Source organism: Ranitomeya variabilis, chromosome 4 (genome assembly GCF_051348905.1).
Source record: "Ranitomeya variabilis isolate aRanVar5 chromosome 4, aRanVar5.hap1, whole genome shotgun sequence".
Taxonomy (NCBI): Eukaryota; Metazoa; Chordata; class Amphibia; order Anura; family Dendrobatidae; genus Ranitomeya; species Ranitomeya variabilis.
The window spans coordinates 500,297,117-500,441,295 of record NC_135235.1 but is presented as its reverse complement, the minus strand read 5'-3'; the positions used below and the strand labels follow the sequence as shown (position 1 = coordinate 500,441,295).

Below are 144,179 nucleotides of genomic sequence, written 5' to 3'. Positions count from 1 at the left end.
GGGCAATTGTGTCATTTTTATATGAAATTATGCCCAATTTGCCTTTTTTTCTGGTGTTCCAATACACACAAAGGAAATAAACATGTGTATAACAAAACATGTGTAACTACAATAATTTTCTGGGAGAAACACTTCAATTTTCTGGAACAATTTCAAGGGTGCCAACACTTTAGGCTATGACTAAGTAACCTACAGTAGCAACACGCTCCTCAAACGCCACATCATACGCTGCTGAACCATCTAACCTTGTGCAATTAGAATTTTAAAACCCAGCATCTGCTCACATGGGTCATGAGCAGATATTAGGTTTTCTGCAGACCAATTTAGTCTTCTACAACTGCATCCAGCAGACAATACACACACACACACACACACACACACACACACACACACACACACACGTGCTCAAAAGTTTACATACACCAGCAGAATTTTTTCTTTCTTGGCCTTTTTTCAGAGAATATGAATGATAACACCAAAACTTTTTCTCCACTCATGGTTAGTGGTTGGGTGAAACCATTTATTGTCAAACTACTGTGTTTTATCTTTCCAAGGAATTGATAATGCCAGTCAGCAGCGTTCAAACTGTGATTAACAAATGGATAATCAGGGGCTCTGAAAAAACAAAACCACGGTCAGGTAGAACAACAAAAATGTGGTCCACAACTGCCAGGAAAATTGTTCGGGATGCAAAGAAAAGCCCACAAATAAGAGCTGAAATGCAGGACTCTCTGATAACTAGCGGTGTGGCTGTTTCAAGATGCACAATAAGGAGGCACTTGAAGAAAAATGGACTGCATGGTCGATTCCCAAATACTGCGCAAATGCCGGAAAGTATCTCGCCTACAATATGCAAAACAGCACAGAAACAAGCCTCAAACCTTCTGGAACAAGGTAATTTGGAGTGATGAGACTAAAATTGAATTTTTTAGCCACAACCAAAAACATTACATTTGGACAAAGGCCAACAAGGCCTATGATGAAAGGAACACCATTCCTACTGTAAAGCACGGAGGTGGATTGCTGATGTTTTGGGGATGTGCCAGCTAAAAAAGGCACAGGAAACTTGGTCAAAATTGAAGGAAAGATGAATGCAGCACATTATGAAATACTGGAGGCAAATTTGCACTCATCAGCCCGGAAGCTGCGCATGGGACGTACTCGGACCGTACAACATGACAACGATCCAAAACGCAAAGCCAAGTCAACCTGTAATTGGCTACAGCAGAGCAAAGTAAAGGTTCTGGAGTGGCCATCTCAGTCTCCTGACCTAAATATCATTGAGCCACTCTGGGGAGAGCTCAAGCGCGCAGTTCATGCTAGACAACCCAGGAATTTACAGGAACTGAAGGCTTTTTGCCAAGAAGAGTGGGCAGCTTTACCATCTGAAAAAATAAAGAACCTCATCCACAACTACCACAAAAGACTTCAAGCTGTCATTGATGTTAGAGGTGGCAATACACAGTATTAAGAAATGGGGTATGTGAGCTTTGATCAGGGTCGTTTGAATGTTTTGGGTTGTCACTATGATTTCAAAAGAGAAAACAGTAGTTTGACAATAAATGGCTTCACCCAGCCACTAACCATGAGTGGAGGAAAAGTTTTGAGGTTCTTCGTATTCTCTGAAAAAAGGCCAAGAAAGCGGGTAAACTTTTGAGCACAAATGTGTGTAAAAAAAATTATATATATATATATATATATATATATATATATATATATATATATATATATATATATATACATACATACATATACACACACACACACACACATATATACATATACACTAAATGACCTATAACGGTATGCTAATTCATACAAACTGAAAGTGGAGGCCCACAATAAAAAAATACCTATGGTAAAAATGGAACAGTGAGGAGCAATGATAGCCAGATTACAAAGCAAAAAAAAAAAACAGGTCTGGTGTAAGGAAGCCTAAAGAGCAGTCACCTACTACGTATGAGTCGTTGCCTTTGATTGTGATCCAGACAGGCATGGTACAAAAAAAAAAAAAAAAAAGCTTGGAAAAGTCCCATGCCAAACAGGCCGACATTAACAGAATTATTCAATGCCGTGAAATGTTCCAATGATTATCAGCTTACCATTCAGAAGACATGCAAATATCATCATTACAGACCTAAATATAGGAAGTATTATATTTCTAAATTAGAAAAGAGCAATTAGCGGCTATCCTGGCATAGTCTTCCACCATTGCTCTCTAGCCCTTGCGTTTGCTTAGACTCATACATATATCTACTGCCGATATATGTACAGGGCACCCGGGAAATCTACAGATGAGGAATGCATCCTACACCGCCAATGCAAGCTATGTGGCAATGGTCCGCGATGTAAGAGCTCAATAACTACAGAAGATATTGCAAACTGAGCAAATCATACATTCATTTTGATAAAACCCAAAAGAGCACCTTTAACTAATAATGCTCTGTTAATACAGCTTATGAATTTTACCCCATGTATCCCCAGCTCTTCCACCAAGACAACCCAAACAGATCACAACAAGCAGCCTCGTGACTTTACCAATATAAGACTGCAGTGGATTAAAAGGGCGAGTAATGGTTAGGTTTTCTGTTTTTAACATTTCCTGCTCCAATGTAACTTTCCTAAAATCCCAGACACCCACTTTAAAGGCCAGCTATAAAATTAGTCATAAAGGGGATGTGGTGGAAACTCAGGAGTACCACAGTCCTATTACTCCACAATGTCACTAACCAGTACAGAATTTTTTGTTAAACAAGGGAAAAAGCTATAAAAATGTATAGTGAATGTTTACACTACACAGCATTGGGGAGAATCAATTTTTTCCTCCCTGCTGTAAGTTATGCGGAATACAATCCCATGGTAGGAAAACATGACTGCATGGTACAATTCTTCATCTGAGTTGTAATATCCTTGATTATACTCCATGGAAAGATATCCAACACTTCACGGGTTAAAACTGGGGATGTTCCAATGGGGTTAGATAATACAGACACTAAGAGCTAATTAAAGGAGTTGTCTACTACTAGGACAGCCCCTTCTGGATCTGAGCGTTTGGTGCCGATGAAATAAAAAACACACTCACCTCCCGTGCTGTTCCAGTGGTGTCAGTACTTGCGTTCCTGGGGCTCAAGTGAGGTTGTTATGACACATCAGACCTTCACACAATCACCGCTAGCGTCACTGTCCCAGCCTTAGGATGTATTGAACATCAACAGGACGCCAGAGCTGCGGCTGCTCTCCGACTTCCTCTTGATGTTTAATTTATCTGAAGGCTGGGACAGTGACGCCAGCGGTGATTGTGTGAAGGGCTGATGTGTTGTAACAACCTCACGAGAACCCAGGGAATGCGAGTACCGACACCGCTGGAATGACGCCGGCAGAGGAGGCGAGTATAGGTACGTTATCGCCGCCAAACACTCAAATCGAGAAGAACTTGTCTTAGTGGTTGACAACACCTTTAAGCAGGCCACACAATGAAATTCTACAGACATGTGCTGGTGGCTTTGCTATTTCATTTTTGCACACCATGCAATAATTAGGTCCAAATTTGGAAGAAACCTCAATAATTTGCTAGCACTGAATGAACACAAAATAGAAAGGAGCTTTGACTTACAACTTAAACTTGACTTCATTTTTTTTTTTTTTTACCAAAAACACATTTAGTATGGGGTTCACGACCCACAAAGTGCCAGAGGATTGTGATTGCCACTTGTAGAAAACTCCAAGGATTCAGCAGCCCACACACGATAAGGCATCAGTGCTCCTCGTCAGTGACTAGGGGTTCCTAATAATTATTTAGCAGTCAAATTTATTGAAAGAGGGAAAGGAGCAGTTTTAAACAAAAACCAGCACACCGATTTCCAGAGCACTTTCTTTCCCTTCCTGGTGGTAAGGACGTCAAAAAGTTCAAACAAGGCAATGATGGTCTTTACTCCTTTTAACTTCAAAGGAAGAGAGAGAGAAAAAAAAAACATCTAAAACACAGAATACAATTAAAAAGTTGTAGGGGAAGGGGGTATGAGGACACGCTGGTTAGTAGAGGGTTTCGGCGTTGCTGTTTCTGGGCCTCTTAATTTTCTCAATGTTTTTTAGGATCATATCGTGCAACGTCACCTAAAAAGAATAAGAAAAAATAATAAATGATTGAATAACACAAAGATAATGCATATTATTTCCCAGAGGAGAACTGAACGGCCTGTAAGTCTCTTTACCCTGGCAAGTCACTCTCCACAAGGAGAGACATCACCCATTAGAAAGAATTCATAAAAGAACACCGTAATACTGCCATACTGTGACATTTTTTTTTTATTTTTTTTTTTAAGACATACACAGTTGAAACCAGAAGTTTACATACACTATATAAAAAGACATGTGCATGTTTCTCTCAATATCTGACATGAAATCAGAATAAACCTTTCCCGTTTTATGTCAATTAGGATTAACAATGATTAGTATTTGCCAAATGACGAGAGAGAGAGAGAGAGAGAGAGAGAGAGAGAGAGAGGGGGAGGGAGAGAGAATGATTTAAGACATTTTTGATTTAAGACATTTTTATTACTTGCTGCAAGGTCAAAAGTCTACATACACTGAGATGACTATGCCTTTAAACAATTGCGGACTGCCCATATGATGATGTCATGTGCATCTGATAGATGTTGCCAAAAAGCTGAGTTAGAGACACCTGATGTATTTTAACCCCTTCCCGACATTTGACGTACTATCCCGTCGAGGTGGGGTGGGCCCGTATGACCGCCGACGGGATAGTACGTCATAGCCGATCGGCCGCGCTCACGGGGGGAGCGCGGCCGATCGCGGCCGGGTGTCGGCTGCATATCGCAGCTGACATCCGGCACTATGTGCCAGGAGCGGTCACGGACCGCCCCCGGCACATTAACCCCCGGCACACCGCGATCAAACATGATCGCGATGTGCCGGCGATGCAGGGAAGCATCGCGCAGGGAGAGGGCTCCCTGCGGGCTTCCCTGAGCCCCCCGCAGCAACGCGATGTGATCGCGTTGCTGCGAGGGTCTTACCTCCCTCCCTGCCTACTCCAGACCCGGATCCAAGATGGCCGCGGATCCGGGTCCTGCAGGGAGGGAGGTGGCTTCACAGACGCCTGCTCAGAGCAGGCACTGTGAAGCAGCCTGCACTTCTCGCAGATCGGTGATCTGTCAGAGTGCTATGCAAACTGACAGATCACCGATCTGTATTGTCCCCCCCTGGGGCAAAGTAAAAAAGTAAAAAAAAAAATTTCCAAATGTGTAAAAAAAAATAAAAAAAAATATTCCAAAATAATGAAAAAAAAATAAAAATATTATTCCCATAAATACATTTCTTTATCTAAATTAAAAAAAAAAAACAATAAAAGTACACATATTTAGTATCGCCACGTCCGTAACGACCCAACCTATAAAACTGCCACACTACTTAACCCCTTCAGTAAACACCGTAAGAAAAAAAAAAAAAAACGAGGCAAAAAACAACGCTTTATTACCATACCGCCGAACAAAAAGTGGAATAACACGCGATCAAAAAGACTGATATAAATATCCATGGTACCGCTGAAAACGTCATCTTGTCCCGCAAAAAACAAGCCGCCATACAGCATCATCAGCAAAAAAATAAAAAAGTTATAGTCCTGAGAATAAAGCGATACCAAAATAATTATTTTTTCTATAAAATAGTTTTTATCGTATAAAAGCGCCAAAACATAAAAAAATGATATAAATGAGATATCGCTGTAATCGTACTGACCCGACGAATAAAACTGCTTTATCAATTTTACCAAACCCGGAACGGTATAAACGCCTCTCCCAAAAGAAATTCATGAATAGCTGGTTTTTGGTCATTCTGCCTCACAAAAATCGGAATAAAAAGCGATCAAAAACGGTCACGTGTCCGAAAATGTTACCAATAAAAACGTCAACTCGTCCCGCAAAAAACAAGACCTCACATGACTCTGTGGAGCAAATGTGGAAAAATTATAGGTCTCAAAATGTGGAGACGCAAAAACTTTTTTGCTATAAAAAGCGTCGCTGGTTTCACACTTCCGTTTTTGTCTGCAGCGTTTTTTTGCACAAAAAAACGCATGCGTTTTTTCCCTATATTTAACATTGAAAACGCATGCGGTTTTTTTGTACGCGTTTGGTCGCGTTTTCAAACGCATGCGGTTTTTTTCTGCATGCGTTCATTTTCAGAAATACAACCTGCAGTATTTTCTTGCGTTTTTAAGCACATGCGTTTGTTTGCGTTAAAAACGCATGCATTTTTATCGAAAAAAACAGAAAACACACTGAAAAGCCACCCACCACCATCAAGGTGATAAAGGGATCCAAACCCTAACCCTAACTCTACCCCTAACCTCACCCCTAACCGTTTAATGAACATTTTCTGACAGTCATAGTGCCACGTATTTCAGTGCCACGTATTTCAGTGCCACGTATTTCAGTGCCACGTATTTCAGTGCCACGTATTTCAGTGCCACGTATCACGTATTTCAGTGGCACGTGTTTCAGTGCCACGTATTTCAGTGCCACGTATCACGTATTTCAGTGCCACATATTTTAGTACCACGTATTTCAGTTGCACGTATTTCAGTGCCACGTATTTCAGTGCCACGTATTTCAGTGCCACGTATTTCAGTGCCACGTATCACGTATTTCAGTGCCACGTGTTTCAGTGCCACGTATTTAAGTGCCACGTATCACATATTTCAGTGCCACGTATTTCAGTGCCACGTATTTCAGTGCCACGTGTTTCAGTGCCACGTATTTAAGTGCCACGTATCACGTATTTCAGTGCCACGTATTTCAGTGCCACGTATTTCAGTGCCACGTATTTCAGTGCCACGTATTTCAGTGCCACGTATTTCAGTGCCACGTATTTCAGTCACGTTTAGGGTTAGGGTTAGGGCTAGGGTTGGAGGTAAAGTTAGGGTTGGGGCTAAAGTTAGGGTTGGGGCTAAAGTTAGGGTTAGGGTTTGGATTACATTTACGTTTGGATTAGGGTTGGGATTAGAATTATGGGTGTGGTTAGGGTTACCGTTGGGATTAGGGTTAGGGGTGTGTTTGGGTTAGGGTTTCAGGTAGAATTGGGGGGTTTCCACTGTCCAGGCACATCAGGGGCTCTCCAAGCGCGACATGGCGTCCAATCTCAATTCCAGCCAATTCTGCGTTGAAAAAGTAAAACAGTGCTCCTTCCCTTCCGAGCTCTCCCGTGCGCCCAAAAAGGGGTTTACCCCAACATATGTGTTATCAGCGTACTCGGGACAAATTGAACAACAACTTCTGGGGTCCAAGTTCTCTTGTTATCCTTAGGAAAATAAAAATTTGGGGGGCTAAAAATCATTTTTGTGGGAAAAAAAAGATGTTTTATTTTCACGGCTCTGCATTATAAACTGTAGTGAAACACTTGGGGGTTCAAAGTTCTCACAACACATCTAGATAAGTTCCTTGGGAGGTCTAGTTTCCAATATGGGGTCACTTGTGGGGGGTTTGTACTGTTTGGGTACATCAGGGGCTCTGCAAATGCAACGTGACGCCTGCAGACCAATCCATTTAAGGCTGCATTCCAAATGGCGCTCCTTCCCTTCCGAGCTCTGTCATGCGCCCAAACAGTGGTTCCCCCCGACATATGGGGTATCAGCGTACTCAGGACAAATTGGACAACAACTTTTGGGGTCTAATTTATCCTGTTACCCTTGTGAAAATACAAAACTGGGGGCTAAAAAATCATTTTTGTGAAAAAAAAAAAAGAATTTTTATTTTCACGGCTTTGCGCTATAAACTTTAGTGAAACACTTGGGGGTTCAAAGTTCTCAAAACACATCTAGATAAGTTCCTTGGGAGGTCTAGTTTCCAATATGGGGTCACTTGTGGGGGGTTTGTACTGTTTGGGTACATCAGGGGCTCTGCAAATGCAACGTGACGGCTGCTGACCAATCCATTTAAGTCTGCATTCCAAATGGCGCTCCTTCCCTTCCGAGCTCTGTCATGCGCCCAAACAGTGGTTCCCCCCCACATATGGGGTATCAGCGTACTCAGGACAAATTGGAAAACAAATTTTGGGGTCCAATTTATTCTGTTACCCTTGTAAAAATACAAAGCTGGGGGCTAAAAAATCATTTTTGAGAAAAAAAAAAAAAATTATTTTCACTGCTCTGCGTTATAATCTGTAGTGAAACACTTGGGGGTTCAAAGCTCTCAAAACACATCTAGATAAGTTCCTTAGGGGGTCTACTTTCCAAAATGGTGTCACTTGTAGGGAGTTTCAATGTTTAGGCACATCAGGGGCTCTCCAAACGCAACATGGCGTCCCATCTCAATTCCAGTCAATTTTGCATTGAAAAGTCAAATGGCGCTCCTTCCCTTCCAAGCTCTGCCATGCGCCCAAACAATGGTTTACACCCACATATGGGGTATCAGCGTACTCAGGACAAATTGCACAACATTTTTTGGGGTCCAATTTCTTCTCTTACCCTTGGGAAAATAAAAAATTGGGGGCGAAAAGATCATTTTTGTGAAAAAATATGATTTTTTATTTTTACGGCTCTGCATTATAAACTTCTGTGAAGCACTTGGTGGGTCAAAGTGCTCACCACACATCTAGATAAGTTCCTTAGGGGGTCTACTTTCCAAAATGGTGTCACTTGTAGGGAGTTTCAATGTTTAGGCACATCAGGGGCTCTCCAAACGCAACATGGCGTCCCATCTCAATTCCAGTCAATTTTGCATTGAAAAGTCAAATGGCGCTCCTTCCCTTCCAAGCTCTGCCATGCGCCTAAACAATGGTTTACACCCACATATGGGGTATCATCGTACTCAGGACAAATTGTACAACAACTTTGGGGGTCCATTTTCTCCTGTTACCCTTGGTAAAATAAAACAAATTGGAGCTGAAATAAATTTTGTGTGAAAAAAAGTTAAATGTTCATTTTTATTTAAACATTCCAAAAATTCCTGTGAAACACCTGAAGGGTTAATAAACTTCTTGAATGTGGTTTTGAGCACCTTGAGGGGTGCAGTTTTTAGAATGGTGTCACACTTGAGTATTTTCTATCATATAGACCCCTCAAAATGACTTCAAATGAGATGTGGTCCCTAAAAAAAAATGGTGTTGTAAAAATGAGAAATTGCTGGTCAACTTTTAACCCTTATAACTCCGTCACAAAAAAAAATTTTGGTTCCAAAATTGTACTGATGTAAAGTAGACATGTGGGAAATGTTACTTATTAAGTATTTTGCGTGACATATGTCTGTAATTTAAGGGCACAAAAATTCAAAGTTGGAAAATTGCAAAATTTTCAAAATTTTCGCCAAATTTCCATTTTTTTCACAAATAAACGCAAGTTATATCGAATAAATTTTACCTTTAACATGAAGTACAATATGTCACGAGAAAACAATGTCAGAATCGCCAAGATCCGTCAAAGCGTTCCAGAGTTATAGCCTCATAAAGGGACAGTGGTCAGAATTGTAAAAATTGGCCCGGTCATTAACGTGCAAACCACCCTTGGGGGTGAAGGGGTTAATGCACACCTGAAACACACTGTTTCTTTGTGTAGCATCATGGGAAAGTCTCAATAAATCAGCCAAAATATCAGGAAGAGAATTGTGGACTTGCAGAAGTCTGGCTCATCCTTGGGTACAATTTCAAAATACGCAAGTACAAACAAGATGGGAATATCCAGCCATCATACCGCTCAGGAAGAAGATGGGTTCTGTGTCCCAGAGATGAACGTGCTTTGGTCTGACATATGCATATCAATCCAAGGACAAAAACAAAAGACCTTGTGAAAATGATGACGGAAACCGGAAAGATTGCATCAATATCCACAGTGAAACAAGTGCTGTATGAAAATGGGCTGAAAGGCTACTCTGCCAGGTAGTAGCCATTACTTAAAATGAAACAAAAAAAAAAAAAAAAAAAGCCAGATTAATGTTTGCAAATGCACACAGGAACAAAGACCTTAATTTTTGGAAACATGTCCTGTGGTCTGATGAAACTAAAATTAAACTTTTTGGGTTTAATGACCATCTTTATGTTTGGAGGAAAAAGGGAAGCCTAAGAACACCATCCTAACTGTGAAACATGGGGGTGGCAGCATCAAGTTATGGGGTTGTTTTGCTACAGGAGGGACTGGTGCACTTCACAAAATATATTGCATCATGAGAAAAGAAGATTATGTGGCAATACTGAAGCAACATCCCAAGACATCAGACAGGAAGTTAAAGCTTGGGCGAGAATGGGTCTTCCGCTTGGACAATGACCAGAAGCATACTACCAAAATAGTGACAAAGTGGCTTAAGGATAACAATTGTCAATGTTTTGGAGTGGCCATCGCAAAGCCCTGATCTCAATCCTATTGAAAATTTATGGGCAAAGCTGAAAAGGCAGGTGCGAGCAAGGCGACCTACAAACCTGGATCGGTTACACCAGTTTTGTCTGGAGGAATGACTCCAAATTGCAACCAACTATTGTGAGAAGCTTGTGGGAGGATATCCCAAATGGTTGACCCAAGTCATTCAGTTTAAGGGCAATGACTTTGCAGTACGTAATAAAAATGCCTTAAAAACATTCTCATTCTGGCATTTGGGAAATATTATGGAAATCCTAACTGACCTAAAATTGAAAAGGTTTATTCTGATTTTTTGTCAGATATTGAGAAAAACATGCATATGTGTCTTTTTATATAGTGTATGTAAACTTCTGGTTTCAACTGTACATGCAAATTTTTTTTTTTTTTACACACATTCCTGGGCTGCCATAGCTAAGTTTGAGAACACTATGTGCAATAGTCATTCTTTGACAGTAGAATTTACAGAACGGAGCCTGATATGCATCCAGTTTTAACTGCCCACTGGTCCCCTCTTTCGCAGGGTGCAGATGGGTTGTAATAGTATTGAGATGGAGATATACAGGTGCATATCACAAAATCTGAATATCTAGAAGTTAATTTCAGTTCTTCAATACAAAAAAGTGAAAGTCCTATATTATATAGACTCATTACAAACTGAGTGATATATTTCAAGTGTTCATTTCTGTTAATGTTGATGATTATGGCTTACAGCCAATGAAAACCCAAAAGTCATTATCTCAGTAAATTAGAATACTTTATAACACCAGCTTGAAAAAATGATTTTAAAATCTGAAATGTTGGTCTCCTGAAATGTATGTTCAGTAAATGTACTCAATACTTGTTTGGGGCTCCTTTGGCATCAATTACTGAATCAATGCGGCGTGGCATGGAGGCGATCAGCCTGTGGCACTGCTGGGGTGTTATGGAAGACCAGATTGCTTTGATAGTAGCCTTCAGCTCATCTGAATTGTGGGGTCTGGTGTGTCATCTTCCTCTTGACAATAGATTCTCTATGGGGTTAAGGTCAGGCGAGTTTGCTGGCCAATCAAGCACAATGATACTGTTTTTAAACCAGGTATTGGAACTTTTGGCAGTGTGGACAAGTCACACTTGTCCTGATGAATGAAGTCCTGATGAATGAAATTTGCATCTCCAAAAAGCTTGTCGGCAGAGGGAAGCATGAAGTGCTCTAATATTTCCTGGTAGACAGCTGTGCTGACTTTGGTCTTGATAAAACACAGTGGACCTACACCAGCAGATGACATGGCTCCCCAAACAATCACTGATTATGGAAACTTCACACTAGACCTCAAGCAGCTTGGATTATCTGTCTCTCCACTCTTCCTCCAGACTCTGGGCCTTGATTTCCAAGGTCTAGTGTCATTAGAAAATTGCATTTTGCTTAGATGAGGTTTTTACCGTAAAGTGTGTGTTGTTTTTTATTCACATTGGCCACCAAGCCTTTTATTAGACTCCTACTTGTTCTGCACAGACCCCGTTTAGCAGGCTCATCATCACAGACATGAATACAATGAAAGGTGACGTTTCAATGTACAATAGGTAGCAGAGGATCCAGTATGCACAATGCATGATGTCACAGTTCACCTCCTCCCCCTCCCTTCGCAGTAATAGTTGCTCAGGGCAGAGTAAGCCCAGAAGAGGCTTGTGTATAACTCAATGAGGCAGACCCACTGCACTGTTGCTTCCGCCCATGTGGATGCTGAGGAGAACAGAAAACATGAGCCTAAGATCAGGCCTAATGGAGGGTATAAAAATAGCAAGGTTTCAGATTTTTGTTTCACATATACAGCAAGCAAAATGGAAAGTTAAAGAAATAAAAATAAAATATGGCATGTAACAGAAAAACCTGATTTAATCTTTGTTAAGGACACTTTCCCTTTAATAGGACATGTGCAGGACACCTGCCATGTGGGCAAGCACCCGATGGGCACACATTACCAGCCGATGCACAAGTGAGAAGAGCTGCATGACCCCTCTAACCTAAGTATGCACAGCCAAACCCCAGTATTCACAAGGATGGAGGAACTGTACTTACATATTGGTTCCTCAGCTCGGATATAATTAGCCGCAAACTAATGTATTCCTTTTCATCTATTTCTGTCACTGTACGCCGATAGTCTTCCTGGAGAAAAAAAAAAAAACAAGGCAAAAAGGAAACATACATTATGTTATGGAGTGATAGCACAGGACTTGAGCACTTGCAAGACGACTGTGTGTAACAAGGGGCACGTGTACGGTACTACTTACCACATGAGGATACTTTGCTATTTTAGAAACCAACTTTGCCCGGGTAATGTAGTATCTGAAAACATGAGCACATGAAAACGCTTATAAGTATTGTCCCATCATGGAGAGAGGAGGTTGTGTCCCCAGGATTAGCTAGCGCTGAGCAGTACCTCTGGAGAACACTAGGAGAATGGCCCTCACCTGGAGATCTGATCTAAGTAAGATGCCGCTTCACTCTCCACTGTCCGCAACTCTGCTACAGTCTCTTCCTAAATGGAGGAAACAAAGGAAATGCAAGCGTCATGAAACGCGACAGCAGGAAACGAGGCAGGGGGCCATGGACGTACACATACTAGGTCTGGCAGGAGGGTCCTGCTTGCTTCCAGAGACCATATAAATAGATATGACAAGAGTCATTCTAACACCTCTGTAGTATGAGGAACAGCTACCTACTAATGTCTTTAGCCAGTGTTAATCCTGGGTTCAGAGGTCCCGCATGCAGTGCTGCTGTAGTATTAACCCTTTCAAGTAAACAACAAAAAGCCCCCCAAAAGGTGTCATCCGAGACTAGAGGATACCTAACACACATGCAGAAAACATGAGGCTACAGCAGACCCTTCAGGGGCAATACCTGAAGCATTTAGCACTTATGGCAATGGATCCGGACAAGTTCATTTTAACTCACTAGTGAACAAACAACTTTTCAACTATGACTAGTGTCACTGTGTGCTAATCACTCTGGAATGTTTTAATATATTCCAGTGATATTGAGATTATATTTTATGATCATGGTAAGGTTAGGTTGATATTTTTGTAAATAAGCGCAAAGCATAAGAAATTTGACACGTTTCTAAAAAGTAGACATTTGCAAACTTTGAAAAATTATCCCTTTAATCCAGATAGTCATACCACTCAATATTATTAACAAAACATTTTTACCACCTAAATGTCGCTAACTTCTAACCAGGCCGCTATAGCCAGGGGACCTTGAGGCTGTTATCTGGCCGTGAATTGCCATGACAACCATCAGTACCAAACAATAATGATCTTAGGATGCTGATGGGGGTTAAACAGGGAGCCCCCTACACGAACCCTTTTAGATGCTGCTGTCAATAGCGACTACGGCACTTGACTTAAAGGGACTCTGTCACCTGAATTTGGAGGGAACAATCTTCAGCCATAGGGGCGGGGTTTTCGGGTGTTTGATTCACCCTTTCCTTACCCGCTGGCTGCAATATTGGATTGAAGTTCATTCTCTGTCCTCCGTAGTACATGCCTGCACAAGGCAATCTTGCCTTACGCAGGCATGTACAGTACTATGGAGGACAGAGAATGAACTTCAATCCAATATTGCAGCCAGCTTGCAGCCAGCGGGTAAGGAAAGGGTGAATCAAACACCTGAAAACCCCGCCCCTATGGCTGAAGATTGTTCCCTCCAAATTCAGGTGACAGAGTCCCTTTAAAGGCCATGGTCAATGCTAACACCTATCATGACTGATGCAGTGTGATCGTGTACAGCTGACCGCTGCTGCATGGTCACCCTCGGCGGATGCCATTCTCTTATACTTCGGTCAGTTTTAAGTTATTGGTGGCCACTAAGAGGGTTCAGATTCTAAGCCAGTCAGCTATGATTATATTCAAAGCGATATTCCAAGATGATCAACTATTTGAGGCTAAAAAAGGTGCTTTTGGCGCCCTTCCTTTCAAAATGTTTTTCTTATGCCAAATTAGAGTACATCAACAAGTTTGTTTTTTCACCAGACAAACTTCTTAATGTTGATCAGTTGGGATCCGACAGCTGGGACCGGCACTGATCAGCAGAACAAGGAACTAATCTTCTTTAGAAAGTAGCGGCAGAGCGTATCCTCACCTACTGCACTCAGCAGCCCCATAGAGAACGAATGGAGAGGTTGTTGTGCGTCCAACCTGCCGCACCATTTTGTAAGTGGCAGTGAGACACTCAATTGTGAGCAAGTTATCGTCCATCCTGCAGACAGGTTATAACTAGGGATGAGCGAATAGCTTCAGATAACTCCTCATCCGAATAGCTGCATCAGGAACCCGGCTTCCTGGAGCGCTCCTGATAATCAGGTGGTTGGCTCCGCAGCTGCATGTGTCACGGCTGTGTGACGGTCACATGCATGGAGAGCCTGTGTTTTGTGACTGTCACACAGCCGCGACACATGCAGCTGCGGAGCCAACCATCTGATTATCAGGAGCGCTCCAGGAAGCACTATAGCTATTCGGATAACGAGGGAGCCGAAGTTATTCACTCATCTCTAGTGATAACTTGTTTCCTGTGGACAACCAGTTTAAGGTGGGGGTCACCAGCAAGGCACCAATATACATCCAGGACAATTTACAAGTGGCTCAACAGCTTTATTCTTTAGTTATGGTCAAACAAAGCACTACAATAAGGGCATCATATGTATTGTTGCTCTATAATCAAAGCAGCTGTACCACTAGCTTCATTTATAAAAGTATCCTGACCGACTTCCCTTTAACAACCTTTTTTTCTGCAGTCAATTTTTACAGTTAGACACAAGACTGGGAGAAGAGAGAGACATAACTTTGCTTCCGGGACAAAGAAAATACCTATATTTCTCAGTTAAATGATAAAGGTACTTACAAAAAAATAAATAGTAAAAAAAAACAAAAAAAAACAAACAAACATTTACAAAACACAATATAATAAGACAATCGAGTATCACCTGTATTGACACTCCAAAATTGTTTCCATCTTCTATCCTCGGAATTAACAGTTGAACCCACATTTTTACCTAATTGAAAAAGAGGAAGCATTAGGAACTGGCCCCCCCAAAAATAGAAAAACAGATGTACTGCTAATAACCTGCACCTCAGACATATCAAAAGCGAGTTGATGAGAACGACAATATAGAAAACACTCACCGTGTTGCATTTCTCTATGAGTAACCTTATCTCGGGTTTTACTCTTTCAATGATCTCAACAAGGGGGGCATTACTCTTCAGCATCCCATTGGGCATCACAAATACTTTGGTACCTACAGAAGGAAAACCATATTTCCAAAATGTAATTTACTATAAACCAATTATTCACTAATCACAGTTAGAAGTCACCACTCCTGCCATGACGGAGAAAACATTGGAGCATTCTGTGCATTTCTAGGCCATTGATAGACTCACCATGTAATATTTCCACTTATGCAGCTTGTCAGTCATATCGACTTCCCTCTACAACAGCTAATGACTGGAGATTTCAAAAGTGGGACCCTCTGTCAACCATTTACCATTGCATGGGGCCGCTAAACATTAGAGACCATGATTCTGGTGCTGAAGTACTTGTATTCACGAGCTGTCGTTCCTTCGCCAACCAAACGCTAATTCACAGCTTCTCTATCCTGTGAGCAAAGCTGTCCATTTGTGGCGCCAAGGCTCATGAATATCATGGGTTACTGAGCTGGCACACATAATGGAGAGCTCCCCTCAGCTCCTCCTGCACAGTAATAGCTAACTAACGAATTCATGAAAACTGCGGCCAAAAAAATAAACAAAGCAAGGATTTACTGCAAAACAATTCTGGAGAACCAAGAAATTCTTTAACCCCTTCATGACCCAGCCTATTTTGGCCTTAATGACCTTGCCGTTTTTTGCAATTCTGACCAGTGTCCCTTTATGAGGTAATAACTCGGGAACGCTTCAACGGATCCTAGCGATTCTGAGACTGTGTTTTCGTGACATATTGGGCTTCATGTTAGTGGTAAATTTAGGTCGATAATTTCTGCGTTTATTTGTGAAAAAAATGGAAACTTGGCGAAAATTTTGAAAATTTCGCAATTTTCACATTTTGAATTTTTATTCTGTTAAACCAGAGAGTTATGTGACACAAAATAGTTAATAAATAACATTTCCCACATGTCTACTTTACATCAGCACAATTTTGGAAACAACATTTTTTTTTGCTAGGAAGTTATAAGGGTTAAAATTTGACCAGTGATTTCTCATTTTTACAACAAAATTTACAAAACCATTTTTTTTAGGGACAACCTCACATTTGAAGTCAATTTGAGGGTTCTATATGGCTGAAAATACCCAAAATTGACACCATTCTAAAAACTGCACCCCTCAAGGTGCTCAAAACCACATTCAAGAAGTTTATTAACCCTTCAGGTGTTTCACAGCAGCAGAAGCAACATGGAAGGAAAAAATGAACATTTAACTTTTTAGTCACAAAAATGATCTTTTAGCAACAATTTTTTTATTTTCCCAAGGGTAAAAGGAGAAACTGGACCACGAAAGTTGTTGTCCAATTTGTTCTGAGTACGCTGATACCTCATATGTGGGGGTAAACCACTGTTTGGGCGCACGGCAGAACTCGGAAGGGAAGGAGCGCCATTTGACTTTTTGAATGAAAAATTGGCTCCAATCTTTAGCGGACACCATGTCGCGTTTGGAGAGCCCCCGTGTGCCTAAACATTGGAGCTCCCCCACAAGTGACCCCATTTTGGAAACTAGACGCCCCAAGGAACTTATCTAGATGCATAGTGAGCACTTTAAACCCTCAGGTGCTTCACAAATTGATCCGTAAAAATGAAAAAGTACTTTTTTTTCACAAAAAAATTCTTTTAGCCTCAATTTTTTAATTTTCACATGGGCGACAGGATAAAATGGATCCTAAAATTTGTTGGGCAATTTCTCCTGAGTACGCCGATACCTCATATGTGGGCGTAAACCACTGTTTGGGCGCATGGCAAGGCTCGGAAGGGAAGGTGCGCCATTTGACTTTTTGAATGGAAAAGTAGCTCCAATCGTTAGCGGACACCATGTCGCGTTTGGAGAGCCCCTGTGTGCCTAAACATTGGAGCTCCCCCACAAGTGACCCCATTTTGGAAACTAGACCCCCCAAGGAACTTATCTAGATGCATAGTAAGCACTTTAAACCAACAAGTGCTTCACAGAAGTTTATAACGCAGAGCCGTGAAAATAAAAAATAATTTTTCTTTCCTCAAAAATGATTTTTAGCCCAGAATTTTTTATTTTCCCAAGGGTAACAGGAGAAATTGGACCCCAAATGTTGTTGTCCAGTTTGTCCTGAGTACGATGATACCCCATATGTGGGGGTAAACCACTGTTTGGGTGCACGGCAGGGCTTGGTAGGGAAGGCACGCCATTTGTCTTTTTGAATGGAAAATTAGCTCCAATCATTAGCGGACACCATGTCGCGTTTGGAGAGCCCCTGTGTGCCTAAACATTGGAGCTTCCCCATAAGTGACCCCATTTTGGAAACTAGACCTCCCAAGGAACTAATCTATATGTGTGGTGAGCACTTTGAACCCCCAAGTGCTTCACAGAAGTTTATAACGCAGAGCCATGAAAATAAAAAATAATTTTTCTTTTCTCAAAAAATTTTTTTTAGCCCTGAATTTTTTATTTTCCCAAGGGTAACAGGGGAAATTTGACCCCAATAGTTGTTGTCCAGTTTCTCCTGAGTACGCTGATACCCCATATGTGGGGGTAAACCACTGTTTGGGCACACGTCGGGGTTCGGAAGGGAAGTAGTGACGTTTTGAAATGCAGACTTTGATGGAATGCTCTGCGGGCGTCACGTTGCGTTTGCAGAGCCCCTGATGTGCCTAAACAGTAGAAACCCCCCACAAGTGACCCCATTTTGGAAACTAGACCCCCAAATGAACTTATCTAGATGTGTGGTGAGCACTTTGAACCCCTAAGTGCTTCACAGAAGTTTATAACGCAGAGCCGTGAAAATAATAAATACGTTTTCTTTCCTCAAAAAATTTTTTTTAGCCCTGATTTTTTTATTTTCCCAAGGGTAACAGGAGAAATTTGACCCCAAGAGTTGTTGTCCAGTTTCTCCTGAGTATGCTGATACCCCATATGTGGGGGTAAACCACTGTTTGGGCACATGCCAGGGCTTGGAAGTGAAGTAGTGATGTTTTGAAATGCAGACTTTGATGGAATGCTCTGCGGGCATCACGTTGCGTTTGCAGAGCCCCTGATGTGCCTAAACAGTAGAAACCCCCCACAAGTGACCCCATTTTGGAAACTAAACCCCCAAGGGAACTTATCTAGATGTGTGGTGAGCACTTTGAACCCCCAAGTGCTTCACAGAAGTTTATAACGCAGAGCCGTGAAAATAAAAAATCATTTTTCTTTCCTCAAAAATAATTTTTTAGCCCGCAATTTTTTATTTTCCCAAGGGTTACAGGAGAAATTGGACCCCAAAAGTTGTTGATCAGTTTCTCCTGAGTACGCTGGTACCCCATATGTGGGGGTAAAGCACTGTTTGGGCACACGTCGGGGCTCGGAAGGGAGAGAGCACCATTTTACTTTTTCAACGCAAGATTGGCTGGAATCAATGGTGGCGCCGTGGCGCGTTTGGAGACCCCCTGATGTGCCTAAAAAGTGGAAACCCCTCAATTCTAACTCCAACACTAACCCCAACACACCCCTAACTCTAATCCCAACCCTAACCACAACCGTAACCCCAACACACCCCTAACCCTAGTCTTACCCCTAATTCCAACCCTAAGGCTATGTGCTCACGTTGCGGATTTGTGTGGATTTTTCCGCAGTTTTTGAAAAATCTGCAGGTAAAACGCACTGCGCTTTAGCTGCGGATTTACCGCGGATTTCCAGTGTTTTTTGTGTGGATTTCACTTGCGGATTCCTATTATGGAGCAGGTGTAAAACGCTGCAGAATTGCACAAAGAATTGACATGCTGCGGAAAATACAACGCAGCGTTTCCGCGCTGTATTTTCCGCACCATGGGCACAGCGGATTTGGTTTTCCATAGGTTTACGTGGTACTGTAAACGTGATGGAAAACTGATACGAATCCGCAGTGACCAATCCGCTGCGGATCCGCAGCCAAATCCGCACCGTGTGCACATAGCCTAATTCTAACCCTAATTCCAACCCTAACCCTAATTCTAGCCCTAAGTGCAACCCTAGCCCTAAGTGCAACCCTAGCCCTAAGTGCAACCCTAGCCCTAAGTGCAACCCTAGCCCTAAGTGCAACCCTAAGTGCACCCCTAGCCCTAAGTGCACCCCTAAGTGCAACCCTAGCCCTAAGTGCAACCCTAGCCCTAAGTGCAACCCCAAGTGCAACCCCAAGTGCAACCCCAAGTGCAACCCTAGCCCCAAGTGCAACCCCAAGTGCAACCCCAAGTGCAACCCTAGCCCTAAGTGCAACCCTAGCCCTAAGTGCAACCCCAAGTGCAACCCCAAGTGCAACCCTAGCCCTAAGTGCAACCCTAAGTGCAACCCTAGCCCTAAGTGCAACCCCAAGTGCAACCCCAAGTGCAACCCTAGCCCTAAGTGCAACCCTAAGTGCAACCCTAGCCCTAAGTGCAACCCTAAGTGCAACCCCAAGTGCAACCCCAGCCCTAAGTGCAACCCTAAGTGCAACCCCAAGTGCAACCCTAAGTGCAACCCTAGCCCTAAGTGCAACCCTAAGTGCAACCCTAGCCCTAAGTGCAACCCTAAGTGCAACCCTAAGTGCAACCCCAAGTGCAACCCTAGCCCTAAGTGCAACCCTAAGTGCAACCCTAAGTGCAACCCTAGCCCTAAGTGCAACCCCAAGTGCAACCCCAAGTGCAACCCTAGCCCTAAGTGCAACCCTAGCCCTAAGTGCAACCCTAGCCCTAAGTGCAACCCCAAGTGCAACCCCAAGTGCAACCCCAAGTGCAACCCTAGCCCTAAGTGCAACCCTAAGTGCAACCCCAAGTGCAACCCCAAGTGCAACCCTAAGTGCAACCCTAAGTGCAACCCTAAGTGCAACCCTAAGTGCAACCCTAGCCCCAAGTGCAACCCTAAGTGCAACCCTAGCCCTAAGTGCAACCCCAAGTGCAACCCTAGCCCTAAGTGCAACCCTAAGTGCAACCCTAGCCCTAAGTGCAACCCCAAGTGCAACCCCAAGTGCAACCCTAGCCCTAAGTGCAACCCCAAGTGCAACCCCAAGTGCAACCCTAGCCCTAAGTGCAACCCTAAGTGCAACCCTAGCCCTAAGTGCAACCCCAAGTGCAACCCCAAGTGCAACCCTAGCCCTAAGTGCAACCCTAAGTGCAACCCTAAGTGCAACCCCAAGTGCAACCCTAGCCCTAAGTGCAACCCTAAGTGCAACCCTAAGTGCAACCCCAAGTGCAACCCCAAGTGCAACCCCAAGTGCAACCCTAGCCCTAAGTGCAACCCTAAGTGCAACCCTAAGTGCAACCCCAAGTGCAACCCCAAGTGCAACCCCAAGTGCAACCCTAAGTGCAACCCTAGCCCTAAGTGCAACCCTAAGTGCAACCCTAGCCCTAAGTGCAACCCCAAGTGCAACCCCAAGTGCAACCCCAAGTGCAACCCCAAGTGCAACCCTAGCCCTAAGTGCAACCCCAAGTGCAACCCTAAGTGCAACCCTAGCCCTAAGTGCAACCCTAGCCCTAAGTGCAACCCCAAGTGCAACCCCAAGTGCAACCCCAAGTGCAACCCCAAGTGCAACCCTAGCCCTAAGTGCAACCCTAAGTGCAACCCCAAGTGCAACCCCAAGTGCAACCCTAAGTGCAACCCTAGCCCTAAGTGCAACCCTAAGTGCAACCCTAGCCCTAAGTGCAACCCCAAGTGCAACCCCAAGTGCAACCCTAGCCCTAAGTGCAACCCCAAGTGCAACCCTAGCCCTAAGTGCAACCCTAAGTGCAACCCTAAGTGCAACCCTAAGTGCAACCCTACCCCTACCCCTAACCCTACCCCTACCCCTAACCCTACCCCTAACCCTACCCCTAACCCTACCCCTAACCCTACCCCTACCCCTACCCCTAACCCTACCCCTACCCCTAACCCTACCCCTAACCCTACCCCTACCCCTAATGGAAAAACAAAAATAATTATATTTTCTGTATTTTATTATTGTCCCTACCTATGGGGGTGATAGTCTTAGTTACTCACCGGTTAACGGTGTTTTTCGGAGTCCATGACAGCACTACGGAGAGAGGGGATCCGCCCTTCAGGAACAGGAAACCTACAGATACATAAGGGCGGCACCTCTCCCACGCATCAGTTGGTTTACAGAGCACAAGAGGACCACCAAGGTTAATAGCATACATAATAAACAATGATACAAATAACTAACTATTCACTACCCGTGAATTATATAAATAAAGGAAGAGGTGTACACCCAGAACTTAAGAAGACGGGAGGGTATGTACAGGTGCTGTCATGGACTCCGAAAAACACCGTTAACCGGTGAGTAACTAAGACTTTATCGGTCGTCCATGACAGCACTACGGAGAGAATTACAGAGAGTAACTAACTAGGGAGGGACTACAGCTTGCAGCACCCTTACACCAAACGAAAGGTCAGAAGAGGCACCCAAGTTCAATCTATAATGGTTATAGAATGTGTGTGGAGAAGACCAAGTAGCAGCCTTACAAATTTGGTCGATCGACACCTCCAATCTTTCCGCCCACGAAGCCGCCATAGCTCTAGTGGAATGTGCTTTCAGACCTTCAGGCGCCGGCTTGACCTTTGAGATGTATGCCAGCGAGATAGCCTCCCTGATCCATCTAGCTAAAGTAGATTTTGATGCCCTGTGACCCTTCCTACTACCCTGATAGGACACGAATAGGGCGTTATCTATCTTCCAGGGATCAGTTACTGCCAGATATTCCAGGATACATCTTTTTACATCTAAAGTGTGTAGCTTCCTTTCCTTATCGTTAGTAGGATTGGGGAGGAAGGATGGAAGAACTATTTCCTGTGTTCTGTGGAACCTGGACACTACTTTAGGAAGATATGCTGGATCAGGGGATAGTATCACTCTATCATCCCTAAGCTGCATGTAAGGGGGAACCCTGGATAATGCTTGGATGTCGCCTATCCTACGCGCCGATGTTAGGGCCACCAGGAAGGCTACTTTAAGTGATACATTTTTAATAGAGGCTGATGCAATTGGCTCAAATGGGGCCTCTGTCATGGCTGAGAGGACTAGGTTCAGGTCCCATGGCATGACCCTATTCTTCACCATTGGCCTGGACCGTTTTGTCGCTCTGATGAATCTGCTGACCCAGTGATTCTCAGCAATGTTGCAGCCAAAGAGGGCCCCTAAGGCTGATACCTGCACTTTAAGTGTATTTGGGGATAACCCCATATCTAACCCTTTCTGTAAGAATTCTAAAATCTGGTCTATTGGTATTGACTGACCAGCTATTACCCCCGAGTTTTGAAGGAACCTCTTCCAGATCCTAACATAAATCTTTGTGGTGATTATTTTTCTGCTCTTCAGTAGAGTGTTAATGAGGCCCGGAGAGAACCCCCTATCCTTTAACAGCGCCCGCTCAAAATCCACGCCGTCAGATGAAGGCCAACCGCCCGAGGATGGTAGACTGGGCCCTGGGACAGGAGATCCGGGATGTCTGGCAAGACCCATGGGTCGGATATCGACATAGCCCTCAGGCATGGAAACCACGTCCTTCTGGGCCAGAAGGGGGCAATTATTATCACTGTGGCTTTGTCCTTCCTGATTTTCCTCACCACCAGAGGAAGTAGAGACAGGGGAGGAAAGGCGTAGGCTAGCCTGAAGTTCCAGTCTATGAGGAGGGCGTCTACTGACAGAGGATTTTCTCTGGGGTTGAGAGAGCAGAATTGTGCCACTTTCCTGTTTTCTTTTGTGGCAAACAGGTCTATTTCTGGTTGACCCCATCTTTCCACGATGAGGTTGAAGATGGAGTCGTTCAGGGACCACTCCCCCTGCCTCAATGTGTTGCGGCTTAAGAAATCCGCTGTAGTGTTTTCTGCCCCTCTTATGTGAAGAGCCGTCAATGAGAGAAGATGTTGCTCTGCTAGATGGAATAGACGATCTGCTACGCACATTAGGGATTTGGAACGAGTCCCGCCTTGGTGATTTATGTATGCCACGGCGACCCGATTGTCCGAGAATACCCGCACGTGGTGGCCCTGTAGATAGACAAGGAGTGATTTAACTGCCTGTTCCACAGCCGTTAACTCCTTTAGGTTGGAAGACATTTCTATCTGATCCTGATCCCAAAGCCCCTGGATCAATGTATCCCCCATGTGAGCCCCCCATCCAGAAGGGCTAGCGTCCGAGGTGACTATACGAGTTACATTATATTCCCAGGGGACCCCTGTGGACAGGTTCTCTTGGACTAGCCACCATCCGAGGGATATAATAGCGTCTTGGGATAGGGTCATCAGGCTCTCCAGACATCCCCCCAACCTTTTTTGTTGTAACAGCACCTCGCCCTGAAGTATCCTCGTATGATACTGGGCCCATCGGACCGCTGGAATACAGGACGAGAGAGAGCCCAACAGAGACATGGCTCTTCTAAGGGACATGGTGGGGTTTTTAGAGGCATTCAGCACCTGAAGGTGCAGGCGATCAATTTTCTCTTGAGGCAAACGGCATTCCTGAACCTGGGAATCCAGGGTCAGGCCTAAAAATCGCTGCACCGTCATGGGCTGTAAGCGTGATTTTTTGACATTTAGCATCCACCCCAGACGCTCCAGAGCAGACATCACTTTATGTAACTGTTCCAGACAGTGATCCGCCGTTTTACCTACGATAAGGAGATCGTCCAGGTAGGGGATTATTAGAATGTTGGACTCATGCAAGTGAGCCATAACCTCCGCCATAACTTTGGTAAACACTCGAGGGGCGACCGATATACCAAAGGGGAGGGCCCTATACTGGAAGTGTCTGATTACCCCATCCAACCTTACCGCCACCCTCAGGTATCGTTGGTGACCTGCATAAATGGGGATATGGTAATAGGCGTCCTTCAAATCCAATACTACCATAAAGCAGTTTTTAAACAGCAGCTTTATTGCGGTGTTAATAGTTTCCATCTTAAATGATTGGACGGTCAGGAAATTATTAAGAGCCCTAAGGTTAATAATTGTTCTGAAGGAGCCATCAGGTTTACTTATTAGAAATAGAGGAGAGTAGAATCCTCTACCCTGTTCTCCTTCCGGAACCTCTGACAGGACATTCTTACTGAGCAGGTCGTGAACTTCTGCTTCCAGGGCCGCCTGTTCTGCTGGAGAGGACCTGAGTGGGGTAACTCTGAAGAAGTTCTGAGGGATGGAGGAGAACTCTAGCCGCAGACCCGTAGCTATTAACCCCAAAATCCAATCACTACTGGAGATTTTGGACCAGGCCGGGTAGAAGGCAGATAGTCTACCTCCCACCGGGGCGACTAGTCATGGGGTGGTTTTTTGACCTCACGGGATGGCTCCTGACGTCCTCCACCTCCAAACATAAATCCAGTACCTTTCTTCTTTTTCTCATCCCATCTGCTCTGGTCTCTGGCTGGTCTCCTCCGAAAGAATCTTTTCCCTGTGAAGGGACGCCTGTAAGAGGTAGCTGGTAGATTGGGAAACTTTTTCTTCTCGTCTCCAGCTTTCTCCAGCAGTTCGTCTAGGACTGGACCAAACAGGTATTCCCCTTCGCATGGGATAGAGCACAGACGGGATCTGGATTGAAGGTCACCTGGCCAACATTTCAGCCATAGGGCCCTGCGTGCTGCGTTTGATAGTCCGGCCGCCCTAGCCGCCATTCTTGCCGAATCCGCAGATGCGTCCGCGAGAAAGGCAGCGGCATTCTGAATTGTTGGCAGGAATTTCAACATAGAGTCTCTGGAAACACCGCCTTCCAACTTAGACCCTAGCTGATCCAGCCAGACCATCATCGATCTGGCTGCACATGTCGCCGCTACAGCAGGTCTCAGGGCACCCGCCGACATCTCCCATGTCCCTTTAAGGAATGAGTCAGCCTTCTTATCGAGAGGGTCCTTTAGGGAAGCCATGTCGTCGAAGGGGATAGATGATTTTTTAGACGCCTTAGACACCGCTGCGTCCAATTTCGGCGCCTTATCCCATGTATTCACCATGGGGTCCTCAAAGGGATATCTGCGTTTAAAGGCAGGTGGAAAAGAGCCTTTCTTCTCCGGTTTTTTCCATTCCCTTTTGATGAGGTTCTGGACCTTGTCATTGAGCGGAAAAGACCTACGTTTTTTAGGGTCTAGACCGCCAAACATTAGGTCCTGTGTAGAGAGTTCTGGCCTTTCATCAGCCACCCCCATGGTGGATCTAACTGACTTAATAAGTTTGTCCATTTGGTCCAATGGGAAACAGAACCGGTTAGACTCCTCTTCCGAAGAGGACGCTGAGGAGACAGAGGCGTCTGACTCATTCTCCCTACTAGGGCCAGCGGACAACTCCGACTCTGAGGCGCTAGGCTCTCTTCTTCTTTTTGAAGACTCCCCCCGGGACAGGGATTTCAGGGAATCTTTCACCTCCTTCCTGATAATCTCCCTAAGGCTTGATGTGAAATCAGGAGACTCTTCCGCCACCTATGGGAGCGGAGAAAAAGGCTATGTAATTTATCTGGCGCTACCGCTATCAGTGTTCCCATCAATTTATTTCCTACCGTCTGCCGTACACACGACTGACGAAGTCTCTTAGGGTAGGCGTCTGGCAAAGGGCAAGCGCATAGCGCGCACTCCTTGTTTTTTGATTTACCAGCGCTTTTTTCCCCCTACGGAAATAAACATAGGAAAAGACTGCATCAGGGTACATTCACGAAGATCTCTTACCCAGGCAGTAGCGGTAGGTACCGGATTACTGGGGGGTCGGTCCAGATCCTTCTGCTTAGATCTGCGACTGGTCTGGTTACTGCGTCCGCGGGTCTTCAGCTGGGGGTTCGCATGGGACTTCTCCGAGGATCCGTCCTGCTCCTGCTCCAGCAGACCGATGGCAGCTTCCGGCTCATCCATAGCTGCATATGGGCTCACAAGCAGTGCTGCAGCATTCTGTTTGGCTATAAATAGCCCTCCCCCGGATCCGGAATCAGTGCAGGTGTGTGGCCAAATCCACCCCCCCGACTTGCAGGTGACTGCTCCACCCCCCCCTGCACCCAAACGCCTCCCCCCCCGCCCCCGCCGCATGCAGGACAGCGGCGTTTTTAGAAAAAAACCGGCCGGCGTTTGACTTCCGGTTTTGGCCCCGCCCCCTGCGCGTCACTTCCGGTTTCGGGCAGAACGCTCAGAAACGTGCCCGGAAGCTGGGGAACGGTGCCGCCGGACCATCCAGCCGCCCCCCCGCTACGCCACCGCCGCTTCCACGGCCGCAGCCCAGCGGTGACCGCGGCAGAGGCCGGCGTCCGACCCCCAGCTCCGGTCCCGAATCAAAAGGAGCACACAGGACGCCGCGCTGCACCGCACCGACGGGGATCAGAGTGGAGAAGACCGAGGCCCAGGGGGGAGAGCGGACCCCGGGGGGGGGACATACTCACCTGCTGACCACTGGGGATGGACCTCCTCCGGACGTCGCTCCACACTGCACCGCTCACTGTCGTGGAGCCCTACCCGGACCCACCGTGGCGCTTCCAGGGACCCGCACTGCCCGAGGTAGGAGACCCCCTCGCTACCTGGGTCGGACAGCCGGCCTGGGTATTGATAGGAGAAACGAAGTCGTATCTGCAGGGAATCCTGTCCTCCAGGAACAGGAAACCAACTGATGCGTGGGAGAGGTGCCGCCCTTATGTATCTGTAGGTTTCCTGTTCCTGAAGGGCGGATCCCCTCTCTCCGTAGTGCTGTCATGGACGACCGATAAAAAGGGGGTGATTTATTTACTATTTTTTTTTATTTTGATCGCTGTGATAGAACTTATCACAGCGATCAAAATGTGCAGGAACGAATCTGCCGGCTGGCGCCCATGAAGCAGACGGCCGGACACCGGGAGGGACATCGGAGCTAGGTAAGTATGGGGGGGTGGGACCGGAACACCTGGGGAGCGGACAGGAGGACCGGGGGAGCCGACAGGAGGGAGGAGGGGAGCGGAACGGAGATCGGGGCAAAAAGGACGACTGGGGAGGCGATCGGTGGGGTGGGGACAGATCGGGGTCTCCAGCCATGGCGGATGCTATTGCAGCATCGGCCATGGCTGGATTGTAATATTTCACCATTTTCATAGGTGAAATATTACAAATCGCTCTGATTGGCTGTTGAAAGTGAAACTGCCAATCAGAGCGATCGTAGCCACGGGGGGGTGAAGCCACCCCCCCTGGGCTGAAGTACAACTCCCCCTCTCCCTGCAGATCGGGTGAAATAGGAGTTAACCCCTTCACCCGATCTGCAGGGACGCGATCATTCTGTGACACAGCATATGCGTCACAGGTCGGATTGGCACCGACTTTCATGACGCATACGCTGTGTCACAGGTCGGGAAGGGGTTAAAATATGCATGCTCCTGACGCAGACACCATTAGTACCATACCTTACAAAATGCTGCCAATTCGTAACAGTTGTTATGCAGCTAGGCTCACTTCCACAACAGACAGCGAGCAGTGCTGTCAACATCACCCCTACAGATACCGGTCAGGTTCAGGGCTAGAGGAACAGGTACAAGGGGCGTTCATTAACCCCTTCCCGACCTTTGACGCATACGCTGCGTCATGAAAGTCTGTGCCAATCCGACCTATGACGCAGCGTATGCGTCATGGAATGATCGCGTCCCTGCAGATCGGTGAAAGGGTTAACTCCAATCTCACCCGATCTGCAGAGACAGGGGGAGTGGTGCTTCAGCCCAGGGGGGGGTGGCTTCACCCCCCCGTGGCTACGATCGCTCTGATTGGCTGTTGAAAGTGAAACTGCCAATCAGAGCGATTTGTAATATTTCACCTAAAAAACTGGTGAAATATTACAATCCAGCCATGGCCGATGCTGCAATATCATCGGCCATGGCTGGAAATACTGAAGTGACCCCCCCCCCCACACCCACCGATCGCCCACCCAGTCCTCCGTTATGGGGTCCGGACCCCTCCGTCCGCCTGCCAGCTCCCCCGTCCTCCTGTCCGCTCCCTCCTTGTTTGGATTCACCCCCCCTGTGGTCCGATTACTCCCCCTGTGCTCCGATGCACCCCCCCACCACCCCTTCATACTTACGATCCTCCCGGTGTCCGTACGTCTCCTCGCTGGGCGCCGCCATCTTCCAAAATGGCGGGCGCATGCTCAGTGCGCCCGCCGAATCTGCCAGTCGGCAGATTCCTTACAAGTACATTTTGATCGCTGTGGTAGGTTCTATCACAGCGATCAAAATAAAAAAAATAATAAATAAACCCCCCTTTATCACCCCCATAGGTAGGGACAATAATAAAATAAAGAAAATATATATATATTTTTTTTTTTTTCGTTTTCCACTAGGGTTAGGGTTAGAACTAGGGGTAGGGTTAGGGTTAGGGTTAGGGTTATGGCATGTGCACACAGTGCGGATTTGGGTGCGGATCCGCAGCGGATTGGCCGCGGATCCGCAGCGGATTGGCCGCGGATCCGCAGCGGATTGGCCGCGGATCCGCAGCGGATTGGCCGCTGCGAATTCGTAGCAGTTTTCCATCAGGTTTACAGTACCATGTACACCTATGGAAAACCAAATCCACTGTGCCCATGGTGCGGAAAATTCCGTGCAGAAACGCTGCGTTGTATTTTCCGCAGCATGTCAATTCTTTGTGCGGATTCCGCAGCGTTTTACACCTGTTACTCAATAGGAATCCGCAGGTGAAATCCGCACAAAAAAACACTGGAAATCTGCTGTAAATCTGCAGGTAAAACGCAGTGCCTTTTACCTGCAGATTTTTCAAAAATCGTGCGGAAAAATCTCCCACGAATCCGCAACGTGGGCACATAGCCTTAGGGTTAGGGTTGGAATTAGAGTTAGGGTTGGAAATAGGGCTAGGGTTGGAAATAGGGTTAAGATTAGGCTTGTGGTTAGGGTTACGGATAGGGTTAGGGGTGTGTTGGGGTTACAGTTGTGGTTAGGGTTGGGATTAGGGTTAGGGTTGGAATTAGGGTTACGGTTGGAATTAGGGTTACGGGTGTGTTGCGGTTAGGGTTGTGGTTAGGGGTGTGTTGGGGATAGGGTTGTGATTAGGGTTATGGCTACAGTTGGGATTAGGAGTGTGTTGGGGTTAGTGTTGAAGTTAGAATTGAGGGGTTTCCACTGTTTGGGCACATCAGGGGTCTCCAAACGCAACATGGCGCCACCATTGATTCCAGCCAATCTTGCGTTCAAAAAGTCAAATGGTGCTCCCTCCCTTCCAAGCCCCAACGTGCGCCCAAACAGTGGTTTACCCCCACATTTGGGGTACCAGCGTACTCAGGACAAACTGGGCAACAACTGTTGGGGTCCAATTTCTCCTGTTACCCTTGCAAAAATAAAAAATTACTTGCTAAAACATAATTTTTGAGGAAAGAACAATTATTTTTTATTTTCACGGCTCTGCGTTATAAACTTCTGTGAAACACTTGGGGGTTGAACGTGCTCATCACACATCTAGATAAGTTCCTTGGGGGGTCTAGTTTCCAAAATGGGGTCAATTGTGGGGGGTTTCTACTGTTTAGGCATATCAGGGGCTCTGCACACGTAACATGATGCCCGCAGACCATTCCATCAAAGTCTGCATTCCAAAACGTCACTACTTCCATTCTGAGCCCCGGCATATGCCCAAACAGTGGTTTACCCCCACATATGGGGTATCAGCGTACTCAGGAGAAACTGGACAACAACTTTTGGGGTCCAATTTCTCCTGTTACTCTTGCAAAAATAAAAAATTCTGGGCTAAAAAATATTTTTGAGGAAAGGAAACATTTATTATTTTCACGGCTCTGCGTTATAAACTTTTGTGAAGCACTTGGGGGTTCAAAGTGCTCACCACACATCTAGATAAGTTCCCTTGGGGGTCTAGTTTCCAAAGTGGAGTCACTTGTGGGGAGTTCCTACTGTTTAGGCACATCAGGGGCTCTGCAAACGCAACCTGACGCCCGCAGAGCATTCCATCAAAGTCTGCATTTCAAAACGTCACTACTTCCCTTCCGAACCCCGACGTGTGCCAAAACAGTGGTTTACCCCCACATATGGGGTATCAGCATACTCAGGAGAAACTGGACAACAACTTTTGGGGTCCAATTTCTCCTGTTACCCTTGGGAAAATAAAAAATTGTGGGCTAAAAAATCATTTTTGAGAAAAGAAAAATTATTTTTTATTTTCATGGCTCTGCGTTATAAACTTCTGTGAAGCACTTGGGGGTTCAAAGTGCTCACCACACATCTAGATTAGTTCCTTGGGAGGTCTAGTTTCCAAAATGGGGTCACTTGTGCGGGAGCTCCAATGTTTAGGCACACAGGGGCTCTCCAAACGCGACATGGTGTCCGCTAATGATTGGAGCTAATTTTCCATTCAAAAAGACAAATGGCGTGCCTTCCCTTCCGAGCCCTGCCGTGCACCCAAACAGTGGTTTACCCCCACATATGGGGTATCATCGTACTCAGGACAAACTGGAAAACAACATTTGGGGTCCAATTTCTGCTATTACCCTTGGGAAAATAAAAAATTCTGCGCTAAAAATCATTTTTGAGCAAAGAAAAATTATTTTTTATTTTCACGGCTCTGCGTTATAAACTTCTGTGAAGCACCTGGGGGTTATAAGTGCTCACTATGCATCTAGATAAGTTCCTTGGGGGGTCTAGTTTCCAAAATGGGGTCACTTGTAGGGGAGCTCCAATGTTTAGGCACACAGGGGCTCTCCAAACGCGACATGGTGTCCGCTAACGATTGGAGCTAATTTTCCATTCAAAAAGTCAAATGGCACGCCTCCCCTTCCGAGCCTTGCCGTGCACCCAAACAGTGGTTTACCCCCACATATGAGGTATCGGCGTACTCAGGAGAAATTGCCCAACAAATTTTAGGATCCATTTTATCCTGTTGCCCATGTGAAAATGAAAGAATTGAGGCTAAAAGAAATTTTGTGTGAAAAAAAAGTACTTTTTCATTTTTGCGGATCAATTTGTGAAGTACCTGGGGGTTTAAAGTGCTCACTATGCCTCTAGATGAGTTCCTTGGGGGGGTCTAGTTTCCAAAATGGGGTCACTTGTGGAGGAGCTCCAATGTTTAGGCACACGGGGGCTCTCCAAACGCGACATGGTGTCCGCTAAAGATTGGAGCCAATTTTTCATTCAAAAAGTCAAATGGCGCTCCTTCCCTTCCGAGCCCTGCCGTGCGCCCAAACAGTGGTTTACCCCCACATATGAGGTATCAGCGTACTCAGGACAAATTGGACAACAACGTCCATGGTCCAGTTTCTCCTTTTACCCTTGGGAAAATAAAAAATTGTTGCGAAAAGATCATTTTTGTGACTAAAAAGTTAAATGTTCATTTTTTACTTCCATGTTGCTTCTGCTGCTGTGAAACACCTGAAGGGTTAATAAACTTCTTGAATGTGGTTTTGAGTACCTTGAGGGGTGAAGTTTTTAGAATGGTGTCACTTTTGGGTATTTTCAGCCATATAGAACCCTCAAACTGACTTCAAATGTGAGGTGGTCCCTAAAAAAAATGGTTTTGTAAATTGTGTTGTAAAAATTAGAAATCACTGGTCAAATTTTAACCCTTATAACTTCCTAGCAAAAAAAAAAAAAATTGTTTCCAAAATTGTGCTGATGTAAAGTAGACATGTGGGAAATGTTATTTATCAACTATTTTGTGTCACATAACTCTCTGGTTTAACAGAATAAAAATTCAAAATGTGAAAATTGCGAAATTTTCAAAATTTTCGCCAAATTTCCGTTTTTTTCATAAATAAACTCAGAAATTATCGACCTAAATTTACCACTAACATGAAGCCCAATATGTCACGAAAAAACAATCTCAGAATCGCTAGGATCCGTTGAAGCGTTCCGGAGTTATTACCTCATAAAGGGACACTGGTCAGAATTGCAAAAAACGGCAAGGTCATTAAGGCCAAAATAGGCTGGGTCATGAAGGGGTTAAAGACTTCCCCTGTCCCACTTCTATTTATCACAGGACGCTGAAACTGCACATGTATAATGATATAAGTGTATTGATATAAGTCTCTATAGGTTAGGTGCCAATTTGCAACACAGAACTGAAAACTGTCTTGATTTTACAGGTCCTGAAGTGGTGCAAGGTTTGATAATGGACCTAGTGGAATACAGAGCAGTCATCACGTTCATGTTCTTGAAAGGCCACACACCAAAGGAGACATTCGATGAGATGAACAAGGTTTATGGTGATGTTTCCCCATCATATGATGTAGTCAAGAACTGGCATCGTCAATTCAAATGTGCAAACAATTTCAATTCCAGGGTGACCCCACACTGCTATTGATGAACACACCATCCAGCAAGTGGAGGTCGCCATTCTGGAAAATTGTCACGTAACCATTCGCCACCTAGTCCAAGATGTCAAGATTAGTGTGAGGTCTGTGAAAAAAAAAAAATCATTCAAGACCATCTTCACATGCATAAGGTATCAGCTCGCTCGGTTCCCCAGCTGCTCACACCTTTCCAGAAGCAGGAACGAGTCGAATGCTCTCAGGCTATATTGCGATGTGCCATGGAAACCAGGAGGAGTTTTTCAACAGACTGATCACACAGAATGAAAGCTGGGTGTATCACTATGATCCTGAGACTAAAGTCCAGTCGATGCAATGGAAGCATCATGACTCACGGCCTCCAAAGGCGGCACGTGCCCAACCCTCGGCAGGCAAGGTCATGCTCACAGTATTTTGGAACCAGCACGGAGTAGTACTGATGGATTTCTTAGCAAAGGGTACCAAGATCACTGGAGCATACTATGATTCACTGCTGTGGAAGTTGCAGGAGGCCATCAAAGCCAAAAGACGTGGCATGCTCACGAAAGGTGTACGCCTTCTGCAAGATAATGCACCTGTTCACAACTCACATGTTGCCCAAATGGAAGCATGGTCCTGTGGCATTGAAGTTCTACCGCATTCCCCTTATTCACCCAACCTCGCACCATCGGACTTCCACCTCTCTCCAACAATGAAGTTATTTTTGGAGGGCAAGCATTTTCCAGATGATGAGACTCTGATTTCCAAAGTCACATCGTGGCTTTTGGAGCAACCTGTCGACTTCTACAAGCGAGGTGTGTACAGTTGCTTAAAGAGATGGGAGAAGTGCATGTCCCTAGGTGGCACCTATGTAGAGAAGGACTAATAACTGTGCCAATTGCTCTCAGTCCACAGGAAGTGGGTCAGGGGAAATCTTTAATGAACGCCCCTCGTATCATACACCTGGCACAAATAGGACACACAGCAGATAGGCTAAGTTCACATTTGTGTACAGTGCCTAAAAGTAGTATTCAAAAGATCACTGCACTCGTATGGTTTTCAAATGCATAATTCCAAAAGTTTATTCAATTTGTGTCAGAGGAAAAAGGTACTTGGCGAATTGACGTTTCGGCCAACCCGTAGCCTTGTTCACAAAATCGCCTGTTAGAACTGTATTGCATACAAAGAAAGGACCCTTTATGTTTGGTGAGTCACCAAACATAAAGGGTCCTTTCTTTGTATGCAATACAGTTCTAACAGGCGATTTTGTGAACAAGGCTACGGGTTGGCCGAAACGTCAATTCGCCAAGTACCTTTTTCCTCTGACACAAATTGAATAAACTTTTGGAATTATGCATTTGAAAACCATACGAGTGCAGTGATCTTTTGAATTTTATGACGTGTGGGACTCAATATCCCGTTCACTAGCACCGTGGACTTCATTGATTGTGTGCTAGCTTTTCATTTCTTTCTACAGTTAAAAGTAGTATTCAACCCCCTGCAGATTTAGCAGGTTTAATAAGATGCAAATAAGTTAGAGCCTTCAAACTTCAAACAAGAGCAGGATTAATTAACAGATGCATAAATCTTACAAACCAAAAAGTTTTGTTGCTCAGTTAAATTTTTATAAATTTTAAACATAAAAGTGTGGGTCAATTATTCTTCAACCCCTAGGTTTAATATTTTGTGGAATAACCTTTGTTTGCAATTACAGCTAATAATCGTCTTTTATAAGACCTGATCAGGCCGGCACAGGTCTCTGGAGTTATCTTGGCCCACTCCTCCATGCAGATCTTCTCCAAGTTATCTAGGTTCTTTGGGTGTCTCATGTGGACTTTAATCTTGAGCTCCTTCCACAAGTTTTCAATTGGGTTAAGGTCAGGAGACTGACTAGGCCAGTGCAACACCTTGATTTTTTGCCTCTTGAACCAGGCCTTGGTTTTCTTGGCTGGGTGCTTTGGGTCGTTGTCTTGTTGGAAGATGAAATGACGACCCATCTTAAGATCCTTGATGGAGGAGCGGAGGTTCTTGGCCAAAATCTCCAGGTAGGCCGTGCTATCCATCTTCCCATGGATGCGGACCAGATGGCCAGGCCCCTTGGCTGAGAAACAGCCCCACAGCATGATGCTGCCACCACCATGCTTGACTGTAGGGATGGTATTCTTGGGGTTGTATGCAGTGCCATCCAGTCTCCAAACGTCACGTGTGTGGTTGGCACCAAAGATCTCGATCTTGGTCTCATCAGACCAGAGAACCTTGAACCAGTCAGTCTCAGAGTCCTCCAAGTGATCATGAGCAAACTGTAGACGAGCCTTGAAATGACGCTTTGAAAGTAAAGGTACCTTACGGGCTCGTCTGGAACGGAGACCATTGCGGTGGAGTACGTTACTTATGGTATTGACTGAAACCAATGTCCCCACTGCCATGAGATCTTCCCGGAGCTCCTTCCTTGTTGTCCTTGGGTTAGCCTTGACTCTTTGGACAAGCCTGGCCTCGGCACGGGAGGAAACTTTCAAAGGCTGTCCAGGCCATGGAAGGCTAACAGTAGTTCCATAAGCCTTCCACGTCCGGATGATGCTCCCAACAGTGGAGACAGGTAGGCCCAACTCCTTGGAAAGGGTTTTGTACCCCTTGCCAGCCTTGTGACCCTCCACGATCTTGTCTCTGATGGCCTTGGAATGCTCCTTTGTCTTTCCCATGTTGACCATGTATGAGTGCTGTTCACAAGTTTGGGGAGGGTCTTAAATAGCCAGAAAAGGCTGGAAAAAGAGATAATTAATCCAAACATGTGAAGCTCATTGTTCTTTGAGCCTGAACTACTTCTTAATACTTTAGGGGAACCAAACAGAATTCTGGTGGGTTGAGGGGTTGAATAATAAATGACCCTCTGAAAAGACTTTTCACAATTTAAAAAATAAAAATAAACAAAGAAATAACATTCTTTTTTGCTGCAGTGCATTTCACACTTCCAGGCTGATCTACAGTCCAAATGTCACAATGCCAAGTTAATTCCAAATGTGTAAACCTGCTAAATCTGCAGGGGGTTGAATACTACTTGTAGGCACTGTATATGTGCGCAGCGTATCATCTGCATACGCAAATGCATGTTTACGCAGCTTTTATCCGCATCAGCTTACGCATGACGGCAAAAAAGATGCTGTGTGTGCATGCGTTTTTCCTGCGTTTGCGTATTATGCGCATGCGTTTGATATTTCCAGGAGGGCGTGTCTCAATCAGTTCCTGGACATGCTCAGTCCAAAGTACGCAAGTGAATTGAACGCATGCGTTCCCCTAGACAGTAATGTGTTTTTTTAACATATCTGCATGTGCATGCCTGCGCATATGTAACGGATTTTTGACGCCTCCAAAAATGCAACATGTTGCGTACACCACGCCAAGCCACACACCGTGAAAAGACATGTGTACGCAAAAGCATGAGAATGCATGCAAACGCATGTCCATGCGTGCACCATGTTAAATATATGTACAAATGACGCATGCGGATCAAACGGTGCGCGCACAGATGTAAATTTGAAACCAACCATACAGTGGCATGTAAAAGTTTGTGCACTTTTGAGCCTTGCGCCTTTTGAGCTATTCTATTGTGGATTTTGACGTGTGTTTAGGATCATTATGCATTTAAAGAAGCCATCTTTTCAACTTCAGATTTTTATTTTTTATTTTTACAGATGTTACGTTTGCATCAAGAATTTGATTAAATTTTATTGAATCCATTCTTCCCTCTACCCGTGAAATGTTCCCTGTGCCACTAGCTGCAACAAAACCCCAAAGCATGATAGATTCACTCCCTTGCTTAATGGTTATCAAAATATTATTTTCCTGAAATTCTGTGCCTTTTTTTCCCCTCCAAACACAACTTTGATCATTGTGACCAAAGAGTTCCATTTTAACCTCATTGTTCCACAAGACTCGTTTCTAAAAAGCATCAGGCTTGTTTAGATGTCTTTTTGTACACTTCTGATGCGGAATTTTAATGGCGACGCAGGAGAGGTTTTCTTCTTATGACTCTTCCATGAAGGTCATATTTGTGCAGGTGTCTCTGAAAAGTAAAACAATGTACCACAACTACAGAGTCTGCTACATCGTTATGAAGGTCTTTTGCAGTCAAGAGGGGGCTCTGATTTGCCTCTCTAGCAATCTTAAGAGCAGCCCTCACTGAAATTTTGTTTTGTCTTCCAGTACTTATCTTGACCTCCACTGTTCTTCTTAACTGCCATTTCTTAATTACATTTCAAACTGAGAAAATGGCAAATTGAAAATGCTTTCCTATAATCTTGTAGCCTCCTCCTGCTTTGTGGGCCTCCCACCATTTTCAGAGAGCTAGGCAGCTGCTCGGAAGAACCCACAGCTGCTGTTTGTTTGGCACAAGATTAGAGGAGGCCAAGTCTTTTTTTTATTAAGCTGGGAAATTTACATCACCTTGCCTTTCCTAACGATGATAGTGAACAAGCCAGAACCCCAGCAGGCCAATTAATATCTGAAACCTTGGTCAAAGTTATCTGCGCACACAAATCTCCTTCTCCTGGGGTGCCAAAAAGTTAGCATTGGCCCACTTTCCTTTTTGAAATGTTAAAAATGTAAAACAAGTTTTTTTTCCCCCTAAAATACAAAAAGGTGTTATCTTCAACTTCAGGCCTTTTCAAGATCATTTAATTTTCATCTTGCTTAACTGTTCACAATAAGGCCGGGGTCACACTTGCAAGAGTGATGCGAGTCTCTCGCATCAATACTCGGCACTGCCGCCGGCACTCAGGACCGAAGCATGCGGCTGCATGAATTTTTATCGCATCACACTCGAAAGTGTAACCCCGGCCTAACAGTAATTTTGCCCAGGGGTGCCCAAAGTTATACATGCCACTGCACATCTTCAGATGCAAAAATTAGCAGGACCGGTGATATCTATCTCTTAGCATATGGACCAAACAAGGAAGTGGGAAGATACAGAGAAACTAAAGTAGAAAGAAAAGAGGGTGGTGGTGTAAAAAAGGGGAGCTACCTGCACAGTTTTCACCTCCATCTTCCATCTTTCTTTTCTTAAGAGTTGGCTGAAAAGTAAAGTCATTGGGGTTTTATTATTGATTTACATCAGAAGTCACCATTATTTTAACCGATAAAGTAAAGTTAAGAGTTTTAATCACTATCTTAAAGAGGTATTTTTTTTAAAAAAAAAGCCCCCAAAAATTACAAACAAGATAACGTGCTTTTTACTTGGAATGTATCTAAATGTTGGGACCCAAAACAATCCCAAGAACACGACTCTAGAACCCTAGCATTAGGGATTCTGCAGACCCATTATGAAGGGAGCGGAGGCAGCATCAGCGCCTCTGATCCATTCAGGATGGGCCTGCAGAGTCCTGTTCAAGGGTTCCAATACTCCACACACTGTCTGTGATGCACACAGACAACTGCAGCATAGAGGACCTTGCACAGCATTACTGGGCTGTGTAGGTGGGCATGCACTTTCAGGAAAGATGCAACCTCCCTGCCCTTATTCTACCATAACCCCTCTTCATAGATTTCAGATGTATTCTGATCCCTCAGTATGATGACAGTCTGAAAGATTTTAGCCATTTTTTTTTTTTTTTTTTTTTTTTATAACATACAGGGAGAACCACAGTTCCAAGATATATTGCAATAATTCCTGTATTTACTAGGACTGATACATAATAGTTGTTGAAATAACAGTGACCATCTCAGTTAATCTGAGATTAAATGTATAATTAAACATTCTTGAGGTGTACACCATGTCCAATGATTCTTCACATTGAGTTGGTGGGGGAGGGGAGAGAAGAACAGGTATGCTAATGTATATCACCCAAAGTAGGTTTAAGGGAATTCTTTCCAGCAAAATTCTAGACTATTTTACTCTATGAACATGTTGGTCATATGTACAATATGGGGGGAGGGGTGAGAGGGAGATGAGACAGGTGTCATGTCTTCTAACTAGGAGCTTACAGCATCAATGCCATCATGACTGTTGGACAGAAGGATGGGTTCTGGAACTGGCAAGTTCATTTCAGAGTGGATTTTTGATAGATCTTGAACATTTAGCATAGGTTCCTGAAAGAAAAAAAAAAAAAAAAAAGAGCATAAAACGCATGATAACCAAGGCTCCATAACCAGTGCATAACTAATCATTTTAACCCCATAATGACCATGCCTGAAAGAGCCTTAATGTCAAGCCAATTGTTATTTGCCGCTGCGCTTTTTAGCAGCCATACCTATTTTATTTCCACCAACGTTGCTGTATTTTATGCTGTATTTAGCGCTATTTTAGGATACATATAAAATAAAGTATATTTTATCAATCTTTTGAGTTACATGAATATTGGTGAAAAGGATTCATTTTTTCTGCTTCAATTTTCCACTACAACTGATGAATCCATAAGATGCTCAGTCATAGGAGAAAACAGAACTCTGCTGTGTCACATAACACAAAACTGATCTGGTTCCAGCAATATAGAAGGCAGAAGGGGTAATAAACTGCTTTCTCGCCAAGGTCCACAGCTGTATCTGACAGCTAGGGACCAGATCTGGTCCTGCTACAATGCAGGAGGTTTAACACGGCACTGTAAATTAACAAAAGTGTGAGAAGATTAGCCATAATCAAGTTAAAGATTGTGGCACACATCACATCAATGTGGGTATATCCTCATTTATGTCAATCTATTGTATGAGTAGCCATGTGGATTTCATCGTGATCCCTTCTTCTATCAGAAGAGAAGTGTTGCCTAATGTGTCTAGCAGCAGCTTATGGCTTTCCCTATTAACATACCAACCTGGCCAATAAATGTTATGGTTACAGGGAGTGGATTGAGATGGCTCTTGGCTAAAAGAGAATGTATTGCAGGCATAAGAGGCCAAGCAAAGTCAATCCCAGATTCTAAATGTAAACTTTTTCTTTCCATGTGTCAGCAGCCCACGGACTGGGGAGCAGAGGCCATCTTCACAAATATACATTTGTCAGTGTACTTGGGGCCTCCGAATCACATTAATTTTCATCCTAAATGCCCATTTTCTACCATACTTTAATTAACAAGTTCATGCCATTCCCTGACTATACTTCTTTTTACTACTTCCTTTTCTTCATGATGCATTGTTTGAGAATCCCCAGTGCGTGCTGAGATACTCAACCAATCAGTCATAAGGGGGCAGACAGCACGGTCACGGACACAGACTCTGCCTTCTCTCTGAAACAAAGCACTATCAGTGACCTCTGTTTCAGGGTCTGGGCTAGTCCTTCTCCTGAGCATGTATGTGTTGTCAAATCAGATGTATGCTTAGTAGATTCTTGTCACTGTTCAATTTGCACAGTGACAGTGCGCTCTCTCGCACCGACTGATCAGAAGTAACGAGCCGGCAAAAGAGCGCACTGTCATTGCGCGCTTCATGAGGATTACCCTGCGCGCTTCATGAGGATTACCCAGGGTGCAGAGATTAGCACTGCCCCCCGCATATGACGTCAAAACTGTAAGTCACTAACATTTTAGAGCAGCTTTGGCAACTTTTCAAAGTGTTTTATGCCAGAAATCTGTTGAAAACGCTTTGATGAATTGGACCTTATAGTTTGTTATTTTTATACACAGCCATTTCTGGAGCCAAAACGAACAGTAAAGTTCCTTTATAGGACAGTTCTTCTGCAGGACTAGATTACCTTAAGAAACGCATCCAGTTCCAGCAGCTTCTTTGGGAAAAAACTTGCCACCAGATCTTCGGCCTTAAGTAGTAAAGTAATTATTGCACAATCATCAAAATCAAATGCCATGTAATAATGCACCACAAATCTGATATCTAGATAGAGCTCAACTGTTAGCAGCTTTCTGAAAAATTTTAGTATAACCAACAATCTAGAAAGGTAACTATTGATACAAAGCCATAGAAATGTCTGTAAAGTGCTGCAGAATATGATGGCACGAGATTAGTGAATAAAATAATTGAAATATAAATCTATTACCTCATTGGTTATTCTCTCTCGAAAGCAATCGACCTGTGATCATCAAAAAAACAAAAACAAAGAAAAGTGAAACAATGGCAATATAATCAACTAAAAGTTCTCATACAGAAAAGAAAAAACTACAAAGAGTTCTCTAATTTTCTCATTCGATTACAAGACATTAATTGATAAGTGTATTCCTGTTTCAGTAGATGAAGCTTGTTCGCTTTGTACTAAAGTTATTCAAGTTTCCATTCTGTATCAATATGTTATGACAAAGAAGCTATAAACTTACCATCTATCCTGAAAATCAGTTATTCTCACTGAGGGTCCCACCACTGACCACAACATTGGTCCAAAACGTACTTTTGTGTAAATAGAGGGTCTGTGTGTAACCATTGGTCTATTCACAGTCTATGGAGCTGCCAGAGTACAGCCAACCAGGAGCGAGGGGACGAGAAAACAGATGATCGGCCAATAGCTGGTGAAGGTGTATGGCGGCCTTCACTAGACGACCATTTCTTTGTTCGGATCATAACTAGGACAGATCTGCAGCCCTGAAGTCTCAAACATAATTTCAAAGTATATAGGACAACTGACTTTTATATGATTAATGCATGCAATGTCATGAAAGCATGTGAAAGGCGGCGCCATTTCACAAACATCGTGATCAGACTGCAGCAGCACACAGGGAGTCAGTAAAGAAATGAACAGCACAGTGCCAGGATTCTGAGAAGGATTTATCTGAAGCTGACGAATAAGTCCGGTGAAGAACATGTCCACCACTGCACTACTCACACCTTACACTGGAGCTCTATCACCCGCCAATGTTCACATTCAGGGGAGATTGCCAACGATCACAACAGAGAATCACAAAGTAAAACGAATGATTGTTATTGTCGTGCTGCTCTGGCCTGGGTCACATCTGGCACAGCACACAGCCAAACGATGGAGGGGCTGGATGCCCAACAATATCTTAGTAGACAAACCCATTAATATACGTATGTACAGAAATGAGTGCTGTATCCTTGCGACATTCGGGTCCCTCCCGAAACCATTTCTGCACTTGTGTGTTGAAATAATGAGGGGAAGTCGAAATGGTGGCAGGGGGTTTTAATCGGCATCGTGAACAGATGTTTTACTACCGCAAGACATTACGTGTGGTAGAGTATTGCCGCTGCAGAGATTGGTCACTGTATATTAGACCAATATCTGGGCAGTCCGTGAACACTAACATTTTATACTGGTGCCCAAGCACTTATTCACATTTCTAGGATTGGTTTTTCAAGCGAGTTACACGACATAAGCAGGAAATATTTCCTTCTGTGTGGGTCCTATTTTTTTTGGAGGGGAGCGCACAGTAATGGAACTCTTTGCACTTAGGTGTTGACAGCAAGACCTGCAGTGTAGAAGAGGTTAATCAAGAAAATGACTTTAAAAAGTAACCCTGTAATCAGTATTATTTTGCCCAGACAACGGCCTATGTTTTATTCTGTGGAGTCTGGCCCAGGGAGAAGGGTCCTATGGGTGGGAGAGACCTGTCAATCAAGGCTGGTCAGGTGGGGAGAAGCTAGAGGGACGTGTCTCCTAGTAGCTGCTTCATTTTCCAGGCTGTTTTCTCTTACGTACACATTATAGAATTAAATATGGCTCTCGGTAATGAGACTTTCTGGATTTAATGGCGTCTGCGGACCTGGCAGCATACAAATGATGAAAGGGTCCATTTGAAATACATCAGTTTAACGGAAACACAATAAAATAGGTCCATTATAGTTGTATACACATTTCTATAAAAATGATAGGAGACAGGGGAAGGAACAGGCAGCTCCATATCAAACAAGGCAACAGCCTAACCCTCACATTAGTGTTGGGCTGAGAGCAAAATGCGTGCTGGGCGCATGCAATCCAAATCTCCATCCAAGGGCCCGATTCAGATGTGACTAGCAAGCAATCTAAGATATAAGGTTCATTAAAGGGAAACTAGGCAGGATTTCACCCCCCAAACTATTTATATCACATGAAAGTGTAGCAATACCTTTACGTTCCTCCGTTACTGAGAAATCAGCTTTTGAATCGATGTGTAAATGAGGCTGAACAACGCTTTGTAGATCTGAAGCCTCTGTCACTCCAGCTCTATTACCCACCCAGCACCACCTCTTCCTGGCTGAGTAATGGCTCCTTTTCCAGACTCACACAGTATAGAGGCAGGACTGAGTGAGGAATAGAGCTGGAGTGACAGAAGCTTCAGATCTACATATCATTTTTCCATCTCATTTGCATATCAATATTTTTAAAAGAATATGCGTCCGAAACCTTTCCTAACCTTGTGGGACCATGTGTAAATTTTATGCAAAGCAAGCTAGATTTCGCTCAGTATCAGCTCATATTTCCTAATACCAATAGTCTTAAGTGATGTTGATGTTCTAAAGCTACCTAGTCTTATTAAAGATCCCCCCAAATAATATCATGTTTATCCCACAACATTGACCTAATGATAAATATTTCAGCTATAAGCAGATACATAGCTACCATATATCTTACTCTTTATGACTAGAACTGGCAGATTTGTAAGAAATCCCTATAATCCCGTGTAACAGGACATCGTGTGTCTGTGTAGTACCGCAAACATGGTATACAGGCTGCAGCACGAGGTGGAACATGCTTAGGCATGGCCCAACATGCCCATCACACACAGGACTAGGAAAACAATGCCCAGTGACACTTTATATAGTCACTATTCTATACTTACACCGAGTCATTTGCAGATCTCACAAAACAAATGGTACAGAGAGATAAGATTATTGCTCCATGAAGGTGTGGGACAGAAAACTGATGACGGGCTACAAGGCGACTGACATTCTGTCCCCCGCTTGTCGCAGGACCCTTGGGGAGGCAATGTGATCCCATACACTTGTATTGCACCGCGATGTAGCAGCGACAACCAGCAAACTTTTGTAGTGGACAAAGTCGCCCCAACCACAGGGTGCATTTCCTAATTATCAGCCTGTTTAGACAAGATGCCAATCACCCTCGGAATTAGTTAAAGGGTAGGATTATTTAAAAAAACTTGCTTAAAAATCTCAGCAGCACATCATCGTGTGTAAACAGGACTTGTGCTAACGAGAACACGGATATCCCATGCACACAGAATGATAGTACTAACGATAGCAAATGACAATGACTGCACATCTGCTTCAATGGACGGTTGTTCGATAGCCGCAGGTCGGCCTGAGTACACGCAGCCTTCCTAGTCACATAGCTCCAATAGGATTATTTTATAGAAAGTGACTCAAATATACAAGCAGGCGCCAACACCAAAGGGCAGACTTCTCACATAGCGCATAGGATCGGGCACGACAAGTAACATGCCAATTACTGGGAACCACCATTGCAGAGCAGCGCTCCGTATGGGCTAATACACTACACAGGCCCAGAACGGCGGGCCCACTTTGTATCTAGGAGTGTCTCTTTGTGACCGACTAATGCAGTCAGAAGACTTCCCCCTGGGGTGACAGGATCGCCTCCGATGGTCGCTGTGTCCACCCTGATCAGTCACACTGACAATTACTCATCACTAGGACTGACCCCAATACTATGCTGACACTGACTGGCAATGTAGAAAATATCACTAAATAAGCTAAGAACACCTGATCAGGTGGACAACAATGGTCAGAAATATGTGACCTTCTCAGGTGCAGTGCCTGCAGGTCCACTAACCACAGAAGATGACTGGCTCAGCCCCGAGCGAGCAGGTAACGGGAGGAATGAGGTCCCACAGCTGCTGGCCCAGGCACACAGTCAGAGGGGGCACCTACAGATTAGGCAGGAGGGGACAGCGAGGACCCCAGAGCAGAACACACTGATGTAGCTGCAGACCCTCAGTAACTAGTCCGTGGCCATTTATGGGGGCTGCGGACATGAGGATGTGGCTGCTCCTCACCTGCCTCCCTCCCCCACTAACCTCAGGGGCCTCCCCACGGCCCGGGCTGGGGGCGCACATGGGACCACGTGACTGCCGAGTCTCCACACCGCCGTCCACGTGGAGCAGCAGGCCGGCTCCTGTCACGCCACAGCTGGCCGCACAGCACAGAGATCCCTCCGCTGGCCGCACAGCACAGAGATCCCTCCGCTGGCCGCACTGACGCCTCCTGTGTCACCACAAAGACACCTGGCCACACAGCTGCAACCGCCGGCCTAGGAGCCCACGGTCCGGTACAGCACGCCTCACCTCCCCTTTCCCCGTCACTATCGCCATCACTACTGCCGCCGCCATCTCTCACCTTCTTCTTCAGCTCCTGATCCACTTTCAGCAGGGAGGACATGATGGGTCCGCTACAGATCTGCCCTCACTTACAACCCGGCTCGTGCAACACGGCTCCGGAAGTGACGTAACACTTTGCGCGCCGTCAGCAACCGTGACGGGAGAGTGGGTGGGACAGGAATCATCCAATCAACAGCCGACCTTTGCTTAGTACAGCCAATGAGAAAGAAGGACCGGATGCCTGGGCAGCATGCGCCTGTAGACCTGTCACCCATCACATTTCCCCCATGTGTTTATCTGCTGGGTTACATTGTCTCCATTAACCCCAGCATGACCAGTGAGATGGCACATACATAATGGAGACCTAGGAATGCTTGGATGACGTTCATTCTTGTGTCTTTTTTTTTTTACATCAGCATAGTAAATTGTACGAGATGAAATCCAGATTCCTAGGGGTTAATAACAATGTGTTTGTAATCATGGGGGGCACTACAGATCATCTATCTATATAATCGTCTAAGGGGTACTTCCGTCTGTCTGTAACGGAAATCCCGTGTCACTGATTGGTCGGGGGCCGGCCGCGAATTGGCACCTCCCTACTCCCCTCCAGTCAGTGCCAGTGTGTCGACCCATCCCGGACCAACTTTTTACTATTGATGCTGCCTATGCAGCATCAATAGTAAAAAGATATGTTAAAAATACTAAAAAAAAATAAAAATCATGCTATTCTCACCTTCCGACATCCACCGATGCGCACGATGCTGACACCAGCTTCACGAGACCACTAAGTCATCTGGGTAATTTCGCAATGCATCACTGGGAACGGAAGCTGGCGGCAGCATCGCGCGCATCGGGACAGCTTCGGTGGACGCCGGAGGGTGAGTATATAACTTTTTTTTTTTAACAGGGATATGGTGCCCACACTGCTATATACTACGTGGGCTGTGTTATATACTGCGTGGCCTGTGTTATATGTTGTGAATTCTGTTCTCGAGCTCCCTCCTGTGGTTATGAATGGTACTTCGGCGAGTTCTGTCCATGGACTCCCTCTGGTGGCTGTGAGTGGAGCTGCTGGTTCTGAGATTCCTTCTCCAGCTGATCTCGTTCAGGCCTTGGCTGGCTGCTCTATTTAACTCCACTCAGATCGTTACTTGATGCCAGCTGTCAATGTCCTAGTACTGGTTCAGTTCTCTTGGATCTTTCAGATGACCTGTCTATTTCAGCAAAAGCTAAGTCCCTGCTAGCTTATATGTTACCACTGTGTTTTTGTCCAGCTTGCTATTGTGATTTAATCTTGTTAGCTGGAAGCTCTGGGATGCAGAGTGGCACCACCGCGCCGTGAGTCGGTGCGGTGGTTTCTTTTGCACACTCTGCGTGGTTTTTTGTTAGTTTTTTATGCTGACCGCAAAGATACCTTTTCTATCCTCTGTCTGTTTAGTTCAGTCTGGCCTCCTATGCTGAAAACTATTTCATTCCTGTGTTTGTGACTTCCATCTTAACTCACAGTCAATATATGTGGGGGCTGCCTATTTCTTTGGGGAATTTCTCTGAGGCAAGGTAGGCTGTATTTTCTATCTTTAGGGGTAGTTAGCTCTTAGGCTGTGAGGAGGCGTCTAGACAGAGTCAGGAACGCTCCACGGCTATTTCTAGTTGTTGTGATAGGATTAGGGCTTGCGGTCAGCAGAGCTCCCACTTCCCAGAGCTCGTCCTGTATTGCTAGTTTGCTCATCTGGTCATTTCTAGTGCTCCTAACCACCAGCCCAACATAACAGTTATATACTACATGGGTTGTGCTATATACTGCGTGGGCTGTGTTATATACTGCGTGGGCTGTGTTATATACTGCGTGGGCTGTGTTATATACTGCGTGGGCTGTGTTATATACGGTGTGGGCTGTGTTATATACGTCGTGGGCTGTGTTATATACTACGTGGCCTGTGTTATATACTGCGTGGGCTGTGTTATATACTGCCTGGCTGCTATATACCGCGTGGGCTGTGTTATATACTACGTGGGCTGTGTTATATACTGCGTGGGCTGTGTTATATACTGCGTGGGCTCTGCTATATACTGTGTGGGCTGTGTTATATACTGCGTGGCCTGTGTTATATACTGCGTGGGCTGTGTTATATATTACGTGGGCTGTGTTATATACTGCCTGGCTGCTATATACCAAGAGGGCTGTGTTATATACTACGTGGGCTGTGTTATATACTGCCTGGCTGCTATATACTATGTGGGCAGTGTTATATACTGCGTGGCCTGTGTTATATACTACGTGGCCTGTGTTATATACTGTGTGGGCTGTGTTATATATTACGTGGGCTGTGTTATATACTGCCTGGCTGCTATATACTGTGTGGGCTGTGTTATATACTACGTGGCCTGTGTTATATACTACATGGGCTGTGTTATATACTATGTGGGCTGTGCTATATATTACGTGGCCTGTGTTATATACTGTCTGGCTGCTATATACTACGTGGGCAGTGTTATATACTGCATGGGCTGTGTTATATACTACGTGGCCTGTGTTATATACTGCGTGGGCTGTGCTATATATTACATGGGCTGTGCTATATATTACATGGGCTGTGCTATATATTACGTGGGCTGTGCTATATACTACGTGGCTGCTATATACTACGTGGCTGTCTGTGTTACGTGGGCTGTGCTATATACTATGTGGCTGCTATATACTATGTGGCGGTTATATACTGAGTGGCTGTCCTATATACTACGTGGCTGTGCTATATACTATGTGGCTGTGCTATATACTATGTGGCTGTGCTATATTCTACGTGGCTGTGCTACGCGCGACGTACATACATACATACATACATACATACATACATATTCTAGTATACCCGATGCGTTAGAATCGGGCCACCATCTAGTCTGTGTATAATACGCTCATCCGGACGAGCCCCGATAGAGATCGTATTGCCTGCGAGTAGGGATCAGCGGACCATGGAAGTTCGGGTGGCATGACTGTACTGAACTGGAACCAGAACCTGAACACCATTGAAAATATTGCAGACCTGAACTTTGGATCTGAAAAAAAAAAATCTTGTCACTAAACTCCTAACATTAAATCGGACTTCAGGAGAAGGGGTCACACTTGCGAGATCAATGCCAGAAACTTGCGCAAGACTCTCTCCTCAATACCCGGCACTGACACCGGCGGTTTGGACCGCAGCTTTCAGCTGCATAGAAATACATGCAGCCGCACATTCCGGTCCGAACCGCCGGTGTCAGTGCCGGGTATTGATGGAGAGACTCACGCGAGTTTCTCAGATCACACTCGCAAGTGTGACCCCCGCCGAAGTCTGTGGTCGGTGTTTACCACTGAGCACAAAGTGTCCAGAACGAACCCCAAAATTTAAAGTTTGGGTTCACTCATCTCTACGTGCAATGCGTTCTCATGCACTGGTGCCATCACTTTACGCTGGGGCTACACTGGGACCGGTAGATGAAAGATGTCGTTCACTACTTTGACAACCGCATCTCAATCAGCATGTTTACCCTCCAGTAAAATACCAACACTTATACTTCCTCCAGTGTCAGCACTCGCTCTCCCGGGGATCACGTGCCATTGTTATGTCACGCGATCCTAATCAGCGCTGGCTTCACTCTTCCCGCCTTCCAATGAATCAGACATTTAGAGGAAGCGAGAGCTGAGGCTGGCCACTCACTTTCTCTTGATGTCAGATACGTCAATAAGAAAGGTGAAGCCAGCGATGATTGTCCGCAGGGATCGCGTAACATTCCTGGGAGAGCAATTGCCAACACCAGTGAAAGAGCCGGCCCCAGAGATGAGTATATGTGTTGTTATTTTACATAGGGATTCAGAAGGGGTTGTATTTAGTGCCATAATCTAAACTATTTTCTAATATACTGGAGCTAAAAATTCCCTATTCTTCCCTAACTATACTAACAGCTTTTCTATTTTTTTCACTTCCATATTGATTGCGCTTCGATTGAGAATCACCAGCGTATGCTGGAATTCTCAAATGAAGTGTCATCAGGGGGCAGAAGCTGGGCTAGTCCCTGTGTGCGGTTATTGTGCAATGTGCACAATGACAGCGCACTCTGTTGCCAGCTCTGATGAGCAGTAATTAGCCATCAATAGAGCACGTTGTCAGAATACCCAGCATGCAGAGACAAGTGATGTAACTTGTGGGGGCTGAATTGGTCTTTGCACATTGGGTTTTCTGACACCGCTCTGTCGCCAGCTTGTTTCTGCTGCTCTGAGCCAGCAACAGTGAGCGAGCTGTCATTGTGCACAGCACGCAGGGATCAGCCCAGCCCATGAAATGTGTGTCACTGATGACCAGTAGACCAACAACTCAAAGAAAAAGCACATGCATACATTCAGGATCACCACAATATCTAGAAAAAAATACAAAAGTTTTTATTTCCAAACCAAGAAAACACACGTAGTTTTTAAAAACATCTAAAATATCCCAAAGGGAACATACATGTTAGATACAATAATCAAATTTTAGTATTCACAATAAAATTTGTATCCACTGGCTATAAAACAATCCATGTTTTTACACAATCAATACAAAATGCTATACAGAGGTGCTACTAGCATATAATCCTCTATGATATGGTTCATACATGGAAATCTGCAGAATAACATCCTAATCCTACAATAGTATTGTTGTTTAGCAACCTGAGGGCCCTATACAAATATACTGGGTTAGCAAAAGTCTTAGTACAAAAAGGAAAGAAAAATACATAAGTCCAAATAACAGCGGGCAAATAAATATATACAGCAATGCAAGCTAATATTTCACCCTAACCAGTCCACAAAGGTCGCCCCATGTCCAGACCGAGTATACTCACCTTGAGAAAGACACCTTGAGTGTCGGAACGCGTGGGTCCTCTCTCTCCACTTGGCTACTGAACTGCTTCTAGGGACATGGAGCGACCTTTGTGGACTCGTTAGGGTGAAGTATTAGCTATGTGGGGTCATTATACTATTTTGAGGGCTATTTTGGGCCATTATACTATATGGAGGGCTATGTGGGGCATAATATACTGTTTGTAGGACTTAAAGGGGGCTGTTATACCGTTTGCAGGTTTATGTGGTGGGGCCTTATACTGTTTGCAGGTCTAAGAAGGCGCTGTAGTGCACCGGTAGCCAGTGATGAGGCCGTGACCCACAAAGTTCAAACATAAAAGTCTTTTTAATGTGTTATCTTCACACAGAAAACGTTCCAATCCACACAAATGCATATAACTTCAGTGCACATAACTTCAGTGTTCAATTCACACCAGCTCATAACAGCATCCTTTAGTTTGCAGTCACTCCACACGCTAGTCCTTCTCTGACTAGTTCCATGGGTGTCCTGCACCACTGTATCACAGTCTCTACTCACAGCCGAGTAGGCTGTAGGATGTGGACAGGTCTTGTGCCCGGAGGTGAACCGGAAGATGTCAAGGTCTGTGTACAGCTGTGAGTAGAGACTGTGATACAGCGGTGACACCCACGGAACTAGTCAGAGGAGGACTAGTGTGTGTAGTGACTGCAATCTAAAGGATGCTGTTATGAACTGGTGTGAAATGAACACTGAAGTTATATGCTTGGAACCTTTTCTGTGTGTAGATAACGCATTAACCCCTTTACCACCAAGGGGTTTGGACGTTAATGACCGGGCCAATTTTTACATTTCTGACCACTGTCCCTTTATGAGGTTATAACTCTGGAATGCTAGCATGGATCCCGGTGATTCTGACACTCTTTTCTCCTGACATATTGTACTTCCTGTTAGTGGTAAAATTTCCTTGATATTACTTGAGTACATTTGTGAAAAAAATGGAAATTTGGCGAAAACTTGGAAAATTTTACTTTACATCAGCACACTTTTGGAACCAAAATTTTTTTTGTTAGAAGGTTATGAGGGTAAAAGTTGACCAGCAATTTCTCATTTTTACAACACCATTTTTTTTTTTAGGGACCACATAACATCACTTTGAGGGGTCTATATGATAGATAATACCCAAGTGTAACACCATTCTAAAAACTGCACCCCTCAAGGTGCTCAAAACCACATTCAAGAAGTTTATTAACCCTTCAGGTGTTTCACATGAATTTTTGGAATGTTTAAAAAAAAATGAACATTACCTTTTTTTCACAAAAAATTTACTTCAGATCCAATTTGTTTTATTTTACCAAGGGTAACAGGAGAACAATTTGTCCTGAGTACGCTGATACCCCATATGTGTGGGTAAGCCACTGTTTGGGCGCATGGCAGAGCTCGGAAGGGAAGGAGCGCCATTTGACTTTTCAATGTGCAAAATTGGCTGGAATTGAGATAGGACGCCATGTTGCGTTTGGAGAGCCCCTGATGTGCCTAAACAGTTGAAACCCCCCAAAAGTGACCCAAGTTTGGAAAGTATACCCCTAAGGAACTTATCTAGATGTGTGGTGAGCACTTTGAACCCCCCAAGTGCTTCACAGAAGTTTATAATGTAGAGCCGTGAAAATTAAAAAATCATTTCTTTTCCACAAAAATGCTCTTTTAGCCCCCAATTTTGTATTTTCCCAAGGGTATCTGGAGAAATTGGACCCCAAAAGTTGTTGTGCAATTTGTCCTGAGTACGCTGATACCCCATATGTGGGAGAAAACTACTGTTTGGGCGCATGGCAGAGCTCAGAAGGGAATAAGTGGCGTTTTGGAATGCAGACTTTGATGGAATGGTCTACGGGCGGCACCTTGCGTTTGCAGAGCCCCTGATGTACCTAAACAGTAGAAACCCCCACAAGTGACCCCATATTGGAAACTAGACCCCCCCCAAGGAACTTATCTAGATGTGCTGTGAGAACTTTGAACCCCCAAGTGTTTCACTAAAGTTTATAACGCAGAGCTGTGAAAATAAAAAATCCTTTTTTTTTTCCACAAAAATAAATTTTTAGCCCCCAGTTTTGTATTTTCCCAAGGGTAACAGGAGAAATTGGACCCCAAAGTTGTTGTCCAATTTGTCCTGAGTACGCCGATACCCCATATGTGGGAGTAAACCACCGTTTGGGCGCACGGCAGAGCTCGGAAGGGAAGGAGCACCGTTTTACTTTTTCAATGCAGAATTGTATGGATTGAGATAGGATGTCATGTTGCGTTTGCAGAGCCCCTGATGTGCCTAAACAGTGGAAACCTCCCAATTCTAACTCCAACCCTAACCCCAACACACCCCCAACCCTAATCCCAACCCTAACCACACCCCTAACATCAACACACCCCTAACCCCAACATACCCCTAATCCTAATCCCAACCCTAACCACACTCCTAACTCGAACACACCCCTAATCCCAACCCTAACTATATCCCTAACCCTGACACACCTCTTACCCAGCTGTAAACGTAATCCAAACCCTAACCCCAACTCTAGCCCCAACCCTAACTTTAGCCCCAACTCTAACCCTAACTTTAGCCCCAACCCTAACCCTAACTTTAGCACCTAACCCTAACCCTAATGGGAAAATGGAAATAAATACGTTTTTTATTTTATTATTTTTCCCTAACTAAGGCGGTGATAAAGGGGGTTTTGATTTACTATTTATAGCTGGTTTTAACAGCGGGTTTTTATGTTTGGCAGCTGTCATACACTGAAAGACACGTTTTATTGCAAAACAATATTTTTTGCGTTACCACATTCTGAGAGCTATAATTTTTCCATGTTTTGGTCCACAGAGTCATGTCAGGTCTTGTTTTTTGTGGGACGAGTTGACGTTTTTATTTGTACCATTTTCAGGCACATGACATTCTTTGATCGCGTTTTATTTTTTATTTCGAATATCTTTTGGGGGAGTGTTTATACCGTTCAGCGTAGAAAAGCTTCCAGGAGCTCTTATCTAAGCAGATTAACCCCTGCACTGCTAAAATAAACTTACACTGTTTAATATGCAGGTGAAGTGCTTCTAATCCGTGCACTAGTAGCAGAAATCAAATACTGCGGTCTTTTGGCTACACTCTGTCTCTGTAAACCTGTGACAGTACCCCACCCCATCCTTCTACGAAGGACCGCCGGAATCTCAGAACAGGGTTTATCAGGGTGTGCCATGTCAAAAGACCGGATCAGCCTGGCTGCATGGATGACAGATACAGGTACCCACAGCCTCACTTCAGGACTGTATCCCTTCCAGGGTACCAGATACTGAAGCAACTGACGAACTAAGCAAAAATCAACGATCTTAGCTGTTTGAAATGACAAATTTCTATCCGCAATGACTGAAGATGATGGTACAAAGGACGCATTGTATTTTTTGAGTAGAGATCGATGAAACACATTATGGATCCTAAAAGTGGGCGGAAAAGCAAGGTGGAATTCGGATTGATAATAATCACAATCTTATAAGGACAGATGAACCTGGGATGCAGTTTCCAGGATGAAACAAGTCCAGGAAGTGACAGGGCCAGTTAGAATGTGGAGAGCAGTGTGTGAAGTAGCAGGCCTAAGTCAGAGGCTGCTAGGGACCACATGGGCCTGATACTCGGAGCAGTGGATTGCCGAAGATACCCTTTCTTATGATTCCGTCTAATGGCCTGGGGCAACATTGAGATGGATATCTGGGGGCCTGGGGCGCACTCAGCCTGTGAAGCTAACGGGAATGATGGACTCAGATTACATGGGGCAGAAGGTATTGCAATCAAAATACAGTATACTGCTAGTGGTGGAGAAGATTCCATAGGGCTAGAGAAACCAGTGATAGGGACATTCTACCAATACAGAGAACTAGGGCTGAAGTTGTGTCTGGTACCTGTGGGAAAGATGACAACCCGTTGGGCCTTATCCGCTTCATCTGATCGTAAATACTGTAAATACTGTTGTTCACCAAGTAAAAGTTTGGTTGGTTTTATGAACCTCGTGTCTCCTGGATTCTTTGCTGCCCTGGTATCAGAAGAGGGATTCCTGGGCTCAGAAGAAGTCATCTGTAGCCCTAAAGTAAGTGTGATGCCCCACACACATAGCAGCACACCGAGACTGGGACAAGAGATGTCTGTAGGATGCCAAAGCGAGTGGGAACAGAAGCTTGCCCACGACTACTTCGCTTGGGCATCTTACACCATAATGATGGGAAGAAGAAAGAATGGAGAAAGCTTGGAAAGTCTCATGATCCAAAGCTCACCACGTCTTCTGCAAAATATGGTGGAGGCAGTGTGATGGTATGGGCATGCAAGGCTTCCATTGGCACTGGGTCAATAGTGTTTATTGATGATGTGACTGAAGACTGAAGCAGCCGGATGAATTCTGTACTGTATTGGACATACCTTCTGTTCAGGTCCAGCCAAACACAGCAAGGTTGATTGGACGGCACGTCACAGCACAGATGGACAATGACCAAAAACATACTGAGGAAACAAATCAGGAGTTTAAGGCAAAGAAGTGTAAAGTTCTGCATTGGCCGAGTCAATCACCAGATCTCAACCCCATCAAGCATGCATTTCACATACATAAAGGTGTACTCCAGAGAGATAAAAAAAATGTACTGTTCCTGCCCTCATACACTATAAAGATGAGATGGTCAGTGACAAGATCTGCTCCTCACTGTTCGCCCTTCCATCTGGGACATTACAACACACAACAATGTTCTGCTCTACCCTGCAAGGACCAGCCAGCCTGAGAAGATGGGGCATGGCATATGGCAGGCTTTTCACTCAAACCAAATTTGGCCCACTCTTCCAATCACTCATTAACCGTAAGTAGGCAGAGTTTCAGCCATGGGTGGGCAGGGGTTTCAGCCACATTACCATCAGTTTAACCCCTTCCCGACATGCGCCGTACATATACTGATTTGTGGCAGCTGTGTTCTCGCAAAAAGTATATGTACAGTGCCGCAATCGCGGGGGCTCACACTGAGAGCCACCGCCATCAGATGCGTGTGTCAGCTCTATATGAAAGCTGACAAGAGGCACAACGCCCACGATCGGTGCTAGCACCTATTGCAGGGGCATTTAACCCTGTAGATGCCGCTGTCAATAGTGACAGCGACATCGAGGAGCATCACACAGGGAGCAGGCACAACACGATGGAAGCACACAGGGTGCAGAAGCATTGCAGAATATCAGATCGTCTATCTCTCATAATACAGTGATGTGCATCCTGGGACAATGTAAAACAGTAAAAAAAAAAGATCTGAAAATATGTAAAAATATTTTTTTAAAAATAAATTGTATTGTGGTACCGTGTTAGCCAAAAAAATCGATGTGAATACTTTTCTGCCCAATGATGACAGAAGTATTCTAGGAGTGATAACTTTATTGGCTAACCAGAAAATAAGGTATTCACAAAAAAAAAATAGAGAACAAAAAAAAGAAAAATATGAATCCAATAAATATATTTATGTAAAAAAATAAAATAAAAAAGTACACATATTTGGTATTGCCGCGTCCAGAACGACCCGATCTATAACAATAACAATGTCCCACTAGTTAACCCCTTCAGTGGACACCATAAAAAAAAAAGGGGGGGGGGGGCAAAAATAATGCTTTATTATGTGTCACAAAAATTAGAGAGTTAGTTCAGGCACCAATTACGGTATTCAGTGTGTTAACGCAACCTACTCCTCATGTCTCTCCTTACAGGATCTCTTCAGGGCGGTGAGGACGCATAGTATGAATAAAGTGGAACATCAAATATTAAAAGAATGGCAGCTCTCACCTAATAATTATTCAACTCGTGAGTTTAATCCATTACAGAGTCAGCATAGATACATGCGGAGGTGCAGGTGTCAGGGGAGTTTTCATGTGAAATAGAAGACCGGACGGAATGCAGCCATATCATGCCTTCCTGGCGCTTTTACGGGTCCATAAGCGGATGTAAGGTGAGAAAAATCGGATTGTACTTGCATGACACTCACATTACACTCGTGCGACTCCAGGCAGTGAGAATCGGACCGATTTTTTGATATGTTTAATGTGACTCCAGCTTTAAACTAAGTCTCACAGGCACTGTCAGAGAGACACTGACAGTCTCATACACTGCTGTACATGAGTACAGCAGTTTATAAAACAAAATTTAAAAAAAGTGATCAAAATCAAAATTCTACATGTCCCACAAGGGACTAAGTAAAAAAGTAAAAAAAAAGTAAAATAAAACTTGTAAAAAAGTAATGAAAAACACAAAAAAGTGCTCACAAATCACTAAAATCCGTTTCTCTACTCAAAACGCAGCGTTTGTGATAAAACAAAAAAACATAACAAAAAAGAGAAGCCACTTGTATAAATGCACACCACGGACCAATAAAGATAATAATACTCATAGTATAAAAACAAGAATTTTTATTGCCAAACCACAACTTCAAAAAACATAAAACATAATTAAAAACAGTAGTACATGAGAAACTTGGTCCATGTGTAGGAATTTACATATAATACACAAATACCTATTATATAAGCCTGCACACGCTCATTTATAATGGGAAACCAACCCTCTGGCTCATGGGACTAGAGGCACACAACACAACATAGGTAAGACCCAGACAAACAAAAAAACATACACATAATTAGTAACGCCGCATTCCGGAAAGACCAGCTCTATTTATTTATCCCGATTGGCAAACGACGTAAAAAAATGCCCAAAATGTCACTTTTTCATCATACTCACTCACAAAAAAGTGAATAAAAAGCAATTAAAAAGTCATATACTGTATAAAAAAAATGGTATAACTGAAGTTGCCCATCCATTTCGGAAAAAAACAAGTCCTAATATGGCTCATTCAGCAAAAAAAAAAAAAAAAAAGTTACAGCTATTACTTCATAAAGTGACACGTTAGATTTCAAAAATTTGGCTTGGTCATTAAGGTCAAAATTCGCTCGGTCACTAACGAGTTAAATATGAGTTCACAATAGGTGAACATATATTTAAGATGACTGTAATGCGGCCAAACCCCAGCCCACCCATTGCCGAAACCCCAAATACTTGAAGACAGCCAATTAAATTAATGAGTGGGCAGTTTGGTTTGCATTATGCTCTGTGGAGGACTATGGGGTGCAGTACACTATGTGGAGGAATATGGGGTGCAGTATACTATGGTGCATTATATTATGTGGAGGACTATGGGCTGCATTATACTATGTGGAGGACTATGGGGTGCAGTATACTATGTGGAGGACTATGGGGTGCATTATATTATGTGGAGGACTATGGGCTGCATTATACTATGTGGAGGACTATGGGGTGCATTATACTATGTGGAGGACTATGGGTGCATTATACTATGTGGAGGACTATGGGGTGCAGTATACTATGTAGAGGACTATGGGGTGCAGTATTCTGTGTGGTGCATTATACTATGTGGAAAACTATGGGGTGCATTATACTATGTGGAGGACTATGGGGTGCAGTATACTGTGTGGTGCATTATACGGAGGACTATGGGGTGCATTATACTATGTGGAGGACTATGGGGTGCAGTATACTATGTGGAGGACTATGGGGTGCATTATACTATGTGGTGCATTATATTATGTGGAGGACTATGGGGTGCAGTATACTGTGTGGTGCATTATACGGAGGACTATGGTGCATTATACTATGTGGAGGACTATGGGGTGCAGTATACTATGTGGAGGACTATGGGGTGCAGTATACTATGTGGTGCATTATACTATGTGGAGGACTATGGGGTGCATTATACTATGTTGAGGACTATGGGGTGCAGTATACTATGTGTTATGCTGTAAGAATCAGGCTGCACTCAGATGTCACCCGAGTGCAGTCCTATTTAAGTGTGACGATTCAAAGAGGGAAAACGGAGAGTGGACCCTCTAGACCGCGACGACGAACCCCTCAGGACGAGCTGACCAGATAGACCGCCCCCTATACAGGGAGAGTTACGGGCAGGCCCGTGAGGGACTATCGCCACGGAAGCTGGAGGACCAGGACGGGAGAAGACCAAGAAGAGGCGGAGATAGTAGGACCACAGGATAGGTGAGTACTGCAGAGAAACAGGACTGATGGGTAAAACAGGACTGATGGGTAAAACAGGACTGATGGGTAAACTGCAGCAGTACAGGGACTGGCGGAGGAACTGAGGAAACGCAGAGGCTAGCAGGATACAGGAAAGGCAGGATAAACCCAAAGTCAGAGGAAAAACGAACTTCACAGAGACTAAGAGCGGCCAGGAACACCTGAAGGAACAAATGATAACCAGGCACAGAGGGACGGCAGGAAGCAGTTTAAATACCTAAAGGCAGGGTAGCACTTCCGGGTAACAGACCTCCAGAACCATGGGGAGGACAATAAGGAGGACTGACTTCCAGGTACTAGTCCTCCAGGACCATAGAGGAGACGAAGAGGAGCGCCAACAGAAGATCAGAAGTGCACATGCGCAGCACTGAACCTGGTATGCGCGCGAGAAGCAGAGGCCGGGAGCGAGCGAGGAGGCGGCAGCAGCAGCGGTATGATAGTACCCCCGTCTTTACATCCCTCCCTCCTCTTTAGGCCAGAAAGAAACTTAGCTAAAATTCGGGGAGCCTGAATATTCTCCCGAGGCTCCCAGGATCTCTCCTCAGGACCGAAACCCTTCCAGTTGACCAAAAACAAAGTTCTACCTCTAATTTTTTTCATGGCCAAAATGTCCTTAACCTCAAAAACATTGTCTGCGGAAACAGGCGAAGGTGAAGAAAGAGTCGAGGTATGAAACCGATTAAAAACTACAGGCTTAAGGAGAGATACATAAAAGGAATTAGGGATACGAAGAGAGGCAGGTAACTTAAGTTTGTAAGAAACGTTGTTAATACGTGCCAAAACCTCGAAAGGACCAATATAACGGGGATCCAGTTTATATGAAGGGATTTTAAGGCGAATAAATCTAGAAGAAAGCCAGACCTTATCCCCAGGATGGAACACAGGAGAATCGAGACGCCTTTTATCTGCATGCCTCTTCATCCTATGCTGAGCTAGTTCGAGAGCAGACTTGGTCTCCTGCCAAACCCTGGAGAATTCTCTAGACAGAAGATCTGCCGCCGGCACAGTAGAGACAGGAGGAACTGGTAGAGGAAGACCAGGGTGTTGTCCATAGACAACAAAAAATGGAGATTTGGTAGAAGCTTTGCTGGTGTGGTTATTATAAGAAAACTCGGCCCATGGTAGTAAGTCAGACCAATCATTTTGATGAGCGTTGGAGAAATGCCGGAGATAAGTAACCAGGATCTGATTGGTACGCTCCACTTGGCCGTTGGACTGTGGATGATAGGCCGAAGAAAAATCAAGCAAAATGTTCAATGACTTACAGAGAGATCTCCAGAAACGAGCAGTGAACTGAACTCCCCGGTCAGAAACAATGTGCTGTGGAAGACCATAAATGCGAAAAATATGTTGAACAAAAATCTTCGCCAGTTCAGGAGCCGAAGTGTTGTGAATTCCGTTCTGGAGCTCCCTCCTGTGGTTGCTAATGGTATTTTTGTGAGTTCTGCCCTTGGGCTCCCTCTGGTGGTTTCGAGTGGAACTGCTGCTCCTTTAGGTAGCTGTAGCAGCTGACTTCACTGATCGCCTTGCCTGGGTTTGTTATTTAAACCTGCTCTGGGCTTTAGTTCATGCCAGCTGTCAATGTTCTTGGTTGGATTTGGTTCTCTCCTTGGATTTCTCACATGGCCTGTCCTTGTCAGCAAAAGATAAGTTTTTGCCAGTTCTTGTTTGTCCATTTGTTTTGGACTCTATTGCTCTGCAAATATGTCTCTTTTTGTCCAGCTTGTCACTATGTCATATTCAGGCTAGCTGGAAGCTCTGGGGTTGCAGATTTGCCCCTCCACACCGTGAGTCAGTGTGGAGTTCATTTTTGTAAACTCTGCGTGGATTTTGTAGTTTTTTATACTGACCGCACAGTATCCTTTTCTCTCTGTCTATCAAGTTTAGTATTGGCCTCCTTTGCTGAAATCTGATTTCATTTCTGTGTACGTCATTTCCCTCTCCACTCACAGTCAATATTTGTGGGGGGCTGTCTTTCCTTTTGGGGTTTTCTCTGAGGCAAGATAGCTTTCTATTTCCTACTTTAGGGGTAGTTAGTTCTTAGGCTGTGAAGAGGTGTCTAGGGAGAGTCAGGAACATCCCACGGCTATTACTAGTGTTGTTGTTAGGATTAGGGACTGCGGTCAGTAGAGATACCACCTCCTCAGAGCTCGTCCCATGTTGCGTTTTAGCCACCAGGTCATATCAGTGTGGCCTCTTAACCACCAGGTCATAACAGTACAGCTGGCCCACAATGTGTTAAATGCATCTCAAAAGAGGGAAAAGAAAGCTCTGAGTCATTTTTTTTTTTCCTTTGTAGCTTGTTTTGTCTTTTTTTCCCCCTTAATCTCTGGGTGGTTCAGGATTTTGGTGCTGATATGGAGGTTCAGGGTCTGTCCTTGCGTGTGGATCAACTCGCTGCAAGGGTACAGAGTATCCAAGATTATGTTGTCCAGACTCCGGTATTAGAGCCTAGAATTCCTATTCCTGATTTGTTTTCTGGGGATAGATCTAAATTTTTGAACTTTAAAAATAATTGCAGATTGTTTTTTGCTCTGAGACCCCGTTCCTCTGGTGACCCCATTCAGCAGGTGAAGATTGTTATTTATTTGCTGCGTGGCGACCCGCAGGACTGGGCATTCTCCCTTGAGCCAGGAAATCCTGCATTGCTCAATATTGACGCATTTTTTCAAGTGCTCGGATTGCTGTATGACGAGCCTAATTCTGTGGATCAAGCAGAAAAAACTTTGCTGGCTCTGTGTCAGGGTCAGGAAGCAGCAGAAGTATACTGCCAGAAATTTAGAAAGTGGTCTGTGCTCACAAAATGGAATCAGTATGCCCTGGCAGCGATTTTCAGAAAGGGTCTTTCTGAAGCCCTTAAAGATGTTATGGTGGGGTTTCCCACGCCTGCTGGTCTGAATGAGTCAATGTCTTTGGCCATTCAGATTGATCGGCATCTGCGCGAGCGCAAGGTGGTGCACCATATGGCAGTGTCCTCTGAGCAGAGTCCTGAGCCTATGCAATGTGATAGGATTTTGACTAGAGCAGAAAGGCAGAAATTCAGACGTTAGAATGGCCTGTGTTTTTACTGTGGTGATTCTGCTCATGCTATTTCTGATTGCCCTAAGCGTACTAAGAGGGTCCCTAGGTCTGTTACCATTAGTACTGTACAGCCTAAATTTCTCTCGTCTGTTACCCTGATTTGCTCATTGTCGTCTTTTTCTGTTATGGCATTTGTGGATTCTGGCGCTGCCCTGAACTTAATGGACCTGGAATTTGCCAAGCGCTGTGGTTTTTCCTTGGAGCCTTTGCAGAGCCCTATTCCCTTAAGGGGGATTGATGCTACGCCATTGGCCAAGAATAAACCTCAGTACTGGACACAGTTAACCATGTACATGGCTCCAGCACATCAGGAAAATATTCGCTTTTTGGTGTTGCATAATTTGCATGATGTTGTTGTGCTGGGTTTTCCATGGTTACAGGTACATAATCCAGTGCTGGATTGGAGATCTATGTCTGTAACTGGTTGGGGTTGTCAGGGGATACATAGTGATATTCCTTTGATGTCAATTTCCTCGTCCCCTTCTTCTGAAGTTCCTGAGTTTTTGTCGGATTTCCAGGATATATTTGATGAGCCCAAGTCCATTTCCCTGCCTCCTCATAGGGACTGCGATTGTGCCATTAATATGATTCCTGGCTGTAAGTTCCCTAAGGGCTGACTTTTCAATCTGTCTGTGCCAGAGCATGCCGCTATGCGGAGTTATGTAAAAGAGTCCTTGGAGAAGGGGCATATTCGCCCGTCTTCGTGACCGTTGGGAGCGGGATTTTTTTTTGTTGCCAAGAAGGATGGCTCCTTGAGACCCTGTATAGATTATCGCCTTCTCAATAAGATCACGGTCAAATTCCAGTACCCTTTACCTTTACTTTCTGATTTGTTTGCTCGGATTAAGCGTGCCAGTTGGTTTACTAAAATCGACCTTCGAGGGGCGTATAATCTCGTGCGTATTAAACAAGGTGATGAATGGAAAACAGCATTTAATACGCCCGAAGGCCATTTTGAATATCTTGTGATGCCATTCGGGCTCTCTAATGCTCCATCGGTATTTCAGTCCTTTATGCATGATATCTTCCGGAATTATCTGGATAAATTCATGATTGTGTATTTGGATGATATTTTGTTTTTTTCCGATGATTGGGAGTCTCATGTGAAGCAGGTTAGGATGGTATTTCAGGTCCTTCGTGCTAATGCGTTGTTTGTGAAGGGGTCTAAGTGCCTCTTTGGAGTTCAGAAGGTTTCTTTTTTGGGTTTCATTTTTTCTCCCTCGGCTATTGAAATGGACCCTGTTAAAGTTCAGGCCATTCATGATTGGACTCAACCCACATCTGTAAAGAGCCTTCAGAAATTTTTGGGCTTTGCTAATTTTTATCGCCGCTTTATTGCTAATTTTTCTAGTGTGGTGAAGCCTCTGACCGATTTGACCAAGAAAGGCGCTGATGTGATGAATTGGTCCTCTGCGGCTGTTGAGGCCTTTCAGGAGCTTAAACATTGTTTTACTTCTGCCCCTGTGTTGCGTCAGCCAGATGTTTCTCTCCCTTTTCAGGTTGAGGTTGATGCTTCTGAGATTGGGGCAGGGGCCGTTTTGTCTCAGAGAAATTCTGATGGCTCTTTGATGAAACCATGTGCTTTCTTCTCCAGAAAGTTTTCGCCTGCTGAGCGTAATTATGATGTCGGCAATCGGGAGTTGTTGGCTATGAAGTGGGCATTTGAGGAGTGGCGACATTGGCTTGAGGGAGCCAAGCATCGCGTGGTGGTCTTGACTGATCATAAGAATCTGATTTACCTCGAGTCTGCTAAGCGGTTGAATCCTAGACAGGCTCGGTGGTCTCTGTTTTTCTCCCGTTTTGATTTTGTGGTCTCGTATATTCCGGGATCTAAGAATGCGAAGGCTGATGCCCTTTCTAGGAGTTTTTTGCCTGATTCTCCGGGAGTTCTTGAGCCGGCTGGGATCCTCAAGGAGGGGGTGATTCTTTCTGCCATCTCCCCTGATTTGCGGCGGGTACTTCAGGAGTTTCAGGCTGATAAACCTGACCGCTGTCCAGTGGGGAAATTGTTTGTTCCTGATAGATGGACTAGCAGGGTAATTTCTGAGGTTCATTGTTCAGTGTTGGCTGGTCACCCTGGGATTTTCGGTACCAGAGATTTGGTGGCTAGGTCCTTTTGGTGGCCTTCCTTGTCGCGGGATGTGCGTACGTTTGTGCAGTCCTGTGGGACCTGTGCTCGGGCTAAGCCTTGCTGTTCCCGTGCCAGTGGGTTGCTTTTGCCTTTGCCTATTCCTGAGAGGCCCTGGACGCATATTTCCATGGATTTTATTTCTGATCTTCCTTTTTCTCAGAAGATGTCTGTCATCTGGGTGGTTTGTGACCGGTTTTCTAAGATGGTCCATTTGGTACCGTTGCCTAAGTTGCCTTCCTCCTCTGATTTGGTTCCATTATTTTTTCAGCATGTGGTTCGTTTGCATGGTATTCCGGAGAATATTGTGTCTGACAGAGGTTCCCAGTTCGTTTCTAGGTTTTGGCGGTCCTTTTGTGCTAGAATGGGTATTGATTTGTCTTTTTCTTCAGCATTCCATCCTCAGACAAATGGCCAAACTGAGCAAACCAATCAGACCTTGGAAACCTATTTGAGATGCTACGTGTCTGCTGATCAGGATGATTGGGTGACCTTTTTGCCGTTGGCCGAGTTTGCCCTTAATAATCGGGCTAGTTCAGCTACCTTGGTTTCGCCTTTCTTTTGTAACTTTGGTTTTCATCCTCGTTTTTCTTCGGGGCAGCTTGAGCCTTCTGACTGTCCTGGTGTGGATTCTGTGGTGGACAGGTTGCAGCAAATTTGGACTCATGTGGTGGACAATTTGACGTTGTCTCAGGAAAAGGCTCAACGTTTTGCTAACCGTCGTCAGTGTGTTGGTCCCCGGCTTCGTGTTGGGGATTTGGTCTGGTTGTCTTCTCGTCATGTTCCTATGAAGGTTTCTTCCCCTAAGTTCAAACCTCGCTTTATTGGGCCTTATAAGATTTCTGAAATTATCAATCCGGTGTCTTTTCGTTTGGCCCTTCCAGCTTCTTTTTCCATTCATAATGTGTTCCATAGATCCTTGTTGCGGAGATATGTGGTACCTATGGTTCCCTCCGTTGATCCTCCTGCTCCGGTGTTGGTTGAGGGGGAATTGGAATATGTGGTGGAGAAGATTTTGGATTCTCGTTTTTCGAGGCGGAAGCTTCAATATCTGGTCAAGTGGAAGGGTTATGGCCAGGAGGATAATTCTTGGGTTGTTGCCTCCGATGTTCATGCTGCCGATTTGATTCGTGCTTTCCATTTGGCTCGTCCTGATCGGCCTGGGAGCTCTGGTGAGGGTTTGGTGACCCCTCCTCAAGGGGGGGGGGGGGTACTGTTGTGAATTCCGTTCTGGAGCTCCCTCCTGTGGTTGCTAATGGTATTTTTGTGAGTTCTGCCCTTGGGCTCCCTCTGGTGGTTTCGAGTGGAACTGCTGCTCCTTTAGGTAGCTGTAGCAGCTGACTTCACTGATCGCCTTGCCTGGGTTTGTTATTTAAACCTGCTCTGGGCTTTAGTTCATGCCAGCTGTCAATGTTCTTGGTTGGATTTGGTTCTCTCCTTGGATTTCTCACATGGCCTGTCCTTGTCAGCAAAAGATAAGTTTTTGCCAGTTCTTGTTTGTCCATTTGTTTTGGACTCTATTGCTCTGCAAATATGTCTCTTTTTGTCCAGCTTGTCACTATGTCATATTCAGGCTAGCTGGAAGCTCTGGGGTTGCAGATTTGCCCCTCCACACCGTGAGTCAGTGTGGAGTTCATTTTTGTAAACTCTGCGTGGATTTTGTAGTTTTTTATACTGACCGCACAGTATCCTTTTCTCTCTGTCTATCAAGTTTAGTATTGGCCTCCTTTGCTGAAATCTGATTTCATTTCTGTGTACGTCATTTCCCTCTCCACTCACAGTCAATATTTGTGGGGGGCTGTCTTTCCTTTTGGGGTTTTCTCTGAGGCAAGATAGCTTTCTATTTCCTACTTTAGGGGTAGTTAGTTCTTAGGCTGTGAAGAGGTGTCTAGGGAGAGTCAGGAACATCCCACGGCTATTACTAGTGTTGTTGTTAGGATTAGGGACTGCGGTCAGTAGAGATACCACCTCCTCAGAGCTCGTCCCATGTTGCGTTTTAGCCACTAGGTCATATCAGTGTGGCCTCTTAACCACCAGGTCATAACACCGAAGGCAGACCAGGAAGAGCAATGAAATGTGCCATTTTAGAAAAACGGTCCACAACCACGAGGATGACGGTACAACCACAGGAACGAGGCAGATCAGTTAAGAAATCCATTGCGATATGTTGCCACGGAGCGGTAGGCACTGGAAGAGGAAGAAGCCCGGAAGGAAGCCGCCTGGGTACTTTGTTCTTGGCACAGGAAGGACAAGAGACCACAAAAGCTTGGACATCCTTCAAAAGAGTCGGCCACCAGTAGTAACGATATATTAGATCATGAGTTTTCTTGAAACCGACATGTCCCGCTAGCTTGGAAGCATGTCCCCAGAGTAACACACGTCTCCTGTTCCTCTCAGAAACGAAAGTCTTACCCGGAGGTAAAGAGGTCATAGATACTGGAGCAAGTGTGATGATTTTAGCGGGGTCAATGATGTGCGAGGACTCCTCCTCAGTGTCCACCGACAAGAAGGACCTGGATAGAGCGTCAGCTTTGAAGTTCTTTTCTCCAGGCAGGAAGCGAAGTTCAAAGTCAAATGGGGCAAAGAACAAGGCCTACCTGGCCTTTCGGGGATTCATTCGGTGCGCTGAACGGATGTATGCCAAATTCTTATGATCCGTAAAGATGACAAAGGGATGTAAGGCTCCTTCCAACAGATATCTCCACTCCTCTAAAGCCAATTTAATGGCCAAAAGTTCTCTGTCGCCAATGGAATAATTTATTTCAGAAGAAGAGAAAGTCTTGGAGAAAAAACCATAGGGCACAAGACGACCAGTAGAAGACTTCTGAGAAAGCACAGCTCCGGGACCGACAGCAGAGGCGTCAACCTCTAGGAAGAAGGGTTTATTAGCTTCAGGGCGATGGAGTAAAGGAGCGGAGGCGAATGCTTCTTTGAGAGAATGAAAAGCCTTTTCAGCCTCTGCTGGCCAAAGACGAGGATTGGCACCCTTCTCTATCAAAGAAGAGATGGAAGCCGACAAGGAGGAGAAATGAGGAATAAATTGCCGATAGTAATTCGCGAATCCTAGAAAACGCTGAATCGCCTTAACCCCAAGCGGACGTGGCCAGTTGAGTACGGCAGAAACTTTAGCCGGATCCATACACAGACCAGAATTAGAGATGATGAAGCCCAGGAACGGTAGGGACGACTGTTCGAAGGCACACTTCTCAAGTTTAGCATACAGACGATTCTCCCTCAGACGGAGAACTTGCCGCACATGTCTCCTATGAGAAAGCAGATCCGGTGAAAACACAAGGATGTCGTCCAAGTATACCACTACACAGGTGTAAAGTAGGTCCCGAAAAACATCATTCACCAACTCTTGAAAAACTGCAGGAGCATTACATAAGCCGAAAGGCATCACCAAATACTCATAATGACCGTCTCTGGTGTTAAACGCAGTCTTCCATTCATCTCCCGAACGAATTCGGATCAAGTTGTAGGCTCCTCTGAGATCCAGTTTAGTGAAGATTCGTGCTCCACGCAGATGATCAAAAAGTTCTGGGATGAGAGGAAGTGGATACTTGTTTTTAATGGTGATTTTATTGAGGCCACAGTAATCAATGCAGGGACGAAGGGAACCGTCCTTCTTCTTGACGAAGAAAAAACCAGCGCCTGCAGGAGAGTCGCCAAAGAGATAAGGTCATCTAAAGCAGAAGGAGTATCCCGCCCTGCCAGCTCATCCTTAATGCGGGAAGACAAACCTCGCCAAAATGCTCCCACCAAAGCCTCATTATTCCAACCTAAATCAGAGGACAGCGTCCGGAAACGGATGGCATATTGAGCTACAGAAAGGGTCCCCTGACTAAGGTTGAAAAGGGACTCAGTAGTCGATACCAGACGACCAGGTTCATCAAACACCTTGCGGAAGGTGTCTAAAAAAAAAAGCAAGTTGAGAAACCACTGGATCATCTCGCTCCCAAAGAGGGTTCACCCAAGCCAAAGCCTCGCCCCCCAAATGGGACACCACAAAAGCCACCTTAGCTCGGTCAGTTGGGTACAGTAGCGGGGATAATTCAAAGTGTAGTTGACACTGGTTGAGAAACCCGCGACATAATTTAGGATCCCCACCATACCGAGGTGGCCTGGCAAGACGGGGCGAGGGCTGTGGAGCGGACGCCTGTACAGGAGCAGAAGCGGCAGTCTGAAGAGAGAGAAGTCGATTATCGACTGAGGCCATAAAATTCAAAATATGGGACTGAGTGTCCCGTTGTTGACTTAACTCTTGCTGAAGAGACGCCAACTGAGTAGCGTTACCAGGGTCGGTAGACTGTAACGTCGCGAGACGAGACTCCATGTTCTTGAGAAAGGACATGATTCTAGTCTGGTTCTCCCACAAAAAAAGTAACTCCTTTTGAGTGGCAGAGACACCAGCGGGGTCCATGGCCTGGTTATACTGTTATGCTGTAAGAATCAGGCTGCACTCAGATGTCACCCGAGTGCAGTCCTATTTAAGTGTGACGATTCAAAGAGGGAAAACGGAGAGTGGACCCTCTAGACCGCGACGACGAACCCCTCACGGACGAGCTGACCAGATAGACCGCCCCCTATACAGGAAGAGTTAGGGGCAGGCCCGTGAGGGACTATCGCCACGGAAGCTGGAGGACCAGGACGGGAGAAGACCAAGAAGAGGCGGAGATAGTAGGACCACAGGATAGGTGAGTACTGCAGAGAAACAGGACTGATGGGTAAAACAGGACTGATGGGTAAAACAGGACTGATGGGTAAACTGCAGCAGTACAGCGGAGGAACTGAGGAAACGCAGAGGCTAGCAGGATACAGGAAAGACAGGATAAACCCAAAGTCAGAGGAAAAACGAACTTCACAGAGACTAAGAGCGGCCAGGAACACCTGAAGGAACAAATGATAACCAGGCACAGAGAGACGGCAGGAAGCAGTTTAAATACCTAAAGGCAGGGTAGCACTTCCGGGTAACAGACCTCCAGAACCATGGAGAGGACAATAAGGAGGACCGACTTCCAGGTACTAGTCCTCCAGGACCATAGAGGAGACGAAGAGGAGCGCCAACAGAAGATCAGAAGTGCACATGCGCAGCACTGAACCTGCTATGCGCGCGCGCATGAGAAGCAGAGGCTGGGAGCGAGCGAGGAGGCGGCAGCAGCGGTATGATACTATGTGGTGCATTATACTATGTGGAGGACTGTGGGGTGCATTATAATATGTGGAGGACTATGGGGTGCATTATACTATGTGGAGGACTATGTGGTGCATTATATTATGTGGAGGACTATGGGATGCATTATACTGTGTGGAGGACTATGGGGTGCAGTATACTATGCGGTGCATTATACTATGTGGAGGACTATGGGGTGCATTATACTATGTGGAGGACTGTGGGGTGCATTATACTATGTGGAGGACTATGGGTGCATTATACTATGTGGAGGACTATGGGGTGCAGTATACTATGTGGTGCATTATATTATGTGGAGGACTATGGAGTGCATTATACTATGTGGAGGACTGTGGGGTGCATTATACTATGTGAAGGACTATGGGGTGCATTATACTATGTGGAGGACTATGGGGTGCAGTATACTATGTGGTGCATTATATTATGTGGAGGACTATGGGGTGCATTATACTATGGAGGACTATGGGGTGCATACTATGTGGGGGACTATGGGTGCATTATACTATGTGGAGGACTATGGGGTGCAGTATACTATGTGGTGCATTATATTATGTGGAGGACTATGGGGTGCATTATACTATGTGGAGGACTGTGGGGTGCATTATACTATGTGGATGACTATGGGTGCATTATACTATGTGGAGGACTATGGGGTGCAGTATACTATGTGGTGCATTATATTATGTGGAGGACTATGGGGTGCATTATACTATGGAGGACTATGGGGTGCATACTATGTGGGGGACTATGGGTGCATTATACTATGTGGAGGACTATGGGGTGCAGTATACTATGTGGTGCATTATATTATGTGGAGGACTATGGGGTGCATTATACTATGTGGAGGACTGTGGGGTGCATTATACTATGTGGATGACTATGGGTGCATTATACTATGTGGAGGACTATGGGGTGCAGTATACTATGTGGTGCATTATATTATGTGGAGGACTATGGGGTGCATTATACTATGTGGAGGACTATGGGGTGCATACTATGTGGGGGACTATGGGTGCATTATACTATGTGGAGGACTATGGGGTGCAGTATACTATGTGGTGCATTATATTATGTGGAGGACTATGGGGTGCATTATACTATGTGGAGGACTGTGGGGTGCATTATACTATGTGGATGACTATGGGTGCATTATACTATGTGGAGGACTATGGGGTGCAGTATACTATGTGGTGCATTATATTATGTGGAGGACTATGGGGTGCATTACACTATGTGGAGGACTATGGGGTGCATTATACTATGTGGAGGACTATCGGTGCATTATACTATGTGGAGGACTATGGGCTGCAGTATATTATGTGGAGGACTATGGGGTGCAGTATATACTATGTGGTGCATTATACTATGTGGAGGACTGTGGGGTGCATTATAATATGTGGAGGACTATGGGGTGCATTATACTATGTGGAGGACTATGTGGTGCATTATATTATGTGGAGGACTATGGGATGCATTATACTATGTGGAGGACTATGGGGTGCAGTATACTATGTGGTGCATTATATTATGTGGAGGACTATGGGGTGCATTATACTATGTGGAGGACTATGGGGTGCATACTATGTGGGGGACTATGGGTGCATTATACTATGTGGAGGACTATGGGGTGCAGTATACTATGTGGTGCATTATATTATGTGGAGGACTATGGGGTGCATTATACTATGTGGAGGACTATGGGGTGCATTATACTATGTGGAGGACTATCGGTGCATTATACTATGTGGAGGGCTATGGGCTGCAGTATATTATGTGGAGGACTATGGGGTGCAGTATATACTATGTGGTGCATTATACTATGTGGAGGATTATGGGGTGCATTACACTATGTGAAGGACTATGGGGGCATATGTTATGCTACACTCCTGCTTCCCCTCTTTGTAAATCCCTTCACTGGCTCCAATTTCCCAGCATATCCAGTTTAAACTACTAACACTGACCTACAAAGCCATCCATAACCTTTCTCCTCTGTATATTTTCACACTAATCTCCCGATATCTTCCCTCACGTAATCTCCGGTCCTCCCGAGACCTCCTTCTCTGCTCCACGCTTATTCGCTCCTCACCCAATCGCCTCCAAGACTTCTCCCGAATATCACCCATCCTCTGGAATTCAGTGCCCCAACACGTCCGGTTATCCACTACTTTTGGATCCTTCAAAAGAAACCTAAAAAAACCCACCTGTTCAAAGAAGCTTACAGCCTGTAATGACCACACGGCCACCTCAACACCATCGGAGCTACTGCAACCCCCGACCTACTGTCTCCTTCCCCACCATCCTGTAGAATGGAAGCCCGCAAGGGCAGGGTCCTCTTCCCTCTGTATCAGTCTGTCATTGTTAGTTTTGTTTACTGTAAGTGATATTTGTATTTTGATGTAACCCCTTCTCATGTACAGCACCATGGAATTAATGGTGCTATATAAATAAACAATAATAATAATGTGAGAATTTGGGGCCCCACTTTGTCTCAAACTGGCCCTGACCGTGCCTCGCCAGACCCAAGCGTGACAGGCTCATAGAGATACATAAGCCGCAGCGGCACCTCGCGCTGCTATGACTAATGGCCACATACACGATATTAAAAAGCTAATCGGCTGACACTAGTGATGAGCGAATATACTCGTTACTCGAGATTTCCCGAGCACGCTCAGGTGACCTCCGAGTAGTTTTTAGTGCTCGGAGATTTAGTTTTCAGCACCGCAGCTGAATGATTTACATCTGTTAGCCTGCTTGATTACATGTGGGGATTCCCTAGCAACCAGGCAACCCCCACATGTACTTATGCTGGCTAAGGCTATGTGCACACGGTGCGGATTTGCTGCGGATCCGCAGCGGATTTTTCCGTGCAGAAACGCTGCAGATCCGCACTGTGATGTATAGTATAATGTAAATCAATGGGCCAAAAAAAAGCTGTGCAGATGATGCAGAAAAATCAGTGCGGAATTGCTGCGGATTTAAAAGAAGTGCACGTCACTTCTTTTGTGCGGATCTGCAGCGTTTCTGCACCCCTCCATGTTAAAAATCCGCAGTGGCAAAAACCGCAGAAAATTTGCACAAAATCCACATAAATTCCGCATAAAAAACGCACAAAATCCGCGGCAAATCCGCTGCTGCGGATTCTGCCAGGAGATGCGGATTTTGTGCAGAAAATTCTGCACCTCTTTTCCGACGTGTGCACATAGCCTTACAGATGTAAATCATTCAGCTGCGGTGCTGAAAACGAAATCTCCGAGCACTAAATACTTGGAGGTCACCTGAGCATGCTCAGGAAATCTCAAGTAACGAGTATATTCGCTCATCACTAGCCCCAGTTACCAGAGCCCTATCCTCACTTGCTATGGGGGAGGGCCAGGAGACCATATCCATAGTTAATAACTTTGCCCTGGTGCAGCTTGTCAGGGCAAAGTACTGATCTCTTTGTCTCACAGTGATCAGGAGCCCTTGGCTCCAGCAGTCACCATCTTAAATACACATGCCAGGGCTCCTCCAACAGCGCCCAGGACCCTGCATCCGAAACATCCCGCAATGTCGGGAACCAATCGCGATACACTAGATCTGCCGCTTCCCTGGCACAGCCGTGCGGCGGCGCTAATCTACCAGTGTGGTCAGTGATAGGTCGGCATACCACGTGCTCTCTGCCCTTAGTTGGTGGGGGTGTGACGTCACGTCCGCCCTTCTTCCGGATAGAGGCTGTGATCAGAAAAACATCCTGCAGGCAGCAGCAGATCACTCTGGGATGTTGTCAGCGCCTGGTCTGCCCTGATCTCTGGGGGCCGGGGCGCAGGTAAGTGCGGGGCCCAGTGGGTATGCCGGCTCCTGGTGGTTCTCCTCTATACATACATTAGCTCTATGTGTGTGTGTATATAGCACACACAGTGTCTCTAGGACCAGGGCATGCTGCTCCTTATAGTGCCACATCCCATTATACAGACTATGTAGGACCCGTGACCCATCGCTGCTGTACCTGACATTCGGCTCTGATCCCACCAGGATGCTGCTGCCGTATACCCCTAATGGAGGTCCCGTGTATACATCCATCACGGGCCTCTCTGGGGCGACACGGCACTAATGCATCATGTGATGACTGGCCGTAGGACAAGCACTGCCATCCATCAGTGACCGGCCTCCGTGTGTTACTGACTGGACTGGAGAAAGGCAATGGTGGAACCGTAGTACATAAAAACCGAACCCAAACAATTATTTGGTGGTCACTGTGCCTTGGCTGCAGTCCCAGAGGGCCAGATCGCCCATCTCTTAAGAACGAGGTAGAGGGAATTGTGTTGTGGCGCATGAACAAAAATAGTGCCCTATTGAAGCTGCTTGGTGCTTGCACCCACTCCAATAACCTTCCAATGCCCTCCATACAGTATGAAGCTCACACGCTGAAAGATGTCCCACCATATATCACTTTCATAGTGCTCCCAACACATTACGATGCCCCCAGGTTGCTCAACACGGTGCGATGCCCCCCCCCCCAGGGTGCCCGACACGGTGCGATGCCCCCCCCCCCAGGGTGCCCGACACGGTGCGATGCCCCCCCCCCCAGGGTGCCCGACACGGTGCGATGCCCCCCCCCCCAGGGTGCCCGACACGGTGCGATGCCCCCCCCCCAGGGTGCCCGACACGGTGCGATGCCCCCCCCCCCCAGGGTGCCCGACACGGTGCGATGCCCCCCCCCCAGGGTGCCCGACACGGTGCGATGCCCCCCCCCCAGGGTGCCCGACACGGTGCGATGCCCCCCCCCAGGGTGCCCGACACGGTGCGATGCCCCCCCCCCCAGGGTGCCCGACACGGTGCGATGCCCCCCCCCCAGGGTGCCCGACACGGTGCGATGCCCCCCCCCCCAGGGTGCCCGACACGGTGCGATGCCCCCCCCCCCCAGGGTGCCCGACACGGTGCGATGCCCCCCCCCCCAGGGTGCCCGACACGGTGCGATGCCCCCCCCCCCCAGGGTGCCCGACACGGTGCGATGCCCCCCCCCCCCAGGGTGCCCGACACGGTGCGATGCCCCCCCCAGGGTGCCCGACACGGTGCGATGCCCCCCCCAGGGTGCCCGACACGGTGCGATGCCCCCCCCAGGGTGCCCGACACGGTGCGATGCCCCCCCCCCCCAGGGTGCCCGACACGGTGCGATGCCCCCCCCCCCCAGGGTGCCCGACACGGTGCGATGCCCCCCCCAGGGTGCCCGACACGGTGCGATGCCCCCCCCAGGGTGCCCGACACGGTGCGATGCCCCCCCCAGGGTGCCCGACACGGTGCGATGCCCCCCCCAGGGTGCCCGACACGGTGCGATGCCCCCCCCAGGGTGCCCGACACGGTGCGATGCCCCCCCCAGGGTGCCCGACACGGTGCGATGCCCCCCCCAGGGAGCCCGACACGGTGCGATGCCCCCCCCAGGGTGCCCGACACGGTGCGATGCCCCCCCCAGGGTGCCCGACACGGTGCGATGCCCCCCCCAGGGTGCCCGACACGGTGCGATGCCCCCCAGGGTGCCCGACACGGTGCGATGCCCCCCCCAGGGTGCCCGACACGGTGCGATGCCCCCCCCAGGGTGCCCGACACGGTGCGATGCCCCCCCCAGGGTGCCCGACACGGTGCGATGCCCCCCCCAGGGTGCCCGACACGGTGCGATGCCCCCCCCAGGGTGCCCGACACGGTGCGATGCCCCCCCCAGGGTGCCCGACACGGTGCGATGCCCCCCCCAGGGTGCCCGACACGGTGCGATGCCCCCCCCAGGGTGCCCGACACGGTGCGATGCCCCCCCCAGGGTGCCCGACACGGTGCGATGCCCCCCCCAGGGTGCCCGACACGGTGCGATGCCCCCCCCAGGGTGCCCGACACGGTGCGATGCCCCCCCCAGGGTGCCCGACACGGTGCGATGCCCCCCCCAGGGTGCCCGACACGGTGCGATGCCCCCCCCAGGGTGCCCGACACGGTGCGATGCCCCCCCCAGGGTGCCCGACACGGTGCGATGCCCCCCCCAGGGTGCCCGACACGGTGCGATGCCCCCCCCAGGGTGCCCGACACGGTGCGATGCCCCCCCCAGGGTGCCCGACACGGTGCGATGCCCCCCCCAGGGTGCCCGACACGGTGCGATGCCCCCCCCAGGGTGCCCGACACGGTGCGATGCCCCCCCCAGGGTGCCCGACACGGTGCGATGCCCCCCCCAGGGTGCCCGACACGGTGCGATGCCCCCCCCAGGGTGCCCGACACGGTGCGATGCCCCCCCCAGGGTGCCCGACACGGTGCGATGCCCCCCCCAGGGTGCCCGACACGGTGCGATGCCCCCCCCAGGGTGCCCGACACGGTGCGATGCCCCCCCCAGGGTGCCCGACACGGTGCGATGCCCCCCCCAGGGTGCCCGACACGGTGCGATGCCCCCCCCCAGGGTGCCCGACACGGTGCGATGCCCCCCCCCCCAGGGTGCCCGACACGGTGCGATGCCCCCCCCCCAGGGTGCCCGGCACGGTGCGATGCCCCCCCCCAGGGTGCCCGGCACGGTGCGATGCCCCCCCCAGGGTGCCCGGCACGGTGCGATGCCCCCCCAGGGTGCGCGGCACGGTGCGATGCCCCCCCAGGGTGAGCGGCACGGTGCGATGCCCCCCCAGGGTGAGCGGCACGGTGCGATGCCCCCCCCCAGGGTGCCCGACACTGTGCGATGCCCGCCCCCAGGGTGCCCGACACTGTGCGATGCCCGCCCCCAGGGTGAGCGGCACGGTGCGATGCCCCCCCCCCCCAGGGTGCCCGACACGGTGCGATGCCCCCCCCCCCCCAGGGTGCCCGACACGGTGCGATGCCCCCCCCCCCAGGGTGCCCGACACGGTGCGATGCCCCCCCCCCCCCGGGTGCCCGACACGGTGCGATGCCCCCCCCCTCAGGGTGCCCGACACGGTGCGATGCCCCCCCCTCAGGGTGCCCGACACGGTGCGATGCCCCCAAGCTACCACTCAAACGTTATGATTGTATTGTATTCCGACTCAGTATGGTCGCACGCACGGTGATGCCTCCCAACACAGTATGATGCCCCCACATGCCTCACACACTCAGATCCCAATATAATCCCCCCACACATTATAATGCCCCCCATGGTACTATGCTGTGCAACTCTGGCTGAGCAGTATCAGCTGCCAACATCACCGGGAACAACTGGGTGCCACACTCCCACAATCAAACATTGATGACATGGACAATCCCTTTAACCAGTTGTACCAAAATTGATCGCCATAAGGGTGTAACGCTAGAATGAAACGTGGACATTGGTTTAATGTTAAGAAAGTAATTGGACACATTTAAAACAAACCGGAAGCCAGTGGTCCCCGCTGTCTCTTTAATTTCATGTCGCTGTGATGTCCCTTACATCCATGTGACTATTGTAACCAATCAGAGGCCTCAGGTCTCATGCCTGACAGCGTCTTCATTGAGGCCAGTGACTTTCTGCAGCGGTCGGGTGGGTGTAAGAAGACCATTGGCCTCTTTCACACTTGCGTCGTTTTAGATCCGTCGCAATGCGTCGTTTTGGGAAAAAAAACGCATCCTGCAAATGTGCCCGCAGGATGCGTTTTTTTTCCCATAGACTTGTATTGCCGACAGATCGCGACGTATGGCCACACGTCCGTCGTGCACTGGATGCGTCGTGTTTTGGCGGACCGTCATCACGAAAAAACGTTCAATGTAACTTTTTTTTTGTACGTCGCATCCACCATTTCCTACCGCGCATGCACGGCTGGAACTCCGCCCCCTCCTCCCCGGGACTTAGAATGGGCAGCGGATGCGTTGAAAAACTGCATCCGCTGCCCACGTTGTGCCGAATTTGCACAATGTACGTCGGTATGTCGCGCCGACGCAAGTGTGAAAGAAGCCTAGATGGCATAAACAGCTGCAGTGTATGCAGGGGATTTAGCAGGTATTGTATCTGTTTTGTTTGTTTTTTTTAAATCACAGATAAACCCTGATGGCAGCGTACTGTGCAAAAGTTTTAGGCAGGAGTGGGAAAATGCTGCAAAATAAGAATGCTTTCCAAATTAGAAGTGTTAATAATTTATTTTTATAAATTAACAAAATGCAAAGAGAATGAACTAAAGAGAAATTCAAATCCATATTTTCTGTGACCCCTTTGCCTGCAGAGCAGCATTGATTCTTCCCGGGACACTTGCACACGGTTTGTGAAGGCCATTTTTCTGCACCCCAGTTCCTATGTTTTCGTGCATAGGTGAGTCACTTGGCCTTTTCCATTTAGAAGGTTTGGAGCTTTGGCTGCAATTCATACATGAAGGCTACTTCTGGTCAGACTTCTCGGAATACTGGATGGGTGTAGCTGGGTTCCACTGGTTGTTGCCAGTTTTGAGCTGATGACACTGCTGGCCATCTTCCGACTTGAAGGAAAGTGAGCATTGAGGTGTCTTTCATTTGCTGCTCTGAGTTTCCTTAGCTGACCTCTGTTTGCTGTCCTCAATGTTGGCAATTTCTTGGTGCTTTCTCAAAATATCTTGAAGAGCATGTCTCAAAATCCCAGTCTACTTTGAAATGTTTGCATGGGTGAGACTTTGGTGATGCAGTATAACTACCTGGTATCTTTCTTGTTGCTGTGCTCAGTCTTCCCTGTGTGTAACCTGTGACAAGAAACTGTCTTCCGCAACTACATAGCCGAGTTTGGCTGTCCCTCACCTAGTTTTAAGCCTCCTACGCAGCTCTTTTTATTTCATGTAATGACTGTGTCAACCTACATATGAAAATGATTATTATGACATGATCGAGTCTGGCAAGATTCAAACTTCCCAAATTGCCCTGATTTTACAGGGAAATGTAATTTTCTCCCAGTTTAAAGTTTCTTCTTCTGCTCAGAGGTGTCTCCAGATCCCAGAGCATTATAATCATAAAGGAATACTCTCCTCACTGCTCACCTGTCCTCACAGCCTACTGACCGGTCCTATGTGCCTCTTCTCTCCTTCTTCCATCATGGTGCGCATTCTCTTCAACCTCTGCACTCCAGGCCGTGGCTTCCGGCTGGACCAGGCTTCTAACATCGCTATACACCGTGCCGTTTCTCTGGCAAGGCTAGTGGTCATTTAGATTCTCGTTCCTTCACTTTGCATTTTAATTGATAACAAATAAACTCTTAACAATTTTTTTTTCTTCAGTTCATTCTTACGTTACAGCTATTTTTTTTTTTTCCTCACACATGTCGAAAACTACCTGTTGGTGGTCCGTGGCCACCAGCTCAGAGCCGTGTGAACTACATCCTACCTGTCAGATTCCCGAGCTTCTCTTCAGATTGGAAGGCCAGTTGCGACTTAATCGTTGTGACATTACGCCGAGCCTACTAATCAGAAGAGTCGTTGAGGATTCTGGCAGCTAGGAGGTGTCGCGCTGGGTTTTGGTCCGGTGGCTAGAGATTGCTGGTATGACAACTGGTCCAGAGTTCTGGAAATCTTTTTCAATATCTCTAGTTTTTAAGTAACATTACTAATAAGTATTGAATTGATGCAGTTTGCCTACAAAATATTCATTCATTTGGGTGTACTATCTTTCCAACATTACTCAGGAAAATGGAGACTTCTAAATCCTCCACAATGCAAGTGAGCTTTGTTTGTCAGCGATGCAGCCAGCCATTGAAACTAGACACCTCCTTCAAGATCCTGGATAAAGTCACCATGCAGGAGCTGACAGGTGGGTCACTTGCTCTTCGGCCTGGGAAGCGGTCAGCTGCTTGCCTGTCCACATCTGTGTGGGAGGCTCTGATGAAGATTATTCTTAAAAATACCAAAATAACCCAGCAATTTCCATTGTTTCGGCCGGTAAAGTGCTGGATACCGAGGGAAACCCAACCGACCCCTTTATAGATCAGTAGGGTCGATTGTGCACCCGATGGTTTGGTTTTCTTTTCATTTGACGTTAGATCCTCTGTTTAAATGCAGCGGTAGCCATGCATGCCCCATTTACTGTCTCTAGCTGTCAGGTATGTACATTATTGCCATAGCCAATGAATGGTGGTCTACCTGGGCAATCATCTGTCCATTCAAAGGGAACTCGAGAGCCCAATTCTTGGGATTGGTAGAAATCTTGTGACTGGCCCACCATACCCACATATCAGCTAATCTCTCAGTTCTGCTGTGACCCCCATGAGACGCACAACTTAAAGTGAATCCAGGACCGTATTTTTCGGACTATAAGACGCACCGGACTATAAGGCGCACCCAGGTTTTAGAGGTGGAAAATAGGGAAAAAAATATTTGAAGCAAAAAAATGTGGTAAAATATTTAATAACATACTATTATATGTGGTGTTATTATATATAATAGTATGTTATTATGTTGGAAGCTGCGGGACCAGTGTGGTGTCTGTGAAGTACGATATGAAGATGCTGGAGGGTGAGTATAAGAATGGGGGCACAGGGCTTAAGAAAGCACCACTCCAGCACTGCAAAATAACACTGGAGTGCTGCTTTAAAATCCCATGGGAGAACTATAACTCCCAGCATGTCCTGCAGATCCTATGACATGCTGGGAGTTATAGTTCACTAAAGGAGTGGCAGGGTGCTTTATTGTGTTTTGTAGACTAACCTCTTAATTGTGGCAGCCAGCCACACTGTGGTGAGGTAAGAGCATCCCATGACTGCACACACAGAGCCCTCCCTCTTGTTGCCTTTCCACACAGGTAATGGAAGCCTGCAGATTCTAGTGTTGGAGTCTGAAGGACCTGTGATGATGTCAAGAAGAGGGAGGGCTCTGTGATGCTCCAGCCCGCCCACTTCTGACATCATCACAGGTCCTCCTTGTGCGCACTGCACAGCACTCAGCATCCAGCCCAGGAAGGTAGGCAGCGATCTCCTCTCCCCCGGACCCTGCTGCTGCTGCTGCCTCCTCCTCCCTCGGACACACAGATCTCCCCAGCTGCTGCAGGAATCAGCGCTGAGGAAACCATGTGTGTCTCTGCTTAAGTGCAGTATTCATTTGCTGCTCCTGGCTCACCGCTCAGCTGATAGGTGGGCGGGGAGTAGCTAGTGAATATTCACTGCACTTAGTCATCGGGACCATGTGGTTTCCCCAGCTCTGATTCCCGGCAGTGGGGACATTTTTCTGCCTCCTGAAGTGGGATAACAGTGCGATCCCACATGCTACATCCCGACCATAAGACGCACCCACACTTTCCTCCCAAATTTGGAGGAAAAAAAGTGCGTCTTGTGGTCAGAAAAATACGGTATTTTGTTTTTTTAATTTTAGTGCTGGCGTGGTGCCTCTAATCTAAGTCCCCTGACCCTAGTATTATACTTACCAGCCGCCATTTTGATCTCGTCCCGGTGCCATCTTGTGTTCGCAGCTTCTGATTGACCAGAAGTCAGAGGTAATAATCACAAGCTCTCAGTGTAAGTCTATGAGAGATTTGTTCTGCTCTCATAGACTTACATTGAGGTGTGACCTCCGGCCGCCCAGCAAACACTGGAGTGATCTAGCAGGTCACATCCTGCAGAAGACCGGAGTGGTGTTGAGAACAGAATAAGACAGTAAACGTATTACTAGGGTCCGGGAACTTAGATCAGTTGCACCACTCCCTGGGCCAAATAAAAAAAAAATTACTGGAGTGGCGCTTTAATACTGATCCGTCCATTTTCCATTACAGCCCCACTGGTGTCAACAGCTGCAGTGAAACCAGGGGAAACTCAAGAAGAGGAGGTAACTACTGAGGTAATGAACTCACATTTATTTCTAGCAATTAGATGATTATGAACTTACGAAAAATGCTAGAAATGATTGGAGTGATTTCTTCTCGTGTTATTATCATGGCATCCTCGAGGAGCTTTATGGAATATTCTGCAATGTTACCATTAAATCTATACCGAATACATTACTTCTTATGTTTTTAAAGATTAGAAGTGATGCTGCTGAGCAGCAGTACTCAATGTCAAGCAGCCGCTGCAAAAGCAAATAAGATTTTAGGGTGTATAAAAAGAGAGAGAAAATCCTGTGATCCCAACGTATGGCTACCCCGTTATAAATCACTGGTGAGGCCACATCTAGAATATGGGATCCAGTTTTGGGCTCCAAAGGATATTCAGAAGTTAAGTCAATTCAAAGGCGGGCAACTAGATTATTACAAGCACATTCCTATAACTTAGCCAGGAAGTAAAGGGCACTTAAAAAAAAAAAAAAAAAAAAAGTACTAAGCCCAGAAAGTAAATTTCGATAATGTTTAAAAGTGCTACACCAAGATGTTTGAGTGTCAAAAAGACATGCATAATTTGATTAATCTGCAAGATGCATATAAGCCACAAATACTTATAATACAGGTATAGACACCATCAGATAGTTGACAATATTTATAGCATTAGCACAAAGTGTGCAAAAAAAACAAAGTGCAGTGCAATTAGGACCAAGAGGCCAAGTTTTTACTCTGTTTTATACTCCGCTTTGTTTTTTGTTTTTTTTAAATTTTATAGCACTACTACACATAGAGTATCTCAATCAGAATATATTTACTGTATGGCCACTTGGTCCTAATTACTCTCACTTACATGTATAAAATATATGTGTGGTCAGCACAAAACACTGGCCCATGACTTATTCCTTCCAAGGACTGTCCTGAGGACCAGGGGTGAACTCATTATGGGTGGAAGAAAGGCGATTCCGACAGATAAACAGGAAAGGGTTCTTTACAGTTAGAGCAGTCAGACTGTGGAATGCCGACCACAGGAGGTAGTAATGGCAGACACTATAATGGCTTCTAAGAAAAGGGCTGGATGAGTTCCTCAGTACACAGAACATTGTGGGTTACAGATAATCTAGTGATGGATAAAGTATTATTGGTGGCGAATGGTTGAACTTGATGGACTTAGGTCTTTTTTTTCAACCTATGTAACTACGTATTATTTTTATAGGAAACATTTGTAGAAAACCGACCCGATGGAGTTTCCAGAAGATTAATCCCACCTGCCAGGTACCGTTGCCCAGTACATATTATTCATAGAAAACTAAAGGGTTAATTCCAGGGACATGATGTATATAGCTAAAGAGACCATGGGCTGACTAAATGAAGGCAGCTTGTTGTCTTGGGTAGGCCTCGTGTCTTCCAGCTTCACATGTAGATTGAGGTTTCCTTCTCTTTTCACAAATGTCCACTGGTGGATTGGTGGTCTGCAGAGTCCGCTGGCAGAGAGTAAAGGTCCTCTGACACGGAACGGTGATTGACAGAGCGAGCTTTCTTAGGAACGCTTCTTTCCAATCATTGCCCATGTAAACCTGCCAGGGGGCGGCTGACAAATGAGCAAAATGACTTTACTACCAGCTGTAATGCAAACTGTAGACAAACAATCGGACCCATCACAGATTGCACATTCAAGATCACTGCTGCTTGTAAAATGAGCACTGTGATGGGGAAGTGTTTACAGCCTTAGGCTAGAAGTCTGGTGTCGCTGTGTGTGTGTGTGTCGCTGTGTGTGTGTGTGTCGCTGTGTGTGTGTGTGTCGCTGTGTGTGTGTGTGTGTCGCTCTGTGTGTGTGTCGCTCTGTGTGTGTGTCGCTCTGTGTGTGTGTCGCTCTGTGTGTGTGTGTCGCTCTGTGTGTGTGTCGCTCTGTGTCTGCAGACTTGTGAATCCTCGCATCATGCATGCTTTGAGTATTCTCAGGTGCCGCTACTGGAAGCGGGCGATCATGTGACCACAAGTATGTGATTTGTATACTTCGGCCACAATCTGACTAGACTTGTCCGGCTTCGCTCAGTACACTTGCATGGAGTGAGGCTGCATTATGCAATCCACATACTTGCGGTCACGCTTCTGGTGTCAGCATCAGAGAATCATCAGCGCACGCAATGTGAGGATTCCCAAGTCTGCAGTCACTCTGAGGATGAAGAGTGCCTTTTATGGACCATCACGGCCATGTTCCCATGTGTGGAAATGCATCTTTTTTTTCCCTCCATTTTGTAGGTAAACTAGCAATCTGCTTTGATTATTGCATCTTTTAAAGGGTTTTCTACATTAAAGAAAGTGGACCCCAAACGATCCTGTGTACCTACATAAAAAGAACAGAGCAGGTGCTCACGCTCAGACTCTATCGCCAACTCCTTGCCGCTGCTTGGGTCTCGGGATTATGGCTGCAGCACTGATGTCATGTCGACAACACTCACAACTGCTGCAGCCAATTATTAAGCTTTACAAGCTGCTGAGCTCAGTGATTGGCTGCAGCGGTGATGCATGCTCTCGACTTTACTGCTCCAGCCAATCGCTGAGCTCAACAGGCTGAGCCGAGGTAGACCACACAAGCCACTGAGCTCATTGATTGTCTGCAGCAGCCATGTCGGGTCAACAGTACGTGTCATCACTGCAGTCAAAACACTGAGACCCAAATAGTGGTGTGGAGCCGGCACTGGACCCGCAGAGCGTGAGTGCATGATGTGTTCGTTATATACCTAAAATAAGAGCAGTTTGTGGTCACTTTTCTTAAAGTGGAAAACTCCTTTTAGTATTGCTTTTAGTGTTTAATACTAGACGTACCTTTTGCATTTAGGATGATGTCCACAGAGAGTGCAAACAGCTTTACCCTGATAGGAGAAGCATCTGATGGTGGCACCATGGAGAACCTAAGTAGAAGACTCAAGGTAGAGCTCATCCATTTAACTTCTTGCTGGCACTAAAAAGGTCTTATGTAGATTTATCACCTGTCTACAGGAGAGATAAGTCCACTGTGTGCGTGAAGCCTTGTGAGCATGTGCAAACTCTGCTCTATTTAAAGGGAACCTACCACCCCGTTTTTTAAAAATTAGATAAAAATAGTGTGAAATAGGGGCAGAGCTGGGCTTTACATTAGGGCCTTTTCGGTGCCTTTACACCCCCGTTAGGCTGCCCAAATACCTTTGTGAAGTGGCCGTTTTCTGCTGTCACTCAAGTGGGTCAGGTCGGATGGGCGTGGTCACAGCGCTGTTTCTCCCCCAGGATCCTGCTCATCATTACGTTGGTGGCGTAGTGGTGTGCGCATGTCCAAAGAAGATCCACTGCCCAGGAGATGAATAACGGCGCGGTCTTCGCTATTCAGCCGTTTACCGGTGGGCGCGGCCATCTTTCCTGTGGCCGCGCCTGCGCAGATGGAGCGCTCTGCTGCCCGGGGCTTCAGGAAAATGGCCGCGGGATTCCGCGCGTGCGCAGATGGAGATCGCGGCGGCCATTTTCCTGAAGTCCCGGGCAGCAGAGCGCTCCATCTGCGCAGGCGCGGCCACAGGAAAGATGGCCGCGCCCACCGGTAAACGGCTGAATAGCGAAGACCGCGCCGTTATTCATCTCCTGGGCAGTGGATCTTCTTTGGACATGCGCACACCACTACGCCACCAACGTAATGATGAGCAGGATCCTGGGGGACAAACAGCGCTGTGACCACGCCCATCCGACCTGACCCACTTGAGTGACAGCAGAAAACGGCCACTTCACAAAGGTATTTGGACAGCCTAACGGGGGTGTAAAGGCACCGAAAAGGCACTAATGTAAAGCCCAGCTCTGCCCCTATTTCACACTATTTTTATCTAATTTTTAAAAAACGGGGTGATAGGTTCCCTTTAACGGTCTGTAATGCATATAAGTAGTTAATGTTTGCACATGCTCTCTAGGGGTACTGTCACACAGTGGCACTTTGATCGCTACGACGGTACGATTCGTGACGTTCAAGCGATATCCATACGATATCGCAGTGTCTGACACGCTACTGCGATCAGGGACCCCGCTGAGAATCGTACGTCGTAGTAGATCGTTTGGTACTTTATTTCGTCACTGGATCTCCCGCTGTCATCGCTGGATCGTTGTGTGTGACACCGATCCAGCGATGCGTTCGCTTGTAACCAGGGTAAACATCGGGTTACTAAGCGCAGGGCCGCGCTTAGTAACCCGATGTTTACCGTGGTTACCAGCGTAAAAGTAAAAAAAAAAAAACGTACATACTCACATTCCGGTGTCCGTCAGGTCCCTTGCCGTCTGCTTCCCGCTCTGACTGACTCCCGGCCGTAAGGCAGTACAGAGCACAGCGGTGACGTCACCGCTGTGATCTGCTTTCACTTTACGGCGGCACTCAGTCAGTGCGGGAAGCAGACGGCCAGGGACCTGACGGACACCGGAATGTGAGTATGTACGTTTTTTTTTTTTTTTTTTACTTTTACGCTGGTAACCAGGGTAAACATCGGGTTACTAAGCGTGGCCCTGCGCTTAGTAACCCGATGTTTACCCTGGTTACCCGGGGCCCTCGGCATCGTTGGTCGCTGGAGAGCGGTCTGTGTGACAGCTCCCCAGCGACCACACAACGACTTTCCAACGATCACGGCCAGGTCGTGTCGCTGGTCGTGATCGTTGGAAAGTTGCAGAGTGTGACAGTACCCTAAGACCTGATTAGCCACCGATCATACATTTATTACCTGTTCTGCGGAGATTAGTGGTCGCGTCCTAAACATCTTGTGTAGCTGTCGTTCTATAAAACTAGTCATGTAGAAGGAGCGCAGCCATCGGCTCAGAGCTTCGGTCCCTTTACTGGTGGGGGGGGTCACAGCCTCGGGAACACTTCTGACATGTCATTCCACTATACTATTGTGTCTGGTTACAAAAGAAAGAGACCCCCGGAAAGGAGGTCAAATGAAGCCTAGCGTTCAGACTTTGGACTAGTCTATATTCAGTGGGGCAACCAACATAGGGCAGAAAGTTTGTGAACCCGTGCTTACTATAGCCTGTCTGACATGATAGTTCCTCTTTAACTGAGAAGCTGCAAACCATTGTATCCAGTCTATGAGCGAAATAAATGTGCAGCAAACTCCAGGATCGTTGCCTCCGAAGGTAACCTCGTGTGTTCATTCAGACAGGTATATCTGGGAAAGGGTGTGATATTACACAAAAAGCACATTAGAAATCTATACAGCGTCTCAATGGTACACTGATTAAAGAAACCAGAACGCCTCTTTAATCCTAATGAGGAAAGTATGCATTGTGCTGAAATCTGCAGTGATCTCTTGTGTGTTCCAGGTGACGGGAGATCTCTTTGACATCATGTCGGGTCAGACAGATGTGGACCACCCTCTTTGTGAGGAGTGTACAGACACCCTCCTGGACCAGCTTGATACCCAGCTGAACATCACAGAGAACGAGTGCCAGAATTACAAGTATGTGCCATGGATCAGTGAGTTTTATAGCAGAGATGACCCCAAAAATGCTTGTATCAAAGAACAGGCTTTGTAGTCAGATCACTCGCATCTGAGACAGTCATTCTTAAAGGGGCTGTATGGACATAACATAGCAAATCAGACCAAGCACGAGTATTCCTGTCTAACCCTGTTAACAGTGGGAAAATATGATTATCTCTATTTTTGCTTGAGACCCTGATGCAGCGTTGCCTGTGATTCGTAGAGAAGGCCTGACCGCGACTCGCATCCCAATTTCAGAGGGGACATCTCAAGTCCATAAATGGGTAAAAGTGCAGAGTGCTTGTAAAAAAACAACTTTACAATTTACCTTATTAGAAATCCTCTCTGCTCTCAAGAATGGAGGAACTTTTACTTCTAAAACGTTCAGCTGACAGCCACCTTGCAGTCCCAACGTGGCCACTTACCTAGGCAGTGCGGGCAGGCTCTATGACTTACAGCCTGCCTGCGCCTTTCAGTCCCCCTGCATTTATCCTATACTTGCATCATGGGAGAAAACACAGTTCGGACCAGCGACCTTATTATGGCCGCAACTGGGAATCTTCAGAAGTGCACTGCCCCGTCACATACTTCCACCAACTTGATTGCCGTGGATGCTTGTTTATATTGCTGATTCTTGATTTCACGGGTCAGAATGCAGTTTAGGACTAGAAAGTGGCCAGTACCTTCAAAGGGAATCTGTCACCAAGTTCTTGCCACCTAACTGAAGAACAGTATTATGTGAGGAAGGGACTCCTGACTCCAGTGATGTGTCACTTACTGGGCTGCTTGCTGTAGTTTTGATAAGATCACTGTCTTAGCAGGCGATGATCACTAGAGGACTAGTAAATCTGCTGCCATGTAGTCCTTCATATTCATGAGCTCTGTATAACCCCGCCCCCACCACTGATAGGCAGAAAGCAGTGCGGGCGGCGGGCGATGAGAACTCCGCATTCACAGACCTGATAGATCTGCAGCAGAGGGAACAGTGATTTTTATCAAAACTGCAGCAGGCAGCCCAGTGAGTGACACATCGCTGGAATCGGGGTCTACGCTGCTACATTACACTGCTCTCAGATTGGGTAGCAAAAACCTGGGGACATTTTCCCTTTAAGATTTCTATCTTGGGAGCAGTCCACAATTTTCATTGATCATGTCCCTTTGTTATAGACGTTGCCTTGAAATCCTTGAAAAAATGAATGACGATGACAAAGAAAAATTGGAAGCCAAGCTGAAGGAGCTGGCAGAGGATGAAGAAAGACTGATTCAGGAGTTAGAGGAGGTTGAGAGAAACCGAGAGCAAGTGGCTAAAGACATTGAAAATGTGAGAAAAGAAGCCGATATGCTGGAGAAGGAGGAGGCGCAGTGAGTATCTGTGAAGAACCCATGGAGGCAGTCCATTTGAAGATGTTTCCAAATTAATAAAACCACTGCATTGTATGCTTCTTTTAAAGGGAGCCTGTCACCAGAACAAAATGTCTATTATATGCTGAAAATTAACTTTATTTTCCCCGGCAGCGTTCGGCTTCTAGTTATAGAGGGGGGTGCTGATTCAGTCACTGTTCTGTGTATAGAGAGCGGCGACTGTAACTGTGCCCCTGGCTCTGACTGACAGCCAGCTCAGCATTAGGGACGGCTGTCAGTCAGGGCTGGGGGTGCAGCTACAGCTGGGCCAGTATTTCCCCTATGACAGGAAGCCGAAAGCTGCAGGAGGGAATAAAGTTAATTTTCTCCCAGCAGGGTTCAGCTAAGTGCGGACTCCAGGCAGGTTAATAATGCTCTTAACCTGCAGATTTATCCTACATCTGCAGGTTAATAGCGTTTTTTTTTTTTGTTTTGTTTTTTGGTAACAGGTTTCCTTTAAGTAATTCCATCATTATGTAAGTGTGTGGCCACCCCTACCCTAATATCTAGAACCCGGTCCTGAAGATGGAGGTGGGACCGGCATTGATCAGATGACTTTAGCATATCCTTAGGAATAGTGAGTGAACGTGCTCGGATAACGTCTTATAATGGCTCGCTCGGGTGGTCTCTGAGTATCTTGGGCGTGCTCGTATATTGTGCTCGAGGCCCCGTGACTGCATAATTTGTGGCTGTTACACAGCCTGAACACATGCAGGGATTCACTAACAAACGGTCATTCCCCACATGTGTTGAGTCTAACAGCCACAAACCATGCAGCTGCCGGGACTTGAACATAATATACAAGCACGCCCAGATTCTCGGATAACACCTGAGTGGGCTATATTAAACATGAATAAAATGGGAATGTCCCCTTTTAATTACACTGTTTCTTCACAACAAAGGTACCAAAAAGAGTACTGTGAGTTCAAGCGTCAGCAGTTAGACCTGGATGATGAGCTGAAGAGTGCGGACAATCAGATGAGATATGCTCAGAGTCAGCTTGACAAACTCAAGAAGACTAATGTCTTTAATGCCACCTTCCACATATGGTAAGTCTATATACTAGAAAACCCCTGTGGTATACTTGTACGTATTGGTAATGCTAATTGAATATATAAACCAGAAATAAAAAATTTTTTAGCGTGACTCTAAAAATATAAGAAGCATATTATTGTGTTTTATCTTGTTAATATTAGTTGTGGCACTCTTAAACGGGAACTGCAGGGAGATAAAAATGTATTTCAATGCACAGTCTGTCTAAAACTATTACTGTAAGTCACATATGCCTCGTGTTACTTTACTACTTGTCACTGTGACCTCACGTCACAACACTGCTTCTGCTCCTGAGTGCTCTCCCTCCCTTCTGGTGCTGCTCCTGAGTGCTCTCCCTCCCTTCTGGTGCTGCTCCTGAGTGCTCTCCCTCCCTTCTGGTGCTTTGTCTCAGATCAAAGGTGTTGCTTACTTCTTCTGCAAGTCTGCCCCCTGACCAAAGCTCATAACTGTCTTTCTGTGGGTTTGCTTTGTGCCTCTTCCGCTACTTGCTATAGTGCCATGCTTATGCATCACATAAGAGCCGTGAAAGTGCGTAGAATGAGCCATGAATATGCATAATGTGTGATGACATGGCTCGTTCTAAGCCACCTTTTATAGTTTTGCATATGACCTGCTAAGGAGTGCGGTGTGAAAGCTGGAGACGCAGGGAGCGAGCCATGGCACTATAGAACTGAGTATTGTAAGGGGGAGGTGGAAGGGACATCAAACCAGCACACAGACTGGGATAAATCTCGGTCAGGGCAGGGGCTGGCTCGCATAAGGAGTAAGACGCAAGTGATCTGTGTCATAGTGTCCAGAATAGAGGGGGAACACCGAGGAGCAGCATTAGTGTGGTGCGGTGACAGTGAGGAGTAGTAAATTACATGAAGTGGCATATAAGAATAGGAAGACTGATATGACTCCTTATAGTTTTACACACTGGATGGAAATATATTTAGATCTCCCCTGAGTACCCCTCTAAACTCCCATTTTGGGTTTGGCCTATAATCAGGGAATGAATGTTAGTAGGAATGCTGGTTCCCAGTTATTTGGCCTTTTTCCTTTGACGGGTGGACTAAATTTTAAGCTTGCTTAAAAATCATTGTTTTTGGCAGCACATTGTTTTGTGATAAATGACAAAAAAAAAATAGATGTTATGCTCAAAGAACGATCATTACCAATTGTTATGTGCACACAGAATGTTATTAAACGCTGAAAGGCTTGCATGTGGCCAATAGTTGGTCTTTTAATGGCCATGGTCTGCTCTTCCAAAAGTGCCCTTAGTCTCCTCACACAAATCCTTCTTATAATAGGCACAGTGGACAGTTTGGCACCATCAACAATTTCCGGCTTGGCCGACTACCAAGTGTTCCTGTGGAGTGGAACGAGATAAACGCAGCTTGGGGTCAGACCGTCTTACTTCTCCATGCCTTGGCTAACAAGATGGGGCTTGAGTTCCAGAGGTGAGTGCAGTACACAATAGTGCTTCCACAAGTAGAGGTTTAGGAAGTGTCCTTCTCCAGAGCGGGAGGTACTCGATGCAGCAGTGATCTGGAATGGGGACCTAATAGGACGGGTGGATGGGGGTATAGTAATGGGATCACACACTGAAATCATACCAGTAATGCTATTTTGTAAAAATTGCCCTGGATTTACTGTAGATGTCATTTTGTTTTTTGGCAATGTTTTGTTATGCCGTGACTTATTTCCCTTGGTTCCATTTAGATATCGTTTGGTGCCATTTGGAAACCATTCTTATTTGGAGTCGCTCACAGACAAGTCCAAGGTAACCCTAAAATGACATGCATATGTATAGAAATTAAAAACCTTCACAAATCATTTTTTTCCTCTTTAAAATTCTTAATGTTTAAGGCATCTAGACAAAAAAGATAGTTAACTTGTCTCTTCCGGTTGGTAGTGATACTGGAGGTGTGACTTTTTTTATTTTTAGGAGCTTCCCCTCTACTGTTCCGGAGGCTTGAGGTTCTTCTGGGATAATAAGTTTGACCATGCAATGGTGGCATTCCTGGATTGTGTACAGCAATTTAAGGAAGAAGTGGAAAGAGGGGACACTGGATTCTGCCTCCCTTACAGGTCAGTGACATGACACACATCTGAATAATATAGCACATAGAATGGGAAAATGCTGCTTTTCTGGTGTACCAGGACTATGCTTTGAAGTGCTGTGATTATGGACACACAGTACCAATAAAGAGGGCAATATAAAGCTGCAGCAGACCATGGCGATAGGATGTTCCCCGTAATAAAGTATCCAATTGTCACTTTTTTTGTTCTTAGTTGACAGTTTTTTCAGTTGAGGATATGGTATTATCTGCTACAGAGATGGTTGCCGCAGCACTTTATTGAACATTGACATGATGGGGGGGGGGGGGCGCGCTCTAAAATGGGTTGTCAAGAAATACACATTGCTGTCCTATCCTCAGAATAGGTGTGTGATCAGTGTGCATCTGACACGACAGTGCACCCCCATAACACGGCTGAACATGGCACTGCAGCTCCATCCACACTCCTTCATTCTGCTGTTCGGTGGAGATCCTGCCGGGCGGACCCTCAATGATCGCACATATATGGCCTTTCTTAAAAATAAATTATGCACACTTATTCCTAGTAACTCTTTATAACCAACATGTTTCTGTTGAGGGAGGATCTAAAGTGACCCTTCACGGTTGACTCAGTGATTTTCAAATTGATCCACAGGGCGTTGCCGGCAACTGAAACTGACCAGACTGAGACGTGTCTCTCTGTTTGGGGGGATCGAGCGGATCTCTATGCCCCGTTTATTGTTTCACACTTTTCATAATCTTAGAAGTTATACTTCAACCAATCAACATAAGAACACGCTCACAACCTATAAGAATGCAGGAACAGCCTGCACATCAAGGTCTCGTAGAACAATACACCTTCAGTGTCATATCTTGTTCGGGCTGTAATAATCAAGGTCTCATAACAACTATGAACTTTAGCCTAGTAACAAAAATTTATCTCAAAACAGCAAGATGGAGTCGAAAAGCACAAAATAAAGCCTGCTTTAATTTTTTTTTTTTTTAGTTTAACCCTTCACATTTCCAACACCCATTAAAAAAGTCAAAATTTTTATCTTTACCAATAATTGGATTATTTATTCAGTGTCTTGTATACTTCTGTATATTTTTCCAGGATGGATGTTGAGAAGGGTAAAATTGAAGACACTGGAGGCAATGGTGGCTCGTACTCCATCAAGACACAATTCAACTCTGAGGAGCAGTGGACCAAGGCCCTAAAATTCATGCTGACCAATCTGAAGTGGGGGCTGGCTTGGGTCTCTTCTCAGTTTTATAATAAGTGAGATCAGGGCGCTGACATACAGTTTACATTTCACTGATGTCTCTCTTGTAATGCCGCTATGTATAACCCTTTCACTGCCTGAGGCTGGCTCCTTTGGCACTGGGAGATGCACAGCAGTATTTATTTCCCTCTGATGTCAGAGCAGTGACTGGGCGGTCAGAGAAGTAATCTTGCACCTCTGGATTGGTGGAGGCCTGGAAATTGTATTTGGATTGTCAAAAAAGGCTATTAAAAAAAATAAATAAATAATACCTCTTTCAAGACGCTTAGAAAATGTATAGAAATTAAAGGGTATATATTGCTACTTTTAGTTCCAAAATACTTTTGTCTCCGTAGTCAAGAGACAAGTCTATTTGTTTACTCCTCTGCCAAACTGGAGGGGACAGGAAAGAGCCACACCATGTCCCTGTATATTTCTACCCCAAGCAATAGGAGTCACTTCAGCCAAGTAATGGACTTATAACATAGTATTACATTAGTTGTTTGAAAAATATAATTAAAAAAAAAAATATTTGTAATGTATATTTGCAGCATCTGTGCACTGATAAAATAAAACACTGAAATAAAGACTATTTTGTAATCCTTCCCCCTCAATAGTCTATTATTGATTCCTTTTCTACTTGTGTATAGACACTGGGCACACACTGCCTCCAGAAGCCATCCATGGCTCCGTAGACCTGGCAGGCTGTTAGAGGTTGTGCACTACTTCATCATTGATAACCTAGCCATAGGATAACTCATCACTGTCTGATCGGTCGGGGTCTGACACCCGGTACCTCCGCTGATCAGCTGTTGTCTGCCAGCCAGAACTGCCTAATTGCAGAGCCGCTCCATTGTCTGATAGTGGCCATGGCAGTGTACTGCACATTCATCTCTTAATGAGAATTGAATAGGAGGCTGATGTGCAGTACCCTTCTGCGGCCACTATCAGAACTGAGCAGCTCCGCAATTGAGGAGTTGCGGCAGTAACCAGGAACAGCTGATCGGCGGGGGTGTCAGACCCCGTCCGATCAGACATTGATGACCTTTCATAAGGATTGGTCATCAATGATGAAGTAGTGGACAACCTCTTTAATATGCAATATGTTATAGAGGAGACATAGTTCGTGTGGCCTGCAGGTGGCAGCATCATCCAGTTGGTGTAGTAAGAGATAGGGAAAAGGGTTAAATGGTTCAGCTGTGGTTGGGTTAAATGCTGCAGCTATATTTAATACAGTGGGGCTATAGACTGGTGGTAGGCAACACACTACAGATGCAACCAATCTGGAAAGTTGCGGGTTCACCTTTACCTTGGCTGAATTCTTGGAGGCTTACATCTTGTGTTCTGATGGACAGTGTTGTGCCACTTTTTTCTTAAACCAAATAGTTTGAGGAGACACAAAGGAACAGATACCGGCAGTGTCGCTTTTTTAAAAAGGGGTTTGCCAGGCTAGGCAGCAACTGACTGAATCCTGCCGAATGCCAACAGTGTAATATACACACTGTCAGGATTCAGCTCTGATTCGAGTAGTCATCACTTGAGTCTTTACATGCTGTTTGCATATTTGCAGTCACATGCTGAGTATGTAAGACTATAAAAAGTCAGAATAAAGCTGAGGTTCCATAGTTTTATATTATAAAGTAGATTTTCCCTTCCCCCATGACGGCACACCTGAGAGAGGGGATCCGCCCAGTCAGGACAGGAACCCTACTGAAAATAAAAGGGCGGTACCTCTCCCTCGCTTCAGTTGGGTTTCCTGTCCTGACAGGGACCCTTGTGCTGAACACGGCGGTTCGACTTACCCAGGTCCCGTCCCGGCGTGGAAGAACAGGCAGCGCCTGTGCGTCGGAGGTTCGGGTCCTGGAGGCGCCGTCCGCAGGTCCCCCCGGGTCACTGCGTCCGTGCGGGCGTTGTGCAGCATGGTTGGAGGACCGGGTTCCTTCCATGGCTGCCACGCCGCCCACCCCTCTCTGCCGGCGCGGCGGCCGCTTCCGGGTCGCTCTTCTGACGTCGCACGTCAGGCCCGCTGTGAATGGGCGTGCCCGTGTGGCGTCGGAGGCAGGCGCCGGATCCAAGATGGCGGCGCCCATGAAGAAAACGCCGGCCAGTGAATGAAGACTCCGGCGGCATGGCAGAGAGGGGGAGGGATCACTATTGGGCACCGGAGAGGCGGGGAGTGCAGTGGTCGCCCCATAAAAGGGTGCTGGACCACAGAAGACGCGCTCATGTCCAAAAACTTCGCCATGGAGGTAGGACAACAAGAGCAGCTGCAGCAGTCTTCTTCACAGCAGCAGCAGCCGGAGCTCTCACCAGATGCCTTGCCGAGCCACCAACATACCAGGAGCAGCCGCTCAAGTGGTAAAAACAGTGGTCGTTCCGTCCGGCAAGATTCGTCAACGTCCAGGAGGGACGCTTCACGTGCATCTGTCCAGCCTCAAAAATCGGTACCCTTGATTGTCGGCGGTGGTGAGTGATCTACGTGAATGTATCCCTTATGGTAACAGGGTCCATTTTTCTGTTTTGATCACTAGGGGTCCAGGAAAGCTACCGGTAAAACAAAGAACCGAGAGTGTGCCCTTTGTAAAAACCCGCTCGCAGTGCAGTATCGGAAGGATCTCTGTGCTGACTGCATAAATAAGACTATTCAAGAAGAAACCCCTAATTTCACCACTAGCCTTAAAGCCATAATACAGGCGGAAATAAAAGACTCCTTAAAATTGGCCCTTAGCGAACCAAGAGGGGGAAGCCGTAGGGCGTCTACAGAGTCGGATACCTCTCAGAGACAAGGGAGTCATAAAACATCCCGATCTCCCTCTACTTCCCCAGCCTCGGTCCACTCTTCAGATTCCTCCTCGGACAGTGATTCAGGAGGTCGTCCGTGCCTTCCCACGGAGGACGTGGACAAATTAGTCAAAGCAGTTAGGTCTGCAATGGGCCTTAAAGAGGAGAAGACACCTAGGTCACTAGAGGATGTCATGTTTGGTGGCTTAGAAGAGAGGAGGAAACGCACGTTTCCAGTTAATGCAAAAATAAAAGCATTAATTGAGAAAGAGTGGAAAAGACCTGAAAAAATGGGTTCTTTGCCCTCTTCATCCAAAAGGAGATATCCCTTTGAAAATAAAGACTCTGAACCTTGGGAAAAGATCCCCAAAATTGACGGAGCGGTAGCCAAATGCTTAAAAAAGTCGAAGACTCGGGTGTTCTTAAAGACCCGCTTGACAAAAAAGCAGATGGTTTTCTCAGACATATCTGGGAAGCCTCAGCGGGGGGCCTGAAGCCAGCAATCGCTGGAACTTGTACGGCCCGCGCTCTGATGGTCTGGCTACAGCAGATAGAGGATCAGCTAAGGGACAAGGTACCCAGATCCGACATCCTTGCCAATATATCCTTGGTGCAAGGGGCAGCAGCCTTTTTAGCAGACTCTTCTGCGGATTCCGCAAGACTAACGGCCAGAGCAGCGAGCTTGTCTAATGCGGCAAGAAGAGCCCTCTGGCTCAAAGGTTGTCCGGGGGATTTACCATCTAAACACAAGCTGTGCTCCATCCCATGTGATGGCCAACTCCTCTTTGGGAAAAAACTTGAAGAAATCCTGGAACATGCAGGAGATAAAAAGAAAGGCTTTCCCAATATCCCTAAAGAGTCCAAAAAACCCTTTTTTCGGAGGAGAAGATTTAATAGAGGTCGCCCCCCAGGAGAAAGAAAAAACTGGGACTTTAGGGATAAGAGAGGCTCAGGCTACATGTTCAAAGGGCCCTCTACATCGGCAAAGAAATCCCCCCAATGACATTACGCCAGAAGTGGGAGGAAGACTCTCCCTCTTCTTTCCGGCCTGGGTAAACATCTCCCCCAGTACCTGGGTCATAAATATAATCAGAGACGGCCTCAAAATAAAATTCACCTGTCCACCCAGGCGAAACTTTATTATAACTCCCCGAAGAAAGTCCCAGCAGGAACAATCTGCCCTAGAAGCCGAAGTCCTGGGACTTATCCACAAAAAGGTTCTTCTGGAGGTTCCGGTTCAGGAGGAGGGAGACAGGTTTTACTCCCCCCTCTTCTTAATCCAAAAACCGGATGGTTCTTGGAGAACTATTATAAACTTAAAAAAACTCAACCAATCCATAGAGAACTACTCTTTCAAGATGGAGTCTATAAATACGACCATAAAACTCCTTTTCCAACACTGCTTCATGGCAGTAATAGACTTGAAAGATGCGTATTATCATATACCAATGCATCCGGAATATCAGAAATACTTGAGAGTAGCTCTCTATGTCCAGAACCAGATGAAACATTATCAATACACAGCCCTTCCGTTCGGTCTGTCTACAGCTCCCAGGGTGTTCACCAAGGTGATGGTGGAAGTAATGTCATACCTCCGGTCCCGGGATGTAGTCATTGTCCCATATCTGGACGATTTCCTGGTAATAGGAAGATCAGAGTCCCACTGCACTCATCAAGTATCAGTGGTAACATCAACTCTAAGGGAGCTGGGTTGGATAATAAATATCCCCAAGTCCAGACTGCTGCCAGTAAAATTACAGTCCTTCCTGGGGTTAATACTGGACTCCGAACGTCAGCTCTGCCTTCTTCCAGAAAACAAGGTAGACAAAATAATAAATCTGACCGGTACAGCAATACGCCAGCCGACAATGACTCTGAGAAAGGCAATGTCCCTTCTAGGCTCGTTAACATCGTGTATTCCGGCAGTAGAATGGGCACAATTCCACCTAAGACAACTACAGTGGGAAGTTCTCTCAGCCCAAAGACTGCTAAAAGGGCATTTAGAAGGAAATCTATGTCTCTCCCTGGGCGTAAGGGATTCCCTAGTTTGGTGGACTGTGAGAAACCACCTGACAATGGGGGTCCGGTGGCAAAATCCGGTCATAGACATTATCACGACCGACGCAAGCGGTACAGGTTGGGGGGCTCACCTGAGGTCTCACTCTGTACAAGGGACCTGGTCCATACGAGAAAAGAACTATGGATCAAACGAAAAAGAGCTGTGGGCAGTGGAGAAATCCCTAAGACATTTTCTTCCTTTACTCCGGGGTCGCCATACTCGAATCCTGACGGACAATCGAGCAGTGGTGGCGTATGTCAATCATCAGGGGGGAACGAGGTCCAAAGGCCTCATGCAGGCATCAAACATACTCTTTCAACTAGCAGAACAACACCTGTCATCTCTGTCGGCATTGCACATCAAAGGCACAGAAAACACTCAAGCGGACTTCCTGAGTCGCAGAGGCTTAAGGCAGGGGGAATGGTCATTAAACCCCCAGATATTTCAACAAATAGTCCAAGCCTGGGGCACACCAGAGATAGACTTGTTCGCCAACTCCCACAACAGAAAAGTCAGGAGGTTCTGCTCCTTGAATCCGAGAGAACATCCCTTCGCAGTAGATGCCCTACTGATACCTTGGAAGTTTTCTCTGGCCTACGCATTCCCCCCGATAGTGATGATTCCAGCTGTGATCCGGAAGATCAGAGACGATCAGGCGAATATCATCTTCATAGCTCCTTTTTGGCCAAGGAGACCTTGGTTCTCCCTTCTAAGGCAGATGTCGGTAACAGACCCATGGATCCTGCCAGAGGTTCCGGACCTGCTAACCCAGGGCCCAGTGACCCACTCTCAGGTGAAGGGCTTCCATCTCGCAGCCTGGAATTTGAGAGGGCGTTACTAAGTCGCCAAGGATTCTCTCCAGGGTTAGTCTCCACCCTGTTGAAAAGCAGAAAACCCATAACCTCTAGAATCTATGGCAGGACATGGAAAAAATTTCTCGACTTCCTGGGGGAACCATTGGGGGAGGTGGCTCCAATAGGTCCTATCCTAGAGTTTCTGCAAGCAGGATTACATCTTGGGTTAGCAACCAGCACCCTTAAAGTTCAGGTTTCTGCCTTGGGGGCCCTATATAATTGTAATCTTGCCTCAAATAAATGGGTCTCACGATTCATAAAATCTTGTAGTAGATCTCGGCCAGTTATTATCCCAAAAATCCCTCCTTGGGATCTAAATTTGGTCTTAGAAGCCCTGACTAAACAGCCCTTTGAGCCTTTGCAGGAGTTATCACCTAAGTTACTTACCCTTAAAACAGTTTTACTAGTAGCCTTAACATCGGCACGTAGGGTAAGTGATTTACAGGCCCTGTCAATATGCCCTCCTTATACTCAGGTTTTTGATGACAGGATTGTTCTAAGACCAGACCCGGCTTATCTCCCCAAGGTGGTTCAAAAGTTCCATAGGAGTCAGGAGATTACTTTACCATCTTTCTGTAGTAATCCTAAAAATCCAGGGGAACAAAGGTTCCACATGTTAGATGTGAGAAGATCTATGTTACAATACATGTCTGTGACTAATCAGTGGAGGAAAGACCAAACCCTATTCGTAGCCTTTCAGGGTAGCAAAAGAGGGTGCGGGGTAGCTAAAAGTACCATTGCTAGATGGATCAGGGAGGCCATTAGTTTATCCTATTCTGCAAGTGGCACTCCGGTTCCTGATGGCATCAAGGCTCACTCCACCAGAGCCGTGGCTACCTCCTGGGCAGAGAAAGCTGAGGTATCAATTGACCAAATTTGCAAGGCCGCTACCTGGTCCTCACCCTCAACTTTTTTCAAACACTACCGGCTAGACCTTTCCTCCTCTGCTGACCTAACCTTTGGTAGAAGGGTGCTCCAAGCGGTGGTCCCTCCCTAAGGTTTCATTCTACAAAATTCTCTCAGGTGTGCCGTCATGGGGGAAGGGAAAACACCAAGGTTACTTACGGGTAGCCGGTTTTTCCGGAGCCCATGACGGCACCCGTCTATTCCCCCCCTTTTTTTCACCCTTTCGGTGTGCACTATTGTTTTGGGTGTGTTTAGTTAATATAATGTGGTGTTGGATTGCCATGTATACTAACCAGGGGGCCTCTCATGCTCTGAAAACCAACTGAAGCGAGGGAGAGGTACCGCCCTTTTATTTTCAGTAGGGTTCCTGTCCTGACTGGGCGGATCCCCTCTCTCAGGTGTGCCGTCATGGGCTCCGGAAAAACCGGCTACCCGTAAGTAACCTTGGTGTTTCCAGCTCATGTAGAGTACAGAGCGAGCCAGATGGTTGTAATTACAGTGATGTCACTGAGAACGGCGCTGGATCCTGGAGAAGGTGGTGGTTGGGGAGTATATTAATACACTCACACTGCATTACATCCTATCCCAATATGTAGTAGGTGTAATAATTAATTAGAGATGAGCGAATTTGATCGGGTCCCTGCTTATTTGGCAAGCTATAGCGTAGCCGAATAAGCTGCAGAGGGAACCTGGATGCATGGAGCGTGCCGGCTGATCAGCTGTCCGGTGCCGCAGCTGCATGTGTCGGTGCTGTCACTGTCACAGCACATGCATGGAGAGCCTGATCAAATTCGCTTAACTCTAATAATAATAATAATAATAATAGTTAATGATAATATAAGTAAATACATTCAATTAGAAATGTGGTATGGTTCTTCTGATTCACGGTGACTATGTTGCTTATCCCATGTTCAGGGCATTGCAGTAGCTTGGGCATCTATGGTTACAACCACTAACAGCTAACTGTCACAATGGTTGTGACCATGGGTACGCAAGCTTCTGGAATGCCTGAACATGGGGAAAGCGATGGCAAATACCTCCAAATAGCAAATCAGAATAACTATACTACATTTCTATTATTAATAATAATAATAATATTATTATTACACCTACTACATATTAGGATAAACTCTTGGAGATGGGAATACCCCTTTAAGTACAAGAGACGGGGGTCTCTGTTTTTATATTGGTGCTAATGTACATGTGGATTTCTTGAAGGAACAGGAAGTATGAGAATAGCATTGCCCAAGTGGCCAGTGTGAAAATTGATAATCCTATTATAATACAGAACGTAGTCATAAGGTCCAAGAATGTGGTTTTATTAATCCTAAGGATAGCTTGATATAAACACAGTATAGCCCCTTTATTCCCTCTCCACAAGGTATGTGCTAACTTGCTGATCACTGAAGGTTTTGGCCTCTGGTACCTTCAGCGATCTGGAGACCAGGAATCTGTAATATCTATGTGACCGTGCAAGAAGGAGGAGTGCTGTACCTCCCAACAGTCCCTACACCATGCCCAGTGCGAGGGTGCGTACGTGCAACCACCGCTGCCTTTTAATGGCGCATTTCAGAGTCAGTGGGGTCCAAGTGCTTGGATCAGCAAGTTATTACCTATGATGTAGATACATGGAACAATCTCGAACATAAAGAAAAAACCTTAAACACATTAACAGGATACAATATGCTGAAAGGTTATTGGGAATCCTCGTGGCTAAATATGGCGGTGTCTCCGACACAATGCTTCAGTATTGCAGAACACATATCAAACACGGAGTTCACTGAAATGCCTGTGATGTTACTCAAATGCTCCAAAACCTAAAGAAATGTATAGAGAGGAACATTTTAGAAAACTGAAAAACAAGGCCAATTGTAGCAAGAGAGAAATTGGCAATATAGGGAAATCTCCAGCATTTATGTAGATTTATCTACAGTGGTTTTTGGCCACTATCCATGCAACAAGACAAACCTGTGCATTGCTACAATGGGAACTCAAATTACTGATGCACACATGGCCAAAGCCATGATACCAAACGGCAGTGACTACTTTTCTTCCTTTTAAATAGGCAGCCTGACTGTAGATGCTAATTACAGGACATGCCTTAGTTTTCCTATGATCAAATTATTTTCAATCTTTTCTAGGGGTACTACTATCATTTTTGTCCAGGCAATTTTTTTTTCAAAGTTTTATGATAACCCACAATTCAAAAGCAATGTCTAATTTTCATTAGTTGATATTCGGTAAGTTTACATTAAAAATTACTTTTCTCGATCGCTTCATTGGGGGACATAGGAAACCATGGGGGTATGCTGCGGACACTAGGCAGAAAAAAAAAAATCCCCAGCAGGCTACACCCACCAACTGGAACAGAGTTAGTCTAAGTTCACACTTACCGCCTACTTCTGCATGCGTCCTGCGTACCTATCTTTAACATTGAATCCAAAAGAAGAACAGGTGTGTCCAAAGAGTGGTGAAGGTAAAGTTAACTTAAGCTACATCGTACTTTATTTCTACCAGGCACAGCCCTATCCCCCCTAACACATCAAGAGTGTTTGTGGCTTCCTCACAGAGGGACAGGCAGACTGGTCCTTTCCATCTATTTCCGACCCTCAATGCTGTCAGCTATGCTGCTCTGGTATCCAGAAACAAGGTGGCCGTTCGTAGGGTCCTATGGCTTAAAGCGTGGAACGCAGACTCTGCATCTAAAAAGTCCCTAACCAGTCTTCCCTTTCAGGGCCTGCACCTTTTCGAGGCTAAGGTGGATCAGATGATCTCTGATGCTACAGTGGGAAGCAGCACCTAGCTTTCCCAGCAAAAGCCCAGACATCCGCCGTCCAAATGGCGAACCCCATTCTTTTGTTCCTTTTGTCGGTTTTCCAATTCGGAACGTCTCATGCATCAAGAAAAGGCCCCTGCATGGCAGGAGAGGAAAAAGCCCTCTTTCAAACCAGCGCCTTCCTGGCATGCTTGCTTGCAGTCAACAACACAGATCTTCCACAACCAAATCCAATAGGTTTTCCTCCACATGATGGGCTGCTCCCACCTGGATTCTCTCCCAAGGTGTATGGCCATCTCCTTTTCTGGGACAAAGCCTAGGTCAGAGAGATCATTACCTCCGTCTATAAGGCCTCTTTCACACGTCAGTGTCTCCGGTACGTGTAGTGACAGTTTTCTCACGTACCGGAGACACTGACACACGTAGACCCATTTAAATGAATGGGTCTATGCACATGTGCGTGTTTTCACACGGACCGTATGTCCGTGCTGAAAACACGTCGACATGTCCGTTTTCTACCGGCAGCACGGACCACAATACGGACAGCACACGTGCACACGGAGAACAGTGTGCACTCTCCTCCGTGTGCACGTACCGCCCGCAGGAGAGACAGCGCTACACTAAGCGCTGTCCCCCCGCTGTGGTGCTGAAGGCGGAATTCATCTCTTCTCCCCCTCCGGAGAGAAGAGATGAAAGATCAAGTTTTTTTTTTTTTTGTGAAAAATAAAGTTTTCATGTGTCCCCCCCCCTCAGTGCGCCGCCTGGTCCCTTGCCGCAGAAATACTCACCTAGCTCCCGCGATGTCTCCTCTGTCCTCTCCGCGCTGGCAGCTTCTCCTGTGTGAGCGGTCACGTGGTACCGCTCATTACAGTCAGGGAATATTCACTGACTGTAATGAGCGCTCCCACGTGACCGCTCACACAGGAGAAGCTGCCGGCGCTGAGAGGACAGAGGAGACATCGCAGGAGCTGGCCGGGTGAGTATTTCTGCAGCAAGGGGCCAGGCGGCGCACTGAGGGGGGGGGGGGGGGACGCGGACGCACATGCAAACTTTATTCCCCCCCCCAAAAAAAAAAAAAAAAAAGATCTTTCATCTCTTCTCTCCAACGAACGCTGGGGGAGAAGAGATGAATTCTGCCTTCAGCACCACATGCGGGGGGGACAGCGCTTAGTGTAGCGCTGTCTCTCCTGCACGGTCCGTGTGGTCCTCAGGCGGCACACGGGCGGCACACGGATGCCGCACGTATGTGCCACTTGAGCACACGGACATACGGACACGGATATCTCCGGTACCGTTTTTTTCCGGTACCGGAAATATCAGGACGTGTGAAAGAGCCCTAAAATAGAATTTTACTCTTTCCCTCAAAACCGTTTCTTCATGTCTTGACCACTAAACTCCCAAACTTCCTGATTTTTCAAGGTCATCGCCTCTCTGAGTCAAGCAGGCATCATCTTCTCCATTCCCGTGACGGAACGTTTTTCAAGTTTCTATTCAAACCTATTTGTAGTTCCAAAGAAGTCCTATTCTTGACGTAAAATAACTGAACAGGCATGTCCGTCTCTGTCACTTCAGGATGGAATCCCTCCGCTTGGTGATAGCTTCTATGGGACCCGGGGAGTTCCATTGCTTGGAAGTCATCCAGGATGCTTACCTCCACATTCCTATATTTCCATGTCACCAAAGATTCCTCCAGTTCGTGATTCACGACTCCCATTACCAGTTTTGGCCTTGCTACCACTCCTAGAGTCTTTTATAAAGGTTATGGCTGCCGTCATGGCTATGCTCCAAACCAGTAGGATTATATCCAATCCCTAGCACTATTTTAACAATTAATCCCATAATCCGAAAAAAAGAAGATTTAATATAGGCAAGGCATTAGCACTTCGATTATAGATACTGAATTAAATTACCTATTTAAGGTATGAAGTGACACATTAGCGAACAGAGGTAAAAAAAGCTTTATTAACATATAGTTTTAAAATTACAGTTTTTAAAAAGACAGGATGGTGTAAGCAAAAGGACCTCCAAAATACAAACAGGGGGTGACCCACGATTCCCAGTTGCAATATATTATTAAGGATTAAATATACATATGACGTGTTGCTATGCTTGAATCAGTATCCCTATAGAAGAAAACAAGGCTGTCTATGTGGATGGACGAAAAAACGTCTCTTTACAGATACCACATGACAGTCTATCAATTTAAATAGAGGGTATAACTAAGGAATAAACAATTGGTAATATGTATATGTATTTAGCAATGCCCTCACACCAGGAAATAAAGAATGGCTCAGGTGGTGATAATAATAAATTTTATAGTGCTATGAAGTTGAAAATGGTATTTACTACTGGTATTTATTACTGTGCATTGAAAAGAAATGGCAATGAAGCCATAGAGAGGATTGGCCACTAGATGGCAATATAGGAGGAAACGTAATTTCCTAGGTGAGACGGCCTCAAAGAAAAGAAACAAGAAAAAGAATAAGTGATCCCAGAGCCGAGACTGGTATTTTACCTGATGATGGGTAGAGGTAGATGAAGATGAGCTGGGAAGGCAGGTCACCTCCTGTGCCTGACGAGCGCCGTTTCGCCTTTCGGCTTCTTCAAAACCAGGAGGGTATCTGTAAAGAGACGTTTTTTCGTCCATCCACATAGACAGCCTTGTTTTCTTCTATAGGGATACTGATTCAAGCATAGCAACACGTCATATGTACTGTATATTTAATCCTTAATAATATATTGCAACTGGGAATCGTGGGTCACCCCCTGTTTGTATTTTGGAGGTCCTTTTGCTTACACCATCCTGTCTTTTTAAAAATTGTAATTTTAAAACTATATGTTAATAAAGCTTTTTTTACCTCTGTTTGCTAATGTGTCACTATTTTAACAAGACTGTTGTGAGAGTCTGCACCAGACTGTTGTGAGAGTCTGCACCTTTACTCTCAACACCTTATCCTATCTCAGCTGAATCATCAACAGATCAAAGTCGTCTCTGATTTCAGTCCAGCACCTAGTATTCCTAGGTAGCGATTTCAACACAGTTCGCACAAGCGTCTTTCTTCACAAGGAAAAGGTCTCAGCCATTCCTCTCAGAGAGCTCTCTTCAGTTCTGCATGAGCATGTTGGGCAAGATGCTGGCAGCAGTGGAAGCAGTTACATTTGCTCGGTTTCACACCCATCCTCTTCAGCTAACCATTGTCTCACACTGGGACAGGTTGATCGTAACCCTGGATAAGCCTATTGTTCTTTCCCCCACAGGTAAGACCATCATTAACTTGGTGGAGTTCCTCCCCACTTGTCTGTCACGGGAGACCCTTTCTGCCTATCCAGTGGAAAGTGGTGATGACAGATGCCAGTCTTCTGGGTTGAGAAGCTATACTCGAGGATCTCACAGCCCAGGGTCGCTGAAAGGTCCAGTAATCCTCTCTTCCTATCAACCTTCTGGAGATCAGAGCCATTTACCTGGGCCTCCTTCATCGGCAGGGCCAGGTATCAGCCGTTCCGTTCGCATCCAATACAGCAACAGCCAGGGTGGAACACGGGGCTTACCAGTCATTTCGGAGGTGTCCCACATCCTGGTTTGGGCCAAAGAGAAAGTCCGGGCTCTCTCTGCTGTACATACTCTCCCAGGGTGGACAACTGGCAGCTGATTTTCTCAGTCACAAGGGTATCTCTGCGGGAGAGTGGTGTCTAAACCTGACTTTCAGATTTGCATCCAGCGGGGCATCCCCGACGTCGACTTGATGGCATCCAGAATGAACAGCAAGGTTTCACAGTTTATTTGCAGGTCTCAAAATCCCCTAGCGATCAATTCCGAAACTCTTGCAATGTCCTGGGTTCAATTCAAAGTTTTATCTTCCCCTCCTCCCCCTCCACCTATCCAATTTCCAATCTCCTCAAGAATATCAAGTAGGTGGGAGTTCCAGTCATCCTCATAGCTCCAACCACAACAGGAGGAAAAAAAGGAGGGAAAAAACCTCCACTATTCTAGAGAAAACACCACAGAAAAAAACAGGTAAAGGTGCTTACCTGTCCAGGCCTCAAATCAAATGCACTAACATGGTGCAGTGGGCCCAAGTAAAGATGGCGACTGCACAGGTACGGTAATACCAAATGAGACAGCCAGCCTACAAAAAGGGATTGGCCACTTGGCTCACCAGTGCAAATAAATAATCCTCATAGCTCCAGACTGACCCAAAAGAGCCTGGTATGCGGATATAATCAATCTTCTCGCAGATGTCCCCTGGAGGCACCAAGATCATCCAGACCTTCGTTCCAAAGGGCACCCTCTTCCACCAGAATTCAGTCTCTCAGTTTAAAGGCATGGCCATTAAAGCTGCAATCTTGAATGCCGCAGGGTTCTCCAACCAAGTTTTTCAGATTATGATCAAAGTGAGAAAATTGTCTTCCTTCCACATATACCATTGCACGTGTAAAGCCTTTTTTTCGATGGTGCGAGGCCAATCAGGTCACGCCACTATCGTTTTCTCTTCCCTCCCTCCTGGCTTTCCTGGATTCGGGCCTGAATTCTGTCCTGTTTCTCAGCTTTCTAAAAGAGACAGATTTCTGCCCTTTTTATTCTCTCTCAGAAGAACTTGGCCTCTTGCACTCAAATGAAGACTTTCTTGCTCACTCCATCCATCGGACTCGCTTAGAACCGTGGGATCTCAATTTGGTCTTGTTCATCCTTCAGGGTGTACCCTTTGAACCAATAAAGGATATTTATTTCTCTCTTCCTTCTCTCCTGGAAGGTTTTGTTCCTTATAGCGATCACTTCCAATAGACACGTCTCCAAACTTTTAGCTCTTTTCGGTCATTCGCCTTTACTTGTCTTCCATGAGGACAAACTGGTCCTACATCCAGTTCCATCCTTTCTTCCTAATGTTGTTTCTTCTTATCTCGAATGAGGACATTGTTCTTCCTTCTGTTCATCTCCCGCTCATCCTCTGGAGTGGTCTCTACCAAAACTGGATCTCGTCAGAACTTTGCTTCACTATGTTTGCAGGACAGCATCTTTCAGACAGAGTCTTTTAGTGATTCCTGAAGGTTCTCGTAGAGGTCTCTCCGCTTCCAAGGCTACCACTGCCCGATTGATTCGTTCTGCCATACTGGAAGAGTTCCGAGTGAGGAGAAGACCGCCCCCAGCCGGGGGTCACTGCTCACTCCACACATGCAGTGGAGGCTTCCTGAGCGGTTCGCTTTTGGCCTTTTCATTGTAGCTCTGCAAGGCCGCCACCTGGTCTTCGCTCCATATCTTTTCCAGGTTCTACAGGATCACACCTATGCCTTGTCTTTTGCCAGCCTGCAGGAAGGATCTGCATACAGAAGTGGACCGGTCTTAGATCTGTGAGTAGCTGTTTATCGCACCCTATAGACTGCTTTATGACGTTCCATGGTTTCCTGTGTTCCCCAATGAAGCAATAGAGAAATCAAGATTTTCCGTGCTCACAGTAAAATCTTTTTCCCTGAGCCATTATTGTGGGACACAATTAGTTGTGCCTTTGTTGGTTAAGATTTTATGCTATCTCTTTCTCCTTCCTACTGCTTTCTCTCTAATGGTGTTTTCATATTATGTTTAGGGAAACACTCTGTAGATCCGTGGGGGCATATGTCCGAATCCCCCGCAAAACGGGATTCGTGTGTATGCGCCGACGGGGCTATAGACTGATATGGTGCCAGCAGAGCAAACGTACGCTGTGATGTCCATCATTTTCGGGAGTTTACCTCTACAGGATGCGGACACTCAGACACAGTCTACTACATCTGAGTGTCAACCTCCAGTAGGTGTACACTCCCGAAAATGATGTACATCAGAGAGCACATTCATTTTACCAATTACCCATTACAGTCTATGGCCCATTGGTGCAAATGTCCAAATCCCGTTTTGTAGGGGGTTTGAACGTATGCTTCGATGGGCCGTTATGCAATGTGAAAGCAACCTAACTGATTAACTTGGTTCCTGTTGGTGGGTGTAGCTTGCTGGGGAGGAGTTCATTTTTTTTCTGCCTAGTGGCAGCAGCATACACCCATGGTTTCCTGTGTCCCCAATGAAGGCTTCGAGAAAAAGATTTTACGGTGAGTACCCAAAAACATGTTTTATCAATTTCAAGTTATTTCAGTGACCACTGCAGAGTTTTCTTACTTTAACAGAAGGATACCAACAATTTTGCCCATGTGTGTAAATAATTATGTATATGTTTCAATACAAGTATAGAGGCATGTAAAAGTCTGTGCACCACAGGTTAAAATTACTGTTATTGTGAACAGTTAAGCAAGTTGATGATTAAATGATCTCTAAAAGGCCTAAACTTAAAGATGACACATTTCCTTTTTATTTTAGGCAAAATAAAATATAAATATTTTCAACTTTTACATTTTAAAAATTACAAAAAAGAAAATGGGCCAATGCAAATGTTTGAGCACCCTGCTTGGTTAGTGCCTAGTAGCACCCCTTTTAAACATATCACAACTTTCAATTCTTATTTGAGGTATTTTCATCCATTCTTCCTTGGAAAATTCTTTCAGTTCTGTGAGCTTCCTGGGTATTCTTGCATGCGCTGCTATTTTGAAGTCTAGCCACAGATTTTTAATGATGTTCAGATCAGGGGACTGTAAGGGCCAGTGTAAAACCTTCACCTTGCGCCTTTTGAGGTAGTCTATTGTGGATTTTGGTGTATCTTTAGGATCCCTTTAACTTCATTGGTCCACAGTACTTGTTTCCAAAATGCAATGTTTAGATGTACTTTTGCATACCTCTGATTAATTTTATGGTGAGGACGCAGGAAACGTTTTTTTTCTGATGACTCTTCCATAAATGCTATGTTTGCGCAGGTGTCTCTGAACAGTAGAACAATGTACTACAATTCCACAGTCTGCTAAATCTTTCTGATGGTCTTTTGCAGTCAAGCCGTGTTCTCATTTGCCTCTCAAGCAGCTCTCTCTGAAATTTTGCTTGGTCTTCCAGACCTTATCTTGACCTCCATGATTCCTGTTAACTGGCAAAACTACATTTTGAACTGCGGACAGGGCCACTTGAAAACGCGTTATCTTTATTGATGAGCGAGTATACTCGTTATTCGGGTTTTCCCGAGCATGCTCGGGTGGCCTCCGAGTACTTTGGCGTGCTCAGAGATTTAGTTTTCGTCGCCGCAGCTGCATGATTTGCGACTGCTAGACAGGTTGAATACGAAAACTAAATCTCCGAGCACACCAAAATACTCGGAGACCACCCGAGCATGCTCTGGGAAACCCGAGTAGCGAGTATACTTACTCATCACTAGTTATCTTCTTATAGCCTTCTCCTGCTTTGTGGGTCTCCACCTTTTTCAGAGTACTAGGCAGCTGCTTAGAAGAACCCATGGCTGCTGTTTTTTGGCACAAGGTTAGAGGAGGCTGGGTTTTTATAAAGCTTGGAAATTTGCATCACTTGGCCTTTCCTATCAAGAATAGTGAACAAACCATAACTCTAACAGGCTAATTAAGGTCGCAAAGTTATCTGAGAACACAAATCTCCTAGGGTTCCCAAACTTTTGCATTGGCCCATTTTCTTTTAAAATTTAAAAGATGATTTTATTTTTTGTTTGCCTACAATGCAATGAAAATATGTCACCTTTAACTTCAGCCCTTTTAGAGATCAAAGCTGGCATAGTAAGATGCAGTGAATTTTTTCAGTCCATGTAGATGCACCCTAAGAGGGAAGAAGACGTCAGACAATGATTTCTTCCCTTTCAACCATTAATAGTATCTCAAAGCTTCATCCGGAAACCTTTTTTATATTGGATTATATTGATATCACTGTCCAGATTTACACATTTATCACTTTTCTTGCTGATTAAAGAAAATTCTCTGCTGCTTACCTGATTCCAAGAGTCCGGGTGAATAATGAAGGTGCTGGCAGATATTACGCCTGTGCCCAAGAGCATGTGATCTTCCTTTACTGGGAGAAATGTGCTCCTGTGAAGGAACAAACCTCCCTCAACACTCCTATCCAAAGAAGGTAATGAATTCACAATTAGAAAGAAACCAAATGATGAAAAATGGGAGTAAGGCGGTTTTTACACGGCAGTTTGTTTTCTTATATCACAAAATTGGGGCTTTTTTTTTACTGCGCTGAACCCATTTTGGGTACATGTATCAGTTTTTACAATCTGCCTCTGTTGAAGAAAAAAAAAATCTTAGCCATACCCATTAACCCCTTCCCAATAGGGCAATTTTCCATTTTTGAGTGTTCATTTTTCCTCCAATTCTTCCCAGATACGTAACTTTTTAAAAAACTTTTCCTTATGTGTAGGGCTTGTGTTTTGCAGGACGAGTTGTACTTTTGAATGACACAATCTATTTTGTGATGTACAGGAAAGAAGGGAAAAAAAATCAAAATGGCAAAAAAAAGTGCAATTCCGCTATTGTTTTTTGGGTTTTGTTTTTACACCATTTATTGTACAGTACAAATGTCCAAGCAATAGGATACTCCAGGTCAGTACAATGAAGGTGATACTAAAACTGCAGTTTTTGTTTTATTTAAGTGGTGGAAAAATAATGTTGCGTGTGTCTCATTACCGTGTTTACCTATAAGGTTAATTAATGTAATATTTTAAAAAATCAGGCTTTTACAGATGTGGAGAAACCACATGTGTATTTTTTTAATTTCTTTTTAATGGGAGAAAATGGGTGATAATTCAAACTTTTATATGTATATATATTTTTTAAAACCTTTTTTACGGTATCGTGTAGTCCCCTTAGGGGACTTGAACATGTAATCTTCTAACCGCTTGTACTGTTTTCTGCAATACCAAAGTATACTGCAGTACCACAGGCTGGCTTTTATGCAACCCCTGGCAAAAATGATAGAATCACCGGCCTTGGAGGATGTTCATTCAGTTGTTTAATTTTGTAGAAAAAAAGCAGATCACAACTTCAACTCAATCCACAAAAAAAAAAAAGCAAGTCCTCACTCAGGTCTGTCCTCTGTTAATGGAAATATAGGGGGCTTCCGCATTACTGGTAGTACAAAGGCTCTGTAAAAGCTAAATGGCTCCTCGCCCCCCAAAAGAAATACAGCAAATTCTCTGCTTCCAAATCCAAATGCCCCCCTCCCTTCTGAGCCCCACAGTGTACCTAAACCACATATAGCATCCACGTTTGACATTTCTGAAGCGATGAGAGCCCACCTAATTTAAGAGTGCATGCCTCCAGAAGCGCAGGCTGGGCATAACGTATTGGTGACTGCAACGTACTGGTCACTAAAGTGTACTGGTCGCTACAATGGCAATTTGCAATTTTCACTCGGCAACATTCAATGCTGCTTGTTTCTGGAAAATACCCATGGAGTCAAAATCGTCACTACACCTGCAGATAAATTCCCCAAGGGGTATAATTTCCAAAATGGGATCACTTGAGGGGGGATTCTGCTCTTATACCTATTAGGGGCTCTGTATATGGAGTCTGCCAACTGTTCTAGGAACATCTGCACTCCAGGAGGCAAATAGTGCCCCGTTCCTCACAAGTTTGTCTGTATGGTTAAGTAGTACTGTTCAGCCACACATGGGGTATTGCCACGTTCAGTATCAATTGTTGGACAAAGTTTGGTGCCATTATTACCCACTTCTTGTGTGAAAATGTAAAATCTGGGGCTAAAACAAAATTTTGGTGGTAAAAATGTAGTTATTTTTTCTGCACCGCCCAATGGTATAAAATTCTGTGACACACCCATGGTGTCACTGTGATTACTGCACCCCTAGATGAATTCATTGAAAGGTGTAGTTTGTAAAATGCGGTCAGTCATTAGGGTTCTGCCGTTCTAGCACCTCATGGACTCTCCCAGTGTATCATGGCACCCGCAAACCATAACAGTAAAATCTGGCGCTCCTTGCCTTCTGAGCTTTGCACTGTGCCTGAAAAATATTTCCAGATTACAAGTAGGGTATTGAGGCACTCAGGAAAAAATGGACCTCAGTTTGTAAAAAAAATTCCTATTAGCCGTTAGAAAGATTAAAAACTTGGGGCTAAAACAACATTTTACTGGTAAAAATGTAATTTATTTTTTCTTCACTGCTCAACGGTATAAAATTCTGAGTCACATGTGGTGCACCCCTACATGAATTCATTGGGAAGTGTAGTTTTTAAAAGGAGTTCACATATAGGGGTTTCTGTTGTTCTGGCACCTCAGGACCTCTGCCAATGTAACATGGCACGCTCAAACCATTCCAGCAACATCTGGTCTCCAATATGGCGCCTCTTCCCTTCTGAGCTTTGCATTGTGCCTCAAAAGTAGTATTCCCCCACATATGCGGTATCGGCGAACTCAGGACAAATTGTACTACAAATTGTATGGTGCAATTTCTCCTGTTACTCTTATGAACATGCAAAATTTGGGGCTAAAATAAATTTTTTGTGAAGAAAATGTGATTTTATTACTTTCACGGCCCAACGTTATAAACTTATTTTAAGTACCTGGGGGTTCAAGGTGCTCACCACACATCTAAATACATTCCTTGAGGGGTCTAGTTTTAAAAATGGGGTCACTTGTGGTGGGTTTCCACTGTTTAGGCTCATCAGGGCCTCTCCAGATGTGACATGATTCTAGGAAATTTTACATTCAAAAAGTCAAATGACGCTTCTTCCCTTCCGAGCTCTACCGTGCGCCCAAACAGTAGTTTTCTCCCTCACATGGCGTATCGCGTACTCAGGAGAAATTGCACCATACAATTTGATTTGTAGTGCATGGTGCAATTTCTCCTGTTACCCTTATGAAAATGCTAAATTTGGGGCTAAAATAACATTTTTGTGAGGAAAATTGTGATTTTATTATTTTTACGGCTCAACATTATAAACTTCTGTGAAGAACCTGAGGGTTCAATGTGGTCACCACACATCTAGATCAGTTCCCTGAGAGGTCTAGTTTCCAAAATGGGGTCACGTGTGGGGATTTTCACTGTTTAGTCACATGAAAGGCTCTCCAAACGTGACAAGTCGTCCGCTAATTATGCCAGCAAACTGTGGTTTTCTCCCTCATATGGGGTATCTGCATGCTCAGGAGAAATTACACAACAAATTTTGGGGTCCATTTTTTCTTGTTACCGTTGTCAAAATAAAAAAAAAATTAGATCTGAAGTAAATTTATTGTGAAAGAAAGTTAAATGTTAATTTTTTTTTCCACATTCCAAAAATTCCTGTGAAGCACCTGAGGGGTAATACACTTCTTGAATGTGGTTTTGAACACTTGAGGGGTGCAGTTTTTAGAATGTTGTGACTTTTGGGTATCTTCTATCATATAGACCCCTCAAAGTGACTTCAAATGTGATGTGGTCCTTAAAAAAACTGGCTTTGTAAATTTTGCTGGAAAAATTGAACTTTTAACCCTTATGACTTCCTAACAAAAAAAATTTTTGGTTCCAAAATTGTGCTGATGTAAAGTAGACATGTGGGAAATGTTACTTATTAAGTATTTTTTGTGACATATCTCTGTGATTTAAGGGCATAAAAATTCAAAGTTGGAAAATTGCAATTTTTTTCACAAATAAATCCAAGTTATACAGAAGAAATGTTACCACTATTATGAAGTACAATATGTCACGAAAAAACATTTTCAGAATCAGTGGGAAAAGAGTTAAACAGTAAGATACGGACAACACATGGATGACAAAATATGAAAGAGCCCTAAAAAGCATATACTGTACGTATTACGTATAAAAAGGCTCACATTTATCAATATCTTTGAACCAATTTTTTAGTTCATGTTTGTAAATCAGTTTACCCAACATTTCTTGAGACTTGCCAGTTTTGAGAAAAATTAGTGTGATTATTTCTTGTTGGGGCATGGTGTACATATCAAACATTTATTACTAGGAAAGCCTGATAATGCAAATTTTGGCACAAATCACTCACTGCAAGGGTTGATTTCATTTTCTAATGTTTAGATTTTCTCATTTCTCAAATGAAGCAAATGCATGTAATAGGAATAATGCAATGTCAAATCTACAGTATTCAGTGACATTAACTATTTGCGCCATGAGTTTGGAAAAATGAGTTACCTTTGCAAACTAGTTGGAGTAGAAAGATCCATGGAAGCCTTCAGAACGGCATCATACATGGGGGTTCTTAGTAAATAAACCAAATCCAAGACCATTACACAAATCTCATGCATATCTTTCAATCGCAGAGAACAGCCATTATGCCCTGTCGATGGTAAACACAACTGTACTACTTCGGCATTAAATATACAGGTCCTTCTCAAAAAATTAGCATATAGTGTTAAATTTCATTATTTACCATAATGTAATGATTACAATTAAACTTTCATATATTATAGATTCATTATCCACCAACTGAAATTTGTCAGGTCTTTTATTGTTTTAATACTGATGATTTTGGCATACAACTCCTGATAACCCAAAAAACCTGTCTCAATAAATTAGCATATTTCACCCGTCCAATCAAATAAAAGTGTTTTTTAATAACAAACAAAAAAAACATCAAATAATAATGTTCAGTTATGCACTCAATACTTGGTCGGGAATCCTTTGGCAGAAATGACTGCTTCAATGCGGCGTGGCATGGAGGCAATCAGCCTGTGACACTGCTGAGATGTTATGGAGGCCCAGGATGCTTCAATAGCGGCCTTAAGCTCATCCAGAGTGTTGGGTCTTGCGTCTCTCAACTTTCTCTTCACAATATCCCACAGATTCTCTATGGGGTTCAGGTCAGGAGAGTTGGCAGGCCAATTAAGCACAGTAATACCATGGTCAGTAAACCATTTACCAGTGGTTTTGGCACTGTGAGCAGGTGCCAGGTCGTGCTGAAAAATGAAATCTTCATCTCCATAAAGCATTTCAGCCGATGGAAGCATGAAGTGCTCCAAAATCTCCTGATAGCTAGCTGCATTGACCCTGCCCTTGATGAAACACAGTGGACCAACACCAGCAGCTGACATGGCACCCCACACCATCACTGACTGTGGGTACTTGACACTGGACTTCAGGCATTTTGGCATTTCCTTCTCCCCAGTCTTCCTCCAGACTCTGGCACCTTGATTTCCGAATGACATGCAAAATTTGCTTTCATCAGAAAAAAGTACTTGGGACCACTTAGCAACAGTCCAGTGCTGCTTCTCTGTAGCCCAGGTCAGGCGCTTCGGCCGCTGTTTATGGTTCAAAAGTGGCTTTACCTGGGGAATGCGGCACCTGTAGCCCATTTCCTGCACACGCCTGTGCACGGTGGCTCTGGATGTTTCCACACCAGACTCAGTCCACTGCTTCCTCAGGTTCCCCAAGGTCTGGAATCGGTCCTTCTCCACAATCTTCCTCAGGGTCCGGTCACCTCTTCTCGTTGTACAGCGTTTTCTGCCTTCCAACAGACTTACCATTGAGGTGCCTTGATACAGCACTCTGGGAACAGCCTATTTGTTGAGAAATTTCTTTCTGGGTCTTACCCTCTTGCTTGAGGGTGTCAATGATGGCCTTCTTGACATCTGTCAGGTCGCTAGTCTTACCCATGATGGGGGTTTTGAGTAATGAACCAGGCAGGGAGTTTTTAAAAGCCTCAGGTATCTTTTGCATGTGTTTAGAGTTAATTAGTTGATTCAGAAGATTAGGGTAATAGGTCGTTTAGAGAACCTTTTCTTGATATGCTAATTTATTGAGACAGGTTTTTTGGGTTATCAGGAGTTGTCTGCCAAAATCATCAGTATTAAAACAATAAAAGACCTGACAAATTTCAGTTGGTGGATAATGAATCTATAATATATGAAAGTTTAATTGTAATCATTACATTATGGTAAATAATGAAATTTAACACGATATGCTAATTTTTTGAGAAGGACCTGTATAACTTACAATTGCTGTGCAATTCATGAGTAAGCGAGATCACCAAGATTATTTTTGGCCATTATGGATTAAATCTACTGTATAAATGTATGGGATGATCTGCAGAATATATCTGCGTATGCTCACTCTGTTGTGTTAAACTTAAAAAAAAAAAGGAATTGTTCACATTCAAACTTTATTATTGTTAATTCCTAAATGTAAAGTTAAGTTACTTTCTATATAATCTTCATAAAAAATTATACAACAATTTGCTTCTCTAGAGAATAAAGTATTTAATCTAGATGAATGATCTGCAAAAAAATCCATCAGAGCTCTTGATCGTGATGACTCTGCTCTCTGCCTCCCTTCTTTCAGTGTTAGAGATAGTAGGAGGGAGGGAGTTGTATATAGTTCTGCAGTGGAGGAGAGTGGGGAAAAAAATACATGCAGTTCTGGAGCTGTGCTGATAGACAGTGACATCAGCAGCTCCCTGGGACACACACAGTCCTCACATCCAGCATGTATTACTTCGATCACATTGCATATCGGGGGGTCTGAAAATGTTGGAGGGAATGAAGACTACAACCTGAAAATTAGTGCAATTTTATTAGCTGCAAGTACCCATTGAAATAGTTATCCACTACATGGACAATCCTTTTTTAAATTAAGTTGTCCATGTTGTAAAATCAAAATAACATATACTCACCTCCCGCACCAATGCAGTTCCAACAATGTTGGTGCCTGCCAGGGTTCGCTTAGCATTTTCTGTCACATGAGCCCTGCAGCCAATAAGCTGCCGATATTGGTGCGGCAGCCCCATAGCAACCACTGATTGGCTGCAGAGCTCATGTGACCCAACAATGTTACATGAGCCCCAGCATCAGTGCAGGAGCCGAGTATAATTTTTTATTTTACAATGGGAACTACTTCATTTAAAAAGGAGTTGTGCAGGTAATAGACAACCCCTTTAATGTGTAAAAAAATACATATATAATGTCAAAGATGTCCACCGCATTTAAATATGACCCTATGTTGATGGCTGGATCTTTGTATGAGTGATCTAAAATAATTGATCAGCCAATCATAATTGTAGTGAAAGGTTTAATGCCAGCCATAAATATGAGATCACTGTTAGACAAAACTCGTTACGATAAGTTACCACCTCAACCCCCCATCACCATCAATCTACATGATTAGATAGGCTAGGTGCGCATGTCTAGCTAAATATGCAGAGGGAGATAAGCCGATCCTCTATCTGACTCATCTGCCATCATTGGTGGGTGTTAGTATGTATAATCTGTATAAAGCTACGATTAGGCAGCAAGTTTGGCAATGTGGTCTCCATTACCTTCTAAGATCCCACTTGCAGTCAATTAAAATAATACACTGCTGAATGGATTACTTTTGTATGGATGTATGTGCACATAACTTTGTTTCATTCACTTCCTGAGAGCTCATAACATAACACCTAGGTGCTCTTGTCTTCATAGACACATTAAGATTAATTTCTATGTGCAGTACATCTGAGAATAAGGCTGTGTTCAGATTGCGTTTTACCCTCAGTTCAGTGCATCTATTGGGACTTATGTCGGAAGCTCTGGAAAACGGGATTCGGCGTTTGCACCGTCTGGTGAACATCATTTTCGTCCGTGTCCGCCTACTTGATGACGTCTCCTAGACGTAGCTGACTGCATCTTGGAGGCCGCCTCATATAAGCGGAAACTGCCAAAAATGATGTCTGGACAACATTGCAAAATGAGCTCTGACAGAGCAACAACATTGCAAAACAAGCCTAAATATACAAATGTCCTGTAGTAGTGAAGGTGCAATCAGACAGGCTATATTTTGGCTCATTAAAGAAGCACTCCCATGAATATTTTTCTTCATTAAATGTGTATATGTGTGTGAGTGTATAATATACTCACCTACCGGGGTCCTGTTTACATTGGCTGATGAGTACTGATGGGAACAGAACGACCATTAATATGATCATTCTTCCCCATATAACCTAACGTTGTAGACAGCCCATTCCCTGTGCTGCTGATAATCATTTTTATGCCGACATAAAGGATCCAATCCTCTGACTAACACTGCCATCTTTACACTCACCGGTAATGATCATTAAAACGATCTCCCGCACACCGATTGTCGCCCATTTAAATGCACCCATAGTCCAGGTGTTACAGCACTTACCTAAAACTTCCAGAAGTATTTCCACATATGTCAAAGGAGAGTGGATATTTATTTGGAAATTAAGAGTTTTTAACACTGTCAGTTCAGATCTCAGAACATCCTCTTTCTTATAAGAATAATCTGCGGATCTCAGAAACTGCAGAACCATGTGGTTGTTGACAATCTGCAATCAACAGCAAAGTTGTATGTATAATGTTCATTTTCAAGATTTTAGTGGAGTATGGCTCTAAATGCTTATTCCCATCTTGACAAATTATCACCTAGCCAAATTACAGGTGCTACATTGCTGAGACCCCTGACTCCGAGAACAGAGCTCTGCAATGCCCCATTTGAATAGAGCTGGTGCACTGTTGTGTTTATGGGACTACGGAAGAGAGGTCTCTCTAAGTATGGTACTTCACTATCACATGTCTGCAAATCACCGATCGTGTAGATCAGAGTGGGCTGTGTGGGCATTATACTGTGTGCTTAGGAAGGCTATGGGGCATACTAATGCGTGTGGGACAGCTGATGGGACATCATACTGTGTGGGGGACATCATACTGTGTATGTGTGACAGCTGTGGGGATATCATAGGGGGACTGTGGGGGCTGTAACACTCTGGGGGGAGCTATTAATCAAGTCACATCTATTTATCTTATACTTAAGACTGAATAGCGGGAGCATATGATTTATAAACTGTATAAAAAGCAGTACACTATATGGTGTTAATTAGCTGCTAGAGTTAAGGATACATGTTACAATAAGCCCTATCCTAACATGCAGTAGCAGTGAGCCAAGATACTTAATTCTGCCTAATCTTAAGCAAAATACTTATTAATATTCAATAATAAGTGAATAATAAGTAGAATTAAATGAAATAACCCTTTAAACAACTTAAGAGAAATATCTTACATTATAGTGGAAATGTAACTTGCTTGAGATCTGAATACAAGACACCAAATGGAGTATGAACATGTTACACAGATTGGCTTTTATGAGATCCCATCTCCGATTGAGACTTCTGGCACTGGATTTACATAGCTCCTCCACATGAAAAATCATGAATCTGAAACAGAGCACTTGCTATTATTAAAGCTGCTTTTCCTTACATGTGAAATATCAAATTCCATAATCTCTCTCTCCCTCCCTCAATAAATATATATATATATATATATATATATATATATATATATATATATATATATACACACACACACAGTACAGACCAAAAGTTTGGACACACCTTCTCATTTAAAGATTTTTCTGTATTTTCATGACTATGAAAATTGTACATTCACACTGAAGGCATCAAAACTATGAATTAACACATGTGGAATTATATACTTAACAAAAAAGTGTGAAACAACTGAAAATATGTCTTATATTCTAGGTTCTTCAAAGTAGCCACCTTTTGCTCTGATGACTGCTTTGCACACTCTTGGCATTATCTTGATGAGCTTTAAGAGGTAGTCACCGGGAATGGTCTTTCAACAATCTTGAAGGACTTCCCAAAGATGATTAGCACTTGTTGGCCCTTTTGCCTTCACTCTGCGGTCCAGCTCACCCCAAACCATCTCGATTGGGTTCAGGTCTGGTGACTGTGGAGGCCAGGTCATCTGGCGTAGCACCCCATCACTCTCCTTCTTGGTCAAATAGCCCTTACACAGCCTGGATATGTGTTTGGGGTCACTTTCCTGTTGAAAAATAAATGATGGTCCAACTAAACGCAAACCGCATGGAATAGCATGCCGCTGCAAGATGCTGTGGTAGCCATGCTGGTTCAGTATGCCTTCAATTTTGAAGAAATCCCCAACAGTGTCACCAGCAAAGCACCCCCACACCATCACACCTCCTCCTCCATGCTTCACGGTGGGAACCAGGCATGAGGAGTCCATCCGTTCACCTTTTCTGCGTAGCACAAAAACACGGTGGTTGGAACCAAAGATCTAAACTTGGACTCATCAGACCAAAGCACAGATTTCCAATGGTCTAATGTCCATTCCTTGTGTTCTTTAGCCCAAACAAGTCTCTTCTGCTTGTTGCCTGTCCTTAGCAGTGGTTTCCTAGCAGCTATTTTACCATGAAGACCTGCTGCACAAAGTGTCCTCTTAACAGTTGTTGTAGAGATGTGTCTGCTGCTAGAACTCTGTGTGGCATTGACCTGGTCTCTAATCTGAGCTGCTGTTAACCTGCGATTTCTGAGGCTGGTGACTCGGATAAACTTATCCTCAGAAGCAGAGGTGACTCTTGGTCTTCCTTTCCTGGGGCGGTCCTCACGTGAGCCAGTTTCTTTGTAGCGCTTGATGGTTTTTGCCACTGCACTTGGGGCCACTTTCAAGGTTTGCCCAATTTTTCGGACTGACTGACCTTCATTTCTTAAAGTAATGATGGCCACTCGTTTTTCTTTACTTAGCTGCTTTTTTTCTTGCCATAATACAAATTCTAACAGTCTATTCAGTAGGACTATCAGCTGTGTATGCACCAGACTTCTGCTCAACACAACTGATGATCCCAACCCCATTTATAAGGCAAGAAATCCCACTTATTAAACCTGACAGGGCACACCTGTGAAGTGAAAACCATTCCTGGTGACTACCTCTTGAAGCTCATCAAGAGAATGCCAAGAGTGTGCAAAGCAGTCATCAAAGCAAAAGGTGGCTACTTTGAAGAACCTAGAATATAAGACATAATTTCAGTTGTTTCACACTTTTTTGTTAAGTATATAATTCCACATGTGTTAATTCATAGTTTTGATGCCTTCAGTGTGAATGTACAATTTTCATAGTCTCTCAAAACAGTTGATTTGTGGCGGATTCAAAGTGTTCCAAAGCCTCTAATTGCACTGGAAAGATCACTTTTCTTCAAGAACTAACCTTCTCCACTGATGCGCAGTCTCACACTATCAGTACAGTTTCTTTAATATTTTATGGCTTTTTTTCTCTATGCCTAAGTAGTGAATTGCACTATCCAGGTTCACTACAAAATGGCTGCTGCATTCTCTGTCTCTGCTTTTCTACAGGCTCTGATAGCGTTTCCTGATTGTATATGTTATACCATGTGATGTGGTGATAGCTGCAAAGCATTTTATGAGTGCCCACCAGGTCGTCGTGCCTAAGGTTGTAGGAGCCTTCTCTTTCTGATGCAAACTTTGGCATTGTGTAAAATGGTGGCAGCCATTTAGGTGATTCACTGTAAAGGTACCTTCACACTCAGCAACTTTACAACGAGAACGATAACGATCCGTGACGTTGCAGCGTCCTGGTTAGCGATCTCGTTGTGTTTGACACGCAGCACGGATCTGGATCCCGCTGTGATATCGCTGGTCGGAGCTAGAAGTCCAGAACTTTATTTGGTCGTCAGATCGGCGTGTATCGTCGTGTTTGACAGCAAAAGCAACGATGCCAGCAATGTTTTACATGGAGCTAACGACCTGTGAGAACGATAAGTGAGTCACCGTTACGTCACAGGATCGCTCCTGCATCGTTCTGGAGCTGCTGTGTTTGACGTCTCTACAGCGACCTAAACAGCGACGCTGCAGCGATCGGCTCGTTGTCTATATCGCTGCAGCGTCGCTGAGTGTGACGGTACCTTAAGAGATTCTCAAATTGTTCAAAATCACCAAATTCAGTGATATTAGACAGGTAGATAGATGTCTAATCAGTGTCTATCCGATAAAGTGAATTTAATCATCTTGTGACAATGGCACTTGTTAGCAGATTGGATATATTAGCCAGCAAGTGAACAGTCAGTCCATGATGTATAAGAAGCAAGAAAACTGGGCAAGTGTAAAAATCTAACTGAATTTGACAAGTTCAGTGGGGGAAAAAGGTGATCCAATGACAGGATTATGGGCGCACAAGGCCTATTGATTGGTTGGGGGAGCTCAGTTGGCCCATTTAGTCCAAGCCCACCGAAGAGCTCATGCGGAAAAGTGCTGGAAAAGTGAAAAAGGTCTGATCCACTACTGGATAACCCCTGCTTAATCAATTGAGAACCCCAGTTGAAATAAAAACATTCATTATATACTCACCACCTGCAGCATTGTGGTTCCAGCACTGTCAATGCCGCTGTTCCCAGTGACGTGACTTGGTGTATCACATGCCTGCTGCCGGCAATGAGAGGTCGCCATTTGTCTGCAGCTCATAAATATTCCTTCAAGGAGGACGTCCACTCTGATATACAGTAATAAAGGCTGCAGCTAAACAGTGGACAATCATTGGCTACAGAGGGCACGTGACACAAGTCACATCACTCCTTGGAAACAGCGGCACTGACCATTGCTTTTATTTTCATTGAGCAGTTCCTTTAATTCTAGCTGGGATAGAATCACATCACAGTTTTCTGCACCTAGGACAAGTTCATCCCTGCTCAGTGCTAAAAGTGGCAAAAATGAGCACATATGCATCAGAACTGGACCACAGAGCTGAGACTGATAATACATTTTTCATTTATATACAGTATCGCCAACATATTCCTTGGAACATTCCCCAGTAACACATAATTCAACAGTTAGACGGGGAGAAAGGGCCCTGCTCGCAAGTATAACGAAATGGGGGGTCACAATAGGTAAAAAGTGCTCGTCATGTATAGTCCAGCCATTACAGAATGCTACTTTGTTTGTTGCTTATCATTACAGGACAACACGGCTCATGCAGGGTAGTTTAACCCCGACCCCAGCACTGATTAGCAGCTCTCTGTCACTGTACAATGTACATAAAAAGCTGTGGTGCGGTCGGCGTTATACAGAGCTCAATAAATGAGAAAACTGCGGCTCCCAGTATACTAAGTGATACTTCGCTGGAATCAGAGTATCTTGCTCTACCTCATGGTGCTGTCCGATTACATAGCTAAAACCTGCTGACAAACTCCCTTTAAAGTGAACCTGTCAGCGGGATTGTGTACAGTAACCTACAGACAGTGTCAGGTCAGCGCCGTTATACTGAATAAAATGATACCTAGGGTGATGAAATCCGTCTTGTGGTTGCTGTGTAATCTTTATTTTCAGTTTTGAGTTAATGATCTGCCCGTGCTCCAGGGCATTCTGTGGGGGTCTTCATGTGGTGTTCTGATTAGGTATTCACCAGTATGGCTTCTGACAGGTCACTGACCCCTCACTGACCTGCCCCCTAGTTTACAGAATGAATACCTGTACATACTGAAGAAAAAAAAACCCTTCTGCAGGCAGATGACGGCTGTGGCACCTGCTCTGCAGAATAATTGCACATGTAATGTCCCAATAATAAATGTGGTTGATGTTGTTCAGATAGAAAAAAAAATCATATATATGATTGAATGTATATAGCTGTGATCCAATAGCTGCTACTGCGCATGAGCCGGCAGGGCCATCTTACTGGAGAAAAAAAATGTCCTCCTCAAAGATGGCGTCGCCCGTGCCTGCCATTTTAAAATAGATTTTTTTTTCTATCTGAACAACATCAACCACATTTATTATTGGGACATTAAACATGTGATTATTCTGCAGAACAGGTGCCACAGCCGTCACCCGCCTGCAGAAGGTTTTTTTTTTCTTCAGTATGCACAAGTATTCATTCTGTAAACTAGGGGGCAGGTCAGTGAGGGATCATCTACCTATCAGAAGCCATACTGGTGAATACCTAATCAGAGCACCACATGAAGACCCCCCACAGGCCGCCCCACAGCACGAGCATATCATTAACTCAAAACTGAAAATAAAGATTACACAACAACCACAAGACTGATTTCATCAACCAAGGTATCATTGTAATCATTCAAGAAAGAAAGGAGGGGGGAGAGGGAAGGGTTGGAGCTTGACACGCCGAGACATGCATCTGTAAGCCGTTGCAAATAAATGTAGCTGGTGGGTGCCGTACCTGCTGGTGATTTCAGCTGAAGTAGAAAGAAAGGAAGGGAATATCCAGCACATCCATCCAGTGTAAGTAAAATATCCAAAATGTATTAGAACATTTTAAAAGGGATTAAAAGAAGAGAGAGAGAAGCCCTCTCTGCCTGCCATTGTAATCAGTATAACGGCGCTGACATGACACTGTCTGTGCACAATCCTGCCAACAGGGGAACTTTAAAGGGACACTGTCACCCCCTCCAGCCGTTATAAACTAAAAGAGCCACCTTGTGTAGCAGTAATGCTGCATTCTGACAAGGTGGCTCTTTTAGTTTGTGGTGCTGTTATAGCCAAAATAAAGCGTTTTATAATTTCACCAAAATACCTGTCTTTAGCCAGGGAGGCAGGTCTTAACCCCTCTGCTGCAAGCGCCACACTGCCGTCACTCAAATCTTCTTCGGCGCCGGGCGCCGCCCCCTCCGCTCTGTTTTCCACTCAAATCCGGCATCTGCGCTGTTTAGTACTGGCTGGGGCAGGCGCAGTGAGCTCTGGCCCTCTGACCTCACATGCAGTCTTGCAGACTGCGCCTGTGCAGCCGCCCTGCTTGTGAATCCCGGACCCGCAGTGTGTTATGCATTATGCAGAGTGCGGGGCTGGGATTCACAAGCTGGGTGGCCGCACAGGTGCAGTCTGCAAGACTGCATGTGAGGTCAGACGGCCAGAGCTCACTGCGCCTGCCCCAGCCAGTACTAAACAGCGCAGGTGCCGGATTTGAGTGGAAAACAGCGCGGAGGGGGTGGCGCCCGGCGACAAAGAAGATTTGAGTGACGGCAGTGTGGCGGTTGCAGCAGAGGGGTTAAGACCTGCCTCCAGGGCTAAAGACAGGTATTTTGGCGAAATTATAAAACGCTTTATTTTGGCTATAACAGCACCACAAACTAAAAGAGCCACCTTGTTAGAATGCAGCATTACTGCTGCACAAGGTGTGTGTGTGTGTGCGTGTGTGTGTGTGTGTGTGTGTGTGTGATGGGGGTGGGGGTGGGGTGTGATCATCATGACATGTTTTAGTTTATAACGGCTGGAGGGGGTGACAGTGTCCCTTTAAGGGAATATGCACATGTTGCGGATTTGGCTGCGGATCCGCACCGGATTTGACGCTGCAGATTCGCAGCAGTTTTCCATGCATTGTACAGTACCATGGAAAACGAAGAACAACCGAAACAAAAAGTCCAAAATAAAGTGTGGGATAACAATATTTATTTATGACATAACATGGACAGTGGAACAGTGGGAAAAAATACCACAAAACAGCACATCAACAGGGACATATAAAAAATGAGAATAAATGCAAAGCCGTATAATAATAAGTTAATACGTATTGCTGGGCTGCTTTAATAAACCACATAGCGGTGTAAATCAGTAACTAGAATACTGTATGAAAAAGTGCATGTGCAAAAAATATATATGGACAATGGGCTGGAATAGACCACATAAAGGGTGTACAAACAAAAATCTATAGAGGGGCCAAATAGATATAAGGCTCCTAGTGGCTAGTGCCAAAGCAAATAAAGGTGCAAGTATTATAGAACAAATACAGGTGCAAGTATTGAAAAACAATAACCAGCCATAAGTATTACCTGCTATGTGGTAAGTATGTCCCCGGGATGTGCCGTGCCCCGACGCGCGTTTCGGCGTCTGCCTTCGTCAGGGGGTCACCCCCTGACGAAGGCAGACGCCGAAACGCGCGTCGGGGCACGGCACATCCCGGGGACATACTTACCACATAGCAGGTAATACTTATGGCTGGTTATTGTTTTTCAATACTTGCACCTGTATTTGTTCTATAATACTTGCACCTTTATTTGCTTTGGCACTAGCCACTAGGAGCCTTATATCTATTTGGCCCCTCTATAGATTTTTGTTTGTACACCCTTTATGTGGTCTATTCCAGCCCATTGTCCATATATATTTTTTGCACATGCACTTTTTCATACAGTATTCTAGTTACTGATTTACACCGCTATGTGGTTTATTAAAGCAGCCCAGCAATACGTATTAACTTATTATTATACGGCTTTGCATTTATTCTCATTTTTTATATGTCCCTGTTGATGTGCTGTTTTGTGGTATTTTTTCCCACTGTTCCACTGTCCATGTTATGTCATAAATAAATATTGTTATCCCACACTTTATTTTGGACTTTTTGTTTCGGTTGTTCTTCGTTTTCCATAATTATTCCGGATCTGTCCATTATTTTCCATTGGTGCACATTGGTGGATATATATATATGTTTCCTCCTTTTCATTTTGTGCATTGTGCCTTGAGGTTGTTTATTTAATTGTACAGTACCATGTAAACTAATGGAAAACCAAATCTGCAGTGCACATGCTGCGGAAAATTCAGCGCGGAAACGCTGCGGTTTATTGTCAGCAGCATGTAAATCCTTTGTGCTGATTCCGCAGCGTTTTACACCTATTACTTTATAGGAATCCGCAGGTGTAAAAACGCAGGCGAATTCCACACAAAATCCGAAGGTAAAATGCAGGTCAAAAGCAGGGCGTTTCACCTGCGGATTTATCAGAATCCGCGCTGAAAAATCCGCAATGGAATCTGCAACGTGTGCACATATCCTAAGAATGGTACAAAGACTTCATGCTGTAATTAAAAATAATGACTAATAAATACCTGTCTAATAATTCCACTGCCTGGTACTTAGTAGAATTGTCCTGACCCCAGTGCTTTGACAGAAGGAAGACCAATTCTGTAATAAAGCATATGGGTAGATTGATATGGGTAGATAATGTCTGAATAAAAAGACAGCTCCTTTTCAGCATTAATCCAATAATAAGGTATTGAGGTAATTGATAAGGGTTTTCCAAATCTAAAAAAATCTGTCATGATGATCACACCCCACCCCCATCACACACACACACACACACACGCACACGCACACGCACACGCACACACACACACCCCTTAAATTGTGGCACTGGTCTCTGAAGGATGAGCCAATTTATACCTTTATAAAATCCACCACTCCATAGCTGAAAAAATCCACATTTTAATCCATATGCAGGTGAGGCTGAGCGTCTGCTTCCCTGGCTCTAATTCATATCTAGAGACGCATTCTTCAACTTGTCACATCCAAAAATGGCTGTCAGCACTCACTCTGTGTGATGCGCGTCTATATTTACCAAGGAACCCACTTGGAGATATCACAGCAAAGACGTCCAGACCGCGTCCAATCCAGGGTGTTGAATTAAAAACATGAAGTTTATTCCGCCATAAAAACCACAATGTTTTTGACCCAAAATAGGTACATGAAAAGGACCCACTTAGGGTAGAAATGTTGGGCTTTTTATGGAGGAATAAACTTCATATTTTTAATTCAACACCCTGGATTGGATGCTGTCTACACTTCTTTGACCTTTGTTTGATGTTCTTTAACTTGAGCGACATATCACCGGCTGTGTAGTCAAGCAGTAGAACATGGCTCTCATAAGGAATAGATACAGTTAGGTCCATAAATATTTGGACAGAGACAACATTTTTCTAATTTTGGTTATAGACATTACCACAATGAATTTTAAACAAAACAATTCAGATGCAGTTGAAGTTCAGACTTTCAGCTTTCATTTGAGGGTATCCACATTAAAATTGGATGAAGGGTTTAGGAGTTTCAGCTCCTTAACATGTGCCACCCTGTTTTTAAAGGGACCAAAAGTAATTGGACAATTGACTCCAAGGCTATTTCATGGACAGGTGTGGGCAATCCCTTCGTTATGTAATTCTCAATTAAGCAGATAAAAGGCCTGGAGTTGATTTGAGGTGTGGTGCTTGCATTTGGAAGGTTTTGCTTTGAAGTAAACATGCGGTCAAAGGAGCTCTCCATGCAGGTGAAACAAGCCATTCTTAAGCTGCGAAAACAGAAAAAACCCATCCGAGAAATTGCTACAATATTAGGAGTGGCAAAATCTACAGTTTGGTACATCCTGAGAAAGAAAGAAAGCACTGGTGAACTCATCAATGCAAAAAGACCTGGGTGCCCACGGAAGACAACAGTGGTGGGTGATCGCAGAATAATCTCCATGGTGAAGAGAAACCCCTTCACAACTGCCAACCAAGTGACCAACACTCTCCAGGAGGTCGGCGTATCAATATCCAAATCTACCATAGAGAGAAGACTGCATGAAAGTAAATACAGAGGGTTCACTGCACGGTGCAAGCCACTCATAAGCATCAAGAATAAAAAGGCTAGACTGGACTTTGCTAAAAAACATCTATAAAAGCCAGCACAGTTCTGGAAGAACATTCTTTGGACTGATGAAACCAAGATCAACTTCTACCAGAATGATGGAAAGAAAAAAGTATGGCGAAGGCTTGGTACAGCTCATGATCCAAAGCATACCACATCATCTGTAAAACACGGCGGAGGCAGTGTGATGGCTTGGGCATGCATGGCTGCCAGTGGCACTGGGTCACTAGTGTTTATTGATGATGTGACACAGGACAGAAACAGCTGAATGAATTCTGAGGTATTCAGAGCCATACTGTGTGCTCAGATCCAGCCAAATGCAGCCAAACTGATTGGTCGTCGTTTCACACTACAGATGGACAATGACCCAAAACATGAAGCCAAAGCAACCCAGGAGTTTATTAAAGCAAAGAAGTGGAATATTCTAGAATGGCCAAGTCAGTCACCTGATCTCAACCCAATTGAGCATGCATTTCACTTGTTAAAGACTAAACTTCAGACAGAAAGGCCCACAAACAAACAGCAACTGAAAACCACCGCAGTGAAGGCCTGGCAGAGCATCAAAAAGGAGGAAACACAGCGTCTGGTGATGTCCATGAGTTCAAGACTTCAGGCAGTCATTGCCAACAAAGGGTTTTCAACCAAGTACTAAAAATGAACATTTTATTTAAAATTATTGAATCTGTCCAATTACTTTTGGTCCCTTTAAAAACAGGGTGGCACATGTTAAGGAGCTGAAACTCCTAAACCCTTCATGATGAGATCACCAGTGCTTTCTTTCTTTCTCAGGATGTACCAAAGTGTAGATTTTGCCACTCCCAATATTGTAGCAATTTATCGAATGGGTTTTTTCTGTTTTCGCAGCTTAAGGATGGCTTGTTTCACCTGCATGGAGAGCTCCTTTGACCGCATGTTTACTTCAAAGCAAAACCTTCCAAATGCAAGCACCACACCTCAAATCAACTCCAGGCCTTTTATCTGCTCAATTGAGAATGACATAACGAAGGGATTGCCCACACCTGTCCATGAAATAGCCTTGGAGTCAATTGTCCAATTACTTTTGGTCCCTTTAAAAACAGGGTGGCACAATATTAAGGAGCTGAAACTCCTAAACCCTTCATCCAATTTTAATGTGGATACCCTCAAATGAAAGCTGAAAGTCTGAACGTCAACTGCATCTGAATAGTTTTGATTAAAATTCATTGTGGTAATGTCTATAACCAAAATTTAAAAAATGTTGTCTCTGTCCAAATATATATGGACCTAACTGTAGTAGATTTCACCACTGTACAGTGCACCACAGCCACCTTAAACATACTGTCATCACTTGCATGGGCTACTAATAGTGATGAGCGAGCGTGCTGCGATGAGGCGTTATCCGAGCATGTCCGTGTGCTAATAGAGTTGTTCGGGGTGCTCGAATACTATGTTCTAGTCGCTGCAACACATGCAGGAAAAAAGAAAACATCCAGAGCACTTCAGCCTCACCTGCATATGGAACAAACATGGATTTCTTGCCTAGAGAGTGGAAGGTATAGATTGGCTTATTTCTTAAAAGTGTTATACGATAATATAAGTCCTCTGACCTAAATCTATCCAGATCGCTGGAGCGCACAATCCGGATAGCTTTATTGTCCCTGCACTCCTCCGATGCTGCTGCTGTATCAGAGAGGTCACAATTTGAACCACTGGTGCAACCACACTGAGCTGTCAGTCTTCAGGGGTGCACTGCCTGAAGCAAACAGGGGGCCTGGAGACTGGGGAACGGAGCATACTCCCAAATAGTACTCATGTGAATAGCCCTTTAATAAATGTGGCCTCTACCAACCCCTGTGCCCATAGACACTACATATGTGTCAGTACATAACCCATCCTCACCTAACCAAGCTCTTACCAATTACTTTGGGCTGCTTGAATGAGCCTGCGTGCTCCGATAAGCGGTCCAGAGAAAGCTCATTATCATTGGCCAAGCCAATAAGAATATCTTCTATCACATCAGAAGGGGCTATTCCAAATACTGTGCCGGGTAACCATGACCCTCGATTTGATTTGAGTGGAATTTGGTTCATCCTTACACTGTAACAAATAAAGCAAACATTTTGCTGAACCATGATCGTATAAGGGCCATGCTGTCAGAATGCATGACCCGAACATACTGCAATAACATTTAGACATATCATATAGTACAAACTGAGAGTACAGTAAATGGGTTTTTCAAAAGTTTTTTTCAAAAGAGAAGGGATTGTTATATAAAAAAAATAATAATGAAACAAAAGTTTTATTTAAAGGGCTTGAACCCTTTAAGAAAATCTTCATGCCTGGCTGCAGTAAAATAAAAAAAAATCCTCTCTTAGGCCGGGATCACACATACGCGAGATACGGCCGAGTCTCGCAGGTGAAAACCCAGCTCTGGCGCCGGCACTCCGGAACGGAGCATGCAGCTCCATGTATTGCTGTGCGGCTGCACGCTCCGCTCCGGAGTGCTGGCGCCAGAGCTGGGATTTCACCTGCGAGACTCGGCCGTATCTCGCGTATGTGTGATCCCGGCCTTACCGTCCCCAGGTCCAGTACTGAATCTCCAGGGCTGCTTTCAGTGTCTGGTAGTGAATGATGTAGAAGCCAATCATCTGCTGAGATTTCCGACTGGCTGTTACACTGTCGACATGACATCATAGCTGCAGCCAAAACTCAGTGCTGGGTATGGTAAGGAGAGGTTTATTTCTTTTCAGAACAAATGAAGATTTTCTGACAGGAAACAGCCCTTAAGGGCTCATTCACACTTGCAAATAAATCTGACAAATGTAACCGATAAAAAATGGGATTGCATTTGGACCAATGTTATTCTAGGATTGTGTGCTCATCTACTTTTTTTCAGCTCAGATATTTTGCGTATTGCATGCAAAATTCGGATCACACACACCAATATAAGTCTATGGGTGTGTGGGAAACATGACACTGCACTCGGATATCACCCAGACGCTGGCAACAGAGGAGACGGAGAAATTACTTTCTCTGTCTCCTCCGCGCTGTGCTGTGATTCTCCGATGTGAGAGGACTGGAGCACAGAGCACTGACACTTGGATCATGCTCGCAGCAGAGCTGGAGCTGAGGGTCATTAGCATCTCGCATCGGATGCCGTGTGCTGGTGTGACTCTGAGCTAACACTTCGAATCTCTGCCACCACACTGCTACTGCTGCTTCAGTGGTCTCTGCCAGGACTGTAAGTGATGATGCCCTTTCCAATAAGTCATCCGACCACTAATTGGCTTAGGGTCAGCTGACTGATGGAAGGGATTTGATCACTTTTCGGCTGATAACGTTCCATCCATCAGCCATAGTGTACAACTTCCAATGGTCGGCAGAAATGGTTTTCTCACTAGAGATGAGGGCCGGAGATGGTGGGGCACCGCTCTCCTCATGAACACAGTAGATTCACTCCAAAATTCAATATAAACTTATCACTCTCATCCACAAAGCACTCCATGGCTCAGCACCACCCTACATCTCCTCCCTGGTCTCAGCCTACCACCCTAAGGCCGGCGTCACACTCGGCGTAAGACAATACGGTCCGTATTTTACGGCCGTAATACGGCCGAAATACGGTGAAATGTTCCCAAAATAGTGATCCGTAGTTAGGGTGTGTCAGCGTATTTTGCGCATGGCATCCTCCGTATGTAATCCGTATGGCATCCGTACTGCGAGATTTTCGCGCAGGCTTGCAAAACCGACATCTAATGGATTTATGTGCTCAAATGTTCGGGAAAACATATATACAGTATATATATATATATATGTCATTGACCTACATTTCCTTCAGTCGCGGTGATGCGCCCCCTGGTGGATGTCCTCATATGACCTGTAGCGTGGGAAAAAGTTCCCAGGCTGCAGTTCATGAGAACATCCAGCAGGGGCGCATCACCGCAACTGAATGTAAGTATAGATCACTGCTTTCCTTTCAGCACCCGGGGATTACAGGCAGAGCGAGTGGATTATCGCAGCTCTGCCTGTAATATTAGTTAACCCCTTCAGATGGATTACTTCGTGGGACCTGATCTGACAGCAGAAGGTATGTATCTTGTGCGTTTATTATTTTTCCAAGCGAGGGTGTTCCTGATGGACTGAGAGTACAATAAATTATTACAACAACCGCTGTGTTTTTTTCATTAAAATACTTTTAAATCATGTGTGTGTGTGTTTTTTAACCCTTTCCTACAATTGGATTAATAATGGATAGGTGTCATAATTGACGCCTCTCCATTATTAATCTGGCTTAATGTCACCTTCCAATAGCAAGGTGGCATTAACCCTTCATTACCCCATATCCCACCGCTACAGGGAGTGGGAAGAGAGTGGCCAAGTGCCAGAATAGGCGCATCTTCCAGATGTGCCTTTTCTGGGGTGGCTGGGGGCAGATGTTTTTAGCCACGGGGGGGGCCAATAACCATGGACCCTCTCCTGGCTATTAATATCTGCCCTCAGTCACTGGCTTTACCATTCTGGCGGAGAAAATTGCGCGGGAGCCCACGCCAATTTTTTCCGCCATTTAACCCTTTATTTCAGCAGCTACAGCGCTGAAATTTTGCACATACACACTACTAACATTAGTAATGTGGAATATGCAAAAAAAAAGGGGATATGAGATGGTTTACTGTATGTAAACCATGTCTCATATCCTGTCGGGTTTGTGCAGGAGAAATTAAAAGCCGGCAATTGAATTACCGACTTTTCACTAACACCGGTGCGTATTTCTCGCAAGTCACACTGCTGGTCAGTGTGGAATCCGTATTTTTCACGCCCCCATAGACTTTCATTGGCGATTTTTTTGCGCAGTACGCTGACAAACGCAGCATGCTGCGATTTTGTACGGCCGTAGAAAGCCGTATAATACTGAACCGTAATATACGGCTAATAGGAGCAGCCCCATTGAGAATAATTGTGCCGTATGTTATGCGAGTTTTACGGACGTAGTTTCTGCGCTCTTACGTCCGTAAAACTCGCCAGTGTGACGCCGGCCTAACTGTGCTCTCCTTTCTGCTAATGACCTGAGGTTAGAATCCTCAATAATCCCATCTCCAAGACTTTACACGTGCTGCGCCAATTCTTTGGAATGCACTACCTAGGTTAATACGATTAATCCCCACAGTTTTAAGCGTGCCCTAAAAACGCATTTGTTCAGACTGGCTTACCGCCTCAATGCATTAATCTAACTATCCCTGTGTGGCCCATTCAAAATTTTCTTCAAAACCAGGTTCCTCACATCGTGTTCTCATACACTTTATGCAGTTAATAGCCCTCTGTGTCTGTACTGCTACATACTTAGGCTGTTAACTGGTTCATGCAGCTTTACATGAACACCCGAGCCTTACACTATGGCTGGTCCAAATAACTAAAGCAATTGTTACCATCCACCTCTCGTGTCTCCCCTTTTCCTCATAGTTTGTAAGCTTGCGAGCAGGGCCCTCACTCCTCTTTGTATCTGTATTGATCTGTGTTTATTGTTATGCTGTAATGTCTATTGTCTGTACAAATCCCCTCTAAAATGTGAAGCACTACGGAATATGTCGGCGCTATAGAAAATAAAATTATTATTATTACTCAAGCCTGCAGTAGGATGTTTCAGGGTTATTGGACAAATATCACACTTTCTAAATTTCCTGAAATATCTGTAAGCCTCCAATAAAAGGGAAGACCTCGCCAGCTCCCTGAAATGTGGGCATCGCCTACACCTCCAGAAAAGCAATGCTTCTGGAAGGTTTCTTGTGCACAATGCCAGCACACTCCACAATCACACTGCATCCAAACACAGGTTTAGGCTATGTGCACGCGTTGCGGATTTTGCTGCGCATCCGCAGCGGTTTTCCATGCGTTATACAGTACCATGGAAAACAAAATCCGCATTGCCCATGCTGCGGAAAAACCGCGCGAAAACGTGGAGTTGTTTATTGCGCAGCATGTCAATTCTTTGTGCGGATTCCGCAGCGGTTTACACCTGCTCCATAATAGGAATCTGCAAGTGTAAAACCGCAGTAGAATCCGCACAAAAAACGCAAAAAAAAGCAGTAAATCGCAGTGTGGTTTACCTGTGGATTTACCAAAATCAGTCCGGAAAAATCCACAGGACTTTCCGCAACGTGTGCACGTAGCCTTAGAAGGTGAGAAATGGGGCACATGGGGCTATGAAAGCGCTCAGGCTATGGGATTTGGGCACCAAACTCACAAAATAGCACAAGCTGACAAGTATGAACAGAAGTCAGCCGTCAGCCCCAGCTCGCACTGCAAGTGGTCGGTTACTACAGGCAGAGTGGTGGAAACGGACACAGCTACAGAGCAGCCAATCAGATCGCATTTACCAGGAAAGATGGCTTTTAAAAGCAGCGACCTGATTGGTTACTATGGGAAGCCGATTCACTGCAGTGTCTGCTCGCAAACTAGAACTGTGCCCTGATATTTACACACACACACGACGCTATTCCAATTACTAGTCCTGTTTCTTGTATCCCACCTCATAATGGTAATGATGTACATGAGCTGTAACCTACGAGGCCGCCATATTTGTTGTGGGCAAAATGCCAGTCTGTGCTTTAACTGCGAGGTTCTTTATAACTTTCACCACGAGACGGCATTTTTTTGCATGGCGTTATAAGGAAATCACTTTATGAGCGTTTTTTTCCTCCCATTTTTTGAGACTTGCTCTGGCGGTTACTGATGACGTCATCTTCGAGCGCTGCCGACAGACAAACATGGCGGAGAAGGGAAGCACGCAGGGGTCAGGCGCCAGGGACGCGAAGCAGCAGCAGCAGCAGCAGCAGCAGCAGCAGCAGGCGCTCACCCCGGAGCAGATGGCGCTTCTACGAAGGAGGGAAATGGCGCAGTGGGCGAATTCTGGGAAGCTGAGGACGAGAAATATAATAACCGGGCTGGCCATAGGCGGCGTAGTGCTGGGCATCTGTATCCTTCCGTGTCCTGCTGACCTCCCCGCCACCCGGGCGGACACACAGGACTCGGTGTGGGCCGGCAGGAGGCTGTGCTTCTTTGTGTGTGACCTCTTGTCTGTATACAGGGATGGTGCCAGTATGGCGGGCACACAAGGTGCACTGCGCTTAGCTCCGGCTTCATTGTATGTGCTGTTCTGTTTCTTACTTTGCATTTTATTCCTTTATTTGCACTTTTTTTTTTAAGGGAACATGTCACCAGGAAAACGCTGGCCCCGTGTTACAGAGCAGGGGGAGGGGAGCGGAGCAGCGAGATATACAGAGCCTGTTCTCACAAATCTATATAACCTGTGTTAATCCCATAATCCTCTGCTCTTTCTGGGATTTTGGGTCCAGTAGGCGGTCCCATCAGTGACTGACAGCGGACTGGGCGCACACTTGGGGCACACTCACACGAGAGTGTAAATCGGAGGAGTGCACTTCAATGAAAGGATTGCATTCCGACCAATGTTATTCAGTGAGGCAGAGCAGGTTGGCTTATTTTGTGACCCTAGCCTTATACAGAGCAAGCTGTCAATCACTGGTAGAACCACCCACTGGACCAAAAATCCCAGAAAAAGTAAATTATTTAACGGATTAAATCCCAGGTTATGCTGAATCTTTTTCATAAAGCTGTACACCATGACGTGTGCCTCTGATCTGCGATAAAATCATTACCACCGGCCAGACAGCCTTGTTTCCCATGCTTTCAAATGACAGCATGAGCCTACAGCTTTGATCAATGCTAAAAAGTTTACCTCCATTCACTGGCGTCGGCTGATGGGACTACTACTCCATCAGCCTACGTCCGCGGCAGCTAATAACAGCGGGAGCAAGCGGCGTCTGTGATCTAACTTAACTTATAATAAAAACCGGTGTGGGTTCTCCTGTAATTTTGATAACCAGCCATGCAAAACTAACAGCTGCGGGCTGTAACCCTCAGTTGTCAGCTTTATCATGGCTGGTTATCAAGAATATATTGATCCCCACTCCTTTTAAAATAAGTTAAAAAAAAAAAAAAAACAATGGTGTAGGGTCCCACATTATTTTTGACAACCAGCCAAGGTAAATCAGACAGCTGGGGGCTGGTATTCCCAAGTGCCCCAGAAAACACGCATCTATTAGATGCGCCAATTCTGGCCCTTTGCCAGCCTCTTCCCATTTGCCCTGTAGCAGTGGCAAGTGGGGTTCATATTTGTGAGATTGATATTACCTTTTGTATTGTCCGGTGGCATCAAGCCCAAGGCTTAGTAATAGAGAGACGTTTATAAGACGCTTCACCATTACTAATCCCAGAGTTATATTGAAAATAAAGAGCAAGTAAAGTCCTTTTATTTGAAACAAAAAAGCATACTTTTGTATTTAAAAACTAGATGGTGGCCCGATTCTAACGTATTGGGTATTCTAGAATATGTAGGTAGTATATAGCACAGGCTACGTACTATATTGCACAGTGACGTAGTATATAACACAACCGACGTAGTATATAACATAGCTACGTAGTATATAACAGAGCTACGTAGTATGTAACAGCGTACGTAGTATATAGCAGAGTTACGTAGCATATAACACAGCCACGTAGTGTATTGCACAGGTATGTAGTATATTGGTCAGCCACGTAGTTTATAGCATAGCCCTTAGTATATAACATAGCCACGTAGTATATTGCACAGGCACATAGTATATAACACAGCTACGTAGTGTATTGCACAGCTACGTAGTGTATTGCACAGCTACGTAGTGTATTGCACAGCTACGTAGTGTATTGCACAGCTACGTAGTGTATTGCACAGCTACGTAGTGTATTGCACAGCTACGTAGTGTATTGCACAGCTACGTAGTGTATTGCACAGCTACGTAGTGTATTGCACAGCTACGTAGTGTATTGCACAGCTACGTAGTGTATTGCACAGCTACGTAGTGTATTGCACAGCTACGTAGTGTATTGCACAGCTACGTAGTGTATTGCACAGCTACGTAGTGTATTGCACAGCTACGTAGTGTATTGCACAGCTACGTAGTGTATTGCACAGCTACGTAGTGTATTGCACAGCTACGTAGTGTATTGCACAGCTACGTAGTGTATTGCACAGCTACGTAGTGTATTGCACAGCTACGTAGTGTATTGCACAGCTACGTAGTGTATTGCACAGCTACGTAGTGTATTGCACAGCTACGTAGTGTATTGCACAGCTACGTAGTGTATTGCACAGCTACGTAGTGTATTGCACAGCTACGTAGTGTATTGCACAGCTACGTAGTGTATTGCACAGCTACGTAGTGTATTGCACAGCTACGTAGTGTATTGCACAGCTACGTAGTGTATTGCACAGCTACGTAGTGTATTGCACAGCTACGTAGTGTATTGCACAGCTACGTAGTGTATTGCACAGCTACGTAGTGTATTGCACAGCTACGTAGTGTATTGCACAGCTACGTAGTGTATTGGTCAGCTACGTAGTGTATTGGTCAGCTACGTAGTGTATTGGTCAGCTACGTAGTGTATTGGTCAGCTACGTAGTGTATTGGTCAGCTACGTAGTGTATTGGTCAGCTACGTAGTGTATTGGTCAGCTACGTAGTGTATTGGTCAGCTACGTAGTGTATTGGTCAGCTACGTAGTGTATTGGTCAGCTACGTAGTGTATTGGTCAGCTACGTAGTGTATTGGTCAGCTACGTAGTGTATTGGTCAGCTACGTAGTGTATTGGTCAGCTACGTAGTGTATTGGTCAGCTACGTAGTGTATTGGTCAGCTACGTAGTGTATTGGTCAGCTACGTAGTGTATTGGTCAGCTACGTAGTGTATTGGTCAGCTACGTAGTGTATTGGTCAGCTACGTAGTGTATTGGTCAGCTACGTAGTGTATTGGTCAGCTACGTAGTGTATAACATAGCCACGTAGTATATTGCACAGTCGACATAGTATATAACAGAACCGACACAGCCACATAGTATATTGCACAGCTACATAGTATATAACACAGAGCACGTAGTATATTGGACAGTCACGTTGTATATTGCACAGTCACATAGTATATAGCACAGAGATGTAGTATATAACACAGCCCACACAGTATGTAACACAGCCCACGTAGTATATAGCAATGTGGCCACTATATGCGTGGTTAAAAAAGACTTAAAATAAAAAATAAACATATACTCACCTTCCGAAGGCCCCTTGAAGTCCTGGCGCCTTTGTACAGTGCATGCAGCAGCTTCCGGTCCCAGGGTTGGTATGAGCGCAGGACCTGTGATGATGTCACGGTCACATGACCGTGACGTCATGGCAGGTCCTCGCATAGCATCCTTGGCACCGGAACCTGCCGCTTGCACTGCTGAGGACAGCCGCGATGTTGGAAGGTGAGAATAACCTTTTTTTTTATTAGTATTATTTGTAACATTAGATCTTTTTACTCTTGATGCTGCATAGGCAGCATCAATAGTAAAAAGTTGGTCACACAGGGTTAATAGCTGCGTTAACGGAGTGCGTTACACCGCGGCATAACGCGGTCCGTTAGCGCTGCCATTAACCCTGTGTGAGGGCTGACTGGAGGGGATTATGGAGCGGGCACTGACTGCGGGGAGGAAGGCCCGTCGCTGATTGGTCGTGGCTGTTTTGCCACGACCAATCAGCGACTTGGATTTCCATGACAGACAGAGGCTGCGACCAATGAATATCCGTGACAGACAGACAGAAGGACAGACGGAAGTGACCCTTAGACAATTATATAGTAGATAACAAACAGTTATACTCACTGTATATAAGATGTTTTGATCACCTTTTATTGCAGTGTTGTTGTGGCCAAAGAAGAATGCAACTTTGGTGGTTTGATTTATTTTTATTTTTTTTCGTTATGCCATTTGCGAACAGATTAATTTATATTTAGATAGATCAGACTTCTACAAATGCAGCAATACCAATTTTTTTTTCTATTTTATTTTTAATAAGGCAAAAAGGGGGTGATTTAAACTTTTTTTTATTTTTTACTATATTTAATAGTCCCCCCTAGGGGACTTAAAGCTGCTGTACATTGACACACACACACACACACACACACCACACCACACCACACCACACCATAGTCCTGAGAGTAAAACCAGTTTGACTTTAAAACCTTGTGAAGGCCTCTTAATGATGTTGCTCTAGTGGTTATCAGACCAATTTTTGGACATCGTTACTTTCAAAACAAAAGCGGAACCCATTGCAGAAGAAGATGGATCTCCATTTCAGCCTCCGATTTTTATGTGGATACCATGTGGACAATGCCTTGCAGAGAGGCCTTCACAAGAGAACATAACACTGGTTTTTCTCCTGGGATTATGGTGTGGCGTGGCGTAATGTTCAGCGTGGTAGAACGTTCCTCAAACCACTAAAGGGAACCTCTCGGGTGAAACAATGTTATTAACCTGCAGATATGGAATTAATCTGCAGGTTAATAGTATTTTGAACCTGCACGGCACCCGCATTTAGAGCCCCACTGCCAGGAGGAAATAAACCTTATTCCTCGCTGCAGCGTTAGGGGGTTTCAATCACGAGGATGGCGCCGTCGTGTGCTCAGTCTCCGCTCTGTCTCCGCTCTGTGTATATGGGGCGCAGTTACAGCCACCTCTCTTTTATATGCAGAATGGAGACTGAGCTCACTCTGGCGCCATCCTAGGGACTGAAACCTGACCCCTGCCAGGAGGAATTAAGTTCATTTCTTCCTGGCAGCGGGGTTTTAAGTGCATGTGCCAGGCAGATTCAAAATACTATTACTGTGCAAATTAGCCCCACATGTGCAGGTTAATAAAGTTTGTTTTTTTAGTGTTTTTTCACGTGACAAGTTCCTTTTGTTAACCTCATTGATAACCGCTTAGGTGCAGAAGTGTGCATATTCCTGCATGCTGTGTTTATAGTTGATAAATTGAGATTTGTTTCCATTTTTTTTTCATCATTAAGGCTATCTTCACACTAGCGTTCGGCAGGTCTGCGGACGAAAGCCTTCTAACATAAACATGTAATTACTATTGATTCTATAATTCTACGATTTTTTAGTGTTGCAATTTCATTATTGAGAAGTGTAGATTGCTTTGCAGTAAGCACAACTATAAGTTATCGCTGTGTGTAATCTTAGACTCTTATATTAGGTTTCTTAACTGGTAGCACAGATGGATACACCTTCTTCTCTGTATCCCAAGAGAAGTTTCTAGATGAGCTTGAAGATGAAGCCAAAGTTGTACGAGCAAATTATCCCAAAACATCAGCGAATTGATTGTACTTCGAAATATGAACTGTCTTAAGCAGTGTCTAGAATTCTCCAGCCATGGAAAGAGAAGTACAAGCCCAAGTCTTGAACATAAGAGATACCGTAAATGTCAAGTGGTGGATGCTTGACCACAAGTTACCATGATCCACGGGTTGAAAACTGTGTGTTACATAATAATCATTTCATTTTATTTTGTCTGTAATATCTTACACTGCAAGTTTTTTTTTTTTTTACTCCGTGTGGATGCATTATGGGTGGTAGATCCCTATCATGTTCTGTTGATCTAAATTAAATTTCCTTGTATTCATAAAATCAAAGTTGGTTTATTTAGAAAAATTAGAAATTTTTATTAACCCCCTTCATAACATGTCACATGTACATCATCCTTCTGGTAAGCGTACATGGAGCAGGACTATTAATGTAATGCGCCGAAAACATAGCGAGTGCTGCCTGTGTTATACAGCCGGAAACTTCCGTTACCAAAAGCAATCAGATATAGCTCTAGTTGCTTTTCTTTAACCTCTTATTGATTACCTATTTGAATACATTGTTAATGGACATGGTACTGTTTTGGTGATAGTGGGTATACATTTAGCAATAATCACAAGTCTTATGGCGAGGCAAAAACTTGTTGGAACTGAAATATTCCTTTTTTTTTCTAGTAACTCTACAAAAAATAAATGAACTAAAACCTTTTAATAGTAAATATACAGCAAAGGAGAAAACTAGTAATATCTGTGTAATATTATTTAAAGGAAACATGTGATGTCAAAAAACCCTATTAACCAGCAGATATGGGGGAAATCTGCAGGTTAATAGTTTTCTTAACAGGGCTATGGAGTCAGTAAACCAAACCACCGACTCAGACTCCTCCTGACCCCACAGCACTGGTCACTACTGAGCATGTCCATAAAGTGCGGCACAGATTCATCTCCACTACGACCCCAAAGCACTGGTCACTACTGAGCATGTACATAAAGTACAGCACAGATTCACCTCCACTAAAAGCCGAGATCCTTAGATCAGGAACAGAACAGACATTTATAGGACATTTCATAACTTTTCCATATTCTTATGAAAATATTTACTGCATTGAACTACTGAACCCAATTTATATATTTTAGGAGTCGCAGTCGGCCCATTTATTCTGATTTCACCAAAATGGACACTGATTCCACAGCCCTGGTTCTAAAGCTGTGCGGCTGCCACCCTGAAAGCCTGTCTTCAAGGAGGAAATTAAAAGGACTTTGTGAGCACAGAATGACTGGTCAAATGACGCACAAGCGCTCAGTGCCCCATGGTATGGCCAAAAATTTAAATGCACCTTCTCTCCTGCTTGTTTTCTGTCCATCCATGTACACCCTTCCCTGGCCCTATAAAGCCAGAGCTGTCAAAGAGGGGAGGATGGAGACATAGGGAATATAAGAAGGTCGGAAGGTGGATTTAATTGTTTGGCCCTGCCATTATGCACCAAGTGGCGGGACTTGGTTTGATCAGTCATTGTGTGCTGACTGTATCTTTAACTTTATTTCTGCCGGCTTTAAGTCATAGATGGGTGTAGTTACATCTGCTGCTCACTATGTGCTGAGCAATGACAGAAGCTGCGCCTCTTTGACTGACAGCTGCAGACTGCCAGGTGAAATTAGGTTAATTTCCTCCCTGTTGCCAGGCTTTTAGTGTGGTGCCAGCTGCATGGCTTCAGAACGATTTTAGCCTGCAGATTGACACCACAACTGCTGGTTAATAGCGATTTTTGACATGACAGGTTTTCTTAAAGGTCGGTTTCACACTTCCGTTTTTGCCGGTAACGGAATGTCCGTGTGTGTAATGCTTGTGGCACACGTGTGACAACCGTGTGCTTTCAGGCCCACACGCACGGGTGCCTGAGAATCAGCTGTACAGTAAGTTCTGTTCCCCGGTGCCAGGTGCTGAAGACGGCTCTCATCATTGATCCCTGCTCTGCCCATCAGCCACCGCTTGCGCTCATTATTATTACTTGAATATAACTCTCATCATTCTCCCCTGATCGCTGGCAGAGCAGGGGAGAATGATGAGAGCTGTCTTCAGCACCACCCGCCGGGAACAGCGCTTACGCTACCGCTGCTTCTCAGGTGCCGGGACTTGTCACACGGATGACATCCCAGTGTGTGCCCGTGCTGGGGATGTTTTGCGGCCTTTTGTGCAGGTAAAAAAATGGACATGTCTACGTGTGGGTCACAGGGACACACAATCCGTGGAAACACACGGACATGTGCACAGCAACATAGTTTTCAATGTGTCTACGTGTGAAACTGTCACCACACCTATCAGAGACACAGATGTGTGAAAAAGCCCTAAAGTGTAGTCATTCAAAACCAGAGAAAGGGAATAGTCTTCTCCCTAACCAGATAAAACTGCTTTTGCAGCAAAGGAACTGTCCTGATTCTCCTTTTCTTATTCTTTGCTTGCAGTAAAGATGCATATTTGCCTGTGTGCTTGTATTCTTTGGGAAAATTTGCTTATTCTCTATGACTTTAATGTCCCTTATTACTCTTTGGTGTCTCTACAGACCCCAAAGCACAATAAACAAATGGTGTAAGAATAATAATAAAACAAAACACAAACTTTACCGCTCCTCACTGTCACATATTCTGATTTTCCCCGCTCACACTGAAATTCCCTGACCTCTCAGACTGTGCAGGGACTTTAATCTCTGATGAATTTTGCTTAAGTGTGCGAAAGGGCATAACACTGCAATGTGTGCCATAGCTTTGCATTTGTAAGTGCAGAACCGTACCGGATATTGGATACTGAAATGGATATTGACTCAGGTGAAGAATTGAATCGGAACACATTGAGACGTTCTACAACTTTACATTCTCAAATGATTGCTGGGGATTATTTAGGCCCCTGGAGCTGATCACATCTGTTATGGCCCCCAGAGATCTAAGTAGATGAAGTGCCCTAACGTAAAAGAGCTGCTGGTAACACTAAGGGCAATCTGCCCAGGAGAAGAATGGCACATCCACCTAGCCATGACATAAAGTTGCTCATGATGGGAAAGTGAGCTGTGTCCTACTCAGACTATATCACATATGATGGCTTAGATACATGAGTGAGCAAACATGATAGGTAACCAGTACCACATATGGTAGTTAGATACAGTAACCTTGCAGACCATATCACATATGATAGGATTAGATACATCGACACAGCAGCAGATAGGATTATATACTGTGACAAAGCAGGGTCACACATAATAGGATTAGATACAGCAACTCACACATGATAGGATTAGATACAGCAGACTCACAGATGACAGGATTAGCTACCGCAACACAGCAGAGAATATCACATAGATACATTGTTGCAGTACCCATATTGTACTGTATTATGCAGTATGAGGTCCTGACTCTTGGGTTCAAATCCGACCAAGGACAGTATCTGCAAGGAATATGCCTGTTCTCCCCTTGTTTGCATGTGTTTTCAGCAGGTTCTCCAGTTTCTTTTCACAAAGACATACTGATAAGGAATGTAGATTATGAGCCCCAGTGGTGTCAGAGATGATGTCTGTAAAGCGCTATAGAATTAATGGCGCCATAAAATGTATAAAATACAGTTCTGATATAAATAGTGTTATACAGTGCCCATATAATGCTGCACAGTACAAATAAAGGGTTATACATTAACCAAATAGTGTTAGTAATATTGTCAGACTACTGTGTTTTCTCTTTTTAAATCATAATGACAACCCAAAACTAAAAACCAAATTACCCTGATCAGTTCACATACCCCATTTCTTAAAACCGTGTATTGCCACCTCTAACATCAATGACAGCTTGAAGTCTTTTGTGGTAGTTGTGGGTGAGGTTCTTTATTTTCAGTGATCCACCTCCATACTTTACAGTAGGAATACTGTTCCTTTCATCATAGGCCTTGTTGACCTCTCTCCAAATGTAACATTTATTGTTGTGGCGAAAAAGTTCAATGTTGGTCTCATCACTCCAAACTACTTTGTCCCAGAAGTTTTGAGGCTTGTCTCTGTGCTGTTTTGTGTATTGTATGCAAGATACTTTGTGGCATTTGAGCAGTAACGGCTTTCTTCTGGCGATTCTACCATGCTGCCCATTTTTCTTCTAGTGCGTCCTTATTGTGCACTAAAATCCCACATCCTAGATATCACTGAATGAAATATTCCAGTTGTAAATCTTTATGTATTACATAGTGGAATGTGTTGAGAACAATAAAACCTAAAAATTATCAACGTAAATGACAGCTAATATCCCACGCAGGTCTGGAGTTGGAATGATGCTCAAAATCAAAGTGGAAAATGAAGTTACAGGCTGATCCAAATTCAGTGGAAATGCCTCAAGACAAGGAAATGATGCCTAGTAGTGTGTGTGGCCTCCACGTGCCTGTATGACTTCCCTACAACGCCTGGGCATGCTCCTGATGAGGCAACGGATGGTCTCCTGAGGGATCTCCTCCCAGACCTGGACTAAGCGTCTGCCAACTCCTGGACAGTCTGTGGTGCAATGTGACGGTGGATGATGTGAGATATGTACCAGATGTGTTCAATCGGATTCAGGTCTGGGGAACGGGCTGGCCAGTCCATAGCTTCAATGCCTTCATCTTGCAGGATCATCTGACACACTGCAGCCACATAAGGTCTGGCATTGTCGTGCATTAGAAGGAACCCAGGGCCAACCGCACCAGCATATGGTCTCACAAGGGGTCTGGGGATCTCATCTTGGTACCTAATCGTAGTCAGGCTACCTCTGGTGAGCACATGGAGGGCTGTGCGGCCCTCCAAAGAAATGCCACCCCACACCATTACTGACCCACTGCCAAACAGGTCATGTTGAAGGAGGTTGCAGGCAGCAGATCACTCTCCACGGCGTCTCCAGACTCTGTCACATGCTCAGTGTGAACCTGCTTTCATCTGTGAAGAGCACAGGGCGCCAGTGACGAACTTGCCAATCCTGGTGTTCTGTGGCAAATGCCAAGCGTCCTGCACAGTGTTGGGCTGTGAGCACAACCCCCATCTGTGGACGTCGGGCACTCAGAACATCCTCATGGTGTCAGTTTTTAACCGTTTGTGCAGACATATGCACATTTGTGGCCTGCTGGAGGTCATTTTGCAGGGCTCTGGCAGTGCTCCTCCTGTTCCTCCTTGCACAAAGGCTGAGGTAGTGGTCCTGCTGCTGGGTTGTTGACCTCCTACAGCCCCCTCAACGTCTCTTGGTGTACAGGTCTGTTTCCGGGTAGCGCCTCCAGCCTCTGGACACTACGCTGACAGACACA

The 144,179-nt window shown here is 45.2% G+C and overlaps 4 protein-coding genes across 8 annotated transcripts; 2 read left to right on the top strand and 2 right to left on the bottom strand.

Moving 5' to 3' along the window:
• Nucleotides 1–3,790: 3,790 nt before the first annotated feature.
• PSME3 (proteasome activator subunit 3) lies at nucleotides 3,791–45,233 on the bottom strand. 4 transcript variants are annotated; one of them, XM_077252016.1, is made up of 11 exons: nucleotides 44,975–45,224; nucleotides 40,716–40,748; nucleotides 40,416–40,478; nucleotides 38,717–38,821; nucleotides 37,758–37,806; nucleotides 15,515–15,627; nucleotides 15,316–15,384; nucleotides 12,806–12,873; nucleotides 12,626–12,680; nucleotides 12,414–12,500; nucleotides 3,791–4,113 (listed from the first exon to the last, which is right to left on the bottom strand). In XM_077252016.1, the coding sequence occupies exons 1-11, from the start codon at nucleotides 45,014–45,016 to the stop codon at nucleotides 4,033–4,035; spliced, it is 765 nt and encodes a 254-aa protein (XP_077108131.1). In that variant the 5' UTR covers nucleotides 45,017–45,224; the 3' UTR covers nucleotides 3,791–4,032. The 4 variants fall into 4 exon arrangements, with proteins under 4 accessions (XP_077108131.1, XP_077108132.1, XP_077108133.1 ...); XM_077252017.1 differs by lacking the exon at nucleotides 44,975–45,224 and adding an exon at nucleotides 44,656–44,784; XM_077252018.1 differs by lacking the exon at nucleotides 40,416–40,478 and having other exon boundaries at nucleotides 44,975–45,233.
• A 26,756-nt stretch (nucleotides 45,234–71,989) lies between these two features.
• On the top strand, nucleotides 71,990–91,866 carry BECN1 (beclin 1). The gene is made up of 12 exons (XM_077252015.1): nucleotides 71,990–72,142; nucleotides 77,900–78,024; nucleotides 79,975–80,039; nucleotides 81,230–81,288; nucleotides 82,856–82,946; nucleotides 85,339–85,475; nucleotides 86,664–86,858; nucleotides 87,800–87,946; nucleotides 89,243–89,392; nucleotides 89,655–89,715; nucleotides 89,881–90,023; nucleotides 91,107–91,866. Exons 2-12 carry the CDS (start codon nucleotides 77,904–77,906, stop codon nucleotides 91,273–91,275), a joined length of 1,338 nt encoding a protein of 445 aa, XP_077108130.1. The 5' UTR covers nucleotides 71,990–72,142; nucleotides 77,900–77,903; the 3' UTR covers nucleotides 91,276–91,866.
• A 7,291-nt stretch (nucleotides 91,867–99,157) lies between these two features.
• Nucleotides 99,158–133,372, bottom strand: CNTD1 (cyclin N-terminal domain containing 1). 2 transcript variants are annotated; one of them, XM_077252012.1, is made up of 8 exons: nucleotides 133,183–133,372; nucleotides 128,575–128,756; nucleotides 125,111–125,186; nucleotides 117,517–117,670; nucleotides 116,623–116,785; nucleotides 112,660–112,804; nucleotides 108,487–108,613; nucleotides 99,158–99,671 (listed from the first exon to the last, which is right to left on the bottom strand). In XM_077252012.1, the coding sequence occupies exons 1-8, from the start codon at nucleotides 133,203–133,205 to the stop codon at nucleotides 99,549–99,551; spliced, it is 993 nt and encodes a 330-aa protein (XP_077108127.1). In that variant the 5' UTR covers nucleotides 133,206–133,372; the 3' UTR covers nucleotides 99,158–99,548. The 2 variants fall into 2 exon arrangements, with proteins under 2 accessions (XP_077108127.1, XP_077108128.1); XM_077252013.1 differs by having other exon boundaries at nucleotides 108,487–108,583.
• On the top strand, nucleotides 133,368–139,213 carry COA3 (cytochrome c oxidase assembly factor 3). The gene is made up of 2 exons (XM_077252014.1): nucleotides 133,368–133,628; nucleotides 138,799–139,213. Exons 1-2 carry the CDS (start codon nucleotides 133,421–133,423, stop codon nucleotides 138,900–138,902), a joined length of 312 nt encoding a protein of 103 aa, XP_077108129.1. The 5' UTR covers nucleotides 133,368–133,420; the 3' UTR covers nucleotides 138,903–139,213.
• Nucleotides 139,214–144,179: the final 4,966 nt, after the last annotated feature.

Bases quoted from the DNA above. Each gene is read 5' to 3' on its own strand.
- COA3 (XM_077252014.1), top strand. From the start codon at position 133,421: ATGGCGGAGAAGGGAAGCACGCAGGGGTCAGGCGCCAGGGACGCGAAG. The intron at 133,629-138,798 runs GTATCCTTCCGT...CTGGTAGCACAG, and splicing joins CGGCGTAGTGCTGGGCATCT to ATGGATACACCTTCTTCTCT.
- CNTD1 (XM_077252012.1), bottom strand. From the start codon at position 133,205: ATGTACATCATTACCATTATGAG. The intron at 112,805-116,622 runs GTAAGTGCTGTA...TACCATCGACAG, and splicing joins AATACTTCTGGAAGTTTTAG to GGCATAATGGCTGTTCTCTG. The intron at 99,672-108,486 runs GTAAGCAGCAGA...ACATTTCTTTAG, and splicing joins ACCCGGACTCTTGGAATCAG to GTTTTGGAGCATTTGAGTAA.
- BECN1 (XM_077252015.1), top strand. From the start codon at position 77,904: ATGGAGACTTCTAAATCCTCCACAATGCAAGTGAGCTTTGTTTGTCAG. The intron at 82,947-85,338 runs GTAGAGCTCATC...TGTGTGTTCCAG, and splicing joins ACCTAAGTAGAAGACTCAAG to GTGACGGGAGATCTCTTTGA. The intron at 87,947-89,242 runs GTAAGTCTATAT...TTCTTATAATAG, and splicing joins AATGCCACCTTCCACATATG to GCACAGTGGACAGTTTGGCA.
- PSME3 (XM_077252016.1), bottom strand. From the start codon at position 45,016: ATGTCCTCCCTGCTGAAAGTGGATCAGGAGCTGAAGAAGAAG. The intron at 38,822-40,415 runs GTAATCTAGTCC...TTTTTCTTTCAG, and splicing joins AACTGGATGCGTTTCTTAAG to GAACCTATGCTAAATGTTCA. The intron at 12,501-12,625 runs GTAAGTAGTACC...TTTTTTCTCCAG, and splicing joins TAGCAAAGTATCCTCATGTG to GAAGACTATCGGCGTACAGT.